The following is a 119801-nucleotide window of genomic DNA, read 5'->3' as shown; positions in this document are numbered from 1 at the left end:
GACTCCTGTGATATGTATGTTATTACATTTTTAAAAAAGATTTTATTTATTTGACAGAGAGAGGCACACTGAGAGAGGGAACACAAGCAGGGAGAGTGGGAGAGGAGGAAGCAGGCTTCCTGCTGATCAGGGAGCCCGATGCAGAGCTCAATTCCAGGACCCTGGGATCATGACCTGAGCTGAAGGCAGATGTTTAATGACTGAGCCACCCAGGCACTCCGAATTATTACATTTGATGTAGTCACTGACTTCTGTAAGTCTATTCTCATGATCCATAGTTCTTCTGTCTTTTGTTCAGCTTCATTGTTTCAATCCTTTTTTATAAAAAGATTTTATTTATTTATTTGACAGAGAGAGAGCAAGCAAGCGAGCAAGTGAGAGAGAGAGAGCACAAGTGGGCAGAACGGCAGGCAGAGGGAGAGGGAAAAGCAGTCTCCCTGCTGAGCAGAAAGCCAGACATGGGACTCGATCCCAGGACCTGGGATCATCACCTGAGCTGAAGGCAGACTCTTAATGGTCTGAGCCACCCAGGCACCCTTCCATTATTCTTTTATATCACTTATTTGTTCCTCTACTTCTTCTATACTTGTGGTCATTATATCCAGCCTGTTTCAAATCTCAGTTATTGTATTTTTCATTTTGGACTAATTGTTTTTAATTCTATTTTCTCTGTGGTAAGGGTCTCCCTGATGTCTTCTATGCTTTTCTTATGCTCAGTGTGTATCCTTTTGATTGTTGTTTTAAATTCTCCATCAGACATGTTACTTATATCTGTTTTAATTCGATCTCTAGCCATGACCTTTATTTACATTTTCTTTTGGGATGAATTCTTCTGTCTTGGCATTTTGTCTAAATCACTGTCTTCTTCTCTGTATTAGAATATCCTGTTATGTTTCCTGCTCCTGAGAGTAATGGCTTTATGAAAGAGGTCAAATTGTGTCCAGGACCTGGTTCTTCAGGATGTGTTTCTGGTGTGTGTTGCGGGCACTCTGTTGCTGTGTTTTGGCTCTCTTAACTGTATTTTACTGAACTGTGCTCCTGCTGTGGACATTTGGGTCATTTCTAATTTTTTACTGTTATAAACAACATAGTGATAAAGTAATTAGAATTTAAATTTACTAATTAACCTTTGGCTTTTTCATTGCCCAATTTACATTATGAAATCAAGTTTGGGTAAGCTATTTTTTAAAAAATTTTTAAATTTTTTAATAAACATATAATGTATATCGCAAGGTTTACACATTTCACAGCACTCATCATAGCACACACCCTCCCCAATGTCCATATCCCCACCACACTCTCTTGTCCCCCCTCCCCCCAGCAACCCTCAGTCTGTTTTTTGAGATTTAGTTTTTTATGGTTTGTCTCCCTCCCGATCCCATCTTCTTTCATTTTTTCTTTTCCTACCCTCCAAACCCCCCACATTGCATCTCCACTTCCTCATATCAGGGAGATCATATAATAGTTGTCTTTCTCTGATTGACTTATTTCGCTAAGCATAATACCCTCTAGTTCCATCCATGTCGTCACAAATGGCAAGATTTCATTTCTTTTGATGGCTGCATAGTATTCCATTGTCTATATATACCACATCTTCTTTATCCATTCATCTGTTGATGGACATCTAGGTTCTTTCCATAGTTTGGCTATTGTGGACATTGCTGCTATAAACATTCGGGTGCACGTGCCCCTTTGGAGCACCACATTTGTATCTTGAGGATATATACCCAGTAGTGCAATCGCTGGGTCATAGTGTACCTCTATTTTCAGTTTTTTGAGGAACCTCCACACTGTTTTCCAGAGTGGTTGCACCAGCTTGCATTCCCACCAACAGTGTAGGAGGGTTCCCCTCTATCCGCATCCTTTCCAGCATCTGTCATTTCTTGACTTGTTAATTTTAGCCATTCTGACTGGTGTGAGGTGGTATCTCATTGTGGTTTTGGTTTGTATTTCCCTGATGTCGAGTAATGTGGAGCATTTTTTCATGTTATTTTTGTGATTTCTGTCTCTTTGTTAAGTTCTCATTTTGTTCATGTGTTGTTTATTGGGCTTTCTTACATTGTCTTTCTGTGTTTTCTTGTAGCTCATTGAGTTTCCTTAAAACAACAATTTTGAATTCTTTTCAGGTAAATTGTTGATCTCCATGTCATTGTGGTCAATTACTGGAAGATTACTGTGATCCGTTATTGGTGTTGTTTCCTTGATTTTACATGTTCCTTGAAGTCTTACATCACTATCCTTGCATTTGAAGTTGTGGTCACCTCCTTCATTTTTTTATTGACTGATTTCCAGAGAGAAATACCTTCTGTTAGTCTTTCCAGAGATCCCGAGACTTTCTATGGATACAGCTCATCCACACTTTTTGCTCCCTCTTGTGGCAGGATTCTTAAATTTGTATGCCTTCTCTCAATTTCACAATGCACCAGTCTAAGTTCTGGTTGCTTCCTTTTTGCTTTCCCATGGGCAGTGCTAAGTGCCCAAATTTGTGGTCTCTCCCCAGCCTGCAGATTTGGGTCAGCTTTCTGCTTACTAGCCATCTGCCAAAACACACTCTTGCTGCCCTTTGGAGTATCCAGATGGTGTCAGCCACAAAGTGTGGGTTGTCTGAGTGTGGAACATAAAATGCTGGGGTGCTTATGGAGGTATTAGCTCACTAGAAGTCACAAAGGGCACATTGATGGGCCTCCTGATGGAATCCATGATGTGGTTAGTAGGATCTTTGTCCCTTCCATACCTTCCAAGCCCTGGCTGCAGTTCTCCTAGCCACTCACCACCCTCCTATTGTCCAGCTCACAATTTAGTGCTCTAGATGTAGTGAGAGAGAAATGGTCCTCTTTGGCAGTGTTCTGCACAGTGGTGAAAGCTGGACACTCACTCACCCACTTTCACTTTATCCTACAGGAGAAATCATCGGTCAAGGAGAGCACTCTTGGCATCGAACAGGGCCACCTTGGGTGAGGAGTGATGTTGATAGGGAAACTGAAGGGACTCCATTTTAGAAAACCTCTATTTCTGCTGTTTTTTGCTAAGTCCCATTTATTCATGTTTTATATTTTTGCATCTACATTCCCACTCCAAGAGGAGACAAGAAAATTAATCATTCTCCAATTTTTGTCCTAGGGCCCCAATCACCTGATAATATCTAAGAAAGACCAGATCCTAAACATGCTCCAGGACATAAGCTTTAAACAAACCATAGTCAAAACTGGCATCAACACTCACTACTTTCGGTGATCCATGGAATAACACTTATTATTTACTTGACACTCACCTTTGATTGGACCTTACCCTGGATTCCTGGCAGAACATGTATCCTGGACCCCTTTCCAATATAAACTCCTAACCCCAAGTGAGGGGGAAACTCACATATCCTTTTCTGATTCTCCCAGACACTCTATCTGCTATATGCAATCACTTACGCTAGTCAATAAACTTCTCTTATTTCCTCCTGGCTTGTGTTTAGTTTCTGTCATGCACAAAAACAAACATCCTCTTGGCTGATCCGGTGAGACCCCCTCTTGGTCTTCAGGCCTGTCCTGCTTATATCAGTGCAGGTAAAGTCAAGGTGTTCCTTTTATCCTCTTCAATGCATTCAATCTCTGTTTTTCTTTTCTTTCCAACACTGTGCTAAAACTTCTCTGCTGGATTCCTGGACTTCCACAAAGTCTCTCTTATCTGTGAATGACTGTACAACTCTGTTCTCCAGAGGTTTGCAAGCCATGTCCTAGAAGGCCTGTGCCAGTTCACTGTGCATTTCAGGGTCCAAAGCTGGGACTGAGATCTGTATGCTTATTACCTGACATATGGGTGGGTACAACTCTTCCTGAGTCATCTGGCATATGGTGCTGGAACTCACAAGTCCTACAAAGGTACTTTTGTCCACAAATGGATGCCAAATTTCTGTTGTTGAGGGGGCTATACAAAAGAGGGACATCTTTTTCAGCCATCTTCCTGATGTAATTTCCAGATCTTTCCCTTTAAATTACTTTGATGGACTTTCTTTAATCCTAGATGACTTCTTTGTGTCTCTCTTTAAAGAATGACAGCTCCAACTGCTTGGTTTCTTACTTGGTCAAAGAGCTCTTGAATGTTTTACCAATACAACTGGCCATAGTGGTAAAAAGGAGGAATAAAAACATTAGCTTATGGTGCAGCCATTCTGGAAAACAGCATGGAGTTTCCTCAGAAAGTTGAAAATAGAGCTACCCTACAACCCAGCAATTGCACTACTGGGTATTTACCCCAAAGATACAAATGCAGTGATCTGAAGAAGCACGTGCACCCCAATGTTTATAGCAGCAGTGTCCACAATAGCCAAACTATAGAAAGATCCTTGATGTCCATCAACAGATAAAGAAGATGTGGTATATATATACAATGGAATATTGTATCCCCAAATCTTGCCATTTGCAAAGACGTAGATGGAACTAGAAGGTATTATGCTAAGAGAAGTAAGTCAATCAGAGAAAGACGATTATCATATGATCTCACTGATATGAGAAATTTGAGAAACAAGATGGAGGATCATAAGGGAAGGGTGGAAAAAATGAAACAAAATGAAACCAGAGAGGGAGACAAACTGTAAGAGACTCATAATCTCAGGAAACAAACTGAGGGTTGCTGGAGAGGAAGGGGGTGGGAAGGATGGGGTGTCTGGGTGATGGACATTGTGGAGGGTATGTGCTATTGTGAATGTTATGAATTGTGTAAGACTGATGAATCACAGACCTGTACCCTGAAACAAATAATATATTATATGTTAATTTAAAAAAGCACTAGCTTATGTCATATCTGCACTAGACATCAAGATAACTGAATGATTCACTATGAGAATAAAAGATTTAGAACTACTTAAATCTTTGATATCACCTTATTTAAATTTCATATTTGACTTATGAGAAAAAGAAGGGAAAGTATTCTCCTGGGTCTTCTGTCTTCTAACCCAGTGCCCTTTTCATTATATTCCTTATATTTATCAAATACACACATGATAAGTATCTGGCTTCCATTTCAAAAAAGGAAAACCTGGATTTTGGCACTGCTTTACCTAGGGGTCCCCACTGGGAGTTTGCCCTATATTCTGGGGTTTCCCTTTCCTCCCATCATTCATATGTCCTTACCATGGGATCAGCTTTTCAGGGCTCTATTTGCTGCTTTTCCAGGTGGCAAAAAGTGTGTTAACAGAGCACCTTCCCTCTATCCCTGTATTTATAATTGGTGTTCTAGCAGCAATATCCTAAACTAGAAGAATGGGTAGTAGTATAAATTTCAGACACTGTGACAGATCAGCAAGAGGGATATTTAGGGATAATCCTACTTTGTAATGGTTCTCAAATCAATATTATGTGAGTGGTCTCATACTATGTGACTTTTTACATTCAGGGCCAGAACTTATGAGGTAAAAGAAAAGGATCTTTACAGTTGATAGAGTGATACCATTCTCCAACCTTACAAGCCTTTCTCTCTCTTTAAGTCTGGAGGCACATGAAGAATGAATAATGATGCAGACTCTTTATCATATCTTGGGATGCCTCATGAACTTGTAGTTAAGTCACTTGATCTCAAACACCTTGCTTTCTTTAGCATGGTCTGATGGAAAGACCACTAGACTAGATGTTAGGAAACCTGAACTTTATTACTAGTTCATTCATTAACTGATGTCATCACCCTGGGCTTAAAACCTGACCCTCTCTGGGCCTGTTTCCTTACCTGCAAAATGAAGAAATTGGACCAGATTAGTGGTAATCAACCTTCGGTGAATCAGAATCACTTCACTTTTAAAATACAGGCAAAATAATACAAATGCCTGATCACTACTTTCAAGAGATTTTGATTTTTGGGGAGTGGGCTTAAGCATTGATGTTTATTATATTTACCAAGTAAACCTAAAAAGCTGAAGTTGAGAACCACTGCACTATTTGTGATTCTGAGTTGACTCTCTCTTTCAAAAGAGAAGTTATAAAGATAAATGAAATATGTTCAAAAATATTTCAAAAGGAAACACTAGGAACAGATTGTAGGGCAGAGGATAGAATGAAAACAATGTGTGTATTATTTCAGTGGTGCTCTATTTTCCCTTCCTGTTATCCACTATGTGTCACACAACTTTCCTCACCTTCATTAAAATCTTCAACTCACCTTGTATATAATATTTCATTTTCTAAACTCTGGAGCTCTACTTTCCATGTTGGCAAAATGGTAGATCTCTTAAACTTGAACGTTAGGAGTAGAGCAAACTCTAGAGATAAATAGGGGAGCGGTCAGCTCACCTCTCAACCGTCTGCAGAACATTGCCATTTCCAGTCTCAGTCAGCCCTTTTGAAAATCCATTACAATCTCTTTCAGGTTCTAGATTCTATGTGAGACCATGAAAGAGATCTCAGATCTTTGTATGATATAAAGTAATAGGTATGAATTGGCACATCATTTTATGAGTATGTGTACATTGTGAAAATGCACTGAAAATTCCCAGTTTTCTTCTTTTTCTCCTTCAGGCTTTCTTGCTTCTGCTGTGTACTGACCCAGGATAAAAAACCAAAATGGAATGCTGGAAGCAAGGGAAACAAAAGGGAAAATGAACTGTTGGAAATTTTTCAAAACAAAAATCTTCACAGTGAAGCAAACAATCAGCAAAACTAAAAGGCAACCTGATGAATGGAAGGATATTTGTAATTGAAATGTCTGATAAGGGGTTAGTATCCAAGATCTATAAAAAACTTATCAAACTCAACACACACACAAACAAATAATCCAATTAAGAAATGGACAGAAATACAGATTTTTCCAAAGAAGCCTTTCAGATGGCTAACAGACATATGAAAAGACGCTGAATATTATTCATCATCAGAGAAGTACAAATCAAAACAATGATGACATACCACCACATACCTCTCAGAATGGGTAAAATTAACAATACACAAAACAACAGGTTTTGGCAAGGATACAGAGAAAGGAACCCTCTTGCACTGTTGGTGAGAATGCAAACTGGTTTAGTCACTCTGGGATACAGTATGGAAGTTCCTCAAAAAATTAAAAATATAAGTACACTATGATCCAGCAACTGCACCGATAGGTATTTACACAAAGGATACAAAAATACTGATTCAAAGGGGCACATGCACCCCAGTGTTTATTGCAACATTATCAACAATTACCAAACTATGGAGAGAAGACAAACGTCCATCAGCTGATGAATGGATAAAGAAGATATGGTGTGTATATATACAATGGAATAGTGCTCAACCACCAAAAAGAGTGAAATCTTGCCATTTGCAATGGCAAGGATGGAGCTAGAGTGCATTACGCTAAGAGAAATAAGTCAGTCAGAGAAAGACAAATACCATATGATTTCACCCATATGTGTAATTTAAGAAATATAGGGGAAAGAATGAAAAAAAAGAGAGAGAGGGAGGCAAACCATTAAAGAAACTTTTAAAAGACTATTTATTTGAAGGGGAGGAAGGGGGGAAGGGGCAGAGGGAAAGGGAGAGAAAGAATCTCAAGCAGACTTCATGCTCAGCATGAAGCCCGTTGTAGGGCTCCATCTCATGACCTTGAGATCATGTCTTGAGCCAAAACCAAGAATTGGACACAACATCCTGACCCACTGAGATGCCCCATGAAACTCTTAACTATAGAGAACTAACTGAAGGTTGATGGAGGTGGTGGGTGGGGGATGGGCTAGATGGATGATGATGGATATTAAGGAGGGCACTTGTTATGATGAGTACTGGATGTTGTATGTAAGTGATGAATCACTGAATTCTACTCCTGAAACCAATATTGAAACCAACCATATAACTATATGTTAACTAACTAGAATTTAAATAAAAATTTAAAAATAAAAAAAGTTAAATCAACACAAACATGAGCCTAAACTCTATCTGATCTGAATTTCTGTTGTGTCAATTTTAAGCCCAAAGAGGCTGAAACAAGTCTGAAATTTGCTTGTAAAAATGTTAAGTGAATAGAGATAAGTAAGGGAGAGGAAAGCTGCTGACTGGCCAATTAAAAATTGCATATATATATTTTAAAGATCCTATTTATTTATTATAGAGAGAGAAAGAGAAGGCAAGTGGGAGAAGGAACAAAGGAGGAGATACAGGGAGGGGGAAAGAATCTCCAGCAGACTTGGAGCTGAGTGTGGAGCCTGACACAGGGCTTGATCTCATGACCCTGAGATCATGACCTGAACCAGAATCAAGAGTTGGATGCTTAACCAACTGAGCCACCCAGGTGCAAATTTTTCTTCTTTTCTTAAAAAAAAAAGATTTTATTTATTTATTTGACAGAAAGAGAGACAGCGAGAGAGGGAAAAGAAGCAGGGGGGAGTGGGAGAGGGAGAAGGCCGCCTGCCAAGCAGGGACCCTGATGCAAGGCTTGAACCCAGAACCCTGGGATCATGACCTGAGCCAAAGGCAGATGCTTAATGACTGAGCCACCCAGACACCCCACATTTTTCTTTTTTAAAGAAAAAGATTTAAAAGATTTTTTATTTTTTTTTCAAGATTTTATTTACATATTTATTTGAGAGAGAGCGTGCACACATGAGCAGGGGGAGCAAGAGAGAGAGGGAGAATCCTAAGCAGACTCTGTGCTGAATGCAAAGCCTGACACGGAGCTTGATATCATGACCCATAGATCATGACCTGAACTGAAACCATGAGCTGGACGTTCAACTGACTGAGCCACGCAGGTGCCCCAGGGTTGCATAAATTTTTGACCCTGGGAAAGTGGCTTCACCATTCTAATCTTTAGGGTTTTTTTGCTTGTAGAATGAGAGAGTGGGACTAGAGGATCTTTAAAGTTCCTCCTAGCCATAATACCTTAATTTCCATCATAAAGATAACCAGGATATTTTTGTCTTGTAATAACCAGAACTTCAGAATAGGGAAGGTAGCAAGGATTGAGAGTGGGAAATTCAGAACAGGAACACCAAGTTAAGGGCAACATTAGTAGGAAGATCATGATTTTGGTGTGTGGTCTTCAGTAAATCATTTTTCTTTTCAGAACTGATTTCTTCAACTCAATTTTTATTAATTTTAAGTTTTCATTTAAATTCCAGTTAGATAAAATACAGTGCAATATTAGTTTCAGGTGTTCACTATAGTGATCCAATATTTTCATATAAGGCCTGGTGCTCATGAAAAGTGCACTCCTTAATCCCCACCACCTATTTAACCAATCCCTGCACCAGCTCCTTTCTGGTAACTCTCAATATATTCTTTACAGTTAAGAGTCTCTTTTCTTTCTTTCTTCTTTCTTTCTTTCTTTCTTTCTTTCTTTCTCTCTCTCTTTCTCTCTCTCTCTCTCCCTCTTTCATCATAGGCTCCATGCTCAGTGTGGAGCCCAATGCAGGTCTTATACTCATGACCCTGAGATCAAGACCTGAGCCAAAATCAAGAGCCAGACGCTTAACCAACTGCGCCACCCAGGCACCACAAGAGTCTGTTTCTTTCTCTCTCTCCCTCTCTCTCTTTTTGCTTTGCTCATTTGCTCAGTCTCTTAAATTCCATATATGATTGAAATCATATAGTATTTGTCTTTCTTGGATTTATTGCATTTAGCAAAATACTCTCTGGCTCTATCTTGTTGCAAATGGCAAGATTTCATTCTTTTTAATGATTGAGATATATATACATATATCTCATATCTCCTTTAACCATTCATCAGTTGATGGACACATGGACTGTTTGCATGATTTGACTATTGTAGAAATGCTGCTATAAACATTGGGGGGTATGTGTCCCTTTGAATTAGTATTTTTGTATTCCTTGGGTAAGTGTCAATAGCACAAATGTTAGATATTAGGGTAGTTCTAATTTTAACTTTTTGAGGAACCTCCATACTGTTTTCCACAGTGGCCACACCAGTTTGCATTCCCATCAACAGTGCAAGAGGGTTTCCCTTTCTCTGCATCTTTGCCAACATTTGTTATTTCCTGTGCTGTTGATTTTAGCTATTCTGAGAGATGTGAGATGGAGATGGTATCTCATTGTAGCTTTTTTTAAAAAAAGATTTTATTTATTTATTTGACAGAGAGAGCTCACAAGTAGACAGAGAGGCAGGCAGAGAGGTGGGGTGGGGGGAAGCAGGCTCCCTGCTGAGCAGAAAGCCTGATGTGGGGCTCGATCCCAGGACCCTGGGATCATGACCTGAGCCGAAAGCAGAGACCTTAACCCACTGAGCCACTCAGGCGCCCCAGTATCTCATTGTAGTTTTGATTTGTATTTGCCCAATGATGAGTGATATTGAGCATCTCCTCATATCTATGTTAGCCATCTGAATGTCTTTAGGAAAATGTTTATTCATGTCTTCTGCCCATTTTTAATTGGGTTATTCCTTTTTTAGATATTAAATTTTATAAATTCTTCATATATTTTGGATACTAACTCTCTATCAGATATGGCATTTGTAATTATCTTCTCCCATTCCATAGATTGTCTTTTAGTTTTGTTGATTATTTCCTTCACTATGCAGAAGGCTTTCATTTTGATGAAGTTTCAATAGTTTACTTCTGCTTTTGTTTCCCTTGCTTCAGGGAAGCTATCAGAAAGAAGTTGGTATGGACAAAGTCAAAGAGGTAACTGCTTTGCTCTCTTCTAGGATTTTTATAGTTCCAGGTCTCACATTTAGATCTTTCATCCACTTCGAATTTATTTTGATGTATGCTATAAGAAAGTCCAGTTTCATTATTTTGCACGTTGTGGTCCAATTATCACAACACTTGTTGAAAAGACTGTCTCTTTCCCACTAGATATTCTTTCCTCCTTTGTCAAAGATTACTTGACCGTATAGTTATGTGTGTGTGTGTGCATGCATGTGTGTGTGTGTGAGCGTGTTTTGAGAAAGAGAGAGAGAAGAAGGGGGGAGGGAGTACAAGAGGGAGAGTGACATGCAAACTGAGAAGGATTCTCAAACAGTCTCCACACGCAGCATGGAGCCTGATGTGAGGCTTGATCCCATGACCTCAGATCATGACCTCAGCTAAATCAAGAATCAGCCATTCAACAGAATGAGTCACCCAGGTGCCCCTAGTTGTGGGTTTATTTATTTGTTTTCTATTCTGTTCTCTTGACTTATGTGTCTATTTTTGTGCCAGTACCATACAGCTTTCTAATATAACTTGATGTCCAGAATTGTGATGCTTCCATGTTTGCTTTCTTTTCCAAGGTTGCTTTGGCTATTCAGGGTCTTTTTAGGATTGTTCTGTGAAAAATGTTGCTGGTGTTTTGATAGGAATTGCATTAAATGTGTAGATTGTTTTGGGTAGTAGAGATATTTTAAAAATATTTTTTCCTCCAATCCATAAGCATGTATTGTCTTTCCATCTCTTTGTCATCTTCAATTTCTTTCTTCAGTGTTTTATAGTTTTCAGAGTACAGTTGTTTCACCTCTTTGATTAGGTTTACTCCTAGGTATATTATTGTTTTTGTTGCAATCATAAATGGTGTATAGAAATGAAACAGTTATCTGTATGGTTGATTTTGTATCCTATGACTTTACTGAATTTATCAGTTCTAGCAGAGGTTTTTTTTTTTTTTTTTGGTGGAATCATTCAGGTTTTTTACATAGAGGGTTATATCCTCTGCAAGTAGTGAAAATTTGACTTCTTCCTTTCCTATTTGGATGACTTTTATTTCTTTTTGTTGTCTGATTGCTGTGGCTAGGACTTTCAATACTATATTAAGTAACAGTAATGAGTGTGAACATCTTGTCTTGTTCTTGACCATAGATGAAAAGATTTCCCCCATGGAAAAGGATATTAGCTGTGGGTTTTCCCATATATGGCCTTTACTATGTTGAGGTGTGTTCCTTTTAAACCTACTTTGCTGAGGATTTTTCATTAAGAATGGATGTTGTACTTTAGTAACCCCCCTTTTTAAAAAAATTTCCTACATCAGAGTATTTTGTAATATTTCAAGTTTTTACTTAAATTCTAGTTAGTTAACATATAGCATAATAGTGGATTCAGGAGTAGAATTTAGTGATTCATCACTTACATATAACACCCAGTGTTCATCCCAAGTACCCTCCTTAATATGCATCACCCATTTAGCTCATAGCCCTGCCTACCTCCCCTCCAGCAACCCTCAGTTTGCTCTCTGTAGCTAATAGTCTCTCCTGTAGTTTGCCTCCCTCTCTCTCTTTTTTTTCATTCTTTCCCCTAAGTTCATCTCTTTTGTTACTTAAATTACACAGACGGGTGAAGTCATGGTATTTGTCTTTCTCTGACTGACTTATTTTGCTTAGCATAATTTACTTTAGCTCCATCCATGTCATTGCAAATGGCAAGATTTCATTCTTTTTGGTGGCTGAGTAGTACTCCATTGTATATATATACCACCTCTTCTTTATCCATTCGTCAGTTGATGGATGTTTGAGCTCTTCCCATAATTTGGCTATTGGTCATAATGCTGCAATAAACACTGGGGTGCATGTGCCTTTTTGAATCAGTATTTTTGTATCCTTTGTGTAAATATCTAGTAGTGCAATTGCTGTGTCATAGGGTTGTTCCATTTTTACTTTTTGAGGAACTTCCATACTGTATCCCTGGGTGGGTGGACCAGTTTACATTCTCATCAAGAGTGTAAGCGTCCCCTTTTCTCTGCATCCATGCCAACACTTGTTTCCTGTGTTGTTAATTTTAGCCATTCTGACAGGTGTGAGGTGGTATGTCATTATGGTTTTGATCTATATTTCCCTAATGATGAGTTATCTTGAACATAGCCTCATGTGTCTGTTGGCCATGTGGATGTCTTCTGTGGAGAAATATCTATTCATATTTTCCATTTCTTAACTGGATTATTTGATTTTTTGGGTGTTGAGTTTAATGAGTTCTTTATAGATTTTGGATGTTAGCCCTTTATCAGATATGTCATTTGCAAATATCTTCCCCCCTTTCTGTAGGCTGTTTTGTTGATTATTTCCTTTGCTCTGCAGGTTTTATCTTGATGAAGTCCCAATAGTTTATTTTTGTTTTTGTTTCCCTTTTCTCAGGAGATATGTTGCTGAAGTTGCTAAAGCCCATGTCAGAGAGGTTACTACCTGAATTCTCCTCTAGAACTTTGATGGTTTCCTATCTCACATTTAGGTCTTTCACCCATTTTGAATTTATTTTGGTGTATGGTGTAAGAAAGTGGTCCAGTTTCATTCTTCTAAAATTGCTGCCCAGTTTTCCCAGAAGCATTTGCTGAAGAGGCTGTTGAAGAGAGAATTGGATATTCTGTTTTATTGAAGATTAAGTGAACTTATCAAATTCAACACCCAAAGGACAAATAATCCAATCAAGAAATGGGCAGGGGCGCCTGGGTGGCTCATTCGTTTAGCATCTGCCTTTGGTTCAGGTCATGATCCCAGGGTGCTGGGATCAAACCCTGCATAGGGCTGCCTCATCAACGGGAAGCCTGCTTCTCTCTCTCCCACTACCCAGCTTGTATTCCATCTCTCTCTATCTCTCTCTGTCAAATAAATAAAATTTAAAAAGAAAAGAAAAGGGGAAAAGACATGAACAGATATTTCTGCAAAGAAGACATCCAATTGGCCAAGAGACTCATGAAAAAGTGCTCAACACCACTTGGCATTAGGGAAATATAAATCAAAACCACAGTTAGATAACACTTTCACACCAGTCAGAATGGCTAAAATTAACCAGTCAGGAAATGACAGGTGTTGGAGAGGATGTGAAGAAAGGGAACCCTCCTACACTGTTGCTGGGAATGCAAGCTGGTGCAGCCACTCTGGAAAACAGTATGGAGGTTCCTCAAAAAGTTGAAAGTAGACCTACCCTATGATCCAGCAATCACAGTAGTGGGTATTTACCCTAAAGATACAAATGTAGTGATTCAAAGGGGCACATGCATCCGAATGTTTATAGCAGCAATGTCCATAAGAGCCAAACTATGGAAAGAACCTAGATGTCCATTAACAGATGAATGGATAAAGAAGATGTGTTATATACACACAATGGAATACTATGCAGCCATCAAAACCCCCACAAAATCCTGCCATTTGCAACGACATAGATGGAACTAGAGGGTATTATGCTAAGTGAAGTAAGTCAATCAGAGAAAGACAATTATCACATGATCTCCCTGATATGAGGAATTTGAGAGGCAAGGTGGTGGGTCGTGGGGTGTAGGGAGGGAAAAGATGAAACAAGATGGAACCAGGGAGGGAGACAAACCATAAGAGACTCTTAATCTTGGGAAACAAACTAAGGGTTGCTGGAGTGAGAAGGATGGGGTGTCTGGGTGATGGACATTGGGGAGGGTATGTGCTATGGTGAATGCTGTGAATTGTGTAAGACTGTTGAGTCACATACCCATACCCCTGAAACAAATAATACATTACATGTTAATAAAGATCCTCTGAAGAAACCTTAAAAATAAAAAGATTAGGTGACCATATAGTTGTGTGTCCATTTCTGGGTTTTTCCTTCCATCCATTGGTCTGTGCTGTTTTTGTGCCAACACCATACTGTTTTGATAACTATGGCTTTGTAATTTAGCTTCAATTCCAGAATTGTGATCCTTCCAGCTTTCCTTTTCTTCTTCAAGATTGCTTTGTCTATTTGAGTTCTTTTGTCATTCCATATAAATTTTAGGATGGTTTGTTCTAGCTCTTGTGAAAAACACTGGTGGTATTTTGATAGAGATTACATTAAATATGTATATTGCTTTGGGTATTATAGAAGTTTTAACAATATTTATTCTCCCAATCCATGAGCATGGAATGTTTTCCCATTACTTTGTGTGATCTTCAATTTCTTTCATAAGTGTTCTATAATATTCAGAGTGCAAATATTTTACTTCCTTGGCTAGGTTTATTCCTATGTATCTTGTGATTTTTGATGTAATTGTTATTGGGATTGATTCTTTGATTTCTCTTTCTTCTGCTTTATTATTTGCTTGTAGAAATGCCACAGATTTCTGTACATTCATTTTGTATCATGCAACTTTACTGAATTTGTGTATTGTTTTAACAATTTTTTTGGTGGAGTCTTTTGGGTTTTCTACATAGAATATCATGTCATGTGTAAATAGTGGAAGTTTGACTTCTTCCTTGCCCATTCGGATGCCTTTTTTATTCTTTTTGTTGTCTGATTGCTGACAGTAAGACTTCCAGTAGTGTGTTAAATAATAATGGTGAGAATAGACATACTTAACTTGTTCCTGATCATAGAGGAAATGCTCTCAAGTTTTCCCCATTGAGGATGATGTTAGCTGTGGGTCTTTCTATGTGGCCTTTATGTTGTTGAGGTATGTTCCCTCCATTCCTACTTTTTGAGGTTTTTCGTCAATAATGGATGGTGTACTTTGTCAAATGCTATTTCTGCCCCTATTGAGACGATCAATATTTGTTCTTTCAATCTATGAGCGTGGAACGTTTTTTTTTTTTTCCATTTCTTTGTGTCTCCCTCAATTACTTTCATAAGTATTCTATAGTGTTTTGAGTATAGATCCTTTGCCTCTTTGGTTAGATTTATTCTTAGGTGTCTTATGGTTTTGGTGCAATTGTAAATGGAATTGACTAGATTTCTCTTTCTTCAGCCACATTGTTAGTGTATAGAAATGCAACTGATTTCTGTGCATTGATTCTATGTCCTGCCAAGTTGCTGAATTCTTGTATGGATTCTAGCAGTTTTGGGGTGGAGTCTTTTGGGTTTTCCACATACAGTGTCATGTCATCTGTAAAGAGTGAGAGTTTCACTTCTTCTTTGCTGATTCAGAATATTTTATTTCTTTTTGTTGTTTGATTGCTGAGGCTAGGACTTCTAGTATTATGTTGAAAAACAGTGGGAGAATGGTCATCTCTGTCATGTTCCTGACCTTAAGGGAAAAGCTCTCAGTTTTTCCCCATTGAGAATTAACTTGCTGTCAGCTTTTCATAGATGGCTTTTATGATATTGATGTATGTTCCCTTAAACCTCACAATTTGAAGAGTTTTAATCAAGATAGGATGCTGTACTCTGTCAAATGCTTTTTCTTCATCAATTGAGAGGCTCATACAGTTCTTTTATTAATGTAATCTATCATGTTGCTTGATTTGAGATCGTTGAACCACACTTGCAGCTCAGGAATTAATCCCTCCTGGTAGTGGTGAATAATCATTTTATGTGCTGTTGGTTCCTATTGGCTAGTATCTCAGTGAATATTTCAGCATCCATGTTTATCAGGGATATTGCTCTGTATTTTTCCTTTTTGATGGGGGCTTTGTCTGGTTTTGGGATCAAGGTAGCACTGGCTTCATAGAATGAGTTTGGAAGTTTTCCCTCCATTTCTATATTTCAAAAAGGCTTCAGAAGAATAGGTATTATTTCTTCTTTAAAAGTTTGGTAGAATTCCCGGGGAAGTCATCTGGCCCCAGACTCTTGTTTTATGGGCCATTTTTGATTATTGCTTCTATTTCTTTGCTGGTTATTTGTCTGTTCAGATTTTCTATCTCTTCCTGTTTCAGCCTTGGTAGTTTATAAGTTTCCAAGAATGCATCCATTTCTTCCAGATTACCTAATTTGTTGGCATGTAGTTGCTCAGAATATGTTCTTAAAATTGTCTGTATTTCCTTGGTGTTGATTGTTATCTCTCTTTTATTCATGATTTTATTAATTTGGGTCCTTTCTCTTTTCTTTTGGTTAAGTCTGGCCATAATATTGATCTTATTAATGCATTCAAAGAACCAGCTTCTAGTTTCGTTGATCTGTTCTACTGTTCCGGTTTCTATTTCATTGATCTCTGCTCTAATCTTTATTTTTTCTCTTCTCCTTATTTGTTTAGGCTTTATTTGCTTTTGTTTTTCCAGGTGTAAGGTTACCTTGTGTATTTGGGATTTTTCTAGTTTTTTTGGGAGATACTTGTATTGCTATGTACTTCCCTATTAGGACCACTTTTGCTCTATCCCAGAGGTTTTGAATTGATGTGTTTTTATTCTTATTAGTTTCCATGAATTTAAAAAAGATTTTATTTATTTATTTCTCAGAACCAGCAGGGGGGAAGATTGGCTGAACACAAACAGGGGAAGCAGCAGGCAGAGGGAGAAGCAGGCTCCCTTCTGAGCAAGGACCCCAGTTTGGGACACTATCCCAAGACTCTGGGATCATGACCTGTGCTGAAGGCAGATGCCTAACTGACTGAGCCACCCAGGTGTCACAGTTTCCATGAATTTGTTAAGCTCCTCTTTGATTTCCTGGTTGACCATTCACTCTTAGCAGGATGCTTTTTAATCTCCAAGTGTTTGAGTTCCTTCTGAATTTCCTCTTGTGATTGAATTTCAGTTTCAAAGAACTGTTGTCTGAAAATAATCTCAGTATTTTAGTATTGGTTGAAACCTGATTTGTAACCCAGTATGTGATCTATTCTGGAGAAAGTTCCATTTGCACTTGAGAAGAATGAGTATTCTGTTGTTTTAGGATGGGATGTTCTGTATATATTTGTGAAGTCCATCTGGCCCAGTGTGTCACTCAAAGCCCTTGTTTTTTTGATGATCTGCTTAGATGATCCGTCCATTGCTGTGAGTGGGGTGTTGAAGTTCCCTAATATGAATGTATTTTTATCAATATGTTTCTTTACTTTGGTTATTAATTTATTTATATATTTGGCTGCTCTGATGTTGGGGGCATAAATATTTATAATTGTTAGATCTTCTTGTTGGATAGACTCTTAAGTGTGATATAGTGTCCTTCCTCATCTCTTATTATAGTCTTTGGTTTAAAATATAATTTGTCTGATATAAGGATTGCCACCCCAGCTTTCTTTTGAGGTTCGTTAGCAACGAAACTAGTAATTTGTTCTCCACCCCCTCACCTTCATTCTGGAGGTGTCTTTAGGTCTAAAATGAGTCTCTTGTAGACAGCATATAGGTGGTTCTTGCTTTTTTTTTTTTTTAAATCCAATCTGATACCCTGTGTCTTTTGGTTGGAACATTTAGCTCATTTACATTCATTCAGAGTACATTACATTACATTCAGAGTAACTATTGAAAAATATGAATTTAGTGCCATTGTATTGACCATAAAGTCCCTGTTTTTGTAGAGTGACTCTGTTTCCTTCTGGTCTATGTTACTCTTGGGGTCCTTCTTCGCTTACAGGATCCCCCTTAATATTTCTTGCAGGGCTGGTTTTGTGGTCACATATTCTTTCATTTCTGTCTGTCCTGGAAACTCCTTAGATCTGCTTGCATTCTGAATGACAGCCTTGCTGGATAAAGTATTCTTGATTGCATGTTCTTCTCATTTAGTACCTTGAGTATATCTTGACACCCCTTTCTAAGGTTTCTGTTGATAATTCTCATGTTATTCAGATGTCCTTCCTCTGTATGTAAGGAACCTCCTCTTCCTAGCTGTTCTCAGGCTAGCTTCTTTTTCTCTAAGATTTGCAAGCCTCACTATTATAAGTTGGGGTGTTGATCCATTTTTATTGATTTTTGAGAGGAGTCCTCTCTGCCTCTTGGACATGAATGCTTATTTCCTTCCCCAGATTAGGGAAGTTCTCAGCTACGATTTGCTCAAATATACCTTCTAGCCCACCCCACCCATCATGGATCCCAATAATTCTGACATTGGTTCACTTGAAGGCATCATTAAATTCTCAAAGCCTTTCTTCTTGGGCTATTGGTTGCCTTTCTTTTCTTCTACTTCCTTCCTTTCCATCAGCTTGTACTGTCCTCTAGATCACTTATTCTCTCTTTTGCCTCATTGACCCTAGCTGTTAGAGCACCCAATCTAGACTGCATCTCATTCATAACATTCTGATTAGATCTCATTTCTACCCTTAGAGACTCTTTACTGTCACTTATGCTTTTTCCCAGCCTAGCTATTAACTTTGTAATTGCTATCCTAAATTCCATCTCTGACATCTTACTTATATCCATATTGATTAGCTGTGGCAGAGAACATTGCCTCTCGGGTTTTTTGTTTTTTTTTTTCTGTGAATTTCTCCTTCTAGTCATTTTTCCCAGAGAAGGATGGGTGAGTGAATGAGCAGAGTCCAAAATATCAACCACTACCCAAGCAAAATATACCTTAGAAAAATCTGATGTGGTCAGAAGCCCCAACAGAAAAACAAGCAAAACCAAAATGAAACAAAACAATTAAAAAAAAAAAAGGTGTGGGAGCAGGAAGAGAGACTATAATCTCACAGGGTGGACCAAGCATGATGATCCACTTGTTCTTGATTGAGTTTTGATCTCTGTGTTAGAAGACACTACATCTCAAAGTTTTGCTTTCTTTGCAAATAAGTATTTGCAAAAAAATAGTATTCTTCTATACTATAATAAATACTGAAATAGTATTCTTCTATGCTATATAAGTATATATACTCATATATATTATATAAGCTATGTATATAGCTTATAATGAGTTAAAAATTCAAGTTATATATATATAAAACATAAAAGTACTATATATTATATCTTTATATAAATTTGAATAGAGTAAAAAAAGTACTAAAATGAAGCCTATATTTATAAAATGTACATGTAAAAAATAAGTTAAATATTTTAGAAACATAATTTGGTAAAATAAGAATCTAGTTGAAGTGGAGAAAAGGTAAGAAAAAACAATATTTTAGATTGAAAGATAAACGAGTTGTGAGAAAACATCTGTAGCTCAACATACTGTTTTCCCCTGGTACTGGAGTTTTACAGTCTTGTGGGATCCATAAAATTGTAATCCACCTGTTCTGTCTTCTGGGAGAGGGGCCTGCTGTGCTGCTTCTCAGGTGTCTTTGCCTGGGCAGAGTTGCCCCAACCCTTGTTAGGAAGGTAGGCTCAGTAGAAGCTCTGTGTGGCTTTTGTTCCCTGGAGGCTTTCTGCACCTCCTCAGAGGATCAGAGCAAAAATAGCTGAGGCCAGATCTCCAGCCCAGAGCTGAGAGATTGTGGTCCCCCTCTTCACTAAACCCTCTGGGACAAACTGTTTTTACTTTTGTGTGTGACAAATTCTGCCGACTCTTGCAGTGTATGCCCACTGCCATCCTTCCTGGGGGAGTCCCAGGGATCCGCCAGCATCACTGCCCTTTGTGTGCCCTGGAACCATGAGAGGTTGCAGCCTGCATGAACACTTCTTCTCCACTCCCAGGCCATGGCTGGTTGTCTCCAGTACTGTCCTTTCTGGGGCTGCTGCCACCCTGAGACCTGTTTCCTTGTTGTGGGCACAGCTGTTTCACCCCTCCCAGGGAATGGTAAATGACCTGTGCTTTCCAGTCCTTTTCAGGGTGCTCAGGCTAAGAGCAGACACACCCTACTGGCGTGGCTTGTCGTTTATGGCAGCCCAAGCTGATCATAACCAGTTTTGCTGCTCTACTGCTTGGGTGCTTTATGGGTTCAGGCACCCCTATTTTTTCTGTGTCTCCTGGGATCCCAAGACCACAATGACTCACCTAGAATTCTGCCCTTTTCATCCCCTGAGTCCCTTTCAGAAAGGGATGTCTCTCCCTGCAGCAGTTTTCTAAGGGTTCAGGTTTTATGCTCTGGTGTTATATCACTTTCCAGTGGCCAGCTTGTGGAGGCTTCCTTCCCCTCCATTCATCTTCAATATCTCCCCACAAATTCACAACTCCGCACCTCCCACTTTGTAAAAAGCAATTGCTTTTCTACTTGCAGAGTTTCAGATATATTTTCTTAGGTCTCAGGCTGAATTCGGATGTTCAGAATGATTTGATAAATATCCAGCTAAATTCAAGGGACCGGATGAATTTTCCACCATCTTGCTGGACCCCTTAGGTCTGTTCAGATTTTGTATTTCTTCCTGTTTCAGTTTTGTTAGTTTATACATCTCTAGCAATGCATCCATTTCTTCCAGATTGCCTAATTTGTTGGCATATGGTTGCTCATAACATGTTCTTATAGTTGTTTGTATTTCTTTGGTGTTGGATGTGATCTCTTCTCTTTCATTCATGATTTTATTTGGGTCTTTTTTCTTTTTGAGAGGCTCACATGGTTCTTATCCTTTCTTTTATTAATGTAGTGTGTCACAATGATTGATTTGTGAGTATTGAACTACCCTTGAAGCCCAGGAATGAATCGAACTTCATCTTGGTGAATGATTCTTTTACTGTATGTTGGATTCAAATTGGTAGTATTTTGTTGAGATTTTTTGCATCCATATCCATCAGGGATATTGGCCCATAATTCTCCTTTTTAATTGAATTTTTGTCTAGTTTTGGAATCAAGGTAATACAAGCCTCATAGAATAAGTTTGGAAGTTTTTGCCTTCTATTTCTGTTGTTTGGAATAGTTTGAAAAAAATAGGTATTGACTCTTCATTATATTTATTTTTCAAAGTTTTTATTCAAATTCAGTTACTTAACATGTAGTGTTTAATATTGGTTTAAGGAGTAGACTTTAGTGATTTATCACTTACATATAACGCCCATTGCTCATCACAACTGCTCTCCTTAATACCCATCACCCATTTAGCTCATCTCCCAAACACCTCCCTTCTAGCAACTCTATAGTTGGAACTATAGTTTGTTCTCTATAGTTGGAACTCTTATGTTTTGCATCCCTCTCTTATTTCTCCCTTCCCCTATTTTCATCTGTTTTGTTTCTTAGGTTCCACATATGAGTGCAATCATATGGTATTTGTTTTTCTCTGACTGACTTATTTTGTTTAGCATAATACACTCTAGCTCCATTCACGTCATTGCAAATGGAAATATCTCATTCTTTTGGTGGCTGAGTAATATTCCATTATAAATATATACCACATCTTCTTTATCCATTCATCAGTTGATAGCTGTTTTGGCTCTTCCCACAATTTTACTGTTGTTAATAATGCTGCCATAAACATCAGGGCCATGTGACCCCTGGAATCACTATTTCAGAATCACTATATCAGAATTTTTTGTATTCTTATTGTAAATACCTAGTAGTGCAATTGCTGTGTTATAAGGTAGTCCTATTTTTATATTTTGAGGAACCTCCATAGTGTTTTCCAGAGTGGTTGCACCAGTTTGCATTCCCACCAACAAGGTAAGAGATTCCTCATTCTCTGGATCCTTGCCAACACTTGTTGTTTCCTGTGTTTTAACTATTCTGACAGATGTGAGGTGTATGTCATTGTGGTTTTGATTTGTATTTCTCTGATGATGAGTGATGTTGAACATCTTTTCATGTGTCTAGCATTAACTCTTCTTTAAATGTTTGGTTTAATTCTGAGTAGCCATCTGGCCCTATACTTTCATTTGTTGAGATATTTTTGATTACTGATTAAATTTCTTTGCTGGTTATCAGTCTGTTTAAATTTTTCTATTTCTTCCTGTTTCAGTTTTAGTAGTTTATATTTTTCTAGTAATTTCTCCATTTCTTCCACATTGCCCAATTTGTTGGCATATAATTTTCCATAATAGTCTTATAATGTTTTGCCTTTCTGTGGTGTTGGTTGTGATCTCTCCTCTCTCATTCATGGTTTTATTTATTTGGATCCTTTCTCCTTTCTTTTTGATAAGTGTGGCTAGGGGTTTTTCATTATTATTAATAAACTTTGAAGAATAAGCTCTTAGTTTTGCTTATCTGTTCTACTGTGTTTTTCTTTTTGTTGTTTGTTTGTTTGTTTCTATATCATTTATTTCTGTTCTAACCTTTATATTTATTAATTCCCTGGCTGTCTTTAGTCTTCATTTGATGTTCCTTTTCTATGTACTTTGGGGGTAAGTTTATGTTGTTTATTTGAGACTTTTCTTGCTTCTTGAGGTAGGCCTGGATTGCAATATAGTTCCCTCTCAGAATCATCTTTGCTGCATCCTAAAGGTTTTGGACTGTCATGTTTTCATTTTCATTTGCTTCCGTGTATTTCTTTTCTTCTTTAACTTCCTGGTTAACCCATTCATTCTTTAGTAGGATGTTCTTTAACCTTCATGAATTTATCATATTTCCAAAATTTTCCTTAATAATCTATCTATTGATGTTTGTTATTGGATTGTTAATCCATTAATGAGGTGTTAAAAGTTCCTCCTATTATTGGATTATTATCAATTAGTTCCTTTATGTTTGTTATTGTTTTATATATTTGTGTGTTCCCATGTTTGGTGCATACATGTTTACAATTGTTATATCTTCTTTTTGGAGTTTCTCCTTTATGGTTATACAGTGCCTTTCTTTGTCTTGTTTTAGTCTTTGTTTTAAAGTCTAGTTTGTCCAAAATAAGTATTTATACTCTGTCTTTCTTCTGACATCCATTTGTATGAGAAATATTACTCCATCCCCTCACTTTAAATCTATAGTTGTTTTTAGGTTTAATATCAGTCTCTTGTAGGCAGCATACAGATGGGTCTTGATTTTTACCCATTCTGATATCTTATGTCTTTTTACTGGAGCATTTAGTCCATTTACATTCAGTGTAATTGTTGATATGTATATAGTACCATTTTATCACTTTGTTGTTGTTGTTGTTTCTGGAGATTTTTACTCTTTTTTTCCTTGTCTTTTTCACTTAAGTCTCTCCTTTGCACTCATGGAATCCCCTTTAATATTTCTTGCAAGGGTGTTTTAGTGGTCATGAACTCCTTTAGTTTTTATTTGTCTGGGATAGTCTTTATCTCCCCTTCTATTCTGTATGATACCTTGCTGGAGAGAGTATTCTCCACTGTAGATATTTCCCATTCAGGACATTGAATATATCATGTCAATCCCTTTTGGCTTGCCAAATTTTTGTTGAGATGGGTCCTGTCTTAAGTTAAGGACTTCTTCAGTCCAGGTGACTTTAATATTTTTTTCTTATGACTATATTTTGCAAATTTAATTACAATGTGCCTTTATAGTGGCCTGATTTTGTTGATTATTGTTATTACTATTATTTTATTTTATTTTTTTAATTTTTATTTTTTTAAAAGATTTTTATTTATTTATTTGACAGACAGAGATCACAAATAAGTAGAGAGGCAGGCAGAGGGGGGGGGAAGCAAGCTCCCTGCTGAGCAGAGAGCCCAATGTGGGGCTTGATGAGCCAAAGGCAGAGGCTTAACACACTGAGCCACCCAGGCGCCCCTATTACTAGTATTTTAAAAGAGAGAGAGAGGCAGAGAAAATTCCAAGCAGGCCTCATACCCAGTGTGTGAGCCTGATGTGGGTTTCCATCTCACAATCCTGAGATCATGGCCTAAGTCAAAATTAAGAGGCAAATGCTCAACTAACAGAGCCACCCAGCACCTCCCACTCCTGATTTTGTTGATTTTGATGTGAGTTCTCAGTATCTCCTGGATATGGATGTCTGTTTCCTTTCCCAGATTAGGGATATTCTCAACCATGATTTCCTCAAATAAATTCTCTGCCCCCTTTTCTCTCTCTTCTTCTTCTGGGACTCCTATAATAAGAATGTTATTACATTTGATGGAGTCACTGATTTCCCTAAGTCTGTTCTTGTGTTATATAATTCTTCTTTCTTTTGTTTAGCTTCATTGTTTTCTATTATTTTGTCTTCTATGTCACTAATTCATTCTTTTGCTTCTTCTAGTCTACTGTTCATTGCTTCAAGCCTGTTTCCCATCCTGTTTTTTTTTTTTTGCATTCTTCATCTCTGATTCATTCTTTTTTAGCTCTTTTATCTGTGTAGTTAGTGTCTCAATGATGTCTTCCATGCTTTTCTCAAGCCCAGTAAGTTTCCTTATGATTGTTGTATTAAATACCTCATTAGGGATGTTAGTTATATCTTTTTCCCTTAGATCTCTGGCTGCATCCTTATCTTGTTCTTTCAATTGACATAAATGTCTCCATCTTGGCATTATGTTCAAGTCTCTGCTTTTTTCTGGGTGTCAGAAAAGCCAGTTATGTTTCTTACTCCTGATAGGAAAGAAGAAGTCATGTGATGCCCAAGGCCTGGCACTTCAGGGAGTGTCTCCATTGGGTGCTACATGCACTCTGGTGTTGTGTTTTGGCTGCCTTAGCTTTCAGGTCAGTTTTCTGTAGAGGGTCTCCTTGCCTGCAGTGGCCAGTGTTTGGTCCCTCCCTTGTCTATGTATGGCAAGTTTTAAGTGGGTATGCTCTGGTCTGCTTGTGAAAAGAGACCCAAGACAATTTCCCTTAATATTTCTCTGGTTGGAAGATGCTGTTGGCAGGAGTTTGGGTTGGTCTTCTGAGGGAGGGGTCTGACACACTGGGACAGAGGCAAACTTTTTTTTTTTAATCATTTTTTTAATTTATTTTCAGCATAACAGTATTCATTGTTTTTGTACCACACTCAGTGCTCCATGCAGTCCGTGCCCTCTCTAATACCCACCACCTGGTTCCCACAACCTCCCACTCCCCCACCTCTTCAAACCCTTCAGATTGTTTTTCAGAGTCCATAGTCTCTCATGGTTCACCTCCCCTTCCAATTTCCCTCAACTGCCTTCTCCTAACTCCCCATGTCCTCCATGCTATTTGTTATGCTCCACAAATAAGTGAAACCATATGATAATTGACTCTCTCTGCTTGACTTATTTCACTCAGCATAATCTCTTCCAGTACCGTCCATATTGCTACAAAAGTTGGGTATTCATCCTTTCTGATGGAGGCATAATACTCCATAGTGTATATGGACCACATCTTCCGTATCCATTTGTCCGTCGGAGGGCATCTTGGTTCTTTCCACAGTTTTGTGACCATGGCCATTGCTGCTATAAACATTGGGGTCCAGATGGCCCTTCTTTTCACTACATCTGTATCTTTGGGGTAAATACCCAGTAGTACAATTACAGGGTCATAGGAAAGTTCTATTTTTAATTTCTTGAGGAATCTCCACACTGTTCTCCAAAGTGGCTGCACCAACTTGCATTCCCACCAACAGTGTAAGAGGGTTCCCCTTCCCCTCCAACACATGTTGTTTCCTGTCTTGCTAATTTTGGCCATTCTAACCGGTGTAAGGTGATATCTCAATGTGGTTTTAATTTGAATCTCCCTGATGGCTAGTGATGATGAACATTTTTTCATGTGTTTGATAGCCATTTGTATGTCTTCATTGGAGAAGTGTCTGTTCATATCTTCTGCCATTTTTTGATATGATTATCTGTTTTGTGTGTGTTGAGTTTGAGGAGTTCTTTATAGATCCTGGATATCAATCTTTTGTCTGTACTGTCATTTGTAAATACCTTCTCCCATTCCGTGGGTTGCCTCTTTGTTTTGTTGACTGTTTCCTTTGCTGTGCAGAAGCTTTTGATTTTGATGAAGTCCCAAAAGTTTATTTTGGCTTTTGTTTCCTTTGCCTTTGGAGACATATCTTGAAAGAAGTTGCTGTGGCTCATATCAAAGAGATTACTACCCATGTTCTCCTCTAGGATTCTGATGGATTCCTGTCTCACATTGAGGTCTTTTATCCATTTTGAGTTTATCTTTGTGTACGGTGTAAGAGAATGGTCGAGTTTCATTCTTCTACATATAGCTACCCAGTTTTCCCAGCACATTCCTGAACTTCATCAAATCTATCTATGAAAAACCTACAGCAAATATCATCCTCAACGGGAAAAAGCTTGCAGCCTTCCCATTGAGATCAGGAACACGACAAGGATGCCCACTCTCACCACTCTTGTTCAACATAGTATTAGAAGTCCTAGCAACAGCAATCAGACAACAAAGAGAAATAAAAGGTATCCAAATTGGTAATGAAGAAGTCAAACTCTCTCTCTTCACAGATGACATGATTCTTTATATGGAAAACGCAAAAGACTCCACCCCCAAACTACTAGAACTCATACAGCAATTCAGTAATGTGGCAGGATACAAAGTCAATGTACAGAAATCAGTGGCTTTCTTATACACTAACAATGAAAATACAGAAAGGGAAATTAGAGAATCGATTCCATTTACTATAGCACCAAGAACCATAAGATACCTGGGAATAAACCTAACCAAAGAGTTAAAGGATCTGTACTCGAGGAACTACAGAACACTCATGAAAGAAATTGAAGAAGGGACAGAGGCAAACTTGACTGAGAAGTGCAGTCCTGTTGAATGGCATGGGGAGTGGGGCTTGGTGTAAGCCAGCGTCAGCAATCTGCTGCATCCCGCAGGTTCCTTTGTGCTTATATTGAGAGACAGAGGAAGAAAATGGCATAAACCAGCTTCTTTGTTTCCCGAAAGGTGTCTCCATGAATTATGCCTGTCAAGGTGTGCTCTGAGAAAAGCAAACCAGCTCTCCTCTGTTTGCCCCTGGCATTTGCCATATGGTTGTGTCCATGTTGTCTGTCCCTTAGGTTTTTTGCCTGCCTTCTCTCCAGGAGCAGTGCAGTGTCCTTCAGGCTTTATCTCAGCCAAACCTGCTGACCTTTAAAACTCTAGGCTTTAAGGCCTATTGGTTGAAAGAACTCATGAAATTCAGCCCCTCTTATTTTCCAAACCAATGTCTTCAGGAAAACCTCTTTGTGCATTCCCTGTGTGCTCCTCTCCCTTTCACCCTTCTCTGCAACTAGGGATTCCCCTTCTCCACAGCACCTGTGATCTGTTTCTCCCTATACCACATATCTACTCTTTCTTCCTACCTGTTGCCTCTTCTTTCTCTTTAGTTGTGGAGTTTGTTCTGTCAGTCTTCAGGTAAATTTATGTGTTATTTAGGATGATTTGATAGTTACCTAGCTGTGTTATGGTGTGAGATGAGCCCAGGGTCCTCCTGCTCAATTGCCATCTTCTATCTCCTGATTTCCTTTGTCTTTAAGGTGGAGATAATAATGTCTGATTTACTTATCTAGAGATCTTTTTGTAAGAATTGAAAGAAGCGAAATTAGTTAAGGAAACTAATTTGAAAAAGAGAGAAAAATCTGCAAAAGTGTTAAAAGTCCTTTAGAGGGTGCTTGGGTGGCTCAGTCGGTTAAGCGACTGCCTTTGGCTTAGGTCATGATCCGGGAGTTCCAGGATCCAGTCCCACATTGGGCTCCCAGCTCCATGGGGAGTCCCCTTCTCCCTCTGACCTTCTCCCCTCTCACCCTCTCTCTCCCTCAAATAAATAAATAAAATCTTAAAAAAAGGTCCTTTAGATATTAAAGTGGTGGTTAGATATATAAAGTCCTAATTAAATCAGTTTTGTAAGGGGAAGGGAGTGAACCAAATGGGATTACAGAGCATTTTTGCAGTGTATTATGTATCCACTGTTTACAAACTATATACAAGTTATCTATAGAGTAGCGTTCTTTTGTTCAAGGGCATCTAGCATACCCTACATCTGGGAGTCTGCTTATTTCCAGGAAATGTGTACATTTGATTCACCCATACTGACCCAACTATGGCTCAATGTCCCTTATCTAATGCCTACTGTGTTCCCAATTCTGTACTAGGGGCCCTTCAGGGAGATAGAAGAACCATGGCTGCCTTTCCAGAATTGGTAAAGCAGGTAAGAAACAGCCTTTTTAGGAGAGTGAGAAATAGCCCTGTAGGGATACAGAATATGGCAAATAGTATGTAAGGAAGGGCCTCTTTCAGAAAGTGAAATTTTAAAAGCTATCAAGGGAAGCAGTATATCTGACTGCTGAAAGATGGGATAGAAATTTCAGACTACACAAATTATATTTGCTGTTTTTTTTTACTGAGCTATCAGAGCTTTGTAAATCATAGAATTTGAAAGCCAGTGGTTTTTAAGGGATGAGGTATCTGGCACTGACTTTTCTAATTTTAATTTTTTAAATTTAAATTCAATTAATAACATATAATGTATTATTGGTTTCAGGGGTACAGGTCTATGACTCATCGGTTTTATATAATACCCAGTGCTCATCACAACACATACCCTCCCCAATGTCCATCAGCCCTCTTCTCCTCCCGCAACCCCCAGTTTGTTTCCTATGATTAAGAGTTTCTTATGTTTTTTTTTCCCCTCTCTGGTTTCATCTCATTTCATTTTTTTCCCTTTCTTCCCCTATGATCCTCTGCCTTCTTAAATTCCACATATCAGTGAGATCATATGATAATTCTTTCTCTGATTGATTTATTTCATTTAATTAACTAATTAATTGAATTCATAATAACCTCTAGTTTCATCTATGTCGTTGCAGATGGCAACATTTCTTTTTTTTTTTTTTTTGATGGATGTGTAGCATTACATTGTATATACCACATCTTTATCCATTCATCTGTTGATGGACATTTGGGCTCTTTCCACAGTTTGGCTATTGTGGACATTGCTGCTATTAACATTGAGGTGCAGGTGCCCCTTCAGATCACATTTGTGTCTTTGGGGTAAGTACCCAGTAGTGCAATTGCTGGATAATAGGGTAGCTCTATTTTTAATGTCTTGAGGAATCTCTATGCTGTTTCCAGAGTGGCTATAACAGTTTGCATTCCCACAAACAGTGTAGATGGGTTCCCCTTTCTCTGCATCTTCTCCAACTTCTGTTGTTTCCTGACTTCTTAATTTTAGCCATTCTGACTTGTGTGAGGTGGTATAGCACTGACTTTTAAGGACAGATCTGCAGGGCTGAGGATGGTGTTCTCATGCCCTTAAGTGGAGAAGCAAGAACCCTCAGTTAGCTCTATTCTTAGCTGCTGGGAAATGTCAGTTTGAGCCTTCCAATTTTTGACGGTATCCCACCCCAATTAGTGCCTCTAAATAGTGTGTCTGTATTAATTCTTACTCTTAATTCTCCCCATCTATCCAGAAGAAGACAAATACTTGGTCTGAGTGTCACATCTCCCATGCCTCTCTTAAAGCAATTATGTAATATACATCAAGAGTTATAAAGACTTCATATTCTTTCACCTAATAATTTATAGGAATCTTTCTGAAGGAAATTACCAGGTTCAGGCGAAGATTTATGTATAAAAATGCTCATGAAGTCATTATTTATAATAGCAAAACACTGAAAACAGACTAAATACCTTGTACAATAGGAAGTTATGGCATATTCAAACATTATACTTCTATATCACCATAATTTAGTTTCAAAGATTAAATGGGAAAATACAAAACTGTAAAAGCAGCATACAATATGCAATCTAATTAAAACTTTTTAAAACATACATTACAAATACACATAAAAATTTCATGTTGCAATATTTAAAACATTGAAATGGTTGTAGATGGTGGGTAGGTAAACTTTTATTTTCTTCTTCATACTTCTTATATTTTCTAGTGGAAGCCAATATTTTTATAATAAGGAAAAAATTATCTTAATGGCCATACTTTTCATCCATCAGACCATAATACAGGTCCTATTAAAGTAAAAACTTACTTCCAGTTGTAGAATTTAAACATATTGAGTCTAACTTATTTTTTGAAAATATTTTATTTGAGTATAGTTGATACACAATGTTACATTAGTTTCAGGTGTACAACATACTGATTCAACTTCGTTATATGTTATGCAATGTTTACCACAAATATATCTACCATCTGTCACCATACAATGCTATTACAATATTATTGATTATATTCCCTATGTTGTGCCTTTTATTCTAGTAACTTGTTCATTCCATAACTGGAAGCCTATATCTCCCACTCTCTCTCACCCATTTTGCCCACTCCCCCAAACCCCTTCCCTCTGTCAACCATTAGTTTGTTCTCTGTACTTATAGGTCTGATTGTTTTTATTTACTCATTTTTTAAATTCTACGTATGAGTGAAATAATATTAACCTAATTTTTGTATTTTTTACACAAGGGAAAAATAACAGCCTAATTTTGAAATAAGTCTAAATTTTATTAATTTTTGAAAAAAATTTTACTTGTCAGAGAGAGGCAGAGCACAAGCAGGGGGAGTGGCAGGCAGAGGGAGAAGCAGGCTCCCTCCTGAGCAAGGAGCCTGATGAGGGACTCCATCCCAGGACCCTGGGATGATGACTTGAGTCAAAGGTAGATGCTTAAATGACTGGGACACCCAGGCATCCCCTAAATTTTCTTTTTGATCAATATCATCTTGGTTCAACATATTGTGGAAAAAGAGAAACATCAGCAGTCCTATGTAACAAAACACAGAATAGGTTTTACAGATTCCTACCTAGAATTCTTATGGTAGTGTTACCTTGGGCAGTACTACCTTTGGGAGATACTGAGGTAGGTGCTGCTTTGGGTGTTTGACCAAATCTTTTTTGAAAAGCTATAAAGCAAAGATTAGTTCTAAAATAATGTTTCTGTCCTCCCTGCTTGTGGCTGTGTTCCACTAGGTGGTCTTTGATGTCACTATTCTATTTGGAAGCCTGACCAGTTTCATAAACACTATCCATTTATCATACACAGACCTTCAAAGGCATAACAATTTGAAGTACAATGTTATAGAATCACCTCATGGAAACTTAAAATGTCAGAATTACATGAGGTTTTAGAGATAATCTAGCTCAGGAATTATGAGATCAGTAGGTGATTTGTTAAGAAAACAGTTCCCCTCCACCAAAAAAAACAACACCAAAAGCCCAAGCACTCTCTCCATCCCTCACCTCTCCACACTAATATTTTTTTTTAAAGAGTATATGTAGCTACCATGGTTGGTACTTTTTCTTCAATTTTGAAAGAGACATGGATTCAAGAAGTATTTTGCTTTCTTTTTTCTGTATCATAACAACGTAACCCGAGTTTCAGGGAAAAAAGAGAAAATAGTAATGACCATGGCAATACAAAAAGTAAATGCTCCCTCCAAAAGGGGCTGGCTGTTACTCAGCTCTAGCTAATTGTTCACAAACGAAATTTCTCAAAAGCAGCCAGAAATCTGGATTTCTAAGTCTCTCAATTTTAAGTGCTGGCAACTAATTCAAAACGTGTGAAAAAGAATTCTGTAAGTCAAGACATGTCTGTTGGAGGAATGGCTATGTCTTAGTTTGCAACCCTGATTTAACTCAACCTCCTACCTGGGGATGACATATAAAACCAAGCTGAGTGTACTGATTTTTGCTAGAAGTTGTAGGGTTGGCGGGCTCCGGGAGTGCAGGAGGAACATTAGAAATGACCGCTGGGTCCCGCCGTCTTCCAGCCTCCCCCCGCCCCGCCCCCCACCCTTTCCTTAACCCTTGACTCTCCCGCCAAAAGGATGTATGCCCAGGTCAAGTCTCCATAGGTAACCCGATATCTATGCAGGAAACAGATAAAAGACCTCCACCAACTTCCTCCCAGTGCGACTTCCCCCACTCTTGCTTTCCAGAGTTGCGGAACCTCGGCCCGAGGGTGCCCACCTCCTCCTGGCTCCCCTTCTCCTGAGCCCCGAAACTTCGCCGGAGAGTGCCTTTAATAAATCTTGCCTTGCGCCCACTTCGCCTGGTGTCGTGTTTATCTCACCTATAAAACCTAACAGAAGTCACTCAGACAGAAGAGGGATTACAATTCAGATTTATGGTAACTACAACTGGAAAATTCTAGCATCCCCCAGAGAGTTTCGCACATTTAGGTAGGTAAATATCCTATACTGTGTTAAATATTATTTAATGACAGATATAAAGGCATGTGGCTTCAGCCCTCAATATTAGAAAATGTAATGTAAAAGTATTTTCCACATAGCACACCCAAATAGACCCAAATAGTTATCAGTAAAAAAGTATATAGATTTTTGCTCATCCATATAGTTATCAATAAAAAGTATAGATTTTTGCTCATCCATAAAGTTTCAAAAAAGAATTTTAAAACAAAACATGAAACTTCCAGTAGGTTTAAGTCTGTCATCTCTGCTTTAACAGTTCAAAATTTAAAGTCTTTAAAAAATACTCAGTATAATTACCAAAGAAGATGGGAAACATTACGTTTTTCTTTTTTTAAAAAAGATTTTATTTATTTATTTGATAGAAAGAGGTCACAAGTAGGCAGAGAGGCAGGCAGAGAGGGGGGGGGAAGCAGGCTCCCCGCTGAGCAGAGAGCCCCGATGTGGGGCTTGATCCCATGACCCTGAGACCATGACCCAAGCCGAAGGCAGAGGCTTAACCCACTGAGCCACCCAGGCGCCCCTAAGTTTTTCTTGTTATTTTACATTTTCCTTCCTGCTTTGCTGAATTTGCAAAAGTTTGGCATAAGTTTAAAAAATCTAATATTACATGCTCATTAGCTTGAGTAGTAAATCAAGTAGATGTTAACACTTGAATTTTTTTTTTATAACAAACTGTTGACAAGAGAGTCAGAACTTTTGCCAAGTAGCTTCACATCATAACATTTCTTTCACTTAAAAAATATGCTTATTGAGGGTTTTGGAGGGAGAGAGGTGAGGGGTTGGGTGAGCCTGGTGGTGGGTATTATGGAGGGCATGTATTGCATGGAGCACTGGGTGTGGTGCATAAACAATGAATTTTGGAACACTGAAAAGAAATAAAATTTAAAAAAATATGGTTATTAAGGTGTAACATCACTTTTAATTTTGTAGTTCACAGGTAGGCATGCAAAGTAGTTTAGAAACAAATTCCTACTTAGGCAAATACTAAACAGTGGGCACCACAAAGGCCCCTAAAGCTAAAACACAGCATGAATTACAGGATCAGACATAATACTAGCAAATGCCCGAAGAAGAAGCAATGTGCAAAATACAATTTTTAAAAAGAAGCCTTAGGTAACTACCTTAGAATGATGAAAACAGAAGTGAAGGAAGAAAGGAAGATGCACCAAAGAATACAGAATTCATTAACATAGTTTTGCACTTTATTGTAATTTTGCATCCTGAGATAATAAAATTTTATATCTGACAAGTGAACAACAGAAGCAGCAGTGAAAGTTTCAGAGAGGCAGGTTCCTTCATTTTGGCACAGCTGTATATAGGTTGAGCTCTTTCAGGGGAGTCACTCCCAAACACGGGAGAAAAATAAATTCATTCCACAGGCTATGTAACAATACAAGATGCACAGATGTTCTTGGTTTGAATGGACATATCCACCTTTATTCTTTTCTGGTAAACCTGTCCCAGTAGGAATCCTCTGCCAAAAAGTAGAAATCCTAGGCTTTTCAAATAGATGTTTTGATCAATGCCCATTTTCCAGCTACCAGCTTTTCCTGTTTTTGCAGCTGAGATTCATTATTTGTATGTGGTTAGTCATGGAAGGCAAACTAGTTTGTAGATTATATAATTTCAAACACTTGTAATCCGTTCAAAATTCAGGCATTAAAATAATTTTACACTATTGGCTTACTAGAAAAATGGAAAATTAAGAAAATTAAGCCAAGATAAAAGCAACAAAATAAGCAGGAATAAAAGAGACATTTGAGAAATTACTGCCTAGACTCATAATGAGTTTATACACAGAACTACTTTGAGACTCAGAAGTTGATATTTACTCCAATGCTAGAACATATAAAACTTTCCACATTTGCAATCCTATGTGTGTATATACAATTTACAAATACACACTCAAATAAATTAACTCAGTTATCCTGAAACAGAAGAGAACAGAAAGCAAATTCTAACCTGAAGTTATACAGGCCAATCTAATCAACACACACACACACACACACACACACACACAAAAAAAAAAATTAACTCAGTTATCCTGAAACAGAAGAGAACAGAAAGCAAATTCTAACCTGAAGTTATACAGGCCAATCTAATACACACACACCCACACACACACAAATTAACTCAGTTATCCTGAAACAGAAGAGAACAGAAAGCAAATTCTTACCTGAAGTTATATAGGCCAATCTAATCAACACACACACACACACACACATACACACATATCCAGCATTTTGTTATTTAGGGACTGGGTAAGTAACTTGGGGAGAGGGTCAAATAATCAATAATCTTAGCTCCTTTGTAAAAGTGGTTTTCAGCATTTTCACCATAAGCATCCCTTTATTATTCCCTCCCCATATTTTGAAGAATTTTATTTACTAAACTGCATGTAATAATAGGCTTTTTCATTCTTTTATTAATCAAAAGCAGAACTGTCATTTGCAACTTCTGATCAATGTGCGATAACCAGTGTTGTTAGGCAGGATTGAAAAAATATAAGTAAAATGCATGGAAAATCAATGTCTTAATTGGCTTATGTGGCAGAAATATGGGTAAATGTATGCTTTCTAGTATATTTTTTGAAATATTAAGAAAAAGGTTCAAGGATGCCCCTTGCTATCTTTATTCTGTCCCAAGTTGGGAACCACTGGTTTACATCCACCTGCTTTTCCTCCCTAAGTATTAACGTAACACAATTACTCATGTTAACATATAAGGGATTAATAACAAAATTTACTACTGACAAAATAGATTAACTGCAACACTCATTCTGTAGAGTTTGAGAACGAAAACATAACAACATAGATTTAAAGGAATCTATTTAGAAATTACAAAATTATGATATCCAGTATATCTTTCAGTGAACTTGAAAAGCACATTAATATATGAAAAAAAAAATCCTCAATTCCCCTGTGAGGTAGGCCCAGATTATTGTCCCCACTTGCACAATGAGGACATGAGGTACAGAGGAATTAAGCAGCAGAACTAAGAATTAAACCAGAAGTGATTTGGGTTTGAGTTCCATACCACTTTTCTTTCTATCTAGTATCAATTTGTTCCAATAGATCTTTTTGAGGATATGGAACCTAGTAAGACACTGAAGCAGATATTGGATAGGATATGAACAATTTTCACATCAATGTCAAAGTGGTCCTCCCATATCGCCATTGTTGTCACAGTTATAATTCTTGCCTCGATACCAAATGCATAGTCAGATTCCACATATGCAAAACCCATAGATCTTAGCCTTTAATTCCTAGGGAAACTGCATTTCTTTTTATTACCATAGAGGGGCTGAGGTCTAGCAGGTATCAGGTTCTTTAGTCTGTGTGACATAAACACACATCAGTTAGGAGTCAGTTGGCAAATCAAACATTTACTGTGTGCAAGGCACTGTGAGAATTTCCACCAAGGGTAGTAGATCTGAGAAAAATCATTCTGGGACTCTGTAGAGTAAGAATTTCCTAAGGATTCCTAGAATCACAGAATATTAGTTTTTCTCTAATTTTCTGTCCAGCTCTAGGTTCAACCCCATGATTTTACAGATGAAGAGACTGAAATGTAATTTATGTGACTTGGCCAAAGCCCATAATATTAGGTCATTTCCTCATTATAGTAAGAAGCTGACAAAGTCCACAGAAAATGGAAAATATTCTCAGGTTGCCATCATGAAAATGAAAAGCTGGCTCAGAATCAAAAGAGAGAAATTTGGGGCAAGATAAAGATATACATATCCTTTCTTTTTTTAGTCCCCATGTTACATGAACAAGTAGTATCAATAAAATCTATTCCTTTTCTGTGGAAAATTTCCCAGTAGTTCACCACTTAAAGGAATCCAAACAATCAGACAATTGTTGCAAAATGAATTTTTTAAAGCAGAATTTTATAGGCATAAGGGGACTTAACTTCAGTGAATTTGGGCATGTTATAATCAAATTAGCAAATATATTTCCATATGTGAAACTGCTCCAGTTAAACAAGTGTATATAATTTCTATATTCTCCTAAGCCAACACAGTTAATTCTGATGAAATATTATTTGGGGCTTTATGTTCGAGTAGTGAGGTTTGATTTTAAGTGGTGGTTTATGTGTAAACAAAATTAAAATGCTAATAATTTTTGAAACTCTTAATACATTTGGAAAAATGCCATTTGTTCTAAGCCTTACAAATGTTATGAGCATGGAACTTCATTCAAATTATGAAAAAATAAGAATAAATTTCATTAAAAATGGTAGAGTGCTAAATGTTAACACAGATAAATTGATCACATATTAGTGCTTATAGATCATAATATAAATAGTATGTACATTAAATACTTAAGTGGATTTTGGTAGGGCTTTAATCAAAGACCACTGTTCTTCCAGAACCATGTAAATTATATATTCACTAGCATTAGAATTATACCAGTTTTTTAAGTGATTGATAGTCCTGTCCTGTAATGCTTTATCACTAACGTATATGATTGGGGGAAAACTAGGAAACAGGCTTTGAATAATAAATAGAAGAAATATGCTAATGAAATATTCTTATACTTGAAAAGGACAGTTTTAAATCTAATGATCTGTCAATTCATCCATTTTGTTTCCTTCAACATAAAATGTTATCTTTGTTCAAAAAAGACAAGGCACTTTTCCATCTTCTTCTAATGTTTGACTACAATGATCTCGTTCTTAAATTAATATCATGGGTAGGAGGGAACAAAAAGTAGTTGAAAAAGGTTAGGCCTTAATTTCATTTTATACATAATTTAGGTTTTTAAAGGGGGCACTGGGGATGGAGATATGTAATGAAACGTTAGAGAAGGAACAGTTTTAACTTTTGACTTTAAAGCTTTGTGAGATTTAGATACTTTGGCAAATACATGTTATTTTCTCTGGAACCTACCACAGCAGGTTTCATAAAAGAATATCATGTAAAAAAGAAATTCATGATTACTTTCTTCAACCAAAAACAGCTTTCATAAACATATTCTAACAACTTGATAGAAATAACCAAGTATGTTTCACCCTAAGGATAAAAGAAAAAGAGGTCAGTGGGGGAGGGATTATGACCACACAGTGTGCTTTGTCATTTCATCATTCACTGCTGCCAATTTCACTGAAAAGAAAACACCCTCCTCCAAAGCACTCCAAAATACCCAACTGGTAATTAGCCCCTTACACAGGAAAATAGTTTGAAAAAGCATTCATATAAGAAAGAAAAAAGAAAGTTTGGTATTATCTGAGTAGTTCAAGAAAATAAGATCAGCCAGCGTAATGAACAATAAAACAATAAATTTAAAAGCAATTAGAGTAGGTTTTTAAATTAAGTTTACAAATGCTGGCAAATGATTTTAATGACAAATACTACTGTAACTTAAGTTATATTCTGTCACTGTCAGATGCACTTTATTTCTGTCTCAATATTTGTTTCATGGAAACAATTCACCACTTCTTGCTGTTCTCTGAGCAAAAACAAGTGTGATTTATACATGGCAGAAAAAGTTATGATAACCAAATTCTAAATATACAGAAAAAATGAGATTTTAAGGATTGACACTTAAAATTATTCTATCATTGCTAATTAGAAATTTTGTATTATTCTGGAAATCAATTTTGGTATTAAACAGTCACAGTTTGAAGCATAAACCTGATGATATTAGCTGGAGCATAAACCACAGACAGAATTTTTCCCTGACCTTAGCTATAAAACAAGACATTTGGTATGCATTTTCAGAGGTTTCCACCTTGTCTATAAAAATACATATTTAATTTTGCAGCAGACAGACAAATGGTATTTTCAGGCACACATATTAAAAGTTAGAGATTCCGGGTAGCTTGGTGGTATAGGGGTAATGAGACTCTACAGAGGGAGTTGGAAAAGTGTGCAAACAATTATTGTCATATATCAAAAAGTGTCTCTTTTTTTCGTCTTCTTTTACTGGTCTAGGTCTATGGATTTCAAATTAGGCATAAATTTTAAAAGTGACTTTAAAATACTTGACTTTGTATGAAAAAATGACTGTTTTCTTCACTGGGATAAATGTCTAAAAATTTTTTACTCTAGTTAAGAGTAAGATGACAAATAGGATATTTTTGAGTCTCAGATTCTTTTAATATATTTTTAGCAATAGGAATTACAAATAATGCCTATATACAGGCATACATTTGCAGTTGAAATAACACAACATAAAGCTTTATACTTATGCTAAAAATTCAAAATAAGTGTGGTATTATCATTCATCTTATTTGTGAAGAGGAAAAGAAAAATAGGTATATATAAATGAAAAGGCTACATGTGTGGTGAATTTATAAACTAAAATACTTTTGTCTAAGTACTTGTCTTTCCTTATTAGTAATATCCAAATGTTTAAAAAAGATCCTCAAAAAATAAAGAATATTTTTATCAATTATGAATCAGCCACTATATATTCTTTAGGTACAGCTTCTCAATTAGCTCGCTCTCTTTCCCAAAGCAGAATATCAGAACTTCAAAAAGGGATTAGTGTGGCTTACATGAGGACCTAGGCACCTCCCAAGAATGTGAAATCTTGAAACACTCCTTACAGATCATAATTGTGTGTATTTTCAAGTGAGGGAAAGGATACATAAAAGGCAATAAATAAGGACAGTGAAGCTGTGAAATGTGTTGGATGTCAAATGAATTTTTTGGGGAGTGGGAGTGGAGGACAAAATGGGAATTACTGAATTAAATGGAAAAACTAAGGTTCTTGGTTTCAGGTGCAATGCAGAATATCTCAGACAATGATTTCAATTTTAATCCACTCATTACAAAGGGCAATCCTGCCCTACACCTGAAATTTTTAACAAACTCATTATGGCTCTGCCATAAAACAGCATGTTAACAGTCTACACATTCAAGAGGATGCTTGCGAACTTCATTCATATTTAAATCTATGTAGATTTGTTGGCAATACAGTAAGAGTAATATTACGTTCTGTAAACCATGGCATATCACATTTTATGTTATGCAAAGAGACAATATTTACAAGTCTTTTAAGAGTTTAAATATTTTATCCACTAACATAAGTGATAATTTAGCAAAGTGCAGGACAAAACCAGTGCTATTAATTGCATGTCCTTTAAAAGCAAGTAAGAGTAAAACCATTTCTAAAAGCTACCAAAAGCTTATTTACTTATGTCCAGTAAGGGATTACAGAGCATTAAGTAGCCTAGAAAAATGATGCATATTTAGAAACAGTGAGTATGAAAATTATAAGGCAGCATGCTCAGAACAAATTTTTGTTTCTGTTTTTTAAACACCGGCACTGATGATTTATCTTTAGTGGCAACTATATATATACATATACATCTCTGTATGTGTATTTATTTAAAAATATAGAGTGCAAAACACAAGCTTCATTAACAAAAAAAGGATGTGCAAATTTTCTTCTTAAACCAACACAAATAAAAGAGTAAGGAGAATATTCTAAAGAATAATAATAAGAAGAAATAAGGAATAAGTTGAACACAGCAAAGGAGACCATCTTCATTCCAAAATCATCTACAAGGCACTAAGGGTAGGAAATGACAAGTAACACAGAAGTGACTGAATAAAATTCCTCAGTCAGGTCGGAATATGGGATATTTTGGTAAGAATTCTATTAGTATTACCTGTAAAATAAAAACAAACAGAATATATTGACAAAATAATTTTCATTTGCTAGAACATATATAACCCAGAAAGTCTATAATCACTTTTCACAGGATGTACTTTGGTCCTCTAGTATAAAGTAAGGAAAATATATAAAACAGTTAGAAAAAGAATTTACTATAACTTATCATTAGATTGGCAATTAAATCAAATTGGCAAACATAACTACTTATTGCAGCTGACAGTTTCTATGACCTATTTCATGTAATTATTTGTTTAGGTGAAGAAAAGCAAACCATCTTACATTATTATCTCCATCCATCTATACTTCCTCTCACCCACCTTTTTTTTTTTTTTTTGACAAAGGAGAAGGGATTAAAACTGTGTTTTACAGATTAGAAAAAATACCTTTATCTATATTACATCTATATATTTTTCAGTTAAAGCTGCTGATATTGGTTATTACCATCTTTTACAAGTTGTCCGTAAAATATAATGAAACATCCAAATGGATTAAAACATTTTAATTAAAGACTGGAAATATAATAATAAAAACCAAAAATATTTATAAACTATATAAATTTATATGCTAACTTATATTTAGATATATGTTCTATATATATGTTATTTACAAATTTAATGTGTAAATTTATAATACTTTATATAAGGTTTTATCTATAGTGCATTTTAGATTTGTTGTCATTTGCACATTTTTCCCCCTAGCTATCCAAAATGGAGAAAAATGGCATAATAATCCTTATTTATGATACGGAAATGGAATGTTTACATTATATATATATATATATATATATATATATGTCAGCAATTTGAAGTTTAGATAAGTTTCGTATTCTTTTGAATGTTTATGATGCTGAAGTTATCACATTGGTTATAGGTAAATTTGTGTTTTGTGATTAAGACTGCATAGCTTTTGGTAAAAAAAAAATAAGAGCCTATCATTTCTTTATTGAAAATTAAGTGTTAGCTAAGACAAAAAGCTAGGAACATGAATTCAGAAGTCAATTCCTATTTTATGCAAGTTTTGTCAAGATCACATTTAGAAATATTTTGTTCAACAGCAGTTGTGCTCATTATCATATGTGATATTCTGCACCTATGTGAAAAGAAGATTAAGGTTGGGCAAGGTTTTCATTGCAGCATACTAGCTGACATTTTTCTCAGATCTAAGTAATTACTAGCTTTCAAGATATTTTATGTTGGCTACAAATGTAAGGAAGATGGAAGGAAACCTCTATGTTCCAATGGACAGAAGTTTAGGCTGAGGAGAAAAAAAACGTAGAAAGAAGAACCGACAAATGATAAGCACAGTAAAATGTAACATTTAGAATGGAATCCAAAAAAAGTAACTAAAAACAACAGCATACTTACATACTCCATCATATTGCTAGTTTCGCATTTCCTTTTAGTCAACTTCCAGTGCAAAGCAAGCTAAGAAAGTACAGTTAAGAATTTCGATATCAATTTATATTAATTATTACCTATAACATTTGAATAAATCACCGAGAACCATCCAGGAAAAAGCATAAAACACATAAAATAGCATTTAAAATAACTTGTAAAGAATATATATTAAAATTAAATATTCTCTAATCCATTCTTTTGTGGCCTGAAAAATTCTCATCTTATCAATTTAATAATGCAAATATGTAAGTGGGGCACTTATTTGCTTAAACTTTCTTACCTTGTGATATAATCTGTTATTTTCCCATTCTAATAACTTCTGAATTGATCTTCTGGTCTAAGAGGAAGAATCAAGACTTTGTTACAAGATGAACTGAAGAACTTTGTAAACTATGTGTATATTTTTCTGCTTGTTTGTAAAATCCAATTATCTTCTCTTCTTGTTTTTGCATTAGAAATCGGAAAAAAGGCAATGTAACTGACAGAAACTGCCAAAAGAGGAATAATATTTTGAGCAATTATTATACTGCTATTGTAAGATCTCTTTCTCTCCCTCTTCACACACCCATGCGTATATATGGGATTTTAATATATACTTTTCAAAATGAAATATGTACAAACTGTTCTGTGTTGTGAGTCCATTTACTGGACTACTATGAAATCAATACTGATACAGCTAGTAGTCCACTTAAATGGACCTAATCTTGACTTTCACATATCTTTACATAGGGTTACTTTTTCAATATACATGCAATATACCAAGTTAACCTGAATCCTCACAGAAAGTCTTCCTATAAGAGCTCCTAGCACAAATGCCTGGCATATGGTAGTCACTCCAGATCTACAAGTTGAATAAAACAAGCCAACATATATCAGAATTTCCACTGACAAGAACATGTTAAAAACAGCTAATCAGAAAACTTTATTTAGAGGAAAAACTGTAAATGAGAAGCAGCACTGTCCTAAACAAGGGGACAGAGACTGAATTTCTCTATTGGAGTGCACATATGTTGCAGGGAGGAAGAAAAGTTTGCAAAACCTTCAAAAAAATTAAGTTAAAGTCTACTATGCATTTTCAACTCTTATTTGGAAGAGTTTTATTAGGTTTCTGATAAAGAAGTCATGGTTAAAATTTAAAACTACTCCTCAAAATTGAATGATTTACAAACCCGTATCTGAAATGGTTTCCAAAGCACCAACTTAGATACTATTCCATTTGTGGAACTGTGTCAGTTAACAATCGATGGGAATTATATTCAGTTCATTCACAGTAGGTCAGAATGACAACAATGCCAGCTAGAGTGCACCATGGGGTTATTGTACTTGATGGAATCTCTAAACAAAATCAGATGGGTACAAAGAGACTGAATTAGTAATTATAAATCTTTTCCCAAAGAAAAAGTCAGGCCCAGATGGTTTCAAAGATGAGTTCTACCAAACAGTTAAAGAAGAAATAATACCATGACAATAAACACAAACTCAACAAAATACAAGCAAACTGAATCTAACAACATATGAAAAAGATGGTATCAACTAAGTGGAATTTATCTGAGGAACACAAAAATAAATTGCTGCAATACATTATATTAATAGAATAAAGGACAAAAAAAGGACATGATCATCTTAACAGATTTTAAAAAGGCTTTGAACAAAATCCAATATCCATTCATTATAAAAATCCTTAAAAATTAGGAATAAATATGAACTTCCTCAACCTGATAAAGGGCATCTATGAAAAAACTACAGCTAATATACTTAATGAAGAGAGGCTGTTTTCCTCTTAAGGTCAGGAAAAAGACAAGAATGTCTCCTCCCCCTACTTTTATACAACTGTATGAGAAAATTTATCCAAGTGTACTAGAAAGAATAGGGAGGGCAATTAGACAAAAATAAGAACTAAAAGGCATCCAGACTGGAAATGAAAAAGTGAAACTGTCTTCATTTGCAGACATGACCTTGCATAGAGAAAACACTAAGGAATCTGAAACTATGCTCCATAGGGTTAATGAAGTTAAAACTGTCACTAGCAAGACCCTCACTGACTATCCCTTCTTCACAAGAATGCTAAACCTTAACCTTTTAGAGGCAAACAGGAAAAGCTCAGGCAGGCTTAGAACAGTTTGAGCTTGACCACGGACTCACACCTGTGGAGATGGACCATGGAGTGTCCACAGTAGCTTCTACCTCATTATAATATCTGCTCAGGAGGAATACAAACCTCATCAGCGTAACATACAATGCGTTACAGGCATATTTCCTATATATGTGTATATGACGTTATACCTCTACATGCAATGACAAATCCCTCCCCCCTTTTCTGAATATTCATCCTGTCCCTAAATAAAAGAAATCCATTTACCCCCACTCAGGAGTCATGGCTTTGGGAGTTATTCCCCATGATTTTCTTATTTGTTGAAGTAAAGTTTTGTGTGACAACTCCACCTGTTGTAGTCTCTATCTGTAATTTCCCAAGGAGTGAACTCACTTTAGTTGTTAGGTTACAAATCCATTAAAACATTACTAGAATAAGTCAGCAAGTTTGCAGGAAACAAGATTTTGGTAGGTAGAATTCTGGCTCCCAAGATCTTTACCTCCTGGAGTTACACCTGTGAATACGTTACATTATGTTGCAAAGGGGTGTTGCAGATGTAACTCAAGGTACTGATTATTTGGCTTTAAAATAGAGGGAGATTATTTTAGATTACTTTGGTGGACCCAATGTAATCTCAAGGGCCCTTAAAAGTAGAGAACTTTTTCTGGCAGTTGAAAGGACAGTCAGAGGGATCTGAAGCAAGAGAACTCAAACCACCACTGCTAGCTTTAAGACAAAGATGTAAGGACCTATTTTATATTTTTATTTTAGCCAGAGGCTTCCATTGAGGTTAAACAATAACTTTGTTGTTTAACCCTTAAACTGTCCCTGCTCCCCCTTCCCCCAGGGGGACCTACTTAAAAACAAGTCCCGGAAACCAGCCTCAGGTAACAAAGCTCAAATACAAGGGTGGGTCAGGCCAGGTGGAGACATCCGATCAGTGGGGGTGCATACTGTCTCCTAGCTACCAAGGTGATGGGCTAGTTCCTATGGCTACTGTAGGGTGAATTGTAATTCAATTAGCCACCTGTGTGTGGCCAGGCCCAACCACAAGGCCTTTGCTCTATAAAAGTTAGTCTGGAAAGCAGGGAGGGGTCGCCCTCTCTTGTAAGATGTGCGTCCCCAAACGTTCGGTTAGATTCTTGATGCTTGGAACGAAATAAAGCTTTGCTTGACCTTCGCTTTGTATCAGTCTTGCTCCTTTAATCATGGACCCATTATTGGGGCATAACAAGAGAGGCCACACGGAAAGTATAAGGACATGATTTATGCAAAAATCTGAGGGAGTTTGGAAGCAAATTCTTTCCCAGAATCTCTAGAAAGGAATACAGACAGCCCTGCCATCACCTTAACTTTGGTCTTGTGAGATCTTAATATGAAAACTGTTTTAAACCATTAAATTTGTTACACTAGATAGAAAAATAACATGAGGCTCAACCTGTAAAAAAATCAATTGTATTTGTATACACTAGTAATGAACAATCTGAAAATAAGAGTAACGGACCATTTACAATAGAACTGAGAAAATATTTAGAAATAAATTTAATGAAAGAAGTATAAGACTTGTAAACTTAAAACTAAAAAAATCGCTAAAATACATTAAAGAAGAGGTAAGTAAATGGAGAGATATCCTATGTTCATGAATCAGAAGACTCATGGAATAACATTCGCAACAATGGTGCTGGGACAATTGTATATCCAAAAGAAAAATTATGAACTCACATACCTATCTCACAGCATGCATGAAAATTAACTCAAAATGGATCAAAGACCTAACCATAAGAGGTGAAATTTTAAAACAATTATAAGAAAACACAGGAGTAAATCTTTGTGATCTTGAGTTAGGCAAAGCACCCTTAGATATGAAGCAAAAAGTACAAGCAAGAAAAATTTAAAAACGATAAATATGACCTAGTCAAAATAAAAAATTTCTGTGTGTCAAAGATACCATTGAGAAAGTGAGAGCCCTTCCAGAATAGCCATGTGAGAATCTAAGGGAAATTTCTTCCTTGTAGAGATAACTATTAAATTGATCAAGTATTAGCAAGGATACTCAATCAAATGTTCTAGAGATTGACCAAAGGGATTATAACAGATTGACAAGTATTTATTCAATAAAGTTATGGACAATAGCTAAGAACATTGGGAGGCCTTGGTAATAAAGCTAGGTAATACACCCATATCTCCATTGCTCTACATTGTGGAAGAACTATTTTAACAAGCTTGGGAGCTGTGTGGCAGGTGGTTCCCCATAGCTTCCAGCTCCCTGGAGTGGAACTGCTTTCCTGGGTAAGAGCAGCATCTACTTCCCTAATGCTAACTTCTACAAAATAGGCAAAACAGTTGGTGAAAAGTGCAGTCCCCCTTTCTGTCACATATCTGTATTGTGGGAAAGCTGATATATTTGGCTTGACAACTGAGTGGCAGTTCCCATCCTCTCAGCTTCCTAGGGTAGAAATATTCTGGGTAGATTTGACAGATAGTGAATATTAGCAGATCCTACCCTCCATGGCTCTGGGCTAAAAAAATCCACAGCTAATATCATACCAAATAAGAAAAAAATCATAAATCATAAAATTATTCCAAAACCTGAGAGCTTTTCCTCTAAGACAGGAAAATTCCTCTAAGACAGGAAAAAGACAATGATGCCCACATTTATCACTTCTATTCAACACACTACTGGAAATTCTAGACAGGTCATGTTGGCAAGAAAATCAATAAAAGGCATCTAAATTAAAAAGGAAGAAGAAAAATTATCTCTATTTATAGGTGATATTATTTTATGTGTAGAAAACCCAAAAGAATGTACAAAAAAATCTGTTATAGCTAACAAACAAATTCAGCAGTGTTTCAGGATATGAAATCAACATGCAAAATTCAGTTGCATTTTTACTTTTTTAAAGATTTGATTTATTCATTTGACACAAAAAGAGAAAGAGAATGAGCCTGGGAGAAAGGCAGAGGGAGAGGGAGAAGCAGACTCCTAGCTGAGCAAAGAGCCTAATTTGGGGCTCAATTCAGGAACCCTGTGATCATGACCCAAGCTGAAGACAGATGTTTAACTGACTAAGCCACCCAGTTGCCCCCAAAATTCAGTTCCATTTCTATATAATAATAGTAAATAATTCAAAAAAGAAATTAAGAAAATAATTACATTTGCAGTAGCACCAAAAAGAATAAAATACTTAATAATAAACTTAAGCAAAGAGGTGAAAGATGTGCACACAGAAAATTACAAAACATTGCTAAAAGAATTTAAAGACCTAAATAAATGTAAAGACATCCTGCGTTCATGGATTAGAAGACTTAATATTGCTAAGATGACAATATTATCCAAAATGATCTATAGATTCAATGCAATCCTTATCAGAATCCCAGTGACATTTTTATAGAAATAGAAAAACATCCTAAAATTCATATGGAATTAAGAGACCACTATTAGGCAGCAATCTTGAAAATGAAGAATATGAAGGACTCATATCTCTGGATTTCATAACTTAGTACAAAGCAATGGTAACCAAAAAAAAAAATGGTATTGAAATAAAGACAGATATATAGACCAATGGAATAGAATAGAACCCAGAAATAAACCTTTGAATGTATATGGTCAACTGTTTTTCAACAAGAGTGCCAACCATTCAATGGGAGAAAGGAATAGTCTCCAATATATGCTGCAAGGAAAACTGGATATCCATATGCAAAAGTATCAAATTGGACCCTAAACTTACACCACATACAAAAATTAACTCAAAATGGATCAAAGAACCAAACATAAGAGTGAAAACTATAAAAGTCTGTGAAGAGAACATTGGAGACAATCTTCATAACATTGGATTTTGCAATTTCTTGGCCCCTGACACTGAAAGCATAGGCAAAAAAGGGGAAAATAGTTTAACTGGACTTCATAAAAATTAAGATCTTTTATGCATCAAATGACACTATCAAGAGAGTGAAACAATTATCTACAGAATGGAAGAAAATATTTGCAAATAATCAGAATACATAAAAACTCCCCAACTCAACAACAAATTAGTTGCAAAATGAACAAATTACCTATTATTAGAAATGGCCAAGAGTACATGTAAAAAGGCTTAACACAAGTCATTAGAGAAATGCAAAGCAATATCACAGATACCACTTCACACCTATTAGAGTGGCTATTATCAATAAGAAGGAAAATAGCTAATGTTGGTAAGGATTTGCAGAAATTGGAATCTTTATGCATTACCGATGGGAATGTAAAATGGTGCAGCTCCAATGGAAAGTCTTTCTTTTTCTCAAAAAGCTAAACAATTACCATATGTTTACATATTCTATTCCTAGGTATACTTCCCAAAAGAACTGAAAGTATGGACTTGAACATATATTTATGCAACAATGTTAAATGCAATATTATTCACAAAAGACAAAAAGGTGGTGAGAATTCAGGTGTCCATCAACTAATGAGTGGATAAACAATGGGGAATATAAATAGAATGGACTGTTATTCAGCCATATAAAGGAATTAAGTTCTAAAACATGCTATGACATGGATGAACCTTGAAGACATTAAGCTAAGCAAAACAGTATCAGGGCAAATACGGAATTACCCTATTTATATGAGGTATCCTAGGGTAGACAAATTTGCAGACACAGAGAGTAGATTAGAGGTTACCAGGGTCTGAGGGGAAGGGGAATGAGGAATTATTTAATGGCTACAGAGTTTCTGTTAAGGTAATGAAAGATGTGAAAATAGGTAATGGTAATGGTTATACAACATTGTGAATATAATTAATGCCAATGAACACTTAAAATGGTAAACTTTATGTTATGTGTATTTTACCACTATTACACATTTTCAGAAAAATCCAGTAAACACAGTAGAAACCAAGAAATGATATCATTAGTTGACCAAAATATAAGGAATTTCTGTATGATATAGATGACCCCACCCTCAAATGAAAAAACTGAAATTTAAAAAATGCCTGACTGTAGACATCTTGGTATGAAAGTATAGGAGCCTGAAAAAGAAGCAAAGATGAACTTGAAGTAACTTTAAATATGCACAGCAAGGAGGACATGTGCACCAAAAAAAAAAAAAAAAGAAAGAAAAGAAAAGGAATTAAGCTTCTTACAACAAAGGAATATAATATGGCATGCCATGACCAGAAATAAAAGAATGAAATTATGATGTCAATGGCTCATTAAGTAGAAAATATCTACAAGGAGACAGAAATTATTAAGAAGAACCAAATGGAATTCTGGAGTTGAGGAGTACAAAACTAAAATAAAAGAACACAAAGTAGATTTGAATTAGAAGAATAATCAGTGAACTTGAAGACAGATCAAAAGATAATATGTAATCTCAAAGCACAGAAAAACAGAATGAAGGAAAATGAAAACAGCCTCAGAGAAATGTTAGACATCATTAAGGGCACCAATACACATATACCTGGAGTACCATAAAAAGACAAGAGAAAAACAGAAGAAATATTTAATGCAATAATGGTGAAAACTTCTAAATTTAATGAAAAATATTTATCTACACATATGGGAAGCTCAAGAGGTCCAAGCAGGAATAAACCATAAGGAGATCCATAGCAGATACATTATATTATAATGTTGAAAAACAGAAAAACTGAAAATCATGAAAGCAGCAAGATGAAATTACTAATTATTTATATGGAAACTACAGTAAGATAAATAGCTGACTTCTGATTAGAAGCAATGTAGGGCACAAGGCAGTTGGTAACAGACTGAAAGTGATGAAAGAAAAAAAGACTGTCAACTTTAGAAAATGAAGGTAATCCATTTAGGCATGTAAAGGCTTGGAAGTTATCTCTCCTGCCCACATATCAAGAAGGAAAAAAACAAAACAAAACCCTGAACCACCTGAAAGCCAACTCCCCTTAGATTTATCAGAGAAGAGAGGTTGTAAAGACTGGAGAGGTACACAGATGGATACAAATAAGCACAATTTACCAGGGTAGAAACATAGGAGAGGAAAACTCTGTGGGAACCAGGAGTAGGGTAGCAGGACCTGAACTTGACGAATTGCTGGAAGCTGGAATCTCAGTGGGGACAAGTTTGAGAGTTAAAAATTCCAAAGAGGCCCAGTCTTGGGGAAGATTCCCACACTTTGAGTTTTATTACCAAAAGCCTTATCAGGTTCTCACAGTGATTGGAGAAAAATCCTTTCATCCTCCCAGTAGGAAAAGGGAAAGAACAGCCACTTTTAAATATCCCCAGAAGGGACGCCTGGGTGGTTCAGAGTTAAGTGTCTACCCTTCAGCTTAGGTCATGATCCCAGGGTCCTGGGATTGAGTCGGGCATCAGGCTCCATGCTCAGTGGGGAGCCTTGCTTCTCCCTCCGACTGCCGCTCCTCCTGCTTGTGCTCTCTCGCTCTCTCTCTGACAAATAAATAAGTAAACCTTTAAAAAAATATATGGCCAAAACATTCTGTTCTTAAAGACTGTTCTTAAGAGAAGCTATTGTACCAGAGCCTGACCAACCTTGGAGAAGGCAAAGACAGAACTCCAGCACCCTCCAGCCTTCCTTTCTCACCTAAAGGGGAAGACAAAAATCTGGGAAGCACTTGTGAAGGGCAAAGCTCAGGGGCACAGGGTCACTAAAAAACAGGCCAAATCATAGTACTACAGAGTACTTCCAAGTCTTCCAACACCTTACCACTATGTCAGTAAGATTTCTTATAATATGGGAATACAACTGAAAGAACTGTGCATCTCAGACAATATTTAAAATAAATAAGTCAGATGGATGAAAAGTACCGCATAAGGAATACAGTCAATAACTCTTAATAACTTTGTATGATGACAGATGGTAACTATACTTATTGTGGTAATAAGCATTGTGTAATGTAGAGAATTGTTGAATCACTATGCTGTACACTTGAAACTAATGTAACATTGTATGTCAACTGTACTTCAAAAACCAAAAAAACAGGCAGAAAGTGAAGATAATTTACTTACAGTCCTTTACACTAGAGAATTTGTTAAATAAATTGTTAGATTAAAGAACAAAAAAAGAAGTATCTAGGGAAATCTAAAGAAAACAGGCCAGACAAAACCAAGGACACTGGGGAAAGTTTAGTTTCCAACACTGACAACTACAGCAAACAGTAAATACAGCCAAATGCCTGATAACATAAAATCTTATTTAAAGACCTGTTTACCTCAGTTTCTCTTACCTAGTACATATGTGTGGCTTTCAAACAAAAAGTAAACACAATAAAAAAAAACGGCAAAAAAAGTAGAAGTCATACTAAAAGACACCACAAGCATCAGAACCAGACACAGAAATGGCAGAGATGTTGAAATTATCAGACTGGGAATATCAATCAACATAGACTAATATGTCACATGTAATGCAAAAAGCGGACAACATGAAAGAACAGATATGGATGATGTTAGCAGAGAATTGGACAGATACAATGTTAGCAAAGAAATGGCAACTGTAAGAAAAACTCAAAAGGAAATGGCAGAAAGCCAAAATACCGTTAACAAAAATAAAGAACACCTCTGTGGGCTAATCAATAGACTGGGCATTGTTGAGGTAAGTATCAGTGAAGATTGAAGATATACCAATAGTAACTTTCAAAACTAAAATAAAAGGAAAAAAAAAAAGAAGTAGAACATCCCAGAACCAGCGGTCAATTATAAAAGGAGGAATAGACATATAATAGAAATACCAGAAGGTAAAGAGGGAAAGGAACAGGAAGGAAGAAAGGAAGAGGAAGTATTTAAAGTAATAGTGACAAGATAATTTCCCCCCAATTTTTTTTTAATTTTTTTTTTAATTTTTTTTAATTTCCCCCAAATTAATGAAAGGCATCAAACCATAGGTTGAGGAAGCTCAGAGAGTACCAAGCTAGTTACTCAAAAATCTATACCTAGTAATCTCATATTTAAACTGCAGAAAGTAGGGGCGCCTAGGTGGCTCAGCTACTGGGCATCTGCCTTTGGCTCAGGTCAGGATCCCAGGGTCCTGGCATAGAGCCTTGCATTGGGCTTCGGGCTCCGTGGGAAGCCTGCTTCTGCCTCTCCCACTCCCCCTGCTTGTGTTCCCTCTCTCACTCTCTCTCTGTCAAATAAATAAATAAATAAATAGATAAATAAAATCTTTAAAAAAATAAATAAACTGCAGAAAAATCAAGGAAAATTCCTGAACAAAGCCAGAGGGAAAAATGCCTTACATATAAAGGAGCAAAATAAGAGTTATATCAGACATCTCTTTAGATCTCATGTGAGACCAGAAGAGAGTGGAATGAAATAAAGTGTTAAAAGTACCCCCAACCTAGAATTCCACACCCAGCAAATAAATATAGGCTTTCAGACAAAAAGTTGAGGGAACATGTCAACAATAGAACTGTCTTGCAAGAAATGTTAAAAGTTCTTCAGAGAGAAGGAAAATGCTGTGTTTAAGATACTTAGATCTTCAAGAAGGTTTAGAGAAGGAAAAATTGAAGGTAAAATAAAATAGCTTATTTCTTTTATTCTTGTTTTTTTTTTTAGTGAAAGTTTTCATGCTTCTCAACTTGAGGGTTAAATTGGGGTATTTCTTTTATTCTTAATTGATCTAGCAGGTAATAATTTACTCAAAATAATAACAACACATTCAATGATGTTAGCTTATGGATAAGTAAAACAAATGGCATCAAAGTTATAAGGGATGGGAAGGAGAATTGGAGATACTCTGTAAATAAGGTACTTCCACTACCTGGGAAGTGGTATTGTGTTATTTGAAAGTGGTCTTGAATTGGTTATATGTATATATACTACAAACTTACTTTAGTTGGCCACCCCTCAAAAAAAGATTAAAAAGTAGGATTATTGATATTTTAAGGGAAGATAAAAAAAAGATATACAAAATACTCAGTTAAAATCAGATAAGACAGAAAAAGACTAGGAGACAAAAGCAAAAACAGGAACAAAGAACAAGAGCAATGAATAGAAAACATTAATGAACATGGTAAATATTAATCCAACTATATCAATAATCACTCTAAACATCAATGGTCTAAATACATTGATTAAAGATCGTTAGCAGATCAAAAAAAAGGATTCAGCTACGTATTGTCTGTGAGAAACCCACTTTAAATTTAAATGTAAAATCATATAGGACTAAAAGTGAAGGGATGGACAAAGATATATCACGGTAACGCTAATCAAAGGAAAGCTGGAGTTACTTTAGTAATTTCAGACAAAGCAGATTTCAGAGTGGGGAAAATTATCAAATACAATGATAAAAAGGTCAGTTCTTGATATGTCATGGGCATATCAAAAAAGCATCAAACTATGTGAGGCAAAAACTGATGGAACTGCTAGGAGAAATAGAAGAATCCACTCTTTTTAAAAAGATTTTATTTATTTATTTGACAGAGAGAGAGACAGTGAGAGAGGGAACACAAGCAGGGGGAGTGGGAGAGGGAGAAGCAGGCTTCCTGCTAAACTGGGAGCCTGACGAGGCTCAATCCCAGGACCCTTGGATCATGACCTGAGCTGAAGGCACATGCTTAATGACTGAGCCATCCAGGTGCCCTGAGGAATCCACTCTTAAAGCTGAAGACTACAACAGCCCTTTACCAGTAATGAATAGATCAATCAGGCAGAAAGTCAGTAAAGACATAAAAAAACTCAATAGCACCATTGATCAGCTGGATATAATTAACATCTACAGACTACTTTATCAAACGGTAGCAAACTACATATTATTCTCAGGCTCACATGGAATATTCATCAAGATAGATCACATTCTGGGTCCTAAAACACAACTTAACATATTTCAAAAAGCAGAAATCATGCAATGCATACCCTCAGACAACAGTGGAATTAAACTAGAAATCAACAACAGAAAGGTAGCTGGGGGGGGGTGGCGCCTGGGTGGCTCAGTGGTTAAGCCTCTGCCTTTGGCTCAGGTCATGACCTCAGGGTCTTGGGATCGAGCCCCATATCGGGCTCTCTGCTCAGCAGGGAGCCTGCTTCCTCCTCTCTCTCTGCCTGCCTCTTTGCCTACTTGTGAGCTCTCTGTCAAATAAATAAATAAAATCTTAAAAAAAAAAAGGTAGCTGGAAAATTCCCAAACATTTAAGAGATTAAACAGCACATTTCTTTCTTTTAGGGTGGGGGAGGAGCAGAGGGAGAGAAAATCCCAAGCAGGCTCCATACTCAGCACAGAGCTGGATGCAGGGCTTGATCTCACAACCCCAAGATCATAACCTGAGCAGAAATCAAGAGTCAGATGTTTAACCGACTGAGACACTCAGGTGTTCCTAAATAGCACATTTCTTTTTTAAAAAATTTAAATTCGGGGTGCCTGGGTGGCTCAGTTCATTAAGCGACTGCCTTTGGCTCAGGTCATGATCCTGGAGTCCTGGGATGGAGTCCCATATCAGGCTCCCAGCTCAATGAGGAGTCTGCTTCTCCCTCTGACCTCCCCTCTCATGCTCTCTCTCTCTCAAATAAGTAAATAAAATCTTAAAAAAAAAACAACCTATGAGAACCAATTGGCCATTTCAATAACAATCTCTTTGGCTAGAAACATTTAAAAAATTTTAAATTGAATTAGCCAATATAAAGTACATCATTAGTTTCAGATATAGAGTCCAGTAATACATCAGTTGCATTTAACACCCAGTGCTCATCACATCACATGCCATCCTTAATGCCTATCACCCAGTTACCCTATCCCCCCCCTTCCCCCCCCCCCCCCCACCCCCCCCCCCCAGCAACCTTTGGTTTGTTTCCTATAGTTAAGAGTCTCTCGTGGTTTGTCTCCCTCTCTGATTTCTTCCCATTCAGTTTCCTGACTTTCCCCTATGATTCTTTGCACTATTCCTTAAATTCCACATATGAGTGGAAGCATATGATAATTGTCTTTCTCTGATTAACTTATTTCACTCAGCATGATAGCCTCCAGTTCCATCCACACTGATATAAATGTTAAGATTCCAACCTTTTTGATGGCTGAGTAATATTCCATTGTATACCTATACCACATCTTTTTCCATTCATCTAGATGCCAAAGGACATCTGGCTCCCTCCACAGCTTGGCTATTGTGGACACTGCTGCTATAACCATTGGGGTCCATGTGTCCCTTTGGATCATTGTGTTTGTATCTTTGGGGTAAATACCTAGTGGTGCAATTGCTAGGTCATAGGGTAGCTCTATTTTTAACTTCTTGAGGAATCACCATACAGTTTTCCAGAGTGGCTAAACAGCACATTTCTAAATAATATAGGTCAAGAAGGAATCTCAGGAGAAACTTAAAAATATATAAAACTAAATAAAAATGAAAACACAACTAATCGAAATTTGTGGGATTCAGTGAAAGCTGTGCTTAGACAGAAATTTGCAGCATCAAATGCATAGAGTAGAAAAGAAGACCTAAAATCAATCACGTAAGTTTGCACTTTAGAAAAAGAACAAATTAAATCCAAACTAAAAAGAGGTAACACAAATTAGAGCAGGAATCAGTGAAATTGATAATAGGATTTCAATAGGGAAAATCAACAAAATTAAAAACTGGTTCTTTGAAAGACTAGTAAAAAGAGTCAATTTTTAGCCATGTTGAATAAGGGAAAAAAGACAAAAGTTACTAATATCAGAAATAAAATGGGTTATCATTAATGATGCCATAAATATTAAAAGGATAATAAAGGAATATTATTAACAACCCCATGCCCATGAATTTGTTAAGCAAAATGAAATGGACCAATTACTTGAAAGATACAATACTAAAACTCACACAAGGAGAAACAGACAATTTGAATAAGCCTATATTTATTAAAGAAACTGAATCAACAATTAATAACCTTCCCAAATAGAAACTCCCATGGCCAGGTGGGTTCATGAGTGAATTCTACTAAATATATAAGGGAGAAATTTTACCAATTCTTTACAATCTCTTCCACAAACAGAAGCAGAGGGAATACTTCTTAACTCATTTTAGAAGGCCAGTACTACCCGAGTGCCAAAACTAGACAAAGATATTATATGAGAGGAAAAGTACAGATCAATATTTCTCATGAACACAGACATAAAAATCCTGAATAAGACATCAGCAAACAAATACAAGAATGTATATACCACAATAAGTGACTTTTGGTTTGGCAATGAATTCTTAGATAGAACCCAAAGCACGAGGAATAAAAGAAAAAAGTTGATAAGCTGGACTTTATCAAAATTAAAAACTCTACTCTGTAAGAGATGCTGTTAAAAGAATGAAAAGACAAGACAAAGACTGGAAGAAAATATTTTGAACACAAATACCTGATAGAAGACTCGCATCCAAAATATATAAAAAGTGTTTAAAATTTCACAGTAATAAACCAGAAACCTAATTAAGATATGTCTGAGCAGAAAAATCTCAAAGAAGATATATAGATGACAAATCAGTACATAGAAAGATGTTCAGTATCATATAACTTTAGGGAATTGCAAATTAAACAGTGAGATACCACTATGCACATATTAGAAGGTTCAAAATCCAAAATACTGTCAACACCAAATGTTGACAAGTACATGGAGCAACAGAAAGTCTTTTTTTTTTTTTTAAAGATTGTACTTATTTATTTGAGAGACAGAGAGTGAGAGTGAGAGGGAGGGAGAGAATGAGAGAGAGAGAGAGAGAGAGAGAGAGCACAAGCAGGGTGAAGGGCAGAGGAAGAATCAAACTCCCTGCTGAGCAGGGAAGCTGGACATGAGGCTCCATTTGGAGACTCCAGGATCATGACCTGAGCCAAAGGCAGGCACTTAACTGACTGAACCACCCAGGCACCTCGCAAAATAAAGTCTTATGTATTGTTAGTGGGAATGTAAAATAGTATAGCCACTTTGGAAGAGGACTTGGCAGTTTCTTACAAAACTAAATATAATCTTACCATATGATGCAGAAATTATACTCCTTGTTTCCTTACCCAAATTACTTGAAATTTGCTGAATATTTGTAGCAGCCTTATACATAACTGCCAAACCCTGAATGCAATGAAGACATCCTTCACTAGGTGGGTGGGTAAACAACTGTAGTACATCCATATAACAGACTATTATTCAGTAGGGGCACCTGGGTGGCTCAGTTAGTTAAGTGGCCAACTTTTGATTTTGACTCAGGTCATGATCTCAGGGTCCTGCGATCAAGCCCTGTGTTGGGCTGTGCACTCAGCAAGGAGTTTGCTTGAGGATTCTCTCTCTCTCTCTCTCTCTCCCTCCCCCCACTCGTGCCACCTTCTCTCTCTCAAACAAATAAATAAACCTTTCAAAAAGAATATTGTTCAGCAAAAAAAGACCTATCAAGCCACAAAAAGACATGGAGAAACCTTAAATGCATATGGTAAGTGAAAGAAGCCAATCTGAAAAGACTATATTTTGTATAATTTAAACTATGACATTCTGGAAAAGGCAAAATTATGGAGACAGTTAAAAGTTCAGCGACTGCTTGGGATTTTGGGGTGGGAGGGAGAAATGAAGAGGTGTAGCATGGTGGATTTTTCAAGGGGTGAAATTATTATTCCATTATACTGTAATAATGAATACATGTCATTATACACATCAAAATCCATAGAATGTACAACATAAAGAGTGAATTCTGATGTAAATCAAGGACTTTAGTTAATAATGAAGTGTCAATATTGGCCTCATCAGTTTTAACAATTGTACTTCAACAGTACAAGATGTTAATAATAGAGGAAATTGGGAGTTGGGTGAGGAGAATATATGGAAACTGTACCTTTTTCTCATTTTTCCCCCATAAACCTAAAATTGATCAAAATTAGGATGTTAATTAATTTTATATATCAAAGAGTAGAGACAAAATGAGGACATTCATAGATAAAAACTGACAGCATCTGTTGCCTGCAGACCTACTGTACAAGAACTACTATGGGAAATTCTTCAGGCTGAAATCAAGGGACACAAGATATTGAGTCCACATATAGAAAAAGGAAAATTCTGGGGCACCTGGGTGGCTCAGTAGGTTAAGCATCTGACTTCTGGCTCAGGTCATGATTTCAAGGTCCTTGGATTGAGCCCTGTCATGATCGCAAGGTCCTGGGACTGAGCCCCGTGTCAGGCTCTAGGCTCAGCTCAGAGTCTGCTTGTCCCTCTTCCTCTGCCCCTCCTCCTGCTCATGCTCTCTCCACCTCTCTCTTAAGTAAGTAATAAGTAAATAAATAAATAAATAAATAATAAATATCTTTTTTTAAAGAAAGAAAAAGGAAAATTCTAAGAAGCTCAAAGAATTCCGACTAGGATAAACTCAAAGAGATACATCCTGAGAGAAACTATAATCAAACCTGAAAGCCAAAAACAAGGAGAGAAATCTTGAAAGCAGCAAAGGAGGAGTGACTGTGGTATTCAAGGGGTCCTCACTAAGATTAACTGTTGTTTTCACATCAGAAACCATGAGGTTCAGAAGCAGTGGAATGGCGTATTTCGAGTGTTAAAAGACTGTCATCCGAGAATTCTAGATATGACAAAACTATCCTTCAAAAAAAAGGGAGAAATTAAGACATTCCCAAATGAATAAGCACTGAGGGAGTTCATTCCTATGAGAATTATCTGTAAGAAATGTTAAAGAGAGTCCTTCAGCCTGAAATAAAAGAACATTAGAAAATAACGCAAGTCATATGAGGACATAATGCCAGTAAAAGTAACTCAATAAATAAATGTAGAAGGCAGTATTGTTTATGCTGAAGAGAAAAAAAAAAGGCAGTATTGTTCTGTTTTTGTTTTAGAACTCCTCTTTTTTACCTATGTGATTTAAAAATGCATAAAATAGGGGCACCTGGGTGGCTCAGTGGGTTAAAGCCCCTGCCTTCGGCTCAGGTCATGATCCCAGGGTCCTGGGATCGAGCCCCGCGTCGGGCTCTCTGCTCAGCAGGGAGCCTGCTTCCCTTCCTCTCTCTGCCTGCCTCTCTGCCTACCTGTGATCTCTGTCTGTCAAATAAATAAATAAAATCTTTAAAAAAAATAAAAAAAAATAAAAATGCATAAAATAAAATGATAAATCTATGTTAATAGATATAAATATATAAAGATATAATTGTGATAATAACATAACGGGAGGAGGTATGCATATGTACAGGAGCAGAGTTTGTGTATTATCAAAACTAAGGTGATATTAATTTAAACTAGTGTGTTTTAAGGTGGGTGTTAAGGAGGGCACATATTGCATGGAGCACAGGGTGTGGTGCATAAACAATGAATCTTGGAACATTGAAAAAAATAAAATTAAATTTAAAAAAAAACCAAAACCCAAAAAAAGATGTTAATTATAATCCCCAAGAAACAACTAAGAAAATAAATAACTAAGAAATATATTTTAAAAAAGGACATGAGAAGGTATACGGTACATTACAAAAATCAGTTAAATGTAAAATAAGGAAGTAATGGAGTAATTGAGTTAAAAAATATATGACATATGGAAAACAAATAACAAAATGGCAGAAGTCCTTCCTTATCTGTTATAGACTGAACTACTCTCCCCCAGTTGATATATTGAAGTCATAACTGCCCATACCTCCGAATGTGACCATATTTGGATATAAGGTTTTTAAAGAGGTAATTAAGTTAAAATGAGATAATCAGGGTGAGCTGTAATCCAATATGACTAATCACTTCTGATAAGGATACAGACATGTTTAGAAGGAAGACCAGGTAAAGACTCAGAGAGAAAACGGCCACCTACAAGTCAAGGAGAGAAACTTCAGAGAAAAAATAAACTCTCCCAACACCTTGATCTCAGACTTACAGTCTCCAGAACTGTGAGAAAATAAATTTATTGTCTAAACCACCGAGTCTGGGGTACTTTATAAAGGTAGTGCTGGCAAACTAATTTACCATTAATCACTTTAAATGTATGTAGAGCGAACTCTCAATTCAAAGGCAGAGATCTGCAGAATTAATTTAAAAAACATAATCCATCTGGAGTGCCTGGGTGGCTAAAGTGGTTAAGCATCCAACTCTGGATTTTTAGCTCAGGTCTTGGTCTCAGGGTCCTGAGTTTAAGCCCTACTCTGGGCTCCATGCTGGGTGTGGAGCTTACTTAAAAAACAATAAAACATAATCCATCTATATCTTGTCTACATATCAGAGACAGAAATAGTTCCAAAGTGAGAGGATGGAAAAAGCTACTCCATGTAAATAGTAACAACAACAACAAGAGCTGAGATGGCTATAATAATAAGAGACAAAATTATTTTAAGTAAAGAAAATGTTACAAGTGAAAAAGATGGACAGTGTACAGGTCTTAATATGTTCAGGCTGTTATAACAAATACAATAGACTCAGTGACTTAAATAGCAGAAATCTATTTCTCATAGTTCTAACAGATGGGAAATCTTAGATGAGATGGTTTGTTGAGTTCAGGTGAGAGCCCTCTTCCTTGGCTTCCTTGGCCCCTGGCTGGCAGATAGCTTCCTTATTGCTGTGACCTCACATGGTAGAGAAAAAGCAAGCTCTGGTCCTTTCTTACAAAGGCACTAATTCCATCATGAGGACCCCACCCTCATGACTCCATCTACACCTACTTACCTCTCAAAGACCAAAATACCATCCACCTCCAAATATCATCCAATTAGTGGGGAGAGCTTCAACATATAAATTTTGGGAGGAAACAAACATTAATTCCATACCAGCATACTTCATAAAAACATAAACCAATCAGTAAGAAATTACTATTATAAAAACAAACATAATTAAACACACACCTACAAAATGTGTGAAACAAAAACTGACCAAACTGAAAAAATAGATAGTTCTACAATAATAGAGACTTCATTACCCCACTTTCAATAATGAGTAGAACAACTATGAAGAAGATCAATAAATAAATATAGGGCTTGGACAACACTGTCAACCAACTATATCTAACACATATATGGAATATTCTGTTCCACAACAATATAATACAAGTTCTTCTCAAGTGTACATGGAGTATCCTCCAGGATAGGCTGTATGTTATGCCACTAACCAAGTCTCAATAAATTTAAAAAGAGTTAAGTCTTACAAAGTATAAAACTAGAAATCATAAGAGAAGAAAAACATCATATTCATGTTGCAAGACTGAGAGAACAGTCCCTTTCCTCTGAACACCCCTATCAACTTAGCAAATATTAAAGCAAAAAAGGGTAAAAGTTATTTTAAAATGGTGGCATGAATAGGCCTGAAAGTTGACTTATAATATCACAGTTGTTTCAGTGGTAAATGTAAGAATGGGTAAATGAAAACCTTCATTTCATATATCATGTAGCCATAGAATTCTAGTAGAGCCAAGAGCAACTAGAAGTTGTTCTTTTTTTATTTTTATTTCTTTTCTTTCACCTAATTTGTTACAAAACATATTCATGAAATATACTGGCTAAAAAAATGTTCATAAGGCAGTTTACAAAGAAGTTCTTTTCTTGGAAACATTTTACAATCAGTTTACACAGCAACCTTGTGATATAGGGCAGTGTAACCACATTATTTCCATTTTATTTTGTGGGTAACACAGATATGACTTTCATAAAGCTAGATACCTAGAGTTGGCTAGAGTAGGGTGGCAAATGGTAGCTCTCGGGCAAAATCTGGCATACTGCCTGTTTTTGTAAATCAAGTTTTACTGGAACACAGCAATGCTCACTCATTTGCATATTGCTTATGGCTGCTTTCATACTAAAACCACAGAGCTAGATAGTTGCAACAGAGACCTCTGGCTCACAAAGCCTTAAGTATTTTCTATTTTGTCCTTTAAGAAATATTTGTCTGCTAGAGAATTAAAACTCATTGAGCTGTATATCATAACACTTATCCTAATGTTTTTTTGTCCCAGCAATAGGAAATACGACCTAGGCAACATGATGTAGTCAAGAGAATACAGTGTTACAAGAGACAAAAACCAAACAAAACAGAAAAAAATATTTTTCTGCATGTGTCATTTACTATGTGACACTGGGAAACTCACTTTATCTCTCTGAATCTGTTTCCACACCTGTAAAATAAGGGATATGGGCTATATGAATGCTAATCATCTTTCCAATTAAACTATTAGAGTTTATACAACTTAGTCTACAGATTATGAAGCAGCAGTGATTCCATAAAAGTTCTTAAATTATTTTTATTTTTAAAAATTTCTACATGTGGGCTAAAAGGCAGTGAGGCACCTTAAATTTCTTTATCATCACACTACCTTAAAAGTAAGTAGTACTAAAAAAAAATAAGTAGTACTGAGACACATGGGTGGCTCAGTTGGTTAAGTGTCTGCCTTTGGCTCAGGTCCTGATCCCAGAGGGCTGAGATCGAGCCCCTTATCAGGCTCCCTGCTCAGCTGGGAGCCTGCTTCTCCCTCTTCCTCTGCCATTCCCCTTTCTTGTGCTCTCCAGCTCTCTCTGTCAAATAAATAAAATCTTTAAAAAAAGTAAGTAGTAGTAGCCTGATTCTATCAGTGAGAAAAATTGAAGCTCCAGAAAGGGCAGTATCTTACACAAGGTTACCAACATGTGCTTAGTGTTTTGTCTAGTGTGTTAACAACATAGCATGTACAAAAAACCAAGGGCCATAACTATAAAGTGTACAGAGCAAGGCAGATAACGTAAATGCTGGGTGGTTCTGTGGTGAACCAGAGACCTCATGTCCTATTTAAAGGAAGAAGCCACCACTCAGCTAGGGCCAATTGCTGAAAGACTTTAAGAGAGGCTGGCTATCTCAAATTTTATTTTAAATACTCCAATTTTTAAGTGTTGGCAATTCATTCAAATGTTTAAAAAAAAAGAATGGTCTAGATGTGGCCCAGAAGATGACAATTTGAAAATATGTATTTAAAAAATCTTTCTATTTTATTATTTTTTTGAAGAGTTTATTTATTTGACAGAGAGAAACACAGAGAGCACAAGCAGGGGGAGTGGCAGGCAGAGGGAGAGGGAAAAGCAGGCTCCCCACTAAGCAGGGAGCCTGATGTAGGGCTTGATCCCAGGACTCTGAGATCATGACCCAAGCCAAAGAGAGATGCTTAACTGTCTGAGCCACCCAGGTGCCCCTAAATAAATATGTTTAAATTGACATTTTAGTGATCTAAGAATACAGATGGTCCCTGATTAATAATATTCTACTTATGATTTTTTTTTCAGCTTCCTGATGGTGTGAAAGCTATATGCATTCAGTAGAAACGGTACTTACAATGCTGGATTATGATCTTTTCCTGGGCTAGTAATACCAGTATAATACTCTCTTGTGATGCTGAACAGTGGCAACAAACCACAGCTCCCAGTCACCTACGCCATCATGAGGGTAAACAACTGATACACTTAAAGCCATTCTGTACCTGTGCAACCATTCTGTTTTTCACTTTCGGTACGGTATCCAATAAATTACATGAGCTATTCAATACTTTATTATAAAATATGCTTTGTGTTAGATTTTGCCCAGCTATAGGCTAATGTAAGTGCTGTGAACACATTAAAAGGTAGTCTAGGTTAATCTATCATGTTTGGTAGGTTACATGTATTAAATGCATTTTCAACTATTTGAAACTATTCAAAGAAACTATTTCTTTTTATTTTCTTTTATTTTTTTATAACTCATAGAGCAATTCAGTTTGGTATCATGTTTGGTAGGTTACATGTATTAAATGCATTTTCAATTATTTGAAACTATTCAAAGAAACTAATTCTTTTTATTTTCTTTTATTTTTTTAGAACTCATAGAGCAATTCAGTAATGTGGCAGGATATAAAATCAATGCACAGAAATCAGTTGCTTTCCTATACACTAACAATGTAACTGCAGAAAGAAAAATTAGGGAATCAATTCTATTTATGAGCAACAAAAACTATAAGATACCTTGGAATAAAACTAACCAAAGAGGTGAAGGATCTATACTCTAGAAACTACAGAACACCTACAAAAGAAAGTGAAGAAGACACAAAAAGATGGAAAAACATTTCATGCTCATGGATTGGAAGAATAAACATTGTTAAAAAGTCTACACTGCCCAGAGCAATCTATACTTTCAACACCACCCCAATCAAAATATCATCAGCGTTTTTCAAAGTGCTGAAATTAACAATCCTAAAAGGGATGGAACAAGAAAAGACCCCAAATGGCCAAGGAAATGTTGAAAAAGAAAAAAAACCTGGGGGAATCACGTTGCCTGACTTCAAGCTATACTACAAAGATACAATCACCAAGACAGCACACAGCGGTACTGGCACAAAAACAGGCACATAGACGAATGGAACAGAATAGAGAGCCCAGATATGGACCCTCAACTCTATGGTCAAATAATCTTTGACAAAGCAGGAAAAAATATCCGGTGAAAAAAAAAGACAGTCTCTTCAATAAATGGTGCTGGGAAAATTGGACAACTATATACAGAAGAATGAAACTCAACCATTCTCTTACACCATACACAAAGATAAACTCTAAATGGATGAAAGACCTCAATGTGAGACAGGAATCCATCAAACTCCTAGAGGAGAACATAGGCAGTAACCTCTTCAACATTGGCCACAGCAACTTCTTTCAAGATACATCTCCAAAGGAAAGGGAAACAAAAGCGAAAATTAACTTTTTGGACTTCATCAAGATAAAAAGCTTCTATATAGCAAAGGAAACAGTCAACAAAACAAAGAGGCAACCCATGGAATGGGAGAAGATATTTGCAAGTGACAGTTTAGATAAAGAGCTGATATATATCCAGGATCTATAAAGAACTTCTCAAACTCAACACCCAAAAAGACCAAATAATCAAGTCAAAAAATGGGCAGAAGACATGAACAGATACTTCTCCAAAGAAGACATATAAATGGCTAACAGACACATACAAAAATGTTCATCATCATTAGCCATCAGGGAAATCCAAATCAAAACCACACTGAGATACCACCTTATACCAGTTAGAATGGGAAAAATTGACAAGGTAATAAACAACAAATGCAAGGTGGTACAACCACTTTGGAGAACAGTATGGAGGTTCCTCAAAAAGTTAAAAATAAAGCTAACTCTATAACCCAGCAATTGCACTACTGGGTATTTACCCCAAAGATACAGATGTACTGAAAAGAAGGACCACATGTACCCAATGTTCATAGCAGCAACATCCACAATATCCAAACTGGAAAGAGCTGAGATGTCCTTCAACAGACAAATGGATAAAGAAGATGTGGTCCATATATACAATGGAATATTACTCAACTATTAGAAAGGATGAATACCCAACTCATGCATCAACATGGATGGAATTGGAGGAGATTATGCTAAGTGAAATAAGTCAAGCAGAGAAAGTCAATTATCATATGGTTTCACTTATTTGTAGAACATAAGGAATAGCATGGAGGACATTAGGAGAAGGAAGGGAAAAATGAAGGGGTAGATATCAGAGGGGGAGACAAACCATAAAAGACTATGGACTCTGGGGAACAAAGCGAGGGTTTTGTGGGGGGGTGCTGATGGGTTGGCCTGGTGATGGGTATTAAGGAGAGAACATACAGCTTGGAGCACTGGGTGTCATATGCAAACAATGAGTCATAGAACACTACCTCAAAAATTAATTATGTACTGTATGGTGATTAATATAACATAATAAAAAAAGATTTTATTTGAAAGAGACAGTGCACGCATGCATATACGCACAAGAGGGAGAGGGGCAGAGAGAGAGGCAGCAGCAGATTCCCTGCTGAGCCAGACAGGGGGATTGGTCCCAGGACCCTAAGATCATGACCTGAGCCAAAGGCAGAGCTTAACGAACTGAGTCATGTAGGAGCCCCTCAACTCATATTTTCAATTTATGATGGATTTATCTGGATGTAATCCCATCATAAATCCAGGAAGATCTGTACACTGATACCTCAACTTCATTTAAAAACAATTTTACTTATTTATTTAAATATTTTATTTATTTATTTGAAAGAGAGTGAAAGCAAGAGAGATCACAGAGGGAAAGGGAGAAGCAGACTTGCCACTGAGCAGAAAGCCTGATGCGGGGCTTGATCCCAGGACCCTGAGATAATGACCTGAGCCAAAGGCAGATGCTTAGCTGATTGAGCCACCCAGGCGCCTTGATATCTTAACTTCAATGTGAATAATTAATTAACCAAAGTAATGGGGGTGAGGGTGAAATGACAGCATCAGTATTAATATCATTTTCCATTGAATATTCTATTAGAAGTTTGCATAGTAGTGTCACATAATTGAAAAAATTGTTTCTCTATATTTTAGGCTATGTGGGGAAAGTATCGACAAGTAGACAAAGAGTAAACAGGTCATCAGTAAAAATGATAGATCCTGGATAACATTAAAACCTAAAATTCTGTTCTTAAGTAGCTAAAATTGGCTGTATTTATATGATTGAAAATCTAAATCATAATTCATGCACACTGAGGCTTTAAAAATAATGGGAATGGATAGGAATTACTGATTTCTAATTGTTAAAAAATATGACAACTAGAGAAAGAAATTTATGCTTCCAATTTTTTTAACTTATAGAAAGTCATCTGAAAATACTGTACGTGCTTTGACAAATAATAAGCTAAGCTTAACTTAAAGTTAAGCTTTGACCTACTGGTAATTACCAAGGGAATAAAAAAAAATTTCAACTTTTTCATTAGAAAAGTCATACAGATCACAGTGTTTCATTATTTTTCTTTTTTCTTTTTTTAAAAAGATTTTATTTATTATTTATTTGACAGACAGAGATCACAAGTAGGCAGAGAGGCAGGCAGAGAGAGAGGAAGGGAAGCAGGCTCCCTGCTGAGCAGAGAGCCTCATGTGGGGCTCGATCCCAGGACCCCGGGATCATGACCTGAGCCGAAGGCAGGGGCTTTAACCCACTGAGCCACCCAGGTGCCCCTCATTATTTTTATTTTTGAAGTACACATTAAGAAGGGCAGAAGAAAGATGTGGACAGAAAATTAGTAAGTACTCCTTGGGAATATTTTTAGCCTTTATCAAACAACTGTACCTCTAATTATAGCTACACAAGGTACTGTGATTTTTGAATATAGTTTAGTAAGCTAATTATTATTTACAAGTTTAAACAAAAATTATCAGTGTGGTACAGGGTGACTTCAGTCTTTCCGCTGGGAAATGAAAACATTCCAAAGACTAAAAGTTTTAAAGATGAGATTAAGATAGTAGTATTAAATCCATCATGTAACTAGTAATGTCTTGTTATAATAATGTTATTTCAACATGTTCAAAACTAAGCAGGATTTCTCCCCAGCTACGTAGGCTACTCTCTTTTCCTTTTCTTCAGAGCAGAAGAAACTCTCCCATATAGCTGTAGCTTGGAAATACTTTGCTTTTTTTGAAGATTCTATTCATTTATTTGAGAGAGAGAGAAAGAGCCAGAGAGAAGGCATGAGTGGAAGGGAGGGGCAGAGGCAAAAGCAGACTCCCCACTAGACAGGGAGCCCAACATGGGGCTCAATCCCAGGACCCTGGGACCATCACCTGAGCCAAAGGCATATTCCTAACCAACTGAACCATCCAGGTACCCTGCTTAGAAATACTTTAAATCACATGTTTGGGTTTTGTGAAAAGAGTTGAGTAGCCTAGTTACATTTATATTTACTCCAGTACTCCATTTATATTTCACTTTAAGATGATGAGAACTCAAAACCAGAAAGACCCCACCAAAAAGTATTACAGACCAATATCCCTGATGAACATGGATGCAAAAATTCTCACCAGGACACTAGCTAATAGGATCCAATGGTACATTAAAAAGGATTATTCACCATGACCAAGTGGGATTTATTCCTGGGCTGCAAGGGTGGTTCAACATTCGCGAATCAATCAATGTGATACAATACATTAATAAAAGAAAGGGCAAGAACCATATGATCCTCTCAATAGATGAAAAGCATTTGACAAAATACAGCATCCTTTCTTGATAAAAACTCTCAGCAGGGTAGGGACAGAAGGAATATACCTCAAGATCATCAAAGCTATATAGAAAGAACCACGGCTAATATCATCCTCAATGGGGAAAAACTGAGAGCTTTTCACATAAGGCCAGGAACATGACAGGGATGTCCACTCTCACCACTGTTGCTCAAGATAGTATTTGAAGTCCTGGCCTCAGCAATCAGACAACAAAAAGAAAAAGGAATAAAAGGCATCCAAATCAGCAAAGAAGTCAAATTCTCACTCTTAGCAGATGACATGATCTTCTGTATGGAAAACCCAAAGATTCCACTCAAAAATTGCTAGAACTCATACTGGAATTTGGCAAAGTCACAGGATATAAAATTAATGCACAGATGTCAATTGCATTTCTATACACTAACAATGAGGCAGAAGAAAGAGAAATCAAGGAATTGATCCCATTTACAATTGCACCAAAATCCATGTGATACCCAGGAATAGGTATTCCTAACCAAAAAGGTAAAGGATCTGTACTCTGAAAACTATAGAACACTTATGAAAGAAATTGAGGGAGACACAAGAAATGGAAAACTTTCCATGCTTATGGATTGGAAGGACAGATAGTGTTAAAATGTCTAAGCTAACTAGAGCAATACACATTCAATGAAATCCCTATCAAAATACCATCAGCTTTCTTCACGGAGCTGGAACAAACAATCTTAAACTTCGTATGGAACCAGAAAAGACCATGAGTAGCCAAAGAAATGTTAAAAAAAAATAAACCCAAAGCTGGAGGCATCACAATTCTGGACTTCAAGCTGTATTACAAAGCAGTAATCATCAAGACAGTATGGTCCTGGCACTAAAGCAGACACATAGATCAATGAACAGAATAGAGAGTCCCAAAATGGACCTTCCACTCCATGGTCAACTAATCTTTGACAAAGAGAGAAAGAATATCCAATGGAAAAAAGACAGTCTCTTCAACAAATGGTGCTGGAAAAACTGGACAGCCACATGTAGGAGAATAAAACTGGACCACTTTCTTACACCTTACATATAAATAAACTCAAAATGGATGAAAGACCTAAATATGAGAGTGGAATCCATCAAAATCCTAGAGGAGAAAAGATGCAGAAATCTCTTTGACCTTGGCTGCAGCAATTTCTTGCTAGACACATCTTCAAAGGCAAGGGAAACAACAGCAAAAATGAACTTTTAGGACCTCATCAAAATAAAAAGCTTTGCACAGCAAAGGAAACAGTCAACAAAACTAAAAGACAACCGACAGAATGGGGAGAAGATACATGCAAATGTCTTAGCAGATGAAGGGCTAGTATCCAAAATCTATAAAGAACTTACCAAACTCAACACCTAAAATACAAATAATCCAGTCAAAAAATGGTCAGAAGACATGAACAGACATTTCTCCAAGGAAGACATACAAATGGCCAACAGGCACATGAAAAGATGTTCAACACCATTTGGTATCAGGGAAATATAGATCAAAATGACAGTGAGATAACACCACACACCAGTCAGAATGGCTAAAATTAACAACTCAGGAAATAACAGATATTGGCAAGGATGTGGAGACAGGGGAACTCTCTTACACTGTTGGTGGGAATGCAAGCTGCTATAGCTACTCTGGAAAACAGTATGGAGGTTCCTCAATAAGTTAAAAATAGAGCTACCCTATAAACCAGCATGTGCACTACTAGATATCTATCCAAAAGATACAAACACAGTAATTCAAAGGGGCACCTGCACCTCAATGTTTATAGCAGCAATGTCCACAACAGCTCAAATATGGAAAGAGCCCAGATGTCTATCAACAGATGAGTGGATAAAGAAGAGGTGGTATGTGTGTGTGTATATATATATATATATATATAATGGAATATATATAAAATGGAATATCACTCAGCCATCAAGAAGAATGAAACCTTGCCATTTGCAATGATATGGATGGAAGTAGAGGATATTAATGCTAAGTGAAATAAGTCAGTCAGAGAAAGACAAATACCACATGATTTTACTCATATGTGGAACTTAAGAAAAAAACAAATGAACATAGAAGGGAAGGAAAAATAAAATAAGATGAAAATTGAGAGGGAGGCATACCATAAGAGACTCTGAACTCTAGGAAACAAACTGTGGGTTGCTGGAGGGGAGGTGGGGAGAGGGAAGGGATAATTGGATGATGGGTGAAAGGAGAGCACTTGATGAAATGAACACTGGGTGTTACATGCAACTGATGGATCACTAAATTCTATCCCTGAAACTAATAAAAAATAATAGTCAAAAAAAGAGAAAAAAAATAAAATGATGGGAAATCATATTAAGTGACAAAGTGTTAACAAAGGCTGGACAAATTACTTTATCTCTCTGTCCCTAAACTTGTCTCTAGGATGAGGCTAACACTGTTAAGAGAATTTTAAAAAATCATGTAACATACTCAGTACATATAAGCGATCAATAAATGTTAGCTCTACGGTTATACAATAAAATGGTTACTCACTCTTTTGTTGAGACAAATAACAGGCCACAGGCTGCAACCCAGTGTGCAACAGCAGCAGAGACAACCACATAGTAGCCATTTCACATTGACCGGGAGAGCCTTTTTCAAACATGAATTCACACGGCCAATGCTGGTCTTAAATTCTTCCGGGGCCACCTATAACAAGGGTGCAATCTTTACTTAACATTTTGTGGGCAGCTTTCCACTATTTATCTCTAAATGTGAAGAAAATGTTTGTCTTTTACAAACACTTTAAGGAATTACATGTCTAAATAGATTTCCTCCTTTAATGTATTACCATACTCTTGGATGACATTAGAAAGCAAAACAATATAATTTCATGTTTACAGAACTTAATTCTGATGTTCAAAAATAATCTGAAATTACCAGCATTAAAATCACAGCAAAATTGGTGGTAAAGAATACCTGTCAAGCAGTTTTTCTACCAAACATTCTCATTATTCAGGCAATATTATAGTCTCCAATTATTCTTGCTTGTAAGACCAGAAGCATAATGTAACAATAAAAACCTAAATACTGCCAGAGGAAATGGAATTAAAATTAGACTCTGGTTATATTCCTGGATTACTTTTTTTTTTCCTGGATTACTTTTAAATAGGCAACTCTTGAAACTTTCTCCCTGGCAAATTTGCAGCACAATTTTAATACTTGCCATCATTTGTAGGGAAAAGTTACACTAATAAGACAGTGAGGAGTAACGACATTAAAAAAGGGTCTTAATATTCAGCATAAAATGTACTAAAAAAACTGCTGTAAATTTGGAAATTTGAAAGGTTTTTAAATATACAAATTTAATATCTTAATTACTACCACCATTCCTGGAAGTGGCTGCTTGTGCCTCTCTGTAAACAATGACAAAGTTAGTTCAAAGGCAAGAGCATGACAGGCATAATTAGATTTATACCGAAAATTCTGCTTGAAGGTTATACAATTCAAAGGCACACTAAAAATAGTTTGCTTTCAGTGAAATCACATTTGTGGATCACAAAAATTATTCTCTTTCATTTAGAAAGCTGTCAGACTGTAAAATCTATGGGAAAACATTTTAGCATCTGGCTGGGCATGAAAAAATTATGAAAATATTAGAAAAAAATAAGCTGCTATAAAATAAAAACCCTATTAACATGTTAGGTGTATAAAATATGGAGTTTTACAACTCTTCCAAGTAAAAATTGTAGTAGAGAATTCAATTTATTACATTTTTGTCTTTTAATAGATATATCTTAGAATCAACACTATAAAAACATGCAGATGTTATAAATATAATGACCAAAGAATTCAGCACCATCATGATTAAAACATTATACTAGCTTTATTAGAATTGTTCACGCCACTCAATAAAGTTAATTGCTTAACCCATACATTTGATTTTCTTCCTAATATGTTAACCAACAATAGTTGTAAAATTGCAAGGCTCAAAAAACTGTTTTTACATGGGTATGTAAACTAATCTATACACTCCAACTAAATTGCTGGCAATATGACTTAAGACAATCACTGAGTAAAAAGAATTTCAATTAAATGACTAACTTCCTGGGGGTAAATATGAAAATAAATTCAGAGAACCAAGCCTTGTAACTGAAAAACAGAAAATGCTAACAGGCTAAGCATATCAGACAATAAATGAAGATTTTCATTTAATAAGTAATAATAATAAGTAATAGTTACTTATTAGCTATGAAAAATCATAGGCAAATTCATTTAATTTTTCTGAGTTTTAGTTTCTCCTATATAAAATGAAAATAATAACCTTTGTCTCATATATCTTACAGGAAAAGGGCAAATTCATTTAATTTTTCTGAGTTTTAGTTTCTCCTATATAAAATGAAAATAATAACCTTTGTCTCATATATCTTACAAGAAATGGGCCTCATATCTTAAAAAGAACCTCATTAACCAGAATGCTTTGAAAAAGGAAGCCACTTCCTCTTGACTAGATTTGGAGAAAGAAAAGCAAAGCTCTCTTTTGCATGGTCTCACCTGAAGGCAAGGCATTTGATCAGGTAACCATTAATAATCCATAGCCTTGCTACACGTTCTATTATAAACAAAAGGCTAATTAGCTACATTTTGTTTTTCAATTTTTCATTTTAATTCCAGTAAGTTAACATACAGTGTTATATTAGTTTCAAGTGTATAATAGAGTAATTCAACAGTTCCATACATTACCCTGTGTTCTTCAAGACAAGTGCACATAATCCCCATCACTACTTCACTCATCCCCCCATAACCATCAGATTGTTCTCTATAATTAAGTCTGCTTCTTGCTTTGTCTTATTTTTTCTCTTTACTTGTTTTGTATCTAAAATTCCACATACAAGTGAAATCCTACAGTATTTGTCTTTCTCTGGCTGACTTATTTCACTTAGTATTAAATATACTCTCTAGTTCCATCCATGTTGTTGCAAATGGCAATATTCCATTCCTTTATATGGCTGAATAATATTGCATTTTGTGGATATATCTATATCTGTATCTGTAACTATATATCACATTTTCTTTATCCATTCATCAGTCCATGGACACTTACACTGCTTCCATACCTTGGCTCTTGTAAATAATGCTGCTATAAACATTGAGGTGCATATATCCCTTTGATTTAGTGTTTTCGTACTCTTTGGGTAAATACCTAGTAGTGTGATTGCTGGATGATAAAGCAGTTCTATTTTTGACTTTTTTGAGGAACTTCCATACTGTTTTCCATAGTGGCTGCACCTGTTTGCATTCCCCACAGTACCCGAGTGTTCTTTTGTCTCCACATCGTTCTTACTGTTTGGGTTATTATGGCTTTGAAATATAACTTGAAGTCTGGAATTGTGATGCCTCCAGCTTTGCTTTTCTTTTTTAAGATTGCTTTGGTTATTTGGGGTCTTTTGTGATTCCAGACAAATTTTAGGGCTGTTGATTCCAGTTGTGTGAAAAATGCTGTTGTAGACTGCATTAAATCTATAGACTGCTTTGGGTAATATAGGCATTTTAACAATATTTGTTTTTCCAATCCATGAGCATGGAATGTCTTTCCATTCCTTTGTGTTGTCTTGAATTTCTTTCATCAGTGATTTATGGTTTTCAGAGTACAGGTCTTTCACCTCTTGGGTTAGGTTTATTCTTAGGTGTCTTATTATTTTGGATGAAATTGTAAATGGGATGTTTTCTTAATTTCTCTGTCACTTCATTGTTAGTGTATAGAAATGCATCAGATTTCTGTACATTGATTTTGTATCCTGTGACTTAAATTTGTTTATCAGTTCTAGCAATTTTTTGGTGGGGTCTTTAGGATTTTCTATATATAGTATCATATCATCTGCAAATAGTGTAACTTTTACTTCTTCCTTGCTGATTTGGATGCCTTTTATTTCTTTTTGCTGTCTGACTGCTGTGGCAAGGACTTACAGTACTATGTTGAATACAGGTGGTGAGAGTAGACATCCCTGTTTTGTTCTGTTTTTCACCATTAAGGATGATGTTAGCTGTGGGTTTTTCATAGGTGGCGAGGTATATTCTCTCCAAACTTATTTTGTTAAGAGTTTTTATCATGAATGTGCATTTGAAAAGAATGTGTATTCTGCTGTCCTAGGAGGGAATGTTCTGAATATCTGTTAAGTTCATCTATTCCAGTGTGTCATTCAAAGCCATTGTTTCCTTATTGATGTCCTGTTTAGACGATCTGTCCACTTAATGTAAGTGTGGTGTTAAAGTTCCCCACTATTACTGTATTATTATGGATTAGTTCCTTTACGTTTGTCGTTAACTGTTTACATATATAATTTACATTTAAACAATTATCATAGCTTCATGTATCTTCATATATCTTATAGCATATAATTCACATATCATATAATTCATATATCTTCATGTTGGATTATCCCCTTTACTATTATATATTGTCCTTTGCTTCTTGTTACAGTCTTTGGTTTAAAGTCTGTTTTGTCTGATATAGATGTTGCTATTCTGGCTTTCTTTTGATATCCATTTGAATGTTAAATGTTTCTCAATCCTCTCACTCTCAATCTGTAGGTGTCCTTAGGTCTAAAATGGGCCTCTTGCAGGCAGCAAATAGATGGGTGTTTTTTTTCTTAATCCATTATGCCACCCTATGTCTTTTGATTGAAGCATTTAGTCCATTTACATTCAAAGTAATTATCAATAGATATTTATTGCCATTTTATTACTTGTTTTGTGGTTGTTTCTGAAGACTTACTCTGATCCTTTCTTGTCTTTTTTCATGTTTTGCTTACTTCTTTAATGATATGTTTGGATTTTTCTCTCCATTCTTTGCATATCTACTAGTGGTTTTCGATATGTGCTTACCATAAGGTTTGTATATAACCTCTTCTGCATATAGCAGTCCATATTTTTGATGGTCATTTAAGTTTGAACATATTCTTTTCTCCTGTCCTCCACACCTTTTAGGTATGTTATTGTATTTTATATCCTTCCTTTGTGAGTTTGACTTTTTTGCAGAAAAATTCATTTTTACTGCTTTTGTGTTCCCTGCATCTATACTATCACTTTTGGTCTCTCTACTCAAAGAGGCCCTTTTAATATTTCTTGCAGAGCTGGTTTAATGGTCATGAACTCCTTTAGCGTTTGCTTGTCTAGAAAACTTTATCTCTCTTTGTATTGTGAATGATAGCCTAGCCAGGTAGATAGAGTATTCTTGGCTGCAGATTCTTCCCTTTCAGCACCTTGAATACATTGTTACCCATTTCTGGTTTGCAAAGTTTCTTTTGAAAAACCTCCTGCTAGCCTTATGGGTTTTCCCTTGTAATTTAATGACTTCTTTTGTCTTGCTGCTTTTAAAATTTTTTATCACTATATTTTAATTTAGTGACAATATATCTGTGTGTTGGTCTGCTTTTGTTGATTCTGTTGGGGGGTGTTCTCTGTGCCTCCTGGATCTAGATCTCTCTTTCTTTCCCAAGATTAGGGGAACTTTCAGCTCTTATTTCTTCAAATAAATTTTTTGCCCCCCCCCCTTCTCTCTCTTCTTTTTCTGGGATTCCTATAATATGAACGCTATTACATTTGATGGAGTCACTCAGCTCTCTCTGTTTATTCCCATTTTGCATCTTCTCTTTCTTTTCTCCCTCTTGTTCAGCTTATTTTCCATTACTTTGTCTTCTAGGTCACTAATTCATTTCTCTGCTTCTTCCATCCTCTGTTTATTCCATCAAACATGTTTCTCATTTCTCTATTATTATTTTTTATAAGATTTTATTTATTTATTTGACAGAGAGAGAGAGAGAGAGAGAGGTGTCACAAGTAGGTATAGCAGGAGGCAGAGGGAGAGGGAGAAGTAGGCTCCCTGCTCAGCAGAGAGCCCTATGTAGGGCTTGATCCCAGGACCCCAGGATCATGACCTGAGCCAAAGGCAAATGTTCAACCAACTGAGCCACCCAGGCACCCCACATGTTTCTTATTTCATTTATGTTGTGCCCTTTATCTCTGCTATGTTATTCCTTCCTTTGTGTTAATGGTCTCACTCAGGTCTTCCACTTTTTTCTCAAGTCCAATGAGTATCCTTATGACCACTGCTTATATTCTCTATCAGGGATGTTACTTACATCTGTTTGACTTAGGTCTCTGGCTATGGCCTTGTCCTGTTCTTTCATTTAGGATCAATTTCTCTCTCTCGTCATTTTGTTTGCCTCTTTGTGTCTCTTTTCTCTGTGTTAAGATTAAGTCAGTGTTTTTTCTGTTCTTGAAAGTAGTGACTTTATGAAGAAGAGGTCCTGGAGAGCCCTGGAGTGCAGTGTCCCCTGTTCACCAGAACCTGGATCTTCAGTAGAGTATCCTATGTGTGTTTTTATGCCCTGCTGTTTCATCTGATTCAATTTTCCTTTTAGTGCAGTCATTTGCAGTGACTTTCTGCCTGTTGTGGCCATGCTTGCTCTCTGTGGGGACCCAGGAGGCCAGCTCTGGGTGGGAGGAGTTCCCACTGAGGAAGATAGTGTTAGCAAAATTTTTGCTGGGTCACTAGTCCTATGCTGGATCCCCTGAAGCACTGTGGCAGCTGGGGGCTTCAGGCCAGGGTGACTAAGGGCACAGGGCTGGGCATGGTATGTGACGGTAGCTAATGGTGTGTGGTTGGGCATGGCCCATGAGGGCTGCTGAGTGCATGCAATTGAGTGCAGTGTGCAAAGGCACCTGTAGACATCTGGCTGAGTAGGCGAGTGATGGAGCCTAGGAACAATGGAAGGCGTCCAGAGGGGTGCACAGGTGGGCATGGCTTGTGATGGGCAATCAGCTACATTTTGAATACAAATTCAATGTTCTTCAGTTCTTCAATTCTTTAGAGGAAAAACAGAGATGTCCTTTTAAAAAACAGAGGGGAGTGGGATGCCTGGGTGGCTCAGTCGGTTAAGCCTCTGTCTTTGGCTCAGGTCATGATCCCAGGTCCCTGGGATCGAGTCCCGCATTGGGCTCTGTGCTCGGCAGGGAGCCTGCTTCTCTCTCCACCTTCTGCCTTCCACTCTGCCTGCTTGTGTGCTCTCACTCTGACAAATAAATAAATAAAATCTTAAAAAAATAAACCAGAGGGGAGATAGGCAAGGTGGCGGAGAAGTAGCAGATTGAAGCGACATCAGATCGCAGGAGTTCAGCTAGATAGGTATCAAACCATTCTGAACACCTACAAACTCAACCGGAGATAGAAGAGAAGTGCAGCAATTCTAGGAACAGAAAATCGACCACTTTCTGAAAGGTAGGACACGTGGAGAAGTGAATCTGAAGGGACGGGAAGATAGACCATGGGGGAGGGGCCGGCTCCTGGTAAGTGGAAGAGCAACGGAGCACAAAATCAGAACTTTTTAAAGGTCTGCTCCACTGAGGGACATCGTTCCAGAGGCTAGTGGGGGTGAAGCCCTCACGGGGAAAGTGTGGTCTCAGGTCCTGCAGGGTCACAGAAAGATCGGGGGTGTCTGAGTTTGGCAAAGCTGCGAGGTATTGGAGCAGGAAAGCCGACTACAGACAGAGCCAAAGAATAAGCTTTCTGATTGGGGTTTTCTTAAACCATGATCCAAGGCGCAGATGGGCCACTGCTTCTCATGCCACAAGTGGCAGATCTGGGGAGACTCATCTTCCTGCTCCTGAAGGAACAGTGCAGCAGGAATCTGCTGGGTTTGGGGCTGTGCACCAGAGATAGAAATGTTTGGTCACATGCCGGGTGAGCTCGGAGTGCGGCTGGAGACCAGGGAAACAGGAGTGATTGACTGCTTATCTCTGAGGGCACACTGAGGAGTGGGGCCCGAGCTCTTGGCTCCTCTGGGCCAGAGAATGGAAAGCGGTCATTTTCATTCCCATCCTCCAGAGCTCTACGGAAAGCATTCAGGGAACAAAAGCTCTGAGAGCAAACGAGCAGATTACTTAGCCTGGGCCCTGGCAAGGGCAGTGCAATTTGGGCTAGGGCAAAGATATTTGATAATCACTGCAACAGGCCCCTCCCCCAGAAGATCAGCAAGAACATCCAGCCAAGACCAAACTCACTGATCAAGGAGAACAGCAGAACTCCAAAGCTAGGGGAAAGCATTGCATAGAATTCATGGCTTTTCTGCATATCCCTTTAGTCTTGCAAAGTTAAATTTTTTATTAATTTTATTTTTTTCTTATTCTATTTTATTAACTTTTCCTCTTTCCTCCTTTAGCATTTTATAACTAGTTTGTCTTAACAATACCTTTCTAAAAAAATCTTTTTAAACCTTCATTGTTATAGTGATATTTTATCCCTTTCTTGTATTTAACCTTATTTTTTGTATACATACAGGTTTTTTTTTTTAATAAAAAATTTTGGGACACAATTTCTTCCAATACATCAAAATATATCCTAATCCAGCACATGGCAGTGTTCTAGTCTCCAGCCTGAGCACATTCCCTCCTCTTTTTTTTTTCCAACCAATTTATCTTATCAATACCTTTTTTAGAATTTTTTTAAAAATTTCATCTTTACACTCATAATTCTATCCCTTCAGCATGTCTACCCTTATTTTTGTATATAGTCTTTCTTTCTTTAAAATTTTGGGAGGTAAATTCTTCCAAGAGACCAAAATACACCCAAAATCAAGTGGTGGCTCTGTTCTATTCACCAGTCTAATAAAAATATATATTTATTTTTTATTTTTTCCCCCTTTCTTCTCCCCTCGGTTTTGGATCTTTTCTGATTTGGGTAGTGTACATTTTTCTGAGGTCTTTGCCAACCTTTTAGTATTTTATTATCTTGTTCATATATTCTTATCTGGATAAAATGACAAGGCAGAAAAACTCACCACAAAAAAAGAAGAGGAGGCAGTACCAATGGCTAGGGACCCAATCAATCGGACATTGGTAATATGTCAGAACTAGAGTTCAGAACGATCATTCTCAAGGTGCTAGCTGGACTTGAAAAAGGCATGGAAATATTAGAGAAACCCTGTCTGGAGAAATAAAAGAAGTAAAATCTAACCAATGTGAAATCAAAAAAGCTATTAATGAGGTGCAATAAAAAATGGAGAATCTTATTGCTAGGATAAATGAGGCAGAAGAGAGAATTAGTGATATAGAAGACCAAATGATGGAGAATAAAGAAGCTGAGCAAAAGAGAGACAAACAACTACTGCACCATGAAGGGAGAATTTGAGAGATAAGTGATACCATAACACAAAACAATATTAGAATAATTGGGATTCCAGAAGAAGAAGAAAGAGAGAGGGGCAGAAGGTATACTGGAGTGAATTATAGTAGAGAACGTCCCTAATTTAGGGAAGGAAACAAGCATCAAAATCCAGGACGCACAGAGAACCCCCTTCAAAATCAACAAATATAGGTCCACGCCCCGTCATCTAATAGTAAAACTTACAAGTCTTAGTGACAAAGAGAAAATCCTGAAAGCAGCTTGGGACAAGAAGTCTGTAACATACAATGGTAGAAATATCAGATTGGCAGCAGACTTATCCACAGAGACCTGGAAGGCCAGAAAGGACTGGAATAAAATATTCAGAGCACTAAAGGAGAAAAATATGCAGCGAAGAATACTATACCCAGCTAGGCTATCACTGAAAATAGAAGGAGAGATAAAAAGATTCCAGGACAAAAAAAAAAAATTAAAAGAATTCACAAACACCAAACCAGTCCTACAGGAAATATTGAAAGGGGTCCTCTACGCAAAGAGAGAGCTTAAAAGAAGTGGACCACAAAGGAACAATGACAATATACAGTAACAGTCACCTTACAGGCAATACAATGGCACTAAATTCATATCTTTCAATAGCTATCCTGAATGTAAATGGGCTAAATGCCCCAATCAATCAAAAGACACAGGGTATCAGAATGGATAAAAAAACAAAACCCATCAATATGCTTTCTGCAAGAAACTCATTTTAGACCCAAAGACACCTCCAGATTTAAAGTGAGGGGGTGGAAAACAATTTACCATGCTAATGGACATCGAAAGAAAGCTGGGGTGACAATCCTTATATCAGATAAACTAGATTTAAAGCAAAAGACTATAATAAGACATGAGGAAGGACACTATATCATACCTAAAGTCACTGTCCAACAAGAAGATCTAACAATCTTAAATATCTATGCCCCTAACGTGGGAGCAGCCAACTATATAAACCAATTAATAACAAAATCAAAGAAACACATCGACAATAATACAATAATAGTAGGGGACTTTAACACTCCCCTCACTGAAATGGACAGATCATCCAAGCAAAAGATCAACAAGGAAATAAAGGCCTTAAATGACACACTGGACCAGATGGACATCACAGATATATTTAGAACATTCCATCCCAAAGCAACAGAGTACACATTCTTCTCTAGTGCACATGGAACATTCTCCAGAACAGATCACATCCTGGGTCACAAATCAGGTCTCAACTGATACCAGAAGATTGGGATCATTCCCTGCATATTTTCAGACCATAATGCTCTGAAACTAGAACTCAATCACAAGAGTAAAGTTGGAAAGAACTCAAATACAAGGAGGCTAAAGAGCATCCTACTTAAGAATGAATGGGTCAACCAGGAAATTAAAGAAGAATTTAAAAAATTCATGGAAACAAATGAAAATGAAAACACAACTGTTCAAAATCTGTGGGACACAGTAAAGGCGGTCTTAAAAGGAACATATATGGTGATATAAGCCTTTATCAAGAAACAAGAATGGTCTCAAGTACACAACATAACCCTACACCTAAAAGAAAGAGAAAGAGAAAGAACAGCAAAGAAAGCCCAAACACAGCAGGAGAAGAGAAATAATAAAGATCAGAGCAGAAACCAATGAAATAGAAACCAAAAGGATAGTAGAATAGATCAATGAAACTAGGAGCTGGTTCTTTGAAAGAATTTTTATTAAGCCGCTGGCCAGACTTACCAAAAAGAAAAGAGAAAGGACCCAAATAAATAAAATCATGAATGAAAGAGGAGAGATCACAAGCAACACCAAAGAAATACAAACAATTATAAGAACATATTATGAGCAACTATACGCCAGCAAATTTGACAATCTGGAAGAAATGGATGCATTCCTAGAGACATATAAACTACCACAACTGAACCAGGAAGAAATAGAAAACCTGAACAGACCCATAACCAGTAAGGAGATTGAAGTAGTCATCAAAAATCTCCCAACAAACAAGAGCCCAAGGCCAGACAGCTTCCCGGGGGAATTCTAGCAAACATTTAAAGAAGAATTAATACCTATTTTCCTGAAACTGTTCCAAAAAATAGAAACAGAAGGAAAACTTCCAAAGTCATTTTATGAGGACAGCATTACCTTGATCCCAAAATCAGATGAAGACCCCACCAAAAAGGAGAATTACAGACCAATATCCTTGATGAACACGGATGCAAAAATTCTCACCAAAATACTAGCCAATAGGGTCCAATAGTACATTGAAAGGATCATTCACCATGGCCAGGTGGGATTTATTCCTGGGCTGCAAGTTTGGTTCAACATCCACAAATCAATCAATGTGATACAATACATTAATAAAAGAAAGAACAAGAATCACAGGATATTCTCAATAGATGCTGAAAAAGCATTTGACAAAGTACAGCATTCTTTCTTGATCAAAACTCCTCAAAGTGTAGGGATAGAGGGTACATACCTCAATATCATCGAAGCCATCTATGAAAAACCCACAGTGAATACCACTCGCAATGGGAAAAAACTGAGAGCTTTCCCCCTAAGGACAGGAACACAGCAGGGATGTCCTCTATCACCTCTGCTATTCAACGTAATACTAGAAGTCCTAGCCTCAGCAATCAGATAACAAAAAGAAATAAAAGGCAAAGAAGAGGTCAAACTCTCACTCTTTGCAGGTGATATGACTTTATGTGGAAAACCCTAAAGACTCCACTCCAAAACTGCTAGAACTCATACAGGAATTCAACAAAGTGTCAGGATATAAAAGCAATACACAGAAATCAGTTGCATTTCTATACACCAACAGCAAGACAGAAGAAAGAGACATTAAGGAGTCAATCCCATTTACAATTGCACCCAAAACCATAAGATACCTAGGAATAAACCTAACCAAAGAGGCAAAGAATCTGCACTCAGAAAACTATCAAGTACTCATGAAAGAAATTGATGAAGACACAAATAAATGGAAAAATGTTCCATGCTCATGGATTGGAAGAAAAATATTGTGAAAATGTCTATGCTACCTAAAGCAATCTACATATTTAATGCAATCCCTATCAAAATACCATCAATTTTTTTCAAAGAAATGGAACAAATAACCCTAAAATTTATATGGGACCAGAAAAGACCCCAAATGGCCAGAGGAATGTTGAAAAAGAAAACCAAAGTTGGCGGCATCACAATTCAGATATCAAGCTCTATTACAAAGCTGTAGTCATTAAAACAGTATGGCACTGGCACAGAAACAGACACAAACATCAATGGAACAGAATAGAGCCCAGAAATAGACCCTCAACTCTACGGTCAACTAATCTTTGACAAAGCAGGAAAGAATGCCCAATGGAAAAAAGACAGTCTCTTCAACAAATGGTGTTGGGAATATTGGACAGTCACATGCAGAAGAATGCAACTGGACCATTTCCTTAAACGACACACAAAAATAGACTCAAAATGGATGAAAGACCTCAATGTGAGACAGGAATCCATCAAAATTCTTGAGGAGAACACAGGCAGCAACCTCGTTGACCTCAGTTGCAGCAACTTCTTCCAGAAACATTGCCAAAGGCAAGGGAAGCAAGGGCAAAAATGAACTATTGGGACTTCATCAAGATCAAAAGCTTTTGCACAGCAAAGGAAACAGTTAACAAAACCAAAAGACAACTGACAGAATGGGAGAAGATATTCACAAATGACATATCAGATAAAGGGCTAGTATCCAAAATCTATAAAGAACTTATCAAATTCATCACCCAAAGAACAAATAATCCAACCAAGAAACGGGCAGAGGATATGAACAGACATTTTGGCAAAGACATCCAGATGGCCAAGAGAACAGAACAACATGAAAATGTGCTCAACATTATTCAGCATCAGGGAAATACAAATCAAAACCACAATGAGATATCACCTCACACAAGTCAGAATGGCTAATATTAACAAGTCAGGAAACAACAGATGTTGGAGAGGGTGCCGCGAAAGGGGAATGGAAGCTGGTGCAGCCACTCTGGAAAACAGCATGGAGGTTTCTCAAAAAGTTGGAAATAGAGCTACCCTATGAGTCAGCAATTGCAGTACTGGGTATTTACCCTAAGGATATAAATGTACTGATCCAAAGGGGCAAGTGCACCCAAATGTTTATTGCAGCAATTTCCACGATAGCCAAACTATGGAAAGAGCCAAGCTGTCCATCAAGAGATGAATGGATAAAGAAGATGTGGTGTGTGTGTATGTGTGTGTGTGTGTATACATATATACACATGTATATATGTATATGTATACATGTGTATATATGTATACACACACACACACACACACACACACACACAATATGCAGCCATCAAAAGAAATGAAATCTTGCCATTTGCTATGACGTGGATAGAAATAGAGGGTATTATGCTGAGCGAAATAAGTCAATCAGAGAAAAACAATTATCATATGATCTCTCTTGTATGAGGAATCTGAGAGGCAGAGTGGAGAGTTTGGGGGTAGGGAAGGAAAAAAATGAAACAAGATGGGATCGGGAGGGAGACAAACTATAAGACTTTTAATCTTACAAAACAGACTGAGGGTTGCTGCGGGGAGGTGGTGGTGGAGAGGGTGGTTGGGTTATGTACATTGGGGAGGGTATGTGATATAGTGAGTACTGTGAAGTGTGTAAACCTGATGTTTCACAGACCAGTAACTCTGAGGAAAATAATACATTATATGTTAATAAAAATAATTAATAAAAAAAGAAAGAGCATTTTACATCAGAAAAAAAAACAATGCCAAGTTGCTATCTTAAGATTTACCTCTCAGTGATACTCAACTTCTTTTTCCTAGTCAATCACTGAGCAATGAAATAGAAATTAAAATAAGGAAAATATATTAATATATTTAGCTCTAATCTGTAATATAACATTACTATAAATTCTCTTTAAATTGTGTATCTAGAAACACTAATACATTTTTAAAATATGGTAAATTTTATATAAACTAATGTAAATCATAAAATTATTAAATCTGTGCATTTACAAATTTAAGTGCTTATAACTAGAATTTAAATTTTTATTTATTTATTTATTTATTTATTAAAGATTTTATTTATTTATTTGACAGAGAGATCACAAGTAGGCAGGCAGAGAGAGAGGAGGAAGCAGGCTTCCCGCTGAGCAGAGAGCCTGATGCGGGGCTCGATCCCAGGACCCTGGGATCATGACCTGAGCTGAAGGCAGAGGATTAACCCACTGAGCCACCCAGGCACCCCTAAATTTTTATTTAAAAAGTTAAATTTTTATTTAAAAAGTAAAATTTTTACTTAGAGTATTTATTTGGAAGTGTATAAGCACAGACAAAAAAATAAAAATAAAGAGTGAGGCTAAAGCCAGAAACCAACCAGTTGAAAAGGTAAAACGTGCTTTTTGTTTTAAAATATTGCGAATAAAATATATGCCAAGATATATAAAATTTGTTATAAAATCTTTTATTACATGCTTCTGGAAATAAATAAAACTTTTAAAAGAATGTAGCAATTTTCCTTCTTTCTTGCCAATACTTTCCACCTTTAACACATAATCGTGTCAATTATTACTTTGTCACCATGATTAAACTATAAACTACTATACTGAAGTTACTAAAAATGAGAATTCAAATTTTTTGAAGTCATAAGATAAATACATTGAAAGGAAAACTAATAGAATTTCAAAAAACAAAATAAAACCTTCGTTTTGCCTTTAAAAGGAGGCCAGGATTGTCTTTAGAAAGAAAATTTGTGATTGAATAACAGTAAAGTCATAAAACAGATGATAAGGACATAGTAAATGAGAATTGGTTAACTCCTGATTTAAACATTGTGAAAAAAATGTTTAGTTAACTGTGTGGAATTAGAGTGTTACTCATTTACTTCCATATAATCGAGTATCTTTAGTAATGAAAGTTACATGGAAGCCTTTTACTTTCTAGCTAAATGGCAGGTCATAAAGAAACTGAATTCCTTCTGACTTTCTTGGAAAGAAAAGAGAAAGCCACATCATAAAGGTGGGGAAAGAGTCATAATATTTTATAACAGGATGCAAGAGACTGCAAACAGAAGAAAATATAAGCAAAACCCAGCAAGACTGTTTTGCCTCCTTAAATCATGGGGAACACAACCCTATCAATCACTTGTCATATTGGATCACAATAGCAGTGCTCGATTTTATGGCTTAGATTTCCCCCAATATCACATACTAATCTCCCCATAATACCATTGAATTGTTCTAAGCTGAGGGCCAGAAGCTTTCATTTCTTTTCCAAAGTACTGTAGTTCTTTCATTTTCTGGTCACCAGAATCTGCGGTACGCACCTGCTTGATATATCTTATCATGACAGGAAGACTTATCATTAGTAAAATGGGCAAAACAATCTTTTCTGCACTTAATGTAGAAGGTTATCTTTTTATTTGTATTAGAAGCATTAACACATAAACACAAAATTAGTACTGAGCCACGAAGCTTGTCAAAATAGCTTTTTACGTTTTCAGAATTAATTCTGTGCAGTTTTGCTTAGTTTAGGCATAAAAGCTATTTAGAATCCCATTCATGCCAGAAGACTGATTTTTTAAAAGGTAGATTTATTTTTCTATTTTAAAGACTGCCTTTATTCATTTTAAAATATTTTACACAAAGGCTGTTAAGTTTGGTATTCAGAACTTCCTTTTTCCTTTTTTTTCTGGTTAATGTAATTCTTCTTGCCTCTTCCCCCAGTTATTAGAGAAGCATTTGGATAATTCATAATAACCTATACAATTACAACAGTGCCTACTGGACAAAAATTGTCTCATTAAAGAGAAAAGTGAATAAAATTAATGTTACCACCATGTAGCTTTTAAAAATCAGACTTTCAGAATTCCTGTTGGTGATGTTTTCATCACTAAAAACTAAAGTAAGAAAAAAATCACGGTATCATTTATGCCTCATTTAATATATGAGAAATCCTGTCCACTTAAAATAATGCACACTAGAATACCCAATCATTGATATGTGCTATAGAAATGGTCACCTGAAGAGAAAGGATATCTTTAAAAAAGCTCATATTCAGATTGCAGCTTAATATTCTTATTCTAGTTTAAAAAGACTGTACTACCTTTTTCAATGATGGAGTTTTTAGTTTTAAAAGGCTTAGAAAGAAATATGAAGAAATATTGAGCATATAAAACCAGCCCATTTCAAAGATGGATACATTTTGTGCCTGTAAACTCTATGCTCTGACATTTTTTTTTGATTATTCATTTTCTAGAAATCCTTGGACTCGTAATTCAAACTTTTAAAAAACAAACCAGTAATAAAACTGAATGCAACTGCCCAGACAACACATGCAGCAGCACCAGGGAAACACAAAGCACAAGTTTTCCCTTGGAGATGTTTTAGTTCACATTCTCTTTAATACTGAATTTGTCATCTTTCCACAAACACATTATTATTCAAGGGATTTTTCCACAGCTATTTTTTTCTTTTGGAGAAAACATATATGATTAATTCATATAAAACAAATCTAAGTTTGAACTGCTGCTTCAATTGGCAAATTATTCTAAATGATCAGGATAGGAAGGTAGAACATTCTAGAGAGTGAGGCCAAAACATCAAACCAGAGGGCTCTTTGTACCCTAAAAATGTAAATGGACATATATCTTCTGTTAACTTAGCCAGGGACTATTTCCACCTGCTTATTTTATAGAATGATTTGACAGTATACATAAGGAGAGACAGAAAAGGTCAACAGTTTAAAAATGACAGATTACTGGTGGGACCAGTCAATAAACTGTTACTCAGATAAAGAATGTAAAAGTAGAAAAAGCAATTAAAAATTGAAAGCTGGTAAGAAAAAATTGGAGAAATAAATAATCAGGATGAAACTGGGATACACTGGTGGGGAAAAAAACCTTACACTGGGAAGCTAGTAAGTACCTGACAATATACTCAAAGTTTTACATATGTTCTTTTATTTAATCCTTACAATAAGAAATGAAGTACTAGTCACATAAAAACTGAGGCTCAAAGAAGTGGCTCTCTCAAGGCCACAAAGACAGTAAGTGACAGACCTTGTATTCCAACCCAGATCTGATTTCAAAGTTTAACTACTCTATATTGTCTCTAGCTAGCTCCCATTTTTCAGGGGGTAAAGGAAGCAAATAAAGTATAAAATACCTTTCAGGGTTAAATCAAATAGAATTTTTTACAATTCTAGTGAGAACTCCTGTGAAATGAAATAGCTCTGCTGTCTTTTGCTCCCTACCGACCTATGAATAATGCTCTGAGAGTAGGCCAAAAGTGAAAAGCAAGCAGCTAGAAAATGTATCATGACAAAAAGGAGCCAATATTAGATGCATTTTATCCCATTCTCAGAGAGTGTAGAATGAGCAGACAAATTAAAGCAAATTCAGGTTTGAATAGGTAACACAGTGACGTGGTTCAAAAATCAAAATAATACTAAATACCAAAATACCAAAAATGGTCTTATCCTTATCCTTGCCTCCACCTATCTCATTCCCCTTCTCCCATCAAGGTCACCACTTTTATTTAGTTCCATGTGCAGTCTTCTAGAATTTATTTATACAATTAATAATGTGCTTATTTCTCCCCTTTATTATACATACTGTAGACAAGGATTTGTACCTTGCTTTTCTCACTAACATTATGACAAAATTTAACAATAAATTGCATAAAGGCCCTTTAGGGAATGGAATGATTTTAAAATCTGACCAAATCTATACTGACAAGTAGCATTGTTCTAGTAATAAAATTGTACAGAATAGTATTAAATTACAGGCTTCAAAATACAAAAAGTTAATTTCTTTTAACCCCAAGTCATCATTTCACCTATCTAGCATTCAGCTGTTAACCATTTGGGAATTACTGAGTATTTTGTAATATAATGGCTTTTCTCTTTCTTGTATATTTCCTCAAGTAACAAACATGTGTAAGCAACTTTTTGCCTTAGTCAAAGCCTTTTTCTTTGGGCCTAGAAGTTAGCATTACTGTTGTAAGAGAATTTTCTAAACATAGTCTCAAATCCTAAAAAGTCTTTGAATGCTGAACCTGAAGTGTGAAGATACCGCGGAATGTAGAGGAACCAGAGAACAGAAAAGTAGTAATTTATTGCAGCGAGTCCAATTTTAGAAACTCAAACTATTTAAAAGGTAGAAAAACGTCTGACCAAACACTTAATTCTTTTGATGTGTAACAAATCATACTGCAGGACACTTTTAAAAATAATAGAGTGATACAAAGTTAAACAATGATAACTTTGTTAACTCTAAAGAACAAGGGGATTACGGACCTAAATGAAAACAATTACAGCTACTAGTGCTGAGAATAAAGGTCAAAATCAGAAAAACTGAACAGATAAGCAATTAATAGCTGGCATTAATGGACAATGAGCAAGATAAATGGTCATAGGCTAGTAGTCATGGTGACAGCTTTGTCAGTAATGACACAGCTTCCAAATACCCTGGCCTCTTGTTATTATCAATACCAGGGAGCCAAAGTATTTGTCATAATACTGAATAAACTATAAAACAATGCTTTTAGAATTGAAAAGTTCAAAGCAAACTCTCACTTACCTTCCCTGTTAGAACTGAGGGAAATTCAGTATCAAACTTGTTGCTCAAGCCAAACCTTAAAAACAAAGAACAAAATATATTCTACCCAGCATATTTAACTCTTTACCCCCTCCCTTTTTAACTAACAAAGGCTTGCATTTTTTGTTTGATGTTGTGATTTAAAAATGTGTCCTAAAATAATGTTATGGTATTTATAGAAAACAAATCTTTGACTATTAATCTGAATTAATAGTAAAAAAAACTTATGGTGCAAATGTTAAAGTAGTATTCTAATTACATCCATGCATATGGGATTAAATAATAACAAATAAGAGCTGAAAATAAGATTTTTGACTGAAATGTTTCTGTTAAAACCCATTTTAGTTGATAACTTTTAAAACTGGCTGATTGGTAGTATGTAAGAGTGGATAATCCTATTCTTTCTACTTTTATGCATATATGAAAATTTTCCTAATAAAGACTAATGTAACCTTTGGAGCTATAGCTCAAAAACTTATGGTCAGTTATTATTCAGATACTCAAAGGTTGATCTTTATGAATGGCTTTCACGTATATGCTCAACTTGTTTTCAGAAAACAGGTCTCAGCCTTGAAAGCTCTGACTCAGGAAAGCTCATTGAAATCTTTTTTCAGAAGTCAAGATGAATTTTATGAGCCTTCAATCACCTTCTTGTTGGTTTCAGTAGGGATAACAAAGGTCACTTGCTGCATATCATCCTGTATACCATCCTCAGATGATATACCATAGTAACTATAATTTTATAGTGTAGTGTAGTATAGTATAGTAGATGATGGGTTGTAAGTAAAAATTAAAACCAAAACAAAACAAAACAGGAATATTTATTGAGAATTCTTGGTGAGGTAGGCAATAACAGTAACAATTTACCGTGGGTTAGACACTGCGCTAGATAAATATGTTACTTCTGAAGTTTACAACCCTGAAAGACTAGTACTGTCATCGTCCTCTTAAAGACAAGGAAGCTGACACTCAGAAAATTTTTTTTTCAAAAAGTAACTAAAAGACTTGCACAAAGTCATATATCTAGTAAGGTGGGGAGGACCAAAATTCAAATGCTGATCTCTAAGTTCTTTCTGTCCTGTACTCAGCTTTTTGCAAGCAGAAACTATGACTTATTTATCTTTTGCTTAGTAGCATAAAGTAATCTAGTAGGTATTTAATAAAAGTTTGTTTAATAATAAGCTACAATACTGTTTGATTCAACTGATTTATGGCCCTTTAGTCTTATGGTCACATTAAAGACATGTAAGAATCCAAATGTCTTATTAAAACTATGTGGGAATACCATATTCTCCTTGTATCATTTATGCTAATAGCTCCTTTTCTGGAACACAAGCACATCTTAAACACAAAAATTCTCTATACTTAGCAGCTAGTAGCAAGGTACACATCTGTGTGCGTGTGTGTGTGTGTGTGTGTGTGCGTGTGTATACTCTTGTGTATTTAAAATGTATTTTTAAAACAACAAATTCTATGTTTTAAGATATTTGGGACAATTAATTAGCAACCATAAAAAGATCTTAACTTCATTTAAAAATACTTAATTACTTCTCTAGGTATCAGTATATGTAATGAGAACATAATATTCTCAATATAATGTTTCCTTTAAGTCTATACCTGAACACAGGATACAGCCAAACTGGAAAATAAGATAGTATAGGGGCGCCTGGGTTGCTCAGTGGATTAAGCCTCTGTCTTCGGCTCAGGTCATGATCTCAGGGTGATGGGATCGAGCGCCACATCGGGCTTTCTGCTCAGCAGGGAGCCTGCTTTCCCCCCTCTCTCTGCCTGCCTCTCTGCCTACTTTTGATCTCTATAAAATAAATAAATAAAATCTTCAAAAAAATAAGATAGTATACCCCTGTACATGAATTTTTATGGCAAATTTCATGTCCTCTTTGAGAAACTGACACTCCAGTATTAAATATATATTTGCAACTATGTACTAACTCAGCATTCAATAACATGACCAATATATAAGAGAGCAAGAAACATCCTTCATTTCAGTTATATGTAGCTAAATAGTGACCTCATCACTATCTAAAAGGTAGAAAAACGTCTGACCAAACGTTTGATTCTTTTGATGTGTAAAAGATGATCTCAAAAAGATATAATTTAATTCATTATTCCACAAAGAGTAAATTCTTATTGTGTAACACAGTAACAGATAATAGGTTTCATTTTTAAAAGGAGACATTATACACTTTAAAGTAGAGCTCTATTTCCATATCTTGTCTAAATGCCTTTTGGATGCAATGTCAATAACATGTTCTTGATTTAGAGTCTGGGAAGATGGCAGAGTAGGAGGATTCCCAAGTCCACCTCATTCCACAGATACACCCTAGATAACAGCCATATCAGTGCAATGAACACAGAAAACCACCCAAAGACTGCACAGCAGACTTTCCAGTTAACTGAAGAGAATAAGTCACACAAAGGGTAGGAAGTGTAGAAACATGATCAGGACTCAAGCTCCTGGTGACACTAACCACAAATGGAAGGGACAGCACAAGCACTGAGAAGGGAGAGGAGCAGACCCCCACCAACCACCCCCCACCAGGAACCTGGACTTGGAAGACAAGTCCCCATAATATTTGGCTTTGAAATGAAGTAGGGCTTAACTCTGGGTATTTAAAAATCAGCAGGCTTATGGGGCACCTGGGTGGCTCAGTCTGTTCAGTATCCAACTCTTGATTTCAGCTTAGGTCATGATCTCAGGGTTGTAAGACTGAGTCCCACATTGGGTTCCATGCTCAGCATGGAACCTGCTTAAGATTCTTTCTCTCCCTCTGCCCCTCCCCTTGCGCATGCGTGTGCTCTCTCTCTCTCTCTCTCTTAAAAAATAAATTTAAAAAAATCAGCAGGCTTAGCTCTTGGAGAGTGAGAGAGCAACAGGAAACTAAGCCCTTAAAGAGACAGCCTAACAACAACACTGCTGAGATAAAAACATTGAAACAGAAATTTAAAAAGGATCTGGGTATACAGAAAGGAGATTTATTTACTAATCTCAGAATGTGTGCTGGAGGGGCAGGCATCTTTAGGAGACTTCTTCAAGAACAAAAGAGCTGGTGGGTGCCAACCCCACCTCCATCCTATCCCCAGCCTAGATACCAAGACACCTGCAGCAACCAGGGAGAACACTCTCCACCTACCTTGCTAACACCACACACTCTGCTTCTGTGTTCTCCTGTGGATCTACCCCAACCAACCTACCCCACTAGGCACGCATCCGTCCAAAGCAGCTCCTGGCACATTTTATCCTGCAAACAGCCCTGGCAAGGACCAGCACCACTCCAAAATGACTCCTGCCTGAGGAGAGGGGAAGATAAACCACATACTAGTTCAACTGTAGCCCCAGCTTTGCTATTCTCTTTGCATTTACCACTGAGCAAGTGAACTTTCTTGTTTCCATTTCCTTAATATTCCCTCCTTTCTTAACTGTTTATAATTTCCCTTATAATGCTGTCACTTTACTGAAAATAATCTCTCACTGAGTAAATTTATTCAGAAAGACAAGTTCATCATGTCTTATTTATTGCCAATTACATATTCTCTTCCTAGAACATTTTCCCTTTACTTTGCAGCTTTGTCGCACTGTTTGGTCACTCCCTAACACTCTCCCATCCTTCTACTCTCCTCTAACATTCTTGCCTTTTCCAAAAATTTGGCTTTTAGTCATCTGCTTGTCTTTCTAAGTGAACTTTAACAGTCCCTCTATGTTTAGTAGCTTTGATAACCCTTCTATGCTGATTACCACCAAATCTGTATCTCTAGTTCTGCATTTTCCAATATTCTTTGATCTTTAATTGCATACTAAAAATTTTGATTTCAATATCTTACCAAAAACAATACCATCTCAAGTAAAACATGTCTAAAATTAAATGTTATCTCTTTATTGGAAACAAGCCCACCCCTTTCAAATTTTTCATATCTATCAATGACACATTGAATTCTCTTTAACCTAGACCTTGGTATTGGTTTTGCACCTTCCCTCCCTTATTTTTTGCACCTTGCTTGCTCTGAGGTGGCACCAAATCCTGATATTTGTTCCTTTGAAATCATTCTCATAATGATTCCTTCCCTTCCACTGCAACAGTCATATTGGCTATTGTCTTTGCTCAGGTGGTTCCTCTTGCTTCCCTTCCCTAGTTTAAATCCTATGCAATCTTCAAGGCTCAAGTCAAGTCCCAACCCCTGCTGTAATATCTTCAATGTTCAAGCTTTTATGGATTTCCTTTTTCTCTGAATGCTCACAGCGGTTTCTAATCTGTACTATATAATTCGATAGCTAATAAAATATTTCCCATTATTCTTTGCTGCTCTACTGCTATAGAGATATCTTGAAAGCAATTTTCCTGTTAGTTTTATAAAGCAAGGTTTATACTTCACTTTTCTCCTGTATTTTTCATAGTGCATACACCAGTGCTCAAGTTCTCAGTATATACTTGCTATATTCACATTACCAATATTCTACTTTAATATAAAAAGGGATTGTCTTTTCTAAAATATAAAAAGTATATTAAATATGGTAAGGAAAGTGTCATTTTACTTTTTAAAATACTCCTTTAACATGTGTATGTATGTGTATGCATATACACACACACACACACACACACACATATATTTTCAAAAGGTATAAATATAGGCAAACTAGGCTTGATATACTCTCAGAATTTTAGCTAAAAGGCAGTAACAATCCAATTCTTGCCTACCAGAGATTTATCTTTTTTCATTAGAAACTCAGCACTTAAAAAAAATACTTAACTCAAATAACCTTGGGCATACATTTCACTTTATAGTTACTAGGAAAATGTTGAAATGGCTGCTGCTGAATAAACACCTCAGCTCTGTTTCATAAACTAACTATTAAGAACTGTGAGTCCACAGAGGTTAGACAAGATCACCTACCCATTATTGATTAGTGATAGGCATTAGCCAAGATGTGGGGATTTTCCAGCATTAGATAAATGAGCACTTGGGAACTTCTCACACTGTCCATTTTATCAACTTCATTAAATATAGAGCCTATTCTGTGTTTGAAGCTGTCCTAGCTGGTGGTTCCTAATGACTGCATTTTATCTGTAAAGTGTCTTCAAATTTTTAATTTCTTGGATGATTCTTTGGAGTAAAGGAAACTGAGACAAAGAAGGGTGGGTCCTCTTAGTTGCTCTTCCCTTCTCTCTCCCTCCCCACATCCTCATTGCTTTTAATCTTTTTGGAAATGGCTACACACCAGACTTTGAACACCTTATACAAATGAAAGTTTATGTGTTCAGGTTGCTTAAAAAAACAGATAAAACAAGTAAAATTCTGCCATTAAGAAACATGATTTTACTAGAAAACTATGTACTTACAGTAACAATTCTTTGGTGTATACATTGAACTTTATTTACTATACCATGAAAAAGAAAAGTCTATGCTATGAAATTCAAAGATATTTTCAAAAATATTATAGTTAAATCTCTTTAATATTTTATATGAAAATAATAATGTCTTGTCACACTGTAAAATAGCAAGTTACCATAGCTTCCCCATTCTAAAATCTTATAAAATATTTACCTTATACAAACACATATTAACAATGCATCACTGTAATTCCTCAAAGACAACTGTTTGTAGAAAAGGCATTCCATTAACTGACCTGAGAAGTATCAATAATTATAGTCTAAGTATAATAATTGCTGTCCAAGTTTTTGGAGAAATGCACTGTTTGGCAAACTTGGCCATCTTTTTCAATTCTATATGGAATAACTTTAGCTCATAGATTAATTTTAGTGAGACAATTTTATAAGAACTGGTAACCTATCATCACTACTAACTTCTATACAGATCTATGAAGGGTAAATATCTGTATGTTCATTATTTAAAAGATTTTATTTATTTGAGAGAGAGAGAGAATGGGTACACAAATGGGTGACAGGGGATGAAGGGGCAGAAGGAGAGGGAGAAGCAGACTCCCCTCTGAGCAGGGAGCCCAATGAGGGGCTTGATCCCAGGACCCCAAGATCATGACCTTATTCGAAGGCAGATGCTTAACTGACTGAGCCACCCAGGCACCCCTGTATGTTTTAAGTACTATAAAGAGTGTGACAGGGTGCCTGGGTGGCTCAGTTGGTTAAGCGACTGCCTTCGTCTCAGGTCGTGATCCTGGAGTCCCAGGATTGAGTCCCACATCAGGCTTCCTGCTCAGTGGGGAGTCGGCTTCTCTCTTTGACCCTCCCCCTTCTCGTGCTTTTTCTCTCTCAAATAAACAAATAAAATCTTTAAAAACAGAGTGTGATAATGCCTATAAATAAAAGATCTCATGAGATATAATTATCCTTGTATTTCAATACATTGGATCCAAATACTTATCCTAGAAACACTAAGAAGAAAAGTAGTAGATACTAAGTTATATCACTCAGATGTATAGTATTTCTAAAACACTTAGTATTTCCAAGAGGCATTTTATTGTGTGTTTCTATAAACTCAAAACTGTAGAGTTAATTTTGCCATATATTTTTTAATTTGGAAAAAAATCCCCAAATATCCATTCATCCTCATCATCTTAGAACTGGAATTACAATTAGTGTGGTTAGCCCATTCTATTTCTTAAAAAATTATAATTAATTCCATGTTAAAAGATTAGCATCTTTTAAAAGTAACTAGAAAGCCAATATGTTAAGATGATAGAAATAGGGGTATTCTGATGCCTTAACAAAGATATCAGAGGTAAGGCCATGTCATAATCCTCATCACTGGGACTGGTGATATTACTGTACCCATATTGATCTTTGCTCAGAATCAGAAGTACTCTCCACAGCATGATTCAAGTAACTGGTATTTGTTGAGGGCCTAAAATATAGCATACATTATGGTAGGAATACTGAGTGTTACTAAAGTGAACCAATATTCCTTCAACTCACTTTTACTGATTGTCTACTTCAGGGGAAGCACTGTGCTAGGCCATGAGGATTCAGAGGGCACTAAAAATTGTTACTGCTATTGCAGCTTACAATTTAGTGGGGGCAGAGAAGACTTGCAGGAGGCGGTGACATATGGAGAGCTGGGGTAAGGGCAGTGGGTACTGGAATTCTAGGTGGAGGTCCTAGCTTGAGCAAAGGCAAAGAAATAAGAAATAGCATGCTAGGAACAGGAAAATATAAGCCATAAGGGGAAATGTCAGCAGATTAGGCTGATAGATAGGCAGGGTCCAGTTCTATATGCCATGTATGGAGCTTAGATTCTATCCTGTGGATAAAGGGAAAATCACAGAATAGTCTTGGGCAGTAAAATGGCATCTCAATCTAGCAGCAGGCTGGGGAATGGATGTGAAGTTGACAAGGATGAAGACAAGTTGATTGGTTAGGGTGGTGAAAGGGGCTCAAATCAGGGAAGTGCCGGTAGGGAGAAAAAGAAGAAATTTTTAGGACATATATTATTAATACTTGCTGATAAATATAAGTGAGAAAGAGGAACCAAGGATCAATAATGAGATAGGTGGAAGTACACTGAACTGAGATGGAAAACGGAAACAGGAGGGACTTTTTTTTTTTTTTTTGAGGGTTTGGGATGGAGGCATAAGGGGATTGGTTGGGGGGGGGATAAATTCTGTTTTGAATATGCAGAATTTAGGATGACAGTGGGCTGTCAGGTGAGGAAGCCCAGGTGGAAGTCTCAGCAAAGTGTGGCACATAGATAAATATTTGGGAGATGTCAGATAATTGAAACCATGAGAATCACGATGAGATCATCTAGGCAGAATAGGGAATGAGAAGAGTAGTAGGTTGAGAACAAAACCTCAGAGACCACTGGTATTCAAGGGTCAAAAGAGTAAGAGAAGTCCATGAATGAGAGAGTTAAATAATCACCAGAAAAATACAGGAGACCCAGGAGAGTGAAGTGGCCAAGGAATTCTTAGGTTTGTTTGACTGGCAAAATGTTTTTACATCAGAATTTGAATACCTTTAGGAAAAACATATACTACCTTCTAGTTCAACTGAGACCCCATTAATCATGGTGCACCATTTTCTGTGACCTCTGTTACCTCTGAAGGCGTGTGTGTTTGCGACCCCTAGAATAGAAGCCTCCAAAAAAGAGGGAGTCGTTATAAGTGTCATATACAGCAGAGAGGACCATAAAGAGAATGAAAAATGCCCATAAATGTAGCAACAAGGGGCGCCCGGGTGGCTCAGTGGGTTAAAGCCTCTGCTTTTGGTTCGGGTCGTGATCCCAGGGTTCTGGGATCGAGCCCTGTATCAGGCTCTCTGCTCAGCAGGGAGCCTGCTTCCTCCTCCTCTCTCTCTGCCTGCCTCTCTGCCTACTTGTGATCTCTGTCTGTCAAATAAATAAATAAAATCTTTTTAAAAAATGTAGCAACAAGAGGGTCATGGTGCTCTTAACAAGGCTAGTTCTTCCCCACCCCTTGGGCTGTGATCAAGGTGGTAGAATCCAGGTTACAGAAGAGTGAAAAGGAAAGACGTATGGTGACTGTAGCTACTCTTAAGAAATCTGGAGAGGAAAGGGAAGACAAGACAGTAGCTAAAGGGGAACATAGGTCTAGGAAAGCTTTGTCTTATTTTGTTTTTAAAGAAAGAGAGAAAATATGAATATGTTTATAGGCTGATGCAGAGAGGTAATATTAGAGAGATGGGGCTACCTGATGGAGCAAGATTTGGGAGGCTGGAAAAGAAGGGTACAGAAAGTACAAGTGAAGCAGTGAACTTTGGACAAGTGAAGGAACTCTTTGACCTCTGAGGCTGGAAGAAGAGAGCATAAGAATTCAGATCTAATTAAGATCTAGTGCAGGTTTTTCAGCAGGAAAGTGACATGATTAAACTCTGTTTTAAGAAAATTAGTTTGGCACCAGCGTGCGGAATGTATTGGAGTGGAAAAAAGTGGCAGACTGTGGCAATAATTCAAGCAGGAGTTGATGGCAACCTAAACTAGGGTGGTGCCGGCAGAAATAGAGAAAACGAAAAGTTTAATAGACATTTCAAATATATGATGATATAATTCTGGGATAGAGTGGCACTTGACAAGTCAAGGAAAAGGAAGAGTTAAAATGACTCAAGGAGGGGTGCCTGGATGGCTCAGTCGTTAAGCGTCTGCTCAGGTCATGATTCCAGGGTCTTGGGATGGCCCCAAATTGGGCTTCCTGCTCTGCAAGGGGCCTGCTTCTCCCTCTCCCACCACCCCTGCTTGTGTTTCTGCTCTCGCTATCTCTCTTCCTAATAAATAAAAATAAAATCTTTAAAAAAATGACTCAAGGATTTGAAATACTACCCCAGAAGATTAGAGTGGTGGTATCAGGATCAGAAATGTGGCAACTGGAATGCACAACCAATGTGGGGACGGAAAATGATGGCTTAAGATATACTGAGTTCGAACCAATGGTTCTCAAATTTTAAACTTAGAAAAGAAACAAAGTCCTGTATAGAATAGATGACTGCACAGAGAATGGAAAAAATAAGAGGTAGGAGAGGATAAGAAATATTTCATTCAGATAGGACAACTCTAACACTCACATGCCAGAAAAAAATTTAACGGAAGCTGATTATTTTAGATGTTTCAGAATTAGATTAACTACTTCATAAGGATCATACATTACCTGATACCGTGAAAGTTTCACTATCATAGAAAGGCCAGTTTTTCAGATTCAATAAAACTTTCTCCTAAACATTTAATGTTTTTTTCAGATCTCAGACATTTAAGATCAAATGTGCTTTTCAGTTGAGAGAATGTGTACAACACAACTAAATAATTTTCCAAACTATATACATTGGTTAGTGGTTCAAGTACTGGTTTGCAGCTTTTCAGGTTTTGGCTTCAGTTAATACCAATAGTTACTTCCAGCACGACTACTTCACACTCCTAATTCAGAATTTTTAAGCTGGGTGGGACATTATAACTATCACAAGGCCCTAGATATGGCAAGTGTCAGCGCTTTGCTTTTAATTGAAAATAGGTTGATAAGTACTTCACCACGATTGTGTGAAAAGTACCACAAATAAGTTTCTATTAACTTAAATTCTGTTTCCTTGCTCCTCCTCTGTTTTCTGAGTGTTAGAAAATAAGGAGGGGGACGAATGTTGGGAATATAAAATTACAGACTGGAAAAAAACCCTTTTTCTGTTCAGTCATGTGAAAAAATCTGCATGAAAGTAACCTTTGGTGCCAGAATCATAATTAGTTTGAGTAATAAATTGTCTCCCTAGTGATGAAAGGAATAAAAGTAAAATAGCACAGTAAGCTGGCATCTGATCATTGTAGGCTATCTGCAAAACTCTTGGACCAAGAAAAATCGTATTAAAATAATTGCCTAACCAAAAAGCTGGTCTAAAAATCTTCCCAAACTCTTCCACAATTTCAAAATCTTCCTTAATATATTTCATGCAAAGATCACAAAAATATATTACAATCAAAATATTTTACATGTTAAAATTAAAGGCTAACATGATGGGGGAGGTGTTGCATATTATAATACATGATTTCTGATAATATGAACTCAATTGAAAGTCGAAGGGACTAGGTGAGTCATTATCAAAATTAGAGGCAGTGATAGGAAAATGCAGGAAAAGACAGCATAGTTAAGAGGATGAACAAGATACACACTCAAACTTTCGAGTATATACAGCCCAAGCACATAAAAAAGAAAAAGCACTCTTCAAAGCGCAGAAAGCCATGAAAATTTTCTTTTGCTTTGCAACTCCTATGCTATGAGGTGTCTCCTTCCTTTATTTTCTCAAATATGATCCAAGACTTCAATTTTTTAAAAAGTCACTCTGCATAAGTTTTCAAAAAAAAAAATCAACCTCAGCTCCTGGGGGAATAATTTATGTAAGTATTTCATATCTGCATATTTAATGTTTGGGCATACAAAATCTCGTATAAGTATCTCATCTCAGAGGTGAAAGGCTTTGGAAACCATTTACCCCACACGCCTCATTTTTACAGATGGAGAAATTAAGGCCCAGAAATAGGAAGTAACCTAAGCAAGGTCACAGAGCCAGTAAGAAGCAAAACTGGGACTAAGTTCCAAGAGCCGTCACTCTCAATCTATTGCTCCTTTACATTTCACAACTACCTCTTAATCTGAACTTCTAATTGTGTGATATTTAATGAATGTCAGAATGAATTATCAAGACATGGAAAGGATTATTATATTCATTCATATAAGTATTAGATAGGAAGAATGGATGAAGGAATATGTGGGTGGGTGGATATTTTTTAATATTATTCATGAAACATGTCATATTTCTGTTTGGAAGAATCCAAGCCTAGGTCTTATAACATGTCACAGCAGTCACCGTGTTCCACTACACACCAGTCTTAGCAGCAAAGAATCCTCTGGTACATCCTGCAGTTTAAAGACTATTTACTTGCCGGCATATACAGAAGCTCTACTCCAATCCCTCTGGATCTCAAACCTCTAACCTCTCTGTCCTATACTCACTCTTTACCTGATGTTGGTGCATCACATTTGCATTCTCCTCACTTCCTTTACGCGTATCTCCCTCGGTTTCTCCATCTAGACCTGGTGTCTTTTTCTAACTGTATGCCTCAGTCAGCCCTCCCCCACCCCAAAGGCCCCTCGACCACCTTCTCATTCCTCTGTCGACAAATCTCAGCGTTTTCAAACCCCATAGCCCCTCTTGCTTACACAGTGATGTGGCCGGCGCCCCGCACCAATACAGGATCAGGGGCATATCTCCGCAGATGCTCCTCACTCACTACCCGAGGCGGGGGCGGTGTCTCCTCCTCCTCCTCCTCTTCTTCTTCGTCGTCCTCTTCTTCCTCATCCTCCTCATCTTCCTCGTCGTCGTCGGGCCCCGATACCGACGACGACGACGACGGCGAGGACGACGACGTTGCCGCTTCTTCTTCCTCCTCCTCCAGTTCCGAGATGGTGTCGAACTCCGCCATGTTGGGCAGCAGGATGCTCATCACGTGACCTCTCGATCGCCGCCACCCTCACGGAGCAGAGTTTGAACCTGCAGAGGTGCTGTAAGAGGAGGGGGAACGAAGAGAAAGAGGGCGGGGGTAGGGACAGGATTTGAAGAGATGCGCCTGCGTGTTGAGGCGGACGAGGTGGGGGGGTGGTGTTGGAGGCGGGGGCACGAAGAAGAGAGGAACAAAATCAATCTACGCTTGCGCGGCTCTAAAGGAAAGGGGGCGTTAGAGGTGAACTCCGGGGAATTATCGAGGCCGGGTCTGCGGGTTCTGTGCTTAATACTACTCTTTGGACTTGTGCTGCTTGGAGTCGGGGGTCATATCTTCTGGCTTTAGTTCCCATTAATAAGTCGTGGGTATTATTTTCCACACACCCCCCCACCCAGTGCAGGGAATGCATATTCTATAACGTGATGTTAGAACTTTGCCCCAGATATCTCCAGCTATATACCAACCCCTTACGCATGTTTGTTCAGCATGACACTTTAAAATACTTTTGCATCAGCATTTTGCCACCCTGGGAGGCATTTTTCATTAACATTTTACTGAAGAGGAAACTTTGTATTACTAATTCTACTCCTACTGTAATACTTAATAAAAGACTTAGTGTCTGGGACTGTGCTAAGCACTCTTTGTGTGTATCTCATTTAATACTTCATAACTGCATGGGATATGTACCAGAATGATCTTACTTTACAGATGGGAGACCTAGATGCACGGAGTATAGGTATAGGTAACGTGCCCAAGGTCATGGGGTTATTAATGGCGGACCTGGTTTTAAACTTGGGAATCTCTTCTTTTTTCAAAAAAGCCCAGTACTCTTAACCAAAGGGCCACCCTGCCTGACGTTGTTTGGAAAGGCTTTGTAGAGTGGTACCTTCTAGGCTGTTTCTTGAAAGGTGTTTGAAGTTTGGAGTTGTGTGTGTATTTTTTTTTTAACAGGGAAGAAGGCCATGGAGGGGGTGGAGGGAGCATTCCAACCTAAGGAAATATTAATTAATATTGTCCATCTTCCAGACACTGAGCTAATCTCTTTCATGTACAGTATCTGTTAACCCTTAAAAAATCCTATAAGGTAAGCATCATCATATCTATTTTATAGCTGGCAAAACTGAGTCTCAGGAAGTTTAAGTAATTTGTTAAGGTCTGTGGTAACATTTTGTCTAAAAATTTTTATTTTAAATATTTTTTCCTATCTTCTCTATGCCCACAAAAATGTAGGGATCGCATATTTTGAGTTTCCAATCCATGTGTCAAACTATTTAATACTTAACAGCAGCACAGAAATCCTTGTCATAGTTCAGGGTTCATTAAGACAGTAAAGTCATGTAGCTGCTTATTAATAAAACAAATCCTGTAATCCAGGTATTTTAATATCAGCTTCACTGCTCTTTATGCTACACTACAGCTCCATTCCAATTTGATGGTGAGAGTGAGGAAACAGACATAACTGCACTTTATTTTTTTAAAGATTTATTCATTTATTTGAGAGAGAGAAAATGCGCAGGGGAAGGGGCAGAGGGAAGGAATCTTCAAGCAGACTCCAAGCTGAGTGTGGAGCCCAACATAGGACCCATGAGATCATGACCTGAGCCGAAACCAAGAGTTAATCCCTTAACCAACTGAGCCATTCAGGCACCCCATAATTGTACTTTAAGTATTACTTGAGTATTACTCTAGTGGTATAGCAATATAAACAGAGCATTTAGGATGCATGAGGGGGGAAGAAATTAGTTTTATAGGCAGCACTGTTCAAACTATTATTATCAATAATTTTCTGTTATTAAGGTGAAAAAAGTGTTTTGTACTCAATACCTTATTTTTAGAACTTTAAAAATATGTTGCAACACTATCAATAAGCAACAAAAGTTAGTTTTTATACTATAGAGAACTTTGCCTACTAATCTAAAATATTTTACAAGAGCCTTCTGATAGGGCAGATACAATATATCTGCTTTACTTGGATATTAATAAAAACTTGTCATATGTTATTTATGGGAGTGAAATACTTTAGACTTAAGATCAAAACCATATTTCAGAGCAGTTCTTCCCTTTCAAAAAGCAAAAAAGTCATAGGCAATACCAAAAATTTTCCAAACATGTTATATTATCCATAAAAGTCCACTAAGTCACTGACTAGAGGGAAGTATTTTGCTGCTTATTACTTATATGGTAATTTCTCCTTTTCACCAGTCAGGATTAGGATAGGAAAGGATATTTGAAGGAGAGAAAGGGAAAGGAGTATAACGGGTGGACTTTGTGATAAGTGCTAGTGAGATACTGGAACTATGGTAAGAGTGAAGAAATGATGGCTGTGGGGATGGGAGAGAAGGAGAGGGAGGGGGAAATTATACTGCCAAAATGGAGAGTGGTCTCTGACATTTACTCAGATGTCAAAAGAACAAAGCAGTGCTATTGCTTGAAGAAACTCACAAATATGGTCTGCTTTCTTGCATATACACTGTGCTGAAAATGCATTTATAATTCCAAAAGTAATTTATTCTGATGAACCATAGGAGAATTTGGAATTGGGCAAGCTGAGAAAAACACATTTTGTCAGTAAACACAAGGAGTGACATGATTTTTAAATGATAGTTTAGCAACCATCAAGAATACTAAAGCTAGGAGTGGGTGGAGAAGAAAGCAGGCCATATAACTTTCTGTCTGATGAGCTAAGCAGGGCATGGGAGTAATTGCCCTCTCTGATGGATGGGGACTTGAGGCAAGAGGTCATAGGTGTAACCATCGGAGGGGGTTTCAATCTTAGAACATCTGAGAAGAAATGTAACTTTTAAAAGAGTCCTCTCCTCCCTCCTTCCTTTTTCTCTCACTCACTCTATTTCTCTAAGTGTACAATTCAGTGATTTTAGTTAATTTACAGAATTGTGCAACTATCACTACAAACTAATCTTACAACATTTCTGTCACACCCAAAAGAAATCACTATTACATTTTCAACCATTCCCCATTCTGACCCTTAGCCCCAGGCAATAATTAATCTACTTTCTGTCTCTAAAGATTTCTTTTCTGGTCATTTTCAAATAAATTGGATCATGCAATATGTAGTCTTTTGTATCTAGTTTCTTTTGCTTAGCATAACTTTTTTGAAGTTTATTCATGTTGTGTCTTGCACAAGTACTTCATTCCTTTTAATTGATAAATAGTGTGTCATTGTAAAGGTATATCACATTTTGTTTATCCATTCATTTATTGATGATATTTGGTGTGCTTCCACATTTTGGATATTATGAAAATTCACATACATGTCCTTGTGTGAACATAGGTTTTAATTTCTCAAGGGTAGATATCTATGAGAGGAATTGCTGGGTCATATGGTAAGAGTGTTGATTTTAAGATAACTGCCAAACTGTTTTTCAATGTAGATCAGTTTGCATTCTAAACTGGAAATGTATGAGAGTTCCATTTTCTCCACATTCTCTCCAACAACTTTTATGTTCTTTTTTATTAGAGCTATTCTTTTTTTTTAAGATTTTATTTATTTATTTGACAGAGAGAGATCACAAGTAGGCAGAGCCAGGCAGAGAGAGAGGGGGAAGAAGGCTCCCCGCTGAGCAGAGATCCTGATGTGGGGCTCCATCCCAGGACCCTGGGATCATGACCTGAGCTGAAGGTAGAGGCTTTAACCCACTGTGCCACCCAGGAGCCCCTATTAGAGCTATTCTTGTGGGAATGAAGTGTATCACATTGTAGGTTTATTTTATATTTCTCTAATGACTAATGATGTTGAACATCTTTTCGCGTGCTTGTTTTTCATTATATACCTCTCTGATGAAATGTCTATTCAAATCTTTTGCCCATTTATAAATTAAGCTTTTTTTCAAGATAATTAAAGATTCACATATAATTGTAGGAAGTAATACAGAGGTCCTGTTTACACTTTACTCAGTATTTCCCAATGATAACGTCTTGCATAACTATAGTACACTATCACAACCACAAAATTGACATGATACAATCTGCCCATCTTACAGAGTTCCACAGTTGTACATGTATTCATTTGTGTGGGTGTATGTGTGTGTGAATTTAGTTCTATGCAATTTTACCATAGGCATAGGTTCATATGACTACCACCACAGACAAGATAAAGACTAGTTACATCACCACAAGGATTCCTCCTGTTATCTTTTTTAAAAAGATTTTATTTATTTATTTGAGAGGGAGAGAGAGCAAGCAAGGGAGAGCACAAGAGCAGGGGGAGGGAGAAGCAGACTCCCCACTGAGCAGAGATGCGATATGGGGTTCCATCCCAGGATGCTGGGTCTGTGTGTGTCTGTGCTTGTGTCCGTAAAATTCTTAGGGTTTTCTACATATAAATTTATGTAATCTGTGAATGAACACAGTTTTATCTATTCCTTTCTAATCTGGATCTTCTCCCTCCCTCTCTTTTATCTTCTTCTTCTTCCACTTCTCCTCTTTTTTTCTGCTTCTCTTTCTCCCTCCCCCTTTCTCTTTCTCTGTCTCTGCCTGTTCCTTTTTTAAGGATTTCCACAACTTAAATTAATTTTCAATTTAAAAATTTCAATTTGAATTAAATTTTCTTCTGTTGTTGATTTCTAATTTAATTCCAGTGTAGTTTGAGGACATAAATTGTATGATATAAATCCTTTTAAATTTCCAGAGACTTGTTTTGTTGTTTTATCATATCATTTATTTTGGGAAAGTTTTATGTACATTTGAGAAGAATTTATATTGTGTTGTTATTGGTTGGATTGTTCTAAAGCTGTCAGTTATATCTACCTTATAGTTCTGTTTATGTTTTCTATATCCTTTTTGATATTCTGTCTCATTTTGCTGTCCATTACCTAGAATGGGTCATTGAAGTCTCCAGCTATTATTGCTGAATTTTCCATTTTTATTCACTTCTATTAATTTTTGCTTTGTATAGTATCCTTTGTTAGATACAAATGTTTACAATTATTGTATTTTGCTGATGAATTAATCCTTGATCATTATGAAATACCCCTCTTTATCTCAAATAATAATGTTGGTTTATATTTTTATATTACTATGGACACTCCATCTCTCTTATTGTTACTGTTTGCATCATATTTTCTGTTCCTTTATTTTATTAAAAAATCTTTTATTGAGATATAATTGACATGTAATGTTGTATGAGTTTAAGGTGTACAACATACTGACTCGATAAATTTATATCTCAATAGGATCGCCACTGTAGCATTAGGTAATACCTCTGCCATGCACATAACTATCATTTCTTCTAGTGGTGGGAACAATTAAAACCTAGTCCTTAGAAATTTCAGTGTTTATAATACAGTTTTTTTCACTGTACTGTGTCTCCAGGTCTTACTTACCTACCAGTTGCAAGTATGTACCTTAAGCAATATTTCTCCCATTTCCCCACTCCCCAGCCTCTCATAGCCATGAATCCACTCTCTGTGTTTTCAAGTTTACTTTTTTTAAAAAAAAGATTTCATGTATAAGAAATACCATACAGTATTTGTTTTCCTCTGTCTGAGTTATCTCACATAGCATAATGTCTTCAAAGTCTACCTCTGTTGTAGCAAATGGCAGAATTTCCTTTTTTTCTCGTGGTGGAATAGTATTCCATTGTGTATACACCACATCTTCTTAATCCTCTTATCCATTGATGGACACATATTTTAATATTTGGCTATTTTGAATAATACTACAATAAACGTGGGACTACATATATTTCTTCAGTAACCTGTTTTCATTTCTTTTTTGATATATACCCAGAAGTGGGCTTACTGGATTATATGTTATTTCTGTTTTTAAAATTTTTTGAGGAATTACCATACTAGTCTCTATAGTGGCTGAACAAATTTTATAATCCCACCAACTGTACAAGGGTTCCCTTTTCTCTGCTTCCTCGCCAGTACTTCTTAATTCTAGCCTTCTTGATGACCACTATTCTGATAAGTGTAAGGTAATAATATCTCACTGTGGTTTTGATTTGTATTTTCCTGATGATTAGTGATGTTGAGTACTTTTTCATGTACCTGTTGACCTTTAGGATGTTTTATTTGGAAAAAAAATCTGTGTAGTTTCTCTGCCCATTCTTCAATTAGAATTTTATTTGTTACTGAGTTGTATGAATACTTGAAAAATTTTGGTGTTTACATAATTTGATACATTATTTACTTTCTGATAGTTTACTTTTTGATACATAGTTGGCAAATATTTTTTTCCATCTGTAGGTTGCCTTTTCATCTTGTTGATTTTTATTTGTTTGCAATGCAGAAACTTTTAAGTTTGATCTAATCTTACTTGTTTATTTTTCTTTTATTGCCCGTGCTTTTGGTGTAATATCAAAAAAAATTGCCAAGACCAAAGAATCAAGGAGATTCTTCCCTCTGTTTTCTCACTAGAAGTTTTATGGTTTTAAGTTTATGTTTAAGTCTTTAATCTATTTCAGGCCGATTTTTCTGACTGGTGTAAGATAGGGTCCAATTTTATGTTTCTGTATGTGGTTATCCAATTTTCCCAGCACCATTTGTTGTTGAAGACACTGTATTTTCTACATTGGATATTCTTGGCTCCCTTATTAAATATTAGTTTACCATGTATGGGGGGGTTGAATTCTAGGTTCTTTATTCTATTCTATATGTGTCTATTTTTACGTCAGTACCATATGTTTTAATTATTGTAGCTTTGTAATATAGCTTGAAATCAGGAAGTGTGATGCCTCCAGTTTTGTTCTTTCTCATTATTGCTTTGGCTGTTTTGCGTCTTCTATGGTTCCACAAATTTTAGGATTATTGTTCTATCTCCGTGAAAAATGCCATTGGGATTTTGATAGAGATTATTTTGAATTTATAAATGGCTGTGGGTAATATGGATGTTTTAATAATATTTACTCTTTCAATCCATGAACACAGGAAATCCTTCCTTTCCCGTGTGTTTTCTTTGATTTCTTTCAGCAAAGTCTTATAGTTTCCATTGTACAGATTTTTTATTTTCTTGGTAAAATTTATTCCTAAGTACTTTATTGTTTTTGGTACTATTGTGAAAGTACTGCTTTCATTTTTGGGGGTTACATGTCCAGAAGAGAGATTGCTGGGTCATATAGTAGTATTATTTTTATATTTTGGGGGGGAATCTCCATAGTATTTTCCATGATGGTATGGTAATATATTATATAATACAGTGTAATATAGTACTGGTAATATAATATAGTACTGGTATTAAAACAGACACACAAACTAATGAAATAGAATGGAGAGCCAAGAAACAAATCCAAGAATATATGCGTATATAGTCAACTAATTTTTTGAGAAAGGCAAAGCTTTCAGTTTCACCAAGTATGATGTTATCTGTGGGGTTTTCAAATATGGCCTTATTATCTCGAGATAATTTCCTTTCATAGTTTGTTGATAATTTTATATTATGACATGATGATAGATTTTGTTACATGATGTTTCTGCATCAATTGAGATGATCCTGTGGTATATTTTCATTCTGTTAATGTAGGAAAAAACATTGATTGACTTCTGTATGCTGAACCATGCTTGTATTTGATGATAATGTATGATCATGTTAACATGCTGTTAAATGAGGCTTGCTAGTATTTTGTAGAGGATTTTTCTATCAATAGTCATAGGGATTATTGATCTCTAGTTCCTTTCTTTTAATGTTTTTGTCTACCTCTGATCTCATGATAATGCTAGCCTTATAGAATGAATTAGGAAATCTTTGCTCTTCCTCAATGTTTCATAAGAGTTTGAGAAGGTTTAATGTTAATTCTTTAAATGTTTGATGTAGTTTACTCAAGGAAACCATCCGATGCAGGGCTTTTCTATCTTGAGAGGTTTTTGATTACTAATTCCATCTCCATACTAGTAATAGGTCTATTCAGATTTTCTATTTCTTCATGAATTAATCTTGGTAGATCGTGTGTTTCTAAAAGTTTGTCCTTTTCATTTAGGTTATCCAGTTTCTTGGTGGACAACTTTTCATATACTCTTTTTTTTAAAGATTTTATTTATTTATTTGACAGAGATCACAAGTAGGCAGAGAGGCAGGCAGTGAGAGAGAGGGAGAAGCAGGCTCCCTGCTGAACAGAGAGCCCGATGTGGGGCTTGATCCCAGGACCCTGGGATCATGACCTGAGCTGAAGGCAGAGGCTTTAACCCACTGAGCCACCCAGGTGCCCCTCATATACTCTTTTTTTAATATACTCTTTTACAATCTTTTTATTTCTGAAATGTCAGTAGTAAGGTTTCACTTCATTACTGATTTAATAATTTTAATTTTTCTCTTTTTACTTAGTCAGTATAGGTAAAGGTTTGTCAAATTTCTTGATCTCTTCAAAGAACCAATTTTTGGTTTTGTTGATTTACTTTTTTTTTCTATCATCTATTTCATTTGTTTCTGCTTCATTTTTTATCATTTTCTTTATTCTGCTACATTTGGGCTTAGTTTTCCTTTTTTTCCTAGTTACTTAACATGTAAATTTGAGTTGTTGATTTAAGGTCTTTCTTCTTTTTTTGATATAAACACTTGTATCTATTAATTTCCATCTTAGCACTGCTTTCACTGCATCCTATATATAAAATTTTGTGTTATATGTTTTGTTTTGATTCTCTCAAAGTATTTTTGAAATTTTCCTTGTGCTTTCTTTTTTGAGTGTTGTTTAATTTCCATATATTAGAGAATTTTCTGTTTGTTTTTTTTTTTACTACTGATTTCTAGTATTATTCCTTTGTGAACAGAGTAATGCTTTGCATGATTTCAGCCCTTTTAAATGTGTTCATATTGTTTTGTAGACTTAGAAGTCATCTATTCTGGAAGATGTTCCCTGGGCACATGAGAAGAATGTGTGTTCTGCTGTTGTTTCATGGACCGTTATGTGTATGCCAGGTCTAGTAGATATAATGTGCAGTTCAAGACTTCTGTCCTCTTACTTATACAATGTCTAATTATTTTATGGATCCTGAATGTGGGGTATTAAATTCTCCAACTATTGTTGAGGGGCTCTGTATTTCCTCTTTCAATTGTGTCTATGTTTACCTCATATATTTTGACACCTGATGTTTGGTGTATATATTTTTAATTGTTATATCTCCTTGACAAATTGACTACTGGCAACATATAATGTCCTTTTTTGTCTCTTGCAACAGTTTTGACTTATTTTTGTTATTATAGCCACCTTCACTCTCTTTTGGTTATAATTTATATGGTATATTTGTTTTTAAAATTTTAATTTAAGTATAATTAACACAATAAATGTTATATTAATTTTAAGCATACAGTGTGATTCCACAATTCTATATATTCCTTGTGCTTAGTTAGATAAGTGTACTCTGAGTAACACTTATTTTACCCGTGCTTCCCAAATTTTTTAATCTATTATTGAAGTATTATTAATACACAGTGTATAATGAATTTCCAGTGTGTAATGTATTGATCTGAGAATTTTATACATAACTTACCAATATAAGTGTAGTCATCATCTGTCATTATACAACATTATTACAATATTACTGACTATATTCCCTATGCTCTTCTTTCCAATTCCACGACTTATTTATTTTATAACTGAGAGTTTGTACCTGTTAGTCCCCTTCATCTATTTTGTCCATCACCCCACCCACTACCCCTTTGGCAACCACAAATTTGTTCTCTGTACTTCAGACTCCGTTTGTTGGTTTATTTCAGTTTTTAGATTCCTTCCACATGTATGTAAAATCATATGGTATTTGTCTTTCTCTGTCTTATTTAACTTAGCATAATACCCTCTAGATCCATCCATGTTATTGCAAGTGACAAGATTTCACTCTTTTTTTTTATAGTTTTGTATTATTCCATTATTTGGGGTGTGTGTGTGTGCGCGTGCACGTGCGTGCGTGCGTGCCAAGTCTTTTTCATCCATTCTATCAATGGACACTTGGGTTGCTTCCATATCTTGATTATTGTAAATAATGCTGCAAAGAACATAGGGGTGAATATATCTCTTCAGATTGGTGTTTTTGTTTTCTTTGGAAAAATACCTAGAAGTGGAATTGCTGGATCATATGATACTTCTATTTTTTAATTTTTTGAGGAACCTCTTAATGGCTTTCCACGGTGGTTGCATGAATTCACATTCCCATCACGCATGAAGGTTCCCTTTTCTCCATATCCTCACCAACTTGTCTTTTAATAATACTCATCCTAAAAGTTGTAAGGTGATATGTCATTGTGGTTTTGATTTTCATTTCCCTGATGATAAGTGTGTTGAACATCTTTTAGTGTGTCTGTTGGCCATCTGTATATCTTTTTTTTTTTTTGAAAAATGTCTATTCAGGTCCTCTACACATTTTTAAATCAAATTGGTTGTTTCTCTCTCTGTGTGTGTGTGTGTGTGTGTGTGTGTGTTTGTGTGTGTGTATGTGTGTTGAGTTGTATAAACTCTGTATATGTTTTAGATATTAACCCCTTATAGGATATATTATTTGCAAGTATCTTCTCCCCTTCAGTAGGTTGCCCCCCCCCTTTTTTGGTGGACGGTTTTGCTTGTTGTGTGAAGGCTTTTTGTTTTGGCGTAGTCCCAATAGTTTAATTTTACTTTCATTTCCCTTGTCTGTGGACACATATCCATAAATATGTTGCTAAGGCTGATGTCCAAAAGATTACAGCCTATGTTTTCTTTTGGGAGCTTCATGATTTCAGGTCTCACACTTAGTTCTTTAATCCATTTTGAGTTATTTTAGTATATGGTGTAAGAAAGTGGTCCAGTTTCATTCTTTTGCATGTAGCTATCCAGTTTTCACAATACTGTTTATTGAAGAGACTGTCTTTTCTCCATTGTGTATTCTTGCCTCCATTTTCAAATATTAATTGACTATGTAGATGTTTACTTCTGGGCTCTCTATCCTGTTTCTTTTATTTATATGTTCATTTTTGCGCTAGTACCATTCTATTTTGATTACTATAACTTTGTAGTATATCTAAATCTGGGATTGTGATATATCCAGTTTTGTTCTTCCTCAAGATTACTTTGGTTATTCATGATCTTTTGCAGTTAGAGGCAAATTTTAGAAATAGTTGTTCTAGTTCTGGAAAAAAAATGCTATCAGTATTTTTGTAGGGGTTCTACTGAAACTGTAGATTGCTTTGGTAATACAAACACTTTACCCATTTTTATTTGGGTTAATTATTTTATTTTTTGTTATGGAATAAGATTTTTATATATTTTAGATATTAACCCCTTATGAGATGTATGGTTTGCAAATATTTCTCTCATTCCAAATGTTATCTCTATTTTGTTAATTAGTTCCAGGTTTTTAGTTTGATACAACCCTGCTTGTGTATTTTTTTTTTTTTACTGTACTTCTAGGGCCAAATCCAAAAAATCATTGCCCAAATTAATGTCAATTTTTTTTTCTGTTTTCTTCCAGGAGCTTTATAGTTTTAGATCTTACATTTAAGTCTTAATCCATTTTCAGTAGGTTTTTGTGTATGACATGAGAAAGAGTCTAATTTTATTCTTTTTCATGGGGTTATCCAGCTTCACAATACCATTTATTGAAGAGAATATGCTGTTTCCATGTTCTTGGCAACTGTGTTGAAGATCAGATGACCATAAATCCGTGAATTAATTTTTGGGCTCTCTTTTCTGTTTTATTGCTCTATATGTCTGTTTTTGTTTTTGTTTTTGTTTTTTGCCAGTACCATACTATTTTGATTACTACACCTATCTAGTCTATTGTGTTTCCATATAAATTTTAGGATTTTTTCCCCATTTTTGTGAAAAATGTCATTGAGATGTTGATAGGGATTGCATTGAATCTGTATATCACTTTGTGTATTATGGATATATTAATAATATTAATTTTTCCAATCCATGAACACAGGATATATTTCCATTTACTTGTGTCTTCAATTTTTCTCATCCGTGTTTTATACTTTACAGTGTGCAAATTTTTCACCTCCTTGGCTACATTTATTCCTAAATATTTTGTTGTTTCAGATGCTATAGTAAATAGGATTATTTCCTTCACTTCTTTTTCAGATAGTTTGTTGTCAGTGTATATAGAAAAATAGCTGATTTTGTGCATTGATTTTATATCCTACAACTTCACTGAAATTATCTATTATTATTAAATTATTGTTTCTCTGTTTTTTTATTTTTAATTTTAATTCTAATATAGTTAACATATAGTGTTATATTAGTTTCAGGTGTACAATGTAGTGATTCTACAATTCTATACATCACTGTGTGCTCATAACAACAACTGTAGTCCTTAATCCCCAACACCTATATAACTCATCAACCCACATATCTTTCCTCTGGTAACCATCAGTTTGTTCTCTACCATTAAAAGTCTGCTTATTGGTTTATCTTTTCTTTCTCTTTTTCTCTGTTTTTTTTTTTAATTCCACATATAAATTCTCTGACAGACTTATTTTGCTTAGCATTATACTCTCTAGCTCCATACATGTTATTGCAAATGGCAAGACTTCATTCTTTTTGGTGCCTGAATAATATTCCATTGTATACATATACCATATTCATCAATTGATGGGATACTTGGGCTGCTTCCATAATTTTGCTATTGTAAATAATGTTGCTATACACACAGGGATGTGTGTATCCCTTTGACTTAGCTTTTTGTATTTTGAGGGGGTAAATACCTGGTAGTGTAATTACTGGATGCTAGAGTAGTTCTGTTTTTAAATTTTTGTGAAACCTCCATGCTGTTTTCCAGAGTGGCTGTACCAATTTGCATTCCCACCACCAGTGCAAGAGAGTTCCTTTTTTCCCTACATCCTTGCCAACACTTGTTGGTTCTTGTGATTTTGATTTTTGCCATTCTGACAGATGTAAGGTACTATCTCATTGTGATTTTGATTTGCATTTCCCTGATAATGAGTGATACTGAACATCTTTTCATGTGTCTATTGGCCATCGTATGTCTCCTTTGGAGAAATGTCTGTTCATGTTTTCTGTCCATTTTTTAGTTGGATTATTTGTTTTTTGGGTGTTTAGTTATATCAGTTCTTTATATATTTTGTATACTAACCACTTCTTGGATGTGTCATTTGCAAATATATTCTCCCATTCAGTAGGTTGCCATTTAGTTTTCTAATTGTCTCCTTTGCTGTGTTGAAGCCTTTTATTTTGATGTAGCCCCAATAGTTTATTTTTGCTTTTATTTCCCTTGGATCAGGAGACATATCTAGAAAGGTGTTGTTATGACCAGTGTCTGAGAAACTACTGCCTGTGCTCTATTCTAGGATTTTTATGGTTTGAGGCCTCACATTTAGGCCCTTAATCCATTTTGAGTTTATTTTTGTGTATGGTGAAAGAAAGTGTTCCAGTTTCATTGTTTTGCATGTTGATGTCCAGTTTTCCCAACACCATTTGTTGAAGAGAATGTCTTTTTCCCATTGGATATTCTTTCCTGCTTTGTTGAAGATTGGTTGACCATATAGTTTTGGGTTCATTTCTGGATTTTCTATTCTATTCTATTGATCTCTGTGTCTATTTTTATGCCAGTAACATACTCTCTTGATCACTACAGCTTTGTAATATAACCTGAAGTCTGGAATTGTGATACCTCCAATTTTTGTTTTCTTTTTCAAGATTGTTTTGGGTTTCAAGATTGTTTTGTGGCTCCATACATATCTTAGGATTGTTCTAGCTCTGTGAAAAATGCTGGTGGTATTTTGGTAGGAATTACAGTAAATCAGTAGATTGCTTTGGGTAGTGTAGACATCTTAACAATATTTGTTCTTCCAAGCCATGAGGATGGAATATCTTTCTATTTCTCTACATCATCTTGAGTTTCTTTCATCAGTGTTTTATGATTTTCGGAAAACAGGTCTTTTACCTCTTTGATTAAGTTTATTCCTTGGTATTTTATTGTTTTGGTGTATTTTTAAATGTTAGATATTTCCCTCTAGTTCTATTTTGGTGTATTGTTTTATTAATTTCACTTTCTGCTGCTTCATTAATATTGTATAGGAATGCAACAGATTTCTGTACACTGATTTTGCATGCTGCAACTTTACTTAATTCATTTATCATTTTTTTTGGTGGAGTCTTTAGAGTTTTCTATATAGAATATCATATTATCTGCAAATAGTAGGAGTTTTAATTCTTCCTTACCAATTTGGACACCTTATATTTCTTTTTGTTGTCTAATAGCTGTGTTGAGAACTTTCAGTACTATGTTGAAAAACAGTGGTGAGAGTGGACATCTTTTTCTGATTCCTGACCTTAGGGGGAAAGCTCTTAGTTTTTCCCCTTTGAGTATGATGTTGGCTGTGAGTTTTCCATAAAAAGCCCTTATTATGTTAGATATTTCCCTCTAGTTCTTTGTTGAAGGATTTTATCATGAATGGCTGTTGTACTTTGTCAAATGCTTTTATGCAGTCATTGAAAGGATCATATGGTTTTTATTTTTCATTAATGAGGTGCTATATCATGTTGACTGTTTTGCAAATATTGAACCACCTTTGCATCTCTGGAAGAAAGTCCATTTGGTCATGCTGTATTTTTTAAAATATATTTTTATATTCAGTTTGCTAATAATTTTTTAGAATTTTTGCAACTATGTTCATCTGTAGTTCTCTCTTTCTCTCTCTCTGTCTCTCTCCCTTTTGTGGTGTCTTTATTTGGTTTTGGTCCCAGGATGATACTGACCTCATAGAATGAATTTGGAAATTTTCCTTCTCTTTAATTTTTTGGAATAGTTTGGGAGTAATAGGTATTGACTCTTCTTTAAATGTTTGGTAAAATTTGCCTGTGAAGCCATCTGGTCCTGGACTTTTGTTTGTTGGGAGATTTTTGACTATGGATTCAATTTCACTGCTAGTAAATGGTCTGCTCATATTTTCTATATATTCCTGTTTCAGCTTTGGTAGGTTATATGTTCCTAGGATTTTTTTCCATTTATTCTAGCTTGTCTAATTTGTTGGCATATAATTTTTCATAATATCCTTTTACAATTGTTTGTATTTATATGGCTGTAGTTGTTACTTCTTGCCTTTCATTTGTGATATTGCTTATTTGTGTCCTTTCTCATTTTTTACAATTAATTATCTAGAGGTTTATCAATTTTGTTGATATTTTTAAAGAATCAGCTCTTGGTTTCATCGATCTAATGTATTGCTTTTTTAGTTTCTGGATCATTTATTTCTGCTCTAATCTTTATTATTTCCTTCCTTCTACTGGTTCTGTGTATTATTTGTTCTTCTGTTTTTAGCTCCCTTCAGTGTAAGGTTAGATTATTTATTTGAGATTTTTCTTGTTCTTGAGTTAGGCCTGTATTGCTATGCACTTCCCTCTTAGAACCACTAGAATGTCTCATATGCACTTGAAAAGAATGTGTATTCTGCTATTTTAGGATGGAATGATCTGAATATATCTGTTAAACCTATCTGGCCCTTTGTGCCATTCAAAGGTATGATTTCCTGGTTGATTTTCTGATTAGATGATCTTTTCATTGATGTAAGTGGATGTTAATGGCCCTTCTATTATTGAGTTATTATCAATGAGTTCCTTCACTGTTTTATATATTTGGTTGTCCATGTTGGATGCATAAATATTTATAATTGTTAGATCTTTTCTTTTGATTGTCCCTTTAATTATGGTATAGTGCCCTTCTTTGTCTCTTATTACAGTCTTTGTTTTAAAGTCTAGCTTGTCCAATATAAGTATTGCTACTCTGGCTCTCTTTTAATATTCATTTGCATGATAAATATTTCTCTATCCACTCATTTTCAACCTGTAGGTGTCTTTAACTCTAAAATGATTCTCTTGTAGGCTGCATATAGATTTTTTTTTTCTTAAATCCATTCTGGCATCCTATGTCTTTTGATTTGAGCATTTAGTCCATTTACATTTGATGTAATTATTGATAGATATATATGTAGTGCTGTTTTATTACTTATTTTATCATTGTTTCTGGAGATTTCTCTAATTCTTTCTTATCTTTGTCATTTTTAGTCTCTCCTTTGTACTCAGAGTCACTTTTAATTTTTCATTCAGGGCTGGTTCAATGGTTGCTGACCCTTTTAATTTTTGTTTTTCTGGGAAACTTTTTATCTCCTTCTACTCTGAATGGTAACTTTGCTGGAGAGAGTGTTCTTGACTGCTAATTCTTCCCATTCAGCATTTTGAATATATCATGTCACTTACTTCTGGCTTGCCAAATTTCTGTTGAGAAATCCCAGCTAACTTCATTGATCCTCCCTTACATGTTAAGGAATATATCTTTGTTGCTAGGATGACCTTTTGCAAATTTAATTATAATATGATGGTGTTAGCCTGATTTTGTCGATTTGGATGGGTTTGTCTGTCCCTCATGGATCTGGAAGTTTTTTCTCTCCTTAGATAAGGGAATTTTTCAGCAATTATTTCTTCACATAAATTTTCTGACTCCTTTTCTCTCTCTTCTTCTTCTCTGACTCCTATAATATGAATGTTATTATGTTTAATTGAGTCACTGAGTTTCCTAAGTCTATTCTTGTGTTGCATAATTTGTTCTCTTTTGTTGAGCTTCATTATATTCCATTATTTATTTATTCCCCTGCTTCTTCCAGCATGCTGTGCATTACACCAAGCCTTTTCCAATCTTGTTTGTTGCATTCTTCTCTGATTAATACTTTCTTAACTCTTTTATCTCTTTGATAAGTGTCTCACTGATGTCTCCTATTCTTTTCTCAAGCCCAGTGAATATCCTTATGATTTTGCTTTAAATTCCCTATCAGGCATGTTACTTATATTTGTTTTGCTTAGATCTCTACCTGTGGCCTTATCTTATTATTTTATTTGGGGGAAATTCCTCCATGTTGGCATTTTATCTAAGTCTCTGCATTCTTCTCTGTGTTAGAAAAGTGAGTTATGTCTTTTAATCCTGAAAGTAATGGCCTTATAAAGAAGAGGTCAGAAAGTGCCCACAACTTGACACTGGAGTAATTGTCTTTAGTGTGTGTTGTAGGCATTCTGTTGTTGTGTTTCTCCCTTTCTATCCTTCAGATTTTGGGAGACTCTCCTTGTTTGCTGTGGGTAATGTTTGGTCCCTGTCCTGAATGTGGCTTGTTTTAAGTAGGTGTGCTCTGGTCTGCTTTTTAAATGAGATCTGATACTACTTCCCTCAGAACTGAGGCCCTGTAGAACTCTGATATGGAGATGTGGTTTGAGTAGGAGTTTGTCCTGGTATTCTGGGGAAGGGACCAACTGCACTGGAGCTGAGGCAAGTTTGAATGAAAAGGGCAGTCCCAGGAGAGCATGGGGAGGGGTGTGGCTTAGTGTAAGCAAGTTAGGCAGTTAGTGTGAGTGCTGTGCTGCTTCCCACAGGTGGCTCTGTGGTTATATTGAATGGTAGGGGAGGGAAATGGTGCCAGTCACCTCCTTTGTTCCTGAAGATGATCTCCATGAATGTTGTCTCTCAGGGATGCAGTCCAAGAGCAGAGAATAATCTCTTTGCTGTGTGCTCCCAGGTGTTTTTCAGATCTCATTTAACAAGCAGACCAGAGCACACCTACTTAAAACAAGCCACATTCAGGACAGGGACCAAACATGCTGTCTGCCCCTGGGTTGTTTGCCTGCCTTCTTTCCAAGAGTAGCACAATACTCTCCTAGTTCTACCAGTGCCAAGCCTGTTGACTCCAGGCTTTAAGTCTCATTGGTTGTACAAACTAATATTTCCACTGTCATATTCCAAGCCAAAGGGTTTGGGGAAACATTCTCCTTTTTCATTTGCCTGTGTGCTCCTCTCTCTCTCTCTTGCTCATCTCACCAACCATGGCTCCCTCCCCACCACACCTGTGATTAATTTCTCCCCTAAACTACATGTCTGCATTTCTTACCTTCTTTGATGTGACCTCTTCTCTGCCTTTAGTCATGAAGTTTGTTCTGTTAGTCTTCAGGTTGATTTCTGGGATATTTAGGATGATTTGATAGTTACCTAGGTGTGTTTATGGGAGGAGATGAGCCTAGGGTCCTCCTATCTTCCTCTCCTCCCATTCATTTTTTATTCTTATTTCTTTTTTCTCCTCTGTCTGAATAGTTTCAAATTATCTGTCTTTGAGCTCATTGATTCTTTCGTCTGCTTGGTTTAGTCTGCAGTTAAAGCTCTCTATTGAATTCTTTAGTCTTTGTATTATTCAGCTATAAAAATTTTTGTTTTTTAAATGTTTTCTATGTCCTTGTTGAAATTCTCATTTTGTTCTTGTGTTGTTTTTCTGATTTCATTGAAATCTTGTATCTGTGTCGTCTTGTAACTCTCTCCTAGTCTTCAGAACAATTGTTTTGAATTATCTGTCTGGCACATCGCATATCTCTACTTCTTTGGGGTTAGTTACTGAAAGCTTACTGTGTCCCTTTGATGTTGTCATATTTCTATGATTTTTCTTGATCCCTGTAGTCTTGTACAGTTGTCTGAAATTTTGAAGAAGCACTCACTTCTTCCAACCTTTATGGACTGATCTCCGTAAGAAAAGACCTTCACCTGTGGGTGGTGTCATGCTGGAGTGTGCTGTGGCCCTGGGTTTAGTGATGTAGAGTACCAAGAGCAGGGAAGTGTTGCAGCTCCAGATCTGGATGTGACATTCATTCAGGCCATTGGGGTCTACATTTTTGACAATGACAATGGTGGCATGTATTGGGAGTCAGTTCATGGGCATGCAGGTGCACAGCTGGAGGGCTTAGTTGCAAATGAGCACAATAGTGCTAGCCAGTGACCGGAGATAGGTCCAAATCAGCCTATGAGCAGCTACCTGGGCCCTGGCCATCAACATGCACTCCTGTGGATACATGATCATTCTGCAGGCATTCACATGGCAATGGATACTGTTGATGGGGATCAGGCTGGTGGCATCCAGGTACACAGCTGGAAGGGCTAGCTTTGAGACTACTAGTGCAAACCAGTGACAGAAGACAGGGCTGGATATCTGGGCCCCAAACCAAGAGCACGAGTTTTGTCTATTAGCATGCAGTACTTTGGCTAAACTCTCTCTCCTTAAGTATGCGAATGGCTATTGGCAGTGGAGGCCAGTGATGGGGGTTGAACCAGAGGCATGCAGGTTTCAGGTCAGCCCAATGATGTAGGCTCTGACAGGCCTCTAGATGCCTCTAGAAAAACTAGAACTTTTTCTAGTTCACATCCTAGAAAAAGCTGTCAACTTGAATACCAGTGAGGCAAAAACTAGTGTAATCTACAGGGGGGTCACATTGATAGCTAGCTCTTGCTTTTAGTGGCAAAAACTATTGTGGATGTCTGCAGAGTAGGTCATTGATAACTGGTCACTCCTGCTGTGTGACTGATATTGGTAGCCCTTTTTTGTTCCTGGTCATCTTTACACATCTCAGCTTTGCCAGTCTCTGGATGGAGTGCAAATGAAATAGATTCTTTGTGCAGTGCTCCAAAAGGCTGAGGAAACTGGTTGCCCACTCCACTCTCCCTTTCCCAGTGAAGGTACTCTTTCAAATGGGAGATTTCCCTCTTGGGGCTGAGCACTGCAGGCATGGTGGAAGGGATGATGTAGGCAATGCAAAGGTCTTGTTCTCCACTTCTCATGTGGTTATTTTCAGGTTTTTGTTCCACTGGGTTGCTAAAGCTTCTTAAGTGGACTCAAACTATTTCAGAGTTATTTTTGCTTGTGGATAGTTATCTAATTATTGATCTTTGTTGGGGGATTGGAGGCTGGGTCATCTTGGTGACATCCTGATTGATTTTTAAATATTATACCAACCCTGCATCCTTTGAATTAACCCAACTTAGTCATGGTGTATGATTTTTTTTATATATTACTGAATTCTATTTGCTAATATTTTGCTAAGGATTTTTTACAATTATATTTTATAGTTTTCTTTTTCTGTCATCTGTTTGGTCTTAGTATCAGGTTTCTAGCTTTTAA

At 36.4% G+C, this 119801-nt stretch overlaps 1 protein-coding gene and 1 long non-coding RNA gene across 5 annotated transcripts; one reads left to right on the top strand and one right to left on the bottom strand.

Annotated features, from left to right (window-relative positions):
* Window positions 1–38685: 38685 nt before the first annotated feature.
* On the bottom strand, window positions 38686–99969 carry CHIC1 (cysteine rich hydrophobic domain 1). 4 transcript variants are annotated; one of them, XM_032849755.1, is made up of 6 exons: window positions 99661–99969; window positions 88002–88056; window positions 69772–69927; window positions 41601–41657; window positions 41288–41347; window positions 38686–39918 (listed from the first exon to the last, which is right to left on the bottom strand). In XM_032849755.1, exons 1-6 carry the CDS (start codon window positions 99942–99944, stop codon window positions 39868–39870), a joined length of 663 nt encoding a protein of 220 aa, XP_032705646.1. In that variant the 5' UTR covers window positions 99945–99969; the 3' UTR covers window positions 38686–39867. The 4 variants fall into 4 exon arrangements, with proteins under 4 accessions (XP_032705646.1, XP_032705648.1, XP_032705647.1 ...); XM_032849757.1 differs by lacking the exon at window positions 41288–41347; XM_032849754.1 differs by lacking the exon at window positions 38686–39918 and having other exon boundaries at window positions 40497–41347.
* LOC116862466 lies at window positions 99923–108843 on the top strand. Its single transcript, XR_004381640.1, has 3 exons — window positions 99923–99999; window positions 100893–101025; window positions 108719–108843. It is a non-coding gene; the product is annotated as an uncharacterized LOC116862466 (long non-coding RNA).
* The last annotated feature ends 10958 nt before the right edge of the window (window positions 108844–119801 follow it).

This window comes from Lontra canadensis, unplaced genomic scaffold (assembly GCF_010015895.1).
Source record: "Lontra canadensis isolate GAN:19392208 unplaced genomic scaffold, GSC_riverotter_1.0 scaffold246, whole genome shotgun sequence".
NCBI classification, from domain to species: Eukaryota; Metazoa; Chordata; class Mammalia; order Carnivora; family Mustelidae; genus Lontra; species Lontra canadensis.
The sequence above is the reverse complement of the archived record's forward strand: the minus strand, read 5'-3'. Positions and strand labels throughout refer to the sequence as shown.

What these genes read in the sequence shown, in the direction of transcription:
- CHIC1 (XM_032849754.1), bottom strand. Translation starts at nt 99,944, where the DNA reads ATGAGCATCCTGCTGCCCAACATGGCGGAGTTCGACACCATCTCGGAA. An exon ending in GGCGCCGGCCACATCACTGT is followed by an intron (nt 88,057 to 99,660) that starts GTAAGCAAGAGG and finishes TTTGTTTTTAAG; the next exon opens with GTTTGGCTTGAGCAACAAGT. An exon ending in ATAACAGATTATATCACAAG is followed by an intron (nt 41,348 to 41,600) that starts GTAAGAAAGTTT and finishes GTACTTTCTTAG; the next exon opens with CTTGCTTTGCACTGGAAGTT.